Source organism: Palaemon carinicauda, chromosome 8 (assembly GCF_036898095.1).
Source record: "Palaemon carinicauda isolate YSFRI2023 chromosome 8, ASM3689809v2, whole genome shotgun sequence".
NCBI lineage: Eukaryota > Metazoa > Arthropoda > Malacostraca > Decapoda > Palaemonidae > Palaemon > Palaemon carinicauda.
Window position 1 is genome coordinate 143,824,866 of NC_090732.1, and position 124,413 is coordinate 143,949,278.

At 42.8% G+C, this 124,413-nt stretch overlaps 1 protein-coding gene across 1 annotated transcript; it reads right to left on the bottom strand.

Annotated features, from left to right (window-relative positions):
- Positions 1-8,969: 8,969 nt before the first annotated feature.
- LOC137646009 (micronuclear linker histone polyprotein-like) lies at positions 8,970-121,464 on the bottom strand. Its single transcript, XM_068379140.1, is given in 9 exon segments — positions 8,970-14,373; positions 14,435-14,747; positions 14,750-14,852; positions 21,324-21,473; positions 31,767-31,841; positions 53,768-53,891; positions 74,651-74,759; positions 101,163-101,340; positions 121,351-121,464. Coding segments are annotated over 9 exon segments (2,913 nt in total). The 5' UTR covers positions 121,363-121,464; the 3' UTR covers positions 8,970-12,524.
- Between the last annotated feature and the right edge of the window lie 2,949 nt (positions 121,465-124,413).

Genomic DNA, 124,413 nt, shown 5'->3' on the forward strand with positions numbered 1-124,413 from the left:
TCATTGAAGGTTCTGGACAAACTACAAACCTTCAAGGGAACAGCTGTTCTAGTGGCCCCCAATTGGCCCAAGAGCAATTGGCACCCTCGTGTTCTAGAACTCAAACCTCGTCAGATCCCTCTGCCAACACCAGTGCTATCCCAAACTGCTCAACAGGAGACTATCTTCGCTTCCTCTTGGATAACGAAGCACCTTCAGCTCATGATTTTCTTGTCCTAGCTGTTAATAGAAAATACGGAGTTTCGAAGGACAGGATTGATTTCATAGAAGAATACAAATCCTTTACTACGAAGAGACAATATTTGTCTTTGTGGAAGAAAGGAGTAGAGTTTGTTAAGAAATGCAATGCACTTTTATTACAATAGACTTCTGCTTATCCTTCTTTATTTCACTCCATGAACAGGGTCTGGCCCCTACAACTATTTCCTCATGTAAATCGGCCCTAACCAGACCTATCACTTATGCTTTCAACATAGAGCTTAACAATGAACTGTTCATCCCTAAGGCTTGTGATAAACTGAAACCGAATGCTCCCCCATATCTATTTCATGGTCTTTGGATTAAGTCTTGCACTTAGCCTCCTCAATAGATAACCAGTCTGCTTCATTGATGGATCTTATTTAAAAATCAATCTTTTTATTAGCTATGCCTTCTGGCACTAGAGTCGGCGAGATTGTGGCGCTATCAAGGGATGATGGCCACATTGGAATCTCTGAGTTGGGAGAAGTTGATATATATCCAGATCCTGCATTCCTGGCTAAGAACGAACTCCTCACGAAACGTTGTTGGCTTTGGAAGATCATCCCTCTAAAGGAAGATCCTTCTTTATGCCATGTGGAATGCCTTAAAGCTTACCTGTCAAAGAGTAAGTTTTTTAAGGTGGTCTGCTTTTAAAGGGGAAACAACAGGATCTAATTATCCTTGAAACAACTGAGGTCCAAACTTACCTTTTTCATCAGAAGGGCTGACCCGGACAGTATTCCAACGGTTCATGATCCTAGAAAAGTTGCCTCTTCCTTAAATTTCTTCCAGTATATGTCCTTCAAAGGCTTACAAACCTATACTGGATGGAAGTCTTCAAGAGTGGCTTTCAAACATTACTTGCGACAACTGGAGGAGAGTAAACGCTTTGTGGCAGCTAGAAGGGTGATTAAACCAGCTTCTTAGTGTTGTGCATGGACTCTTATGGACTGTATACTTTGCGAATGTACAGTGTACATAGTACAGGTTGTGTTCTTCTAATCTGCATTGTGTAATAAAGTATGTTTATATTGAAGAGTCAAAACATGACCTTATTTTTTTTTTGTATGGAATGATGTTATTCTATTCCATACGATTCTACTGGAGTAATCATTTATTGTCTTAAAGCATAAAAAATGTAAATATTGTTGAACCAATTCTGTTGCTTGCTTTTGGAAATAAGGAAGAGACTGTACGTCTTTTTAAGTTTCCTTTACATGGACCTAATGCTTCTATATAAAAACAAGTGTACCTACTATTACATACAAATCTTAGTCGGTACCTATTCTAAGATATGTCTACGTCACAGTGAGTGGGGCTGTGATGGTATCTGATTTTAACACAGTTTACGAAAACTTTCAGTCCACTCATGGCGTTGGACTACTGTCCCAAATAGTTATATTTGGAAGTGTAAAACAAACCATCATTAGATAAAAAAATTATAGAACAAATTTACCTCTATACTGTAATTAGTGAGGTAACTTATAAGAACACCCATATGGTTAAAACTCCAATATGCCACAACTGAGAGAATTTTTAATTCTCTGGTACACTACCATCAGGATGACATGGCTCGAGCCCAAAATAGGATTTTGACATATGAATAATCTATTTTTGGGTGATAGCCATGTTGTCCTGATGGACCTGCCCATTACTTTTCATTCCCTCCCAATTCCCAGTGTGAGGCCATCTTGCATATAAATGGCTACTGCTGGAATGGCAATGCAAATCAGTAACCATGTTTACATAACACACTAGGATAGTAGTTGGAATGGCTCTCTCCCACGTACCCAACCGTAATGCCTCTAAAGGTAAAATTGTCAGGTATATGACTCTCAGAAATATACCAAGCATAAAGCGGCCTTTGAGAAGCTTCCCATCAGGATGACATGGCTTGACCCAAAATATAGATTTTTAAATATTTAACTTAGCCGGTGAATATATATAGCTGCAACTCTGTTGCTCGACAGACAAAAAACAGTAAAAACTCGCCAGCGATCGCTATACAGGTTGCGGGTGTGCCCATCAGCGCCAACTGTCTGCCAGATACCATACTCGATGTAAACAAAGACTCAATTTCTTCTCTGTCGACGTGTCGACAAGACGTACTTTACTCGCTGTTGAAACCTGGAGTTTTTCCCATCATATTTGGTGAAGTACTTTAATTTGGTTTTGAGCTTTCGCAGTGCAGGTTTTTTTTCTTCAAATAAATCCTTGAACTCTTTTTTTTGTATCGGATTCATTGTTGATGACTTAGATCGTTTTTTGGAATTTTCCCTTGACCAATTCAAAATGGCTGACCTTTCACAAGTTCCCAAGTTCAGAAAATGCAATGCTAGGGACTGTTCTAGGCGTCTTCCAAAGGCTTCTCTCGACCCTCACACTGTTTGTTCCAATTGTCGGGGTAAAACCTGTCAATTGGAAGATCGGTGTGAGGAATGCGTGGGCCTTTCGGAATTCGATTTTATCGAATTTGAGAAGTATACACGCAGACTAGAGAGAGATAGGGTAAGGAGAAGTTCTTCTAGGTCGGTAGATTTTTCCTCTCCTCATGCCCCTCAACCTAATCCTTCCCCTGTAGTGGTTGTTCCTAACCCCCCTCCTAGCACTCAGGAACCATCGATGGCTGACATGATGCGTGCTATCCATGCCTTGGGGGAGAGAGTTGAGTCCCTTGCAAGTGACCGCAATCAACTCATGGCGGATGTTAAGGAACTAAAGTGCCAAAGTGCCACGGGAAGTGATAAAGTGCCTAGTGTTTCTCAAAGTGTTGTGAACAGTGTTGCGCTTGAGGGTTCGTCTGTTCGTGCCTGTCGTCCTCCTAGTCCGGGACCTCTTGCAAGCTCCCAAGCCCAGGGGAGAAGCAATGTCGTACGACACATGGGTTCGAGAGGCCTTGATCAGCGAACAGACGTTCCCTCCATGGTATCAGGCGTATCTCCCCAAGATCGCCCCTACCTACGTAAGACGAGAGAGCCCGTTTTTACCTCGTCGTCCGAAGGTGTTTCTCGTAAAAAACCTTGGACCAAGGTCTCACGACCTTTGAAACGTAAGTCGGTCCCTTCAGGACAAGTCCAACGTCCCGGTTGTAGCCACTGGGTCAGTTCGGACTCGTTGCCGTCATCTGATGACTGCTCGCCGCCTAAGAGAGGCAAAGCAGTACCGCCTCAGTCGCTCACCCCGTCTGTTGCCGCACCTGCTGCCGTAGACCCTAAATGGGTGTTGCTGCAGGACATGCAGTCCAAGCTTGCGTCCTTGATGGAGGACTTTAATGCGGAGAAGGTTGCTGCTGAACCTTCTGGCCAACAACCATCCAAGCGGTCTGTTGTACGTCCTGTTGACGCTGAGGTAACTTTCTCGCGTCTACCAGTTGGGGTGGTACCTCCACCGATGCGACCCAGTGTGGGTTGCCAGCCGCACGTTGACGTTAGGCGACGCACGGAGGTGGTTGTTGACGTTCAGGACGTTCAGCAACCATCAGAGGTGACTTGTTTTGACGCGGTGCGTCAACCTCCGCAACCCGGTATGGTGTTGACTGCACAACCCAGACGGTCTAAACAGTCTTGGGTGGACGCTGTGCGTCCTCGCGCACCCATGGTTGTTGACAGTTCACAGACTGTGAAGCAGTTCCATGACGCTGCGTCCGGCTCCGTCACGCATGCACCAGTGCGACCGGACTCAGCGAGCCAAACGTTGCCCACTCCGTTGCCGTTTCCTCATCAGTTTTCGGATGAGGAACCATCAGATGAGGACGTTGCTGAACCACAAGACGATCAACCTTCAGAACTTGACGAGCCTAAGGCAACTCAACCATCATTGGACTTTAGAAAAGTCATGGCTGTATTTAAGGAGTTGTTCCCTGACCACTTTGTTTCTGTGGCTCCTCGTTCGCCGCCGTCAGAGTTTGTATTAGGCGTGCCTGCTACCGCACCTCCCTTTACTAAACTCGTTCTCTCTCGCTCATCCAAGAGAGCTTTGCGGCTGTTGGGAGACTGGTTAGAGTCTAAGAAAAGTTTAGGGAAGACAGCATTTGCCTTTCCCCCATCTAAACTCTCGTCTAGATCGAGCGTCTGGTATGCCACGGGAGAAGTTCTCGGCTTGGGAGTTCCTGCCTCTGCCCAGGGCGACTTCTCAAGTCTTGTAGACTCTCCCCGCCGCCTTGCCATGAGACGCTCGAAGATTTGTTGGTCACCATCGGACCTGGACCACCTTCTTAAAGGGATATTTAGGGCTTTCGAAGTCTTTAACTTCCTAGACTGGTGCTTAGGAGCCCTGAGCAGGAAAATCTCTTCTACAGATAAGGATGTTTCCTTGCTCATTATGTCCTGCATGGACAAGGCCGTCCGTGATGGGTCCAACGAGCTAGCCGCCTCATTCACGTCCAGAGTCCTGAAGAAACGAGAGTCTCTATGCTCTTTCCTGTCTGCTGGAGTGACGCCATGCCAAAGATCTGAGCTACTCTTTGCGCCCTTGTCTAAGTGCCTGTTTCCTGAAGTCTTAGTAAAGGAAATTGCCTTATCTTTAGTTCAGAAGGACACCCACGATCTAGTTGCGTCCTCGGCTCGCAAAGCTCCCCCTTTGCCTACATTGTCTGCTAGACCGAGGATAGACACTCCAGCGTCTCGCTTTATTCCGCCCTTTCGTGGCAGAGCCTCCAGCAGAGGAGGTGCTCGTGCCGAAGGGAAGCGAGGGAAGAGGAAAGGATCCAAGTCCTCTAAGGGCAGAGTCTGACTGCCCGCAACTTCAGACAGCAGTAGGAGCCAGACTCAAGAACTTCTGGCAAGCCTGGGAGAAGAGAGGCGCAGATCATCAATCTGTGAAGTTACTCAGAGAGGGGTACAAAATCCCTTTTGTACGCAAACCCCCTCTAGCGACGTCCCCCATCGATCTCTCTCCCAGGTACAGAGAGGAAGAAAAGAGACAAGCCCTGAAACTGGAAGTGTCTCTTTTGCTTGAGAAGGGAGCGGTGGTCAAAGTCTCGGACCTTCGATCACCTGGATTTTACAACCGTCTCTTCCTAGTTTCAAAGAAGACAGGAAGTTGGAGACCGGTGCTAGACGTCAGTGCTCTGAATGTCTTTGTCACAAAGACGAAGTTCTCCATGGAGACCACAAAGTCAGTCTTAGCAGCGGTCAGAAAGGAAGACTGGATGGTCTCGCTAGACCTAAGGGATGCCTACTTCCACATCCCCATTCACTCAGACTCCCAACCTTTTCTGAGATTCTTCTTCGAAGATGTGGTTTACCAGTTTCGGGCCCTGTGCTTTGGCCTAAGCACAGCTCCTCTCGTATTTACGAGGCTGATGAGGAATGTGGCCAAATTCCTCCACTTATCGGACATCCGAGCCTCCCTTTATTTGGACGACTGGCTTCTCAGAGCCTCTTCCAGTCGTCGCTGTCTGAAGGATCTCAAGTGTACTCTAGATCTGACCAAGGAATTGGGACTCCTAGTCAATTTGGAAAAGTCGCAGCTGGTCCCATCCCAAACTATTCTGTATTTAGGGATGGAGATTCACAGTCAAGCTTTTCGGGCTTTTCCGTCGGCCCCCAGAATAGATCAAGCCCTGCTATCCATCCAGAAGATGCTGAAGAAAGAACGCTGCTCAGTCAGGCTGTGGATGAGTCTGGTAGGGACGCTGTCATCCCTGGAGCAATTTGTATCAATAGGAAGACTACACCTCCGTCCTCTTCAATTCCATCTGGCTTTTCACTGGAAAAAGGACAAGACGCTAGAGGCGGTCTCGATCCCGATTTCCGGAAAGATGAAGTCTTGTCTGACTTGGTGGAAGGACAATATCAACCTAAGAGAGGGTCTTCCCCTGGCTGTTCAGATACCCAATCACGTTCTCTTCTCGGACGCATCGGACTTGGGCTGGGGCGCGACGCTGGACGGTCGGGAATGCTCAGGTCTGTGGAACTCGAGTCAGAGGAGCATGCATATCAACTGCAAGGAGCTGTTGGCAGTTCATCTGGCCTTGAAAAGCTTCGAGTATCTCCTTCGAGGCAAAGTGGTAGAAGTAAACTCGGACAACACCACGGCCTTGGCGTACATCTCCAAACAAGGAGGTACCCACTCACTGACGTTGTACGAGATCGCAAGGGACCTGCTCATCTGGTCAAAAGGTCGAGACATCTCCCTAGTAACGAGGTTCATCCAGGGCGACTTGAACGTCATAGCAGATTGTCTCAGTCGGAAAGGGCAAGTAATTCCAACCGAATGGACCCTCCACAAGGATGTGTGCAAGAGACTTTGGGCCACTTGGGGTCAACCAACCATAGATCTCTTTGCAACCTCGCTGACCAAGAGGCTTCCAATCTATTGCTCCCCAGTCCCGGACCCAGCAGCAATACATATAGATGCCTTCCTCCTAGATTGGTCACATCTGGATCTCTACGCATTCCCACCGTTCAAGATTGTCAACAAGGTACTGCAGAAGTTCGCCTCTCACGAAGGGACAAGGTTGACGTTAGTTGCTCCCCTCTAGCCCGCGAGAGAATGGTTCACCGAGGTACTTCGATGGTTAGTAGACATTCCCAGAAGTCTTCCTCCAAGAGTAGACCTTCTACGTCAGCCACACGTAAAGAAAGTACACCAAAGCCTCCATGCTCTTCGTCTGACTGCCTTCAGACTATCGAAAGACTCTCGAGAGCTAGAGGCTTTTCGAAGGAGGCAGCCAGTGCGATTGCTAGAGCAAGGAGAGCGTCTACCAATCTAAGTGGGAAGTCTTCCGAGACTGGTGCAAGTCAGTTTCTGTATCCTCGACCAGTACCTCTGTAGCCCAAATAGCTGATTTTCTCTTATACCTGAGAAAAGGACGATCCCTTTCAGCTCCCACTATCAAGGGCTACAGAAGCATGTTGGCATCGGTCTTCCGGCATAGAGGCTTAGATCTTTCCAACAATAAAGATCTGCAAGACCTCCTTAAGTCTTTTGAGACCACTAAGGAGCGTCGTTTGGCTACTCCTGGGTGGAATTTAGACGTGGTACTAAGATTCCTCATGTCAGACAGGTTTGAGCCTTTACAGTCAGCCTCCCTGAAAGATCTCACTCTAAAGACTCTTTTCCTGGTATGCTTAGCCTCGGCTAAAAGAGTCAGTGAGATTCATGCCTTCAGCAAGAACATCGGATTTTCGTCGGAAAAAGCTACTTGTTCGCTGCAACTTGGTTTTCTAGCCAAAAATGAGCTACCTTCTCGGCCTTGGCCTAAATCTTTCGATATTCCCAGCTTATCGTAGATCGTAGGCAATGAACTAGAAAGAGTCTTATGCCCTGTTAGAGCTCTTAAGTTCTATTTAGATCGTACTAAACCTTTACGAGGCCAATCTGAAGCTTTATGGTGTTCAGTTAAGAAACCATCCTTGCCTATGTCAAAGAATATTTTGTCATACTTTATCAGATTGTTAATACGAGAAGCTCATTCACATCTGAGTGAGGAAGACCGAGCTTTGCTTAAGGTGAAGACGCACGAAGTTAGAGCTGTAGCAACTTCTGTGGCCTTTAAGCAAAATAGATCTCTGCAAAGTATAATGGACGCAACCTATTGGAGAAGCAAGTCAGTGTTCGCGTCATTTTACTTGAAAGATGTCCAGTCTCTTTACGAGAACTGCTACACACTGGGACCATTCGTAGCAGCGAGGGCTCAACCACTACAATTCCCTAATTCCATATCCTTTTAATCTGTCTCTTGAAATGTTTTTAATGTTGTTTTTTATGGGTTGTCCGGAAGGCTAAGAAGCCTTTCGCATCCTGGTTGATTTGGCGGGTGGTCAAAGTCATTTCTTGAGAGCGCCCAGATTAGGGGTTTGATGAGGTCCTGTTGTATAGGTTGCAGCCCTTGATACTTCAGCTCCTAGGGGTCTGTCAGCATCCTAAGAGGATCGCGAGGCTCCGTAAGGAAGACGTACTTACAAGGCAGAGTAATCGTCTAAGTCGACTTCCTTACCAGGTACCTATTTATTTTGTTTTTGTTATATATTGATAACTTATAAAATGAAATAAAAACTCTTAGCTTATACGATGTAAACATATTTAACTGGTCTCTACCCACCACCCTGGGTGTGAATCGGCTATATATATTCACCAGCTAAGTTAAATATTTAAAAATGATATTTTAATTATAAAATAAATTTTTGAATATACCTACCCGGTGAATATATAAATTAAACGACCCTCCCTTCCTCCCCAATAGAGACGCAGTGGGATGAGAAGAAACTGAGTCTTTGTTTACATCGAGTATGGTATCTGGCCGACAGTTGGCGCTGATGGGCACACCCGCAACCTGTATAGCGATCGCTGGCGAGTTTTTTTTACAGTTTTTTGTCTGTCGAGCAACAGAGTTGCAGCTATATATATTCACCGGGTAAGTATATTCAAAAATTTATTTTATAATTAAAATATCATTTTTCCTTTGACAAATCCGTTTGTGTGAATTTAACGACGACTACTTGCCGTAATATTTCAAAGGTTTACTGTATGTCAAGGATTTATCTTGCATTTGGCTTACAAGAAAAAACAAATCCAGTTCCCTCCGACAATGGCTTTACTTATTTATTGTTGCTAAGTAGGCTGAAATGATCATTTGATCAACCATTCAATATTTCTTCAATAAAGTCTGATAGTCATCTAAAAACTCATGGAAAATATTAAACATTATTTACATGTACAGTACTATGTTTCAACCTTTTTATGATCATTGCAAACCTGGTAAAAAGAAAGAAATAAACATGAAATACAATACATTATTAAAATGCAAAAATACATTTTATTCAGACATACAATACAATATTTTGTATATAAACAAACATGTTTCCATACACTCTTCTGCACATACAAATAATGACTCCACTGAGAATAAAAATACATAACGATGAAGAAATACTTATGACCTACATAATTTACAAAATGTACAATGGAGTAGAAATTGCCAAAGACACTATGAAAAAAACTACAAACAAATGGAAACATCATACTCCTTATTCACACCATTACATTTTCAAACAACCAATATGTTCAACAGTGAAAATGAACAGTAAATATGAAATAAACAGCTGCAGTGCAGAGAATCACAAACCAAACAAATCACAAAAGTTGTAGAACAAATAAATAGGGAAAACAAACCTTGTACAAAATAATTTTACATTTTGATGGCAAACCATTCAAATGCAAGTGTAAAAAATCCTTCTGTGTCTTCCTACATATGAAATAACGATACAGTACTGTGTTATTTCAAGTCTTTGTTTCAGCCAAGTTATGGAAACTGCAGCACATGCTAGTGATAGTACGAGATTCGGAAAATTAAATGAGGAAATTATTTTTACTACAAGACAAGAGAACCACCACAGGAACATGCTATATTATTAAAAATTATTGGGAATCACAAACAATATGCCCAAAGTAGTCAAAAAAAAATATAATTAATTTAACAAGGAAATATATTTGGTATTTAATCATTATAAACAATTCTTCCTTCCACAAGAACGTCTGAAGTTAAAAAGTTGTTAACTTTTAATAATGACTAAATAGGGTAGATACTTCTTTCTTTATTTATATATACATATATATAAAAAATAATCTGCATCCAAAAACAGTCTAAAGAAACCACTCTCCCTTACATATAATTAGCTTGGTATATTGATTTAAGAACCTATTACAGCACACCATTATTAAATACTTTTAAGTATTAAGTATAATGTTACAAATGTTGCACAAACCTAAAGACACAAATGCATATTTAATGAGATGACAGGGTCTATTTCAAGACACTTCCACAAGCCGTTTTAGGCATTAAATGACAAAAATACCAAATTATACATTTTATAAAGTATACATAAGGTAGCATGTACAGAAGACCTTTGACTATACTAAGAAATAAAAGTAGGGACTCTTACTATTTTAATAATTACAAATAAAAAAAGATCTTCATTTAGAGACAGTTGAAATTAAGTATTGCTTATCTCATTGTACTCCTTTCCATAAAAATTTAAGTTAATGCTTCACAAATGTGATTTACACAGGGTGACAGTGGAGACTAATATACGAGGCAACACAAATATTTTCTACAATAGAACATGACACCTATTCCTACTAAATTTTACTCTTCAATGAAACCAGAACTATACATTATTAGTGACTTTAACTGATAAAACTTCATAAGTAACAAGTTATGCAAAATTAAATAAAGAACAAACATGCATTAAATAATGAAATTCCTTGATACCTTGCAGTAAACTTACCATTTCAAAGACTGAACATTAAAAATACAACTTAGTATCATGGCCATTACAAACCTCCATTAAAAATACAGTCTCTCTCCTTCTGACAACTACATAAAATACTGTATGGTGTACACATAGAACAATTTATTCTTTAAAATGATTTCCAACAAATTAAGGAGACTATAGATACAGATTACCCTGTCATTTCCAACACAACACAGCTTGCAGTTAACATTTGTAATCAACTTGCACATCTTAGCACACAGCTAACTGAGCAGGTTGCATAATCTTATGTATCTAGTTCTAATTTGTAAGAGGAAGCTGTCTGTCAGCGAGAACCTGGCAATGCAGAGAATATCATAGCTATAAAGGCACAGTTTACCTTCAATAGATTTCCTGTCAACAAAACCAGAGAAAACTATTCTTATGTATGCATTCGATACCAAGCTACTCAATAGAACCATTGGCTCAGGCAAATTCTAAATACCCTGAAATATGACTGGATAAAATGTAAAAGTGCATATACTGTAATACTTAGGGAAAATCAGAATTAAAGATTCGCTTTAAATGGATTAAATATTCAGTATGATTTTGTTCACTAAATGCAATTACCATAATTGTATGACATGACTTGTATGTGACTATAGAAATGTAAAATTTTGTGCCTTTGATGTGCGAAATTCATTTCATTATCGTTTAAATTCTTTATATACCCTTCCAATGAGTTGATAACGTACCATTGTTCTGGCATGAATATATTAACCTTTGAATATGAAATTATTAATGACAAGGAGTCCAGTTGTTCACAGTGCAACAATTTTATCCATTCACTAAAGGAAGTTCATATAAAAAAGTTAATATTAGATCAGATTCCTAAATACATAAAAGAGCAGTAAAATTCTCCTAAAAACAAACTAGGTAGAACAAAATAAATAAATATAATAAATATCTGACAGAATATTGTAAGAGAAATATTACAAAAATTGTATGTACTACATGAAATTATTCTAGTGAGATGAAATTGAGAATTATTTTTACTATGATAATGTTATTCCTATAATTATTTGTACATGACAGTTAACATACCGAGTTCCACATTTTTTACATACTGAAAGTACTTGAAGCATAATTCAATTTGTATTTCTACATTAAATTGTAAAATTAATTAGAAATGTAATTGATTTAATTCACCTTTATCTACAGTTAATGGGTCACAACATAATGCCCATTAGTTTTTCAGCAATGCCTGCAAAATTAGCTGTCGGCTACTTCTAAATGTTTTTCACTTATGCAAAACTTCAAGGGGACCATAAACTACCCCGTGAGTGACATGCTTCTCCAAATAAAGTTTTCCCTCTTTCATTATTTGTGTACTTTCTATGCATGTACTTCTTGGATTTATAAAAGAAATACATCTGAATCTTTCAAGTTATGCAATAAATTAATGTTATTTACCAACCAGGAATAAAAAGCACAATATCAGGAACAATCACTTAACACATACACATATGCAACACATTAAACTATTATCTACCTTTCCTCATCAAAATTAAGATGCTGAACCTTGACCATAAAGCATGACATAACTATTTTAATAACTTTCAAAAGGTGTTCATCTTGAGGAATGTTTTCTAAAATTTTCAAATTTCAAATGAAATCCCCCCCCCCCCATAGTTTCACCTCAAGTAATGATTTCAATAATTATCAAAATGAATGGAGTAAAGATTATATTAAGTGATTTGTATACTATCTATAACAAAAAGTAGAAATTTGGTGAAGCTTACACTGATTAAGTAATAAGTTTTAAAACCAAATACATATTCTCTCCAAAATTATCTTGATTATCTGTTCATTAACAGGATTATATTTCATGAAATCAAAATTATCCTGATTACTAGTTCATAAAATAATTTTATTTCATGGGATCAGAGTTGGAGAAACTAACTTAAGAATTTTTTTTTTATTATGCAGACAATGCATAAAATCCTTTATCCAACTCCACCTGTATAGTCATTACAATGATGATAGATATTAATTTAAACACCTCAACATAATCAAACTCTTGACCAACTATGAAAAGCACCCTTGAAGCTGCCTGATTACTTGAGCATCTAAACTGTAAAGATCAAAACTTAAATGTGCAGTAGTTAAATTGAAGTTACTATTCTCAGCAATAATGTCTACCACTTGCTGAATTTTTTGACGATCACTTGAATTTACAGAATTTGAGATCTTCTGCTGTAGTTCAGATAATTCTTGAAAATATTCTACTGATATATTTGGACTATTAACTTCTTGCTTGACTTTTATAATTTCAGATTTCACTTCTTCTTTGATAGGTTTTGGTGGTTCTGCCACAGGCACGCTCATTTTGTTAGAAAGAGGAAGAGTTTCTGAGGCAGTTCGACGTCTTTTCTTTTCCCTTGGTTGAGCCTTCCTTCCTTGGGCTTCTCTCTTTGCTGGGTTCTTTCCATTTTCACGCACAGGAGGAATATCTTCATCATCACTGGATAAATTAGGCTCCTTTTTCATTTGCCTGGGAGTGGTTGAGGCTGCTTGCTGTCCAGTAGGAGTATGGACAGGCCGGGCCAAAGTTTCTGATGGTGACTTCAAAGGAGGTTTTGCTGGACTCTTTTCAGGAGGAGCTATTCTTTCTTCACACTCACTATCAGAACTACTAACATCTTCCATCAGTGCACTCAAAGGATTCTTGTTTTTTTCCCCCAAGCCAACGCCTGGCTTTACAGGTCTTCCTACTACAGCTACCCCTCTCGATACAGGAGCTTGGGGAAGACTTTCTCCTACTGAAATACGGGAAGGTGAGCTCACAGTTGACATGCTACTTGTTGATCTTGTGGGTGACCCTGAAAGAGACCTTGATTTTGATCTTCCTGGTGAACTTGATACAGATCTGCTACCTGTTCTTGATCTTGATCTTGATCTTGATCTTGACTGAGATCTTGACCTGGACTGAGAGCGTGACCTGGACCTAGACCTTGATCTAGACCTTGACCTTGACCTGGATCTTGATCTAGACCTGGATCTTGATCTAGACCTTGACCGTGACCTGGATCTTGACCTAGACTGTGACCTGGATCTTGATCTAGACCTTGATCTTGACCTAGATCTAGACCTTGAGCGAGAGACTGATCTTGATGGGGAATGAGATTTTGACCCCGGCGCAGATGGAGTTCTAGACACGATAGATCCTGAACTAGATCGTGAACGAGAGCGTGAACGAGATTTAGATCTTACAAGCGATTGTGACCTTGACCTAGAACGTGAATCACGATCAGCAGATGCATTTGATGGAGGGCTTCTTGATCTTGAAGATTTTGATGAATGTGAACATTCTGGGGAAGGAGACCTAGAAATACTAGGAGAGGGTGAAGCACTGCTTGATGAGGACTTCGATGATGACCTTGACCTAGACACAGGTGCAGGTGGGGAAACTTTTACGATGGGCTTTTCTTTCTTTTTTTCTTTAATGATGGGAGTTGGCACTAGTTCTTCTTTGATAACTTCCTTAATTGGGACTTTCTTTGATTTTGACTCCTTTTTACTTGGCTCTTTAATGACTGGTTTTTCTTCGACCTTTGGAAGTGGAGCAACTCTCTCTTCCTTTACAATAACTGGCGCTGACATCTTTGCACTAACTTCAGATTTAGATACTAACTTCTCAACAGGCTTTTCTCTTTCAGGCTCTACACTTGGAGGCTCCTTATCTCGCCGCTTCTCTTTTTTATCTTTCTTTTTCTCTTTCTTTTCTTTAGGTTCTTCCACAGTTTTTTCAATGGTCTTGCTAATCTCATGATCATACTTTTTACGTTTGGAACTTGAATCGGACTTTATACTGGTTGCAGGAGATAATGATCTCTTTGAAGCAGGGGATGCAGACTGCTTGGAGGATGGTGACAGTAATCGTTTTGATGGCACTGGAGCTGGAGACAAAGAAGGTTTTACAGGAGGGTGGGGACAAGGGTTTCTTCGAGGATTCTTTCTCTCTGTGTTTTTTGCTATCCTTATCACGGTCTCGGTCTTTCTTGTGCTTTTCTCTATCTTTGTCTCTATCTTTCTTGTGCCTATCCTTGTGACTCCTATCTTTGCTCTTATCTTTTTTCTCATCCTTTGTTTCAGTATTACTTGACTGAGTGACAGATGTGCTGGAAGATGATGAGACTTTTTCACTTTTTGGCTTTTCCTTTGGCTTTTGCTTATCACTGGATTTTGCTACCTGTGTCTTTTCTTTGTGCTTTTCAAGGGATTTATCTTTTTCTTTGTCTTTCTCTTTGGTTTTTCTTTACTGACTTTTCTCTGATCTGCAATTTTCTTAATAGGCTCACCAAATAATGCAGAAAACTGATCAGAAACCTTGGATTCTTGTTTGACTTTTGGCTCCTGAAAGAATGAAAGAAATTGAAACATCTGTACAACGATAACACTTTAAAAAGAAAACCAGTGTTGTTAATACGTAAGTTTTTCATAAAATGTCAAAATACAAAGAAGAGTGCTTACAATGCTCTAACAATTATTATTAAGTAGAAGTCTAACAGTGTAACTATGTTAACCAATACAGGAAGTGTCATATTAAATGAAATAAATATGTTTAATTTTCTACCCAGTGCTGTATCTAGAAGTTGACTTCAAGTATCCTATTTTGGAATTAAAATGTGTTAAGCACATATAGAGAGAGAGCTATTTGTATCCTTAAATCGTCTTTTGCATACAGATCTTTAATAAGATATGGTAGGAACGTGCAAAGATACCGAAGTGTTTACAGTTTGATATAGGTGGTGAAGTATGGAGAAGCTGCAAATTCTGACAAAGATGCAAGCAGTTGCTGGATTTGTTATTGAACTTGGGGAATTTGTAGAGGGTGAGAATTTTATTCCCAAGTATTTCATTGGGATACTGTAATGCCAAACAGGACCAATATGGCACAAGATGGGAAGGCATTCCCAATGAAGGACAGGCTAAGGCAAACTCTTGTTTTGTGGTAATACAAGTGGGAATTTAATACTTGAGCCTCTACCAATTAGTGAGAGAGAGAGAGAGAGAGAGAGAGAGAGAGAGAGAGAGAGAGAGAGAGAGAGAGAGAGAGAGAGAGAGAGAGAGAGAGAGAGAGAGAGAGAGAGAGAGAGAGAGAGAGAGAGAGAGAGAGAGAGAGAGAGAGAGAGAGAGAGAGAGAGAGAGAGAGAGAGAGAGAGAGAGAGAGAGAGAGAGAGGAGAGAGAGAGAGAGAGAGAGAGAGATTCATTTGCTTTAGTTTTGCGGAGAGAGAGAGAGAGAGAGAGAGAGAGAGAGAGAGAGAGAGTGTGTATGTGTTTGTGTGTGCGTGTGTCCGCGGTGCGCGCCAAAGAACAAGTGGGAGTTAGCGAATGATTGTTTGTAGTGGGAAAGACTGTCGGTATATTTGAGGTTGTTTGTTTACATTTTAAGCTAGGTTAGGGCGGTAATGAATGTCTTGGGCGAAAGGATTTTCTATTTGACTGTAGCAGGAGTCGGTTGTGTTTTTTTTTGTTCATTGACTGTCGGCTATAAGTGATTTTTCTTGTATCGGAGTAAGTACTGTTTTTATTTATTTTTGTTAGGCGGCGATCATGAAAGATAGAAAGTTATTTATTTATCTTTGATTATAGTGCGATAGTTAAGTTAGTTAGGAGTTTTCGTAAGCGTTTTTTCTTTTTTATTGCAGGCCGAAATTCCTCCTTAGACTCTTTTAAACTCCTTTGGAGTTTTTGTTTGTCTGTGGCCTGTTGGTTGCCTGCCGCACATTTAATAGATTGATGACGACCCCGTATGTTAAATCAGATAAGGATTTGGATAGACTGCCCATGTATTTGTCCTGGATGATGATGATGATGACGACACTGGTTTGGCCTGGACATGGAGATGATATAATACTATAGTTAAGCGATTGCGCTGTGAAATTGGCTGTAGGCTAATACTCTTGCCAAGAAGTTGTGGCAGTGAACTAGGAGTTACCCGTATGTGGACGACGGTTACCACACAAACTTACATATTGAATATTTTAGCATTTTCGCTCATGTTGGTAGTAGATATGATTATTGTTTCTGGTTTAATGTTACGTGATTTGTTTTAGTGTTAAATATTTTCGGTACTGTGTGGGAAGTACAGTAAGTGTTTTCGGTAATGTGTGAACTATTGGTGTTGGGTTCGTAAAGTTTTCTGATTATTGGTGAGTTTTGTGTACCACACACACCGTTATATTATTTAAATATAAGTCTGTTATTTTTTTATCTGTTTGGGTTAAGTCTGTTTAATGAAGTGTTTTGTTTTGGTTGCGTTTAATATAGTTTAAAGGTTATGTTTTGTTTGTTTTCCCTTCGTGGAATCATCCAGTTTGAAGTAAAGTAAGGGGAAAGTTTGTATTGTGGGATATTTGAAAGTAAGAGTGATCAAAGTTGTGGGGGTTTGTTTTTGTTTACATCCCGCCACATAAATTTGGCGCCTGAACAGGGACTCGAACCCTGGACCCTCGTGAACAACAGATCAAGCCGGTGCTTCCCTCAAGGGGGTAGACCCCGAAGGGTCTAGCCCTCACGACTAATGGTGCCTTAACGGCACAGTGAAAAGAGGCTGTGAATACAGGGAGCCAGCAGTCACAATCACCAGGATGCTCCAAAGAACTTAGCTTCAACAAACTAGAGCTAGGTAGTGAAGCATCACACACTGGCTTACAAAGTACTGGAGGGGAGGACCATTCAAGCGAAGAAGCTCTCTTACACTGGCAAGAAGAGCAACCAACCTAATGGGGTGGAGGAACACCGGGTTTCTCCTGCTAAGCAATCCTAACTTGTGCGTTCACTCCAGGGGATAGCATACCTGGCTGTAACCCCAGGGAGAATCCGTCTAACACTCCTCAGGTGGAAGAGAAGCGGCAGAGGAAGTGTCAGCAAGGGGACTTGAGACCAGCTGGAAGGGACTTTCCTCAACTTGGGGAAGGTCGTGATCTACAACTGCAGAAGCAGCTGTGGGCACTGCTGTGTGCTCCTGCAGTGCCCTAATCTTCATCCCCTCTAAAAGCTGTTCCTTTGAGGGGAACTTGAAAGCCCCAAGAAAGGTCACAAATGATGCCAAGTGTCAAGAGAGCAAGACAACTCACAGGTGATGGGCAGCCATGCTCGTTATGGGAAGCGACGGGGTCCTTTGGGCCAGCAAGTCGTCTGGAGGTTAATTGGTTACCACTCTTGTTCGACCGTCCTCCAGAGGAAGCCGAACGAGCATAGTTGGCTGGAAGAGTACGAGGCACCAGAGAAAGAAGTCAGGATTTCTTTGACCTTGAAGACAGCGATGCAAGGGAGAAAATCCCTTTAGAATTCTTCTTCCGCCGCCTACTTTACTGATCCCACTGGAGGGATGACCACTCCCGACACTCGTTGCAGGGAGAAACCTTTGTGCAGAGTGTCGACTGCACACACCACAAAAGCACCACTCTATGAAAGGGGAAACCCATATACTTACAGTCCTTAAAAACCAAACACCTACGAAATAGAGAAACTTGAGTTTTACGGCCTGGTAAATATAAGAGTTTTAAACAAAAGTGACGTACATCACTGGATTAGTGTGTGAGCGGGTGGCCAGTCTGTCAACCCAACAAGCAGAGGGTCGTTGAAACCTTGCGTAATATTTTATGGCTGGATTGCCACGCTGAAAATATACATCCTTAGTACAGAGCAAAGGGTTTGTGTCTGTATAGGAACAATAACGTTTTTTGGGGGTGAAAATTTGGAAGTTGAAACAGTACGGGAGATTACAGCAGTAGACCTAAGAAAGTTTTTTTTTTTTTTTAATACGGCCTTTTCAAGGGGTAACCTTATACAATGGCCCTTTTGATTCTCTGGCAACAGCAAAGTCTCGAGGGTGATAGTTAAAAGGACTTTTACTGTTTATTATTATTACAGCATATTATAGTCATTGCTGTACTGTCTTTTATATATAGAGTACAACAATAAGTAAATATTCACATAAAAACATCATCCTTCACTTTACAAAGCCTATTATCAAAGGAATTCCATATTGGATGAGGGGAAAGCCTCAGAATGTAGTGACAGCATATACAGTTTTACTGTACATATTTTGTTGCGAATTTTACACAAAGGTTTATAAGATGATATAAGGAAAAAAATAACAATAGTACACTATCTTATAAATGCCACAAATTAATGGAGATGTATGATAGTGTACTTGAAGATCAAAGTCACAAACTAAGAGAAGTATGCATAACTATAACTTATATACAAATGTATATCTTGGCAATCCATGTTTGCCAATGGTTATATAAGCGGATGAGTAACTTAGTGGAGTAATGAGAACTTTAGGTGTGGAGGAAATGTCCCCTAATTCTCGATAAGAAGTCACTGGCAGCAGGGTGCCGGATTAGGTTTCAGGCGATAGACAAGATGTCTTTTTGGATTTTACTCCTGATGCCTGGTAGATGATCTTACTGGAATCAGTATGGACCGGCAGGGGTCACTTGCCTTAGCTAGATAGGGACTGCGCATAACTGGCTATCCTTTGATGAATTTAGCCAATGAATCCTCTATGGATTTAGTCAATCTATGGAAAGCAATAAGGACAAAATGGCCCCCAGTCCCGGGCGTAGCAGGGTGCTAAGAATCGCTAGGTTTATAAACACTTAAGTAAAATTGAAAAATGGTAATTGGAATGTTAGAACCATGAATCAGATTGAGAAGATACAGCAAGTGGAGAAAGAATTTATTAAATATAGTTTGGATATCTTGGCCCTAAGTGAAACACGTTGTAAGGGGATTGGTGAAGAATTCCCCACAACTCCAATCCATACATCACAGTTGGTAGAATCACTTTCTCATACAGAACTCTCTTTCCATTCAAGCCCAACCCTATTTTTTACCACTCCCTTCACTGCCCCCAACACTTTGCATCCTTCATTCACTCTCTGATGTACATCTGCTTCCACTCCAGCATTTGTAGCAACAACAGACAGACCTCAAGTACTTGAACTGATCCACCTCCTCAAGTAACTCTCCATTTAACATGGCATTCAACCTCGCACCACCTTCCCTTCTCGTACATCTCATAACCTTACTCTTACCCACATGAACACTCAACTTCTTTCTCTCACATACCCTTCCAAATTCTGTCACTAATCAGCCAAGCTTCTTTTCCAACCACAAAATGTAAAGTTAAAAAAAATAAAATATTAGAAAAAAAAGGAAATTTAATTTTAAGATTATCATAAAGTTAAGAGTTAATATTTATTGCCATTTGTTAATGGGTTTTGTAAAGTTGTTCAATTTTTTTTTTTCCGCCATTTATTAATGTGTTTTGTAAAGTTGAGTGTTAATGTTTTCTGCCGTTTGTCATCCACCTCTGTTGTCCTGCCACTTTGCTCTCGGACATCACCTCACGCCAAAGCTTAGGTTCCACATTTTTGTTACTATATTTTACATTTATTATTGTATTGTTGTACTGTCTGTTCTAATTATACATTTACTTTACAGGTTATTAACAGTTAAGTTATTATTGAATAATACAAATGGTTGTATTTCATTATGTTTAGTGGAGTTTAGCCTTATTATAAAATTTTAGTGTGGTTTTCTTGTAGGGCTTAGAACAAATTAGGCTATTTATATGTAAAAGGTGACTCACTATGCAAAAAATCATGGCACAAAAACCACTACGGAACCAATTAACTTCATATTGTGAGGCATTACAGTACAAATTTTCCTAAGATTTTGGCAAGTGACAGGCGCTTAGTGTCATGGGTTACGAAGGAAGACCTGGATAGGATTACTGTCACAACTTTCCGGACATGGACACTCGCTAATCACTTCCTGTCCACTAGCCTTGGAGTAATACAGCTTAGACCTTGGGGAGGTTTCATGCTGTAGGACATGTAATTAAAGTCAATGACGGAAAAGTGGATGAAAAAAATCAGTATCAAATAACTCACCAGGATTTACACCCTACTGTTTTCATTCTAAAGGCAATGGAGGGGGGTTAGGCATTATCAACATCAATTCATTGAAAAAGTCTAGGCAGAAATAGAGACAGTGGCTTCAATTTGGTAAAACCTCTACGAAGGAGACTTTCATACTTCAGCAGGTCTCAAAGTTTTATAGAAATACATTCCAAAAGATTTGTCATGAAGAACGATAGCAGCTTAGGCACAGGTATACAATATCAGATTGGCTCTTGATGGCATCATCATTACCATACACAGCATTCCCCTTTACACTTGTCTACAATTTAGGAATGGATATTGATACTACTGTATAGCCATTTGTGCGTAAGTTTCTTCACAGGCCAAGTACTTCATCCTGGTAAGCCAAAGCAGTGCCCAAATAGGTTATCTCACCTCCTAAGAAATGTGTGTCCTATGAAGTTGGCTTTAGATCCACTTCACCAGTTTTTCAGCTAAATATCAACAGGTTCTACTCAGCAGGAATACATTCTGATACAATTTCCGTGTCCATCTCCAACAATATTTGAGAGGCTCTTCACCTATGCAAAACTTACTAAACACTCATCATTTCATTAATTACCTAGCTAACGCTAACAAAATGTTTAAGAATATAGGAGTACACACTACATGATAAACCACTATGGGAGTAATGCCTACAGTGTGCACTATATGCAGAATTAAAGGTTTATTGCAGAGACAATTCAGGACTCAGAATTCATCTTCCTACCTAACCAAATCAGTTTTCCAACTTCCTTTAATTTTCACTTATTAAAAACAAATCTCAAAGACAATGATCACGTAAAACTACTTATAATATATTAAAAAATAAATAAAACTATTTAAAAATGAATTAGGGTTAATTGGTACACATACATGAAAGAAATACATATCAATAATTACCCTGTTTGTTGGATGCTTGTGCCTCTTCGCAATATCAGTATGAGCTTGCTGTGCATTTTGCGGCTTGATTTTGGCTCCACTAGAGGGACGTGAGGCTCCTGCCTTATCACTAGAGCTGCTCTCCTCTTGCCCTCCTATGCTGACCAGTGTCTAAATTGTGAAGGAGAGAAATTAATTATCAAGAAATTCTGGTATGCACTGATAACAAAATACACATTGATATACCTATAGCTGTTTTAATTCCAAGAGAATTAATCAATTACTACAACATATCAATGGCATCATGGCAAGCAACTAATATAATCTGAATAAATCTAAGAAATCAAAAAAACCTTTCTTATGAGGTCAGGTTTGCTATAAGAGACAGGAAAGTACAACACTATAAATACAACTAAAATTATACTTATGTAAGTTGGGAAAATCAATTTTGTCCAACTTCAACAAAACTTCCATTAGTATAATGAAGGATTCTTCAATATTAATAATGATAATGAAATTTTTACAAGCAATTTGTATTTTTGTTAGCCATACAAATCCAAGTCCTTCAAATACAGAGAATACTTCGGTGCGAGCTGGAATCGGTCATTGAACTGGCTTGTTATCCGAGAGGATAGGGTGCGGGGCAAGAAGCCCACCCATTTTCCAGAGGGCTATCACTCACTTTTGATACCTCGGCCCCAGACTCAGAGGAGTGAAGTTATATTAAAGGTCTCATGTTTGTATGGCTAAGGAAAATACAAATTTCTTTTATAATTTATTTGTTCCTAAGCAACATACAAAACCTCGTCCTTTAATTAGGGAGACTAACTGCTTGATAGGCTGGAAGTCCATTTGGACCTAAAACTGCAAGGTTCTGCAACTTCCCCGGAAGTGTTCTAGGCTTAATCTGTGGAAAGCGAAGCAAGGACCGTCACTTCCTCTTTCTTTATCCTAAAGATGATAAGTTCATAGCCCCTGGGATGTACAATGAATTGTACCGTATCATGTACAGGTAGCCGACTTACAACTACTCATATTTTATGCTAGTTTTATTTCATTTGGTTCATGTCTGGTAGTAGATCAATATTTACTGAATTAAACTATTGTACACCAATAGGACAAATATTTTCTTAGAAATACAACTTTTACTTGGTGTGCGTATTTGCTTTTATTTCTTGCAAGAAAAACAGAAAAAGGTTTTGCATATTTCACAGGTATTCTTTGTCGACTTCATGTCGCATCAGGTGAAGTAATATTTCTAGCGGAAGGCAAATCGAGTGATTTCCTTTCCATGTGTTACAAATTGATATTAGTATTTCCCATTATTGAAGCATTGAGTAACAATACTGTACCAAGTATTTCAGTAGTCAGTATCAGTTTTTAAGAGTAGAGTGTTTGGTGCAAATTTAAGAAAAGTACTGTATTTCGTCACAAGACGCTACAATATTTAGCCAAGGTATTTTTCTAAAAAAAAAAAATTTAAAGATATTCAGGATTTTACAACCTATCATAGCAGCAATTCCTAGTCGGTCATTCTACAGTATGACTTTTTGTCTAGCACAGTAAATTTTCCCATTTACGGTGTATTATGAAATGTGTTTAGTAAATATTAATCAGCTGTACACCTGCTATCCCAATTTTATTACATATTCATATAAAAAACCACTAAACTAATCGTAGTTCCACTAATGCATTAAAATATTTTCAAGTGTTTCTTTACATGAAAGCAGTGTTGTCAAATGTTCCTGATTAAATTTTTGGTAAAGAAGTAAAATTCCAATTATATTTCTAGAATTTCTCATGTATACATTTTCATACAAAATTAATTATTGATCAAATAAGGAATTCTCTAGGAATTCACTGGGTTGAATATTTTTTTGCGGTTTGTATGACTCTGTCTTGTAGTTTCCAGATAATTTGGTAACACTGCACTTTGCTGAGATATTTTTTATATTTTGGAACCCAGACAACAAAGTCACCATCTAAGTACGTATTGCTTTACTACAAAATATCAACAAATGTGAGGAAATAAATAAATACTGCATAAACAACTTATACATCATTGCGTCGTCTGATGTTTCAATGTATTGTACATGGCATTGGCGCGTCACCAAAACAAACAAATAACTTGCTATTTTATTAAACGAAGTGCAATATCAAAATAAATTTATTTATTACATACGAATGATAATTGTATTCTTATATTTTATGTCTGGTGAATATGGGTTCTTGTACTGTATGTCATTATGGGGTGTTTGAGGTTGTCAAACTCCTCTATACAACTTTTTCTTAGTGCTAAGATGCAGCATGATTTTTTGGGGGCATTTTTCAAGAAAAAAAAAGGTGCGTCTTGTGACACCGGAAATCATAATTCCGTTGAAAGGTGATTCAAGTCTGTCTTACTCTGTTGAACGGATGGCACATAACGTTTTTCATCCAAATCGCTTAAGGGAGCTGGCCAGCCAATGACATTTTTTAAGGACAAGACTTTGACATCCATACCACTTAATAAGGTCACTTAGGACATCTTCAAACTGTATACAATTTTCTCATCTGTCCTTTGGTTTTTTGAAGCCAGTGCAATTTACCCTCGAAAATAAGTGTTTATCAAATTCTATCTCCTCCCTTGATACTTAATATAAGACACGTGATTACCTAATATAGACCTCCAAACAAATGTAAAGCTTTCTTCTATAAATAACTTTTGCAATAAATGATTTTTTTCATTATAGTAAAAAAAAATAAACCCTATATATCAGGGGAAAAGGGAGAAAAAATAAAACATAAATTGAATGAAAGGGCATCATTTCATAGTTATATAATGTCTTTCTTAGTTCTATACCAAAGTTCAATGCTATAGCTAGTTTTGAGCTACATCTGTTCAAAGTTTTTCTCTGTATTTTTACAAAGACAATATTTCTTTTTGGGTATTAATACACCAAAGCTATATCTTGCTTCTTTAAACTCCTGTGCCCCCTGCCTTTCTCTATTCTCTCCACTAATTTCCTTCTGTATGTTTGCAAGATGTTTTGATTATCTTACTTTTTCGCATGATGAAAGTTTTGCCAAAAAAGGGAAAAAAAGATTTAAAAGCAAGTGAAATATTAATATCTTTAGGTTTTTGTGGAGTATGCGTATAATCTGATTAACTTCCAAAACAATGACACTAATAATTAACAACACAACTTACAAGTACAATATATATTTTAATAATTTATATTCAAATAGCAATGGATATTGGGTAAATTATATCATTAACAGGTTAAAATTAAATAAAAATCACTTGTTCAATCATATGTATATTATTTTACACCCTAGTCTACTCTTCAAAAACTTTTTAAAATTTTCCATATGAAAGTGTACTATGGTAGAACTGTATTGGACAATGGACAGTAAGACATAGTACAAATATAACCTGATACAGGAAATCCTTGAATCCCAGGAAATTTTGTGATTTGTCCAAGAATCCTCATACCAAGATGCTCCTAAAAAGGGAAACTTTCTGGGATGGAGAAGGGCTTGAATCTGGGGTCATGCACCAACAAATTCTAAGTCTTTGCTATGAAGTACGGTAAAAAAACTGAAGGAGACCTAGTTCCACACATGAGGGGCCTGGGTTACTACAGAAGAAAGACCGTGAAACTTGCTCACTCTTCATTGGTGCTAAGACTAGCAGAAAGACAGTATTGAGAGTCAGATCCCTGTCTGATAATCACCTTAAAGGCTTGAATGGGGTACACACAAGAGCCAGGAGGTCCAAGGTCCCATCCTATTTTGGGGGCATAAGATCCCGGGGTGGGCAAGACTGCTTGAAGCTTCTCAGGAGCCAAGACTACTCCAAGGAAGCAGAGTAGTCTATTACCCTTCAGCTGAAAGACCATACTCAAAGCTGAGTGGTTGCCTTTAATGGCCAAGACTGAGAGTCGCTTCTATTGGCGAGGGAAGACAAGACAATCCGGAATCTGTGTTTAAGACGCTCCGACAGGAGAAATCCTTTCTAATCCTTTCTACACCAATTGTAGAAAATGGCCCCCTTAGTCTATTAGACATATGTAGAGGAACCCGGGAGATATTTGGACATCTCTTGCGCAGTGCCTCTTGAAAAGACTTTTGCTTGGAAGAGACACTGTATTCTTTACCCAGACTGGTGGTACTTCTGCATGTGCAGCGCTGACGGAGACAAGTGGGCCAGCTCTCTCGAAACCTCGAAAAGAAGAGCTAGCAGATCTGAATACCACTCAGCATGGGGTCATCTTGGAGCCACCAGGGTCACCCTGATTCCTAGCATAATCAACACTGATACCGGTAATTACCAGGTGAATCAGGCTTAATGGGGAAAAGGCATAAACCTCCAGGTGATTCCAGGGGTGTTGGAAGGCATCTTCAAATACCACCCTTGAGTCCAAAATGGTGGAGCTTTCTATTCAGTCACAAGGCAAACAGGTCATCTCCAGAGAGCCCACAAGATTCCTTTCCGCCACCAGAGGAAGTAAAGAATAATCTGCTCCTACAACCTGTCCCCAACAGTTGAGTGTGTCTGCTAGCACATTCCTCTTGCCTGGAATGTATCTTGCTGACAACTCTACAGCATGAACGGCCAACCACTCCGCTTAGTCACCTCATTGACGTCCGCCACTATAAGTCATGCTGTCGTTCATCACCACTACCAAATGCCTTGTCAAATGGTCTTGGAATACTTGCAGGCTGCTTGCATTTTGAGAATGTTCATATGCAGATGCCTCTCTTCCTTGGACAACACTCCTGAGGCAACCAGGTCATTCAGTTGTGTTCCCAACCCTTCCTGGGAGGTGAGGTTATTTTTGTCAAGCCACCAGGCCAGATCATCCTGGACCTTCTGAGTCACCAAGGATGGAATGGGAGGTTCATGTTGGCTACCCAGTGATCCTTCAACCACCACTGAAGCGTTTTCTGGTGGAGTCGTCCGTGAGGAATGAGCTTCTCTGAGGACAGATGGCCGAGAGAATGTTGCTACTGCCGAGCTGGAATGATTGTTTTTGGACAGAAAAGATTGTGTAATCTCCCTAAGCTTGCTGACGCAATCGCCTGTGGGGAAGACTCTCGGTGCTGATAAATCTATCAGCGTGCCCAGGTACTTCCATTTTTGCTTAGGTATAAGATTAATTTCTCCCAGTTTACCATAATCCCATAGTAGCAAAATGCAAGAAGCCGATCTCAATCCTGAAGGATCTGCCTCTCCGAGGAGGCCAGGATCACTCAATTGTCAAGATAAATCAGAAGACGTCTCCCTCATAGGTGGGCCAAATCGGCTACTATGAAGAACACCAAAGGAACCGAACACAATCTGAAGTACAGTCTTGAACTGGTACATCATACCGTAGAGGGAGAAGCAGCGGTACTTTCAAGAGGTCTGATGAACAGTTGAAAGTATGCATCCTTCACATCTACCAAAAGTATGAAGTCTCCCTCTCTCGAGGAAGACAGCACAGACCATATTGTTTCTATCCTGAACTTCGTTTGGCGCAAACTTGTTCAGTGGAGAGAGGTCAATGACCGGTCTCGGCCCCGTCACATTTTCCACCATTAGAATGTTGAATCCTTGAGATCCATCTCGAATGATTTTGAGCACTTTCTTCCCCAACATTGATTCGTCGATGTTGGGTGCTCCATCGCGAACTCAGTTGGAGCTGGAGATAGGGGGCCATTGGTGCAAAAAAGGTAGCAAGGAGCATGCCCGAGGGCGCTCATCACCCAAGTTTAGGTCCCGTGTTTCTACCTTATTACCCAGTGTCGAGAGACAAGCAAGCCCACACTATTGGCAGCAGCAGAAGGGGAACACCAATCTCAGCATTTCCCTCTCTCCCCTCACCACACTACCAGCCCCTCCTGAAAGAAGTGGGCTGAGCACTTCCAGGGTCTTTTTGAGAGGAGGTAACGGGTGTTGCGGAAAAGGATCTTGGAGCGGGTGCAGGGCCTTTCCTTGATCCTGAACCCGAGGGTTGCCTGTTGTTCCCTTCCAAGAGCCCAACCTCTTGATGGCAACAGCTCAGTGAATCAGGGAGTCCAGCAAAGCAGACTTCCATGACTTCGCCACCTTGACACAACTCTCCAGAAGGAGACGTGACTTCCCACACCTACAAGTTCCTCAATGCCAACGCCACCTCAGGCATAACCTGTTTTTAAAAGCAAGAGCCTACACAGCATCCCACCTCTTCAAGACCTAATTAGCCCACAGGATTCGTGTATGGTGAATCAGGAAGGTGACCGCCTTCCCCATCAGACAGCACAAGGCTCTTGTACTTCTCCAAACCCTCCAAGGTTAATAACTTTATCGACTTTATGAAATATGTCACTGCGCCAGACCACTGAATGACTGAATGATTTGAAGTACTCTGGCATCTTGACATCGAAGGTCATTGACACCAAGCATGGAGAAAGGACAAGGCCGTACTCTCAATGGAGATCGCAGACCTGAACAGGGGGAACTGGGGATGAGGTAGCCTTGGCTACCACCTACATCAAAACAATCATGGAGGGCCTACCTGAAAAACCCAAGGAAGCCAAAGCTTTCCCAACGTTAAACTTGTCGTCAACAGAAGATTCTTCAGCCTCCCAAGGGCAGTGGTGAACATTCGGGGTTCCCATCGCACCAATAAAGCCTGAAAAGGATGTCAATGTTGATCCGCACTCTCCTGACTCCTGTGGCGTACTCCCTGTAGACCAATCCATGTGTGGAAACGGGGGGGGGGGGGGGGGGGGGGGGGACTACAGCAGACACCACCTGAAGAGATAGCTGCGGTGGAAGCATTCACAGGTGTCTTCTCAGGCACTGTTTAGTCTGACTCCGACAAACGCCTTGTGCTGGAGGCCATGATCAACACTCGTTGCAAAGGAATGCCTGTGAGCAGACATGTCCCCGACATGAAGAACAGGAGTGTGGACCTACAGCCAGCTTCACCATGAAGCTTGAGCAGTGTTCGCCCTTCCCCTGGCAAACATGAAGTTCTTGTTTCCCTGACATTATCAACAACCACATCTCTGAGAGAAAATATCAACAGTTTTGGCAAGCGCTGCAGTATGTCCATATGCCACAACGGTCGAAGCAAAAGCAAGTGATGGAAGGCTGCTTATTATCCAGTTCAACGACCAATTCCAGTGGACGCTGAAGTAATGACCTAATTAAAGAACGAGGGTTTGTATGTTGTGTAGGAACAAACAGGGTATTAATTTTTCTAGTCAGAATTACTAAGAAGCTTTGTAATCTGAAAAATAAAATTTAGGGAAATGCAGTTTATAAAGAATTTTACATGGTAGCTCCATTTTAAAAGTAACTTGGACCATTATAATTTGACTTCTCCCTTTAGGAATTCAGGGCATGTAACAAGTTTACTAAACTATCTTCAGCCTACTGAACTGTCTACCTGAATTTCATCTGGTCAAGGTCTCCATCAAAGCCTTTTCCCTTTGATTTCCTAAGATTTTCTTTGGGTCTTCGCCTTGCTATTTCCTTAACCCTTTTACCGCCAATGGACATACTGGTACGTTTCACATAACTCATCCCTTTACCTCTATGGATGTACCGATACGTCCTTACAAAAAACCGCTATTTACATTTTTTTTGCATATTTTTGATAGCTTTATGAGAAGCTTCAGGCATTTTCCAAAATAATGAGACCCACCTGACCTCTCTATGACAAAAATTAAGGCTGTTAGCACAATTTAAAAAAATATATTGCAAAATGTGGTTGAAAAAAAAAGCCAGGGGGTTAAGGGTTGGAAAGTTCCAAATTGCGTTGGGGGTAAAAGGGTTAACTACATACCTGACCAATTACCTTACCGTATATTTCTGCATACAGTACAAGACAACCCTTATTTTCTAAAATTCACCTTTGAAAATTGGGAGTTGCCTTACACAACCCATATGAAAATTACATCTTGAATTTCAAGTGATGTTTATCGGTCTCGGTATGATAACAGAGAATAAAGGTAACCAAACCTTCTCAACCTTACATATTATTGGCATAAGTTCTCGATAAATATCCTATTTAAGGAAAAATTCCATATCAATAACGAATTTAACTTATATCTACGATAGTCCAGCTGAAAAAAATGTACAGTTATAGTTTTGTTATCAGCAACCTTCATCTTTCTCTCTAACTTTTCGATAAATTTAATAGCAACGTTAATGATGGTTTTAATAACATTTATATTAGCATAATATTTCTTTTTCATTAAAAATACATCATGAGTTAAATTATCCTCACTCTTTCTCCAATGTCGCAGGACTCACACCATCTACTCTGTCACATTGAACGTATTAGTGGCAGTACAACTGTTCGATACCTTGGCTGCTTGTATAAAGTTTCATTTAAATTTAGCCTTATGCTTTCTTCTTTTTGCTGGTTTCATAATAGATGGTGATAGAAGTTTATAAGAAATTAAACTGACTTGACTGGAAGTGGGAAAAATATTCTGCAAATGAAATGTAAGATTTGTAACAGTTACGACAAAACCGTACAATTATTGTAAATTATCATACTGTCATTAGCGGTAGTTTGTTATTGTTGACTAAACATAAACAGAATGATAAGTACAATATTTTTTATAATATCATCTTTACTAAAAGCTTATAGTATCCTTAGTTACCACTTGGATGTGTAAATGCATTCATTTGTTTGTTATGAGTGGCGATGAAGCTTAAACAAAACGATGGTTTTTGTTTTAGTCGCCGGGTTTAGGGAAAACATTAAAAAAAAAATCACCTCTATTTAATTTACTTTGAATTTCTAATGATAAAGTAAGTAAAATTAGTGATATCCTCATCATTACATATGGTAACCAATATTTGGTAAGGTATACTGTTGCTGCCAAAGCTAACCTATACACAGATGTGTAAGTGTGTTCGATTGTTTGATGCGATTGCCAATGAAATTTAAACAAAACAATGGTTTTTGTTTTAGGAAGCATTATATACTGTAAAATCACCTTAACTTTTTTTTTTGGGGGGGTGGATTTCTAAGGATATAGCCAAAGTTAGCCTACACATTGATGGCTTTGAAATTCATAAGTCATCTTATGCAACAGATATGACCTAATTTCATTAAAATTTGCCCTCATTTTCCACCCCTTCTTACCTAAATGTCGTCTTATTTGCAGAAATATATGGTATTCTTCTTTCCTTACAATAACATACTTAAATCTTAAAAGATAATGTAGGCATATGTACTAGAGATTAAATTCGGAAAATATATGAATCAAAGATATGGCTGTACACAGTACGACAGAAAAAAATAATCAACATCTTGATTCCAATAAAAGGTATAACTCAAGTCCTGATAAAACTACTGCCTTCTATACCAAATGACATACTGTATTTCATGTCCAGTAATTAAATTTTTTTCTCTTCCTTTCATTATTTATGTATTTAGTAATTTAACAAAATATGTAAAGGAAATTTAATCAGCTACCCGATAAAAAGATTGTGCCGTAGTCCTATCTTGTATAGGTTTGATGCTAGGACAAGTTGTGTAAAATGTCCATAAAAAGGACCTGGAGCTTGAGGACCTAATCATTTGGAGAGGGTTAAAAATACATGTACTACTATATTAGACTTAGGATAGGGTAATGAGCTAAAAAAATTTTTTACTATGATCATCCTTATCCAATGCATGTAATACCCTTTTAACAGAAGACTGTAAATACTCTAAATAACCGGAGCATGTTGTTACTTAAAAAGTTATTCTACCACCATGATGCCCAGCATTAATTAACCCCTGAAGTATACAATGATGAATTCATAAAAAGATTAAGACCCCTAAAAGAGCAACCTGATTACATATGTAATAAAGGAAATATTCAATATACTTTACAATATACAATATAAAATCAAACTGAATTACAAAATATTACAAGAACATGTCCTACTTTACTGAAAAGGAAAACTGAAGTCTTCAAAGAATTAAATCAACTGTACACATGCAAATATTTCTGCAACATTAATAGCTGGAAGACTGCAAAAATCTTCGCAAGATGCAAAATGTGCAGATTCCACATGCTCCTTATAAATGCATAAGATAAGTTTAAATAAAATAAGCTAACAACAAAATAACAGGATAAAAAAAATACTGGTACAACAAATTTCAAGAATAATAAGTGTTAGTATAGGAGAAAAAAAAACTAAGTGTTAGGATAAAGACAAACTCATTCAGACAGGTGAATTTGAGGCCACTGCCAGCACCCCAAACTGCTAAGAAACAATAGTGCCAATTCTCAATACATGTACAGTATGCTAATTTGTAACCAAGTAATAAAGTTACTAGGAGGTTTCACATGTGAATATTGTTACATGTGCCAAAAGAGATCTAAAGCTAAGTCTACAAAGTATTAAGATTATTCATGAAACTAAGACATCATCAAAATGCTTAAATGTGAATGAGCAGAACAGTATCATAAAATTACGATGAAAAATTTACAAATGTCAATTACCGATTGAATGCGGCTTACATGATTTCTTGGTGAAGTCATTTTTTTCACTGGGGCGCTGGTCTCAAACTCTTGAGTCTGAGAAAAATAACTCTGATTAATGACTCAATAAAAGCCAGAATGAAAAAATGCCACAGAATTTCATTTGATATCCTACTGCACTACAGGAAATGCTCTAAAGCCATAATGAAAATTAAACCAAATGCAAAGTCAGTTATAATACATACAATGCAAAAATAATATACATGTAAATATAAACTAAAAATAAAGAGGGACTTTATAATTTAAATCTTACAGCAAATTATGAAGTCAAACCCAATTTATTTGCTTACACAAGTATGGAAGCTAAGCAAAAATCATTTTTCTCTATATCTACATTATTAACCTTAAAATTTCTTAAAATAAATTACATATACGGTGGTATCTTTCTTTTTTCATACAACCAAGAACTTTCATGGTTTGTTACAATGTATAAAAATCACGGATAAATATAAAATTTCCCTTCAACACTTTTTAACCTTCACTCTAATTGCTAAAGTATTTAATTTTCTAAATACAGTATAAACTTTATACATTATATGAAAACACATTTAAACAATTTAATTTGACCAATTTATGTTGGTTTAAATTCCAAGACATCATAATCCAATGCAGTAGTAAAATAAAATTTATGACTGATAGGCAAGTGTATATCTGCAAGGTCTCTCAGGGTTATAGTAGTTGATTGAATCACTGTGTAAGCTGATTTAAATATTAAAGAGCTGTGGAGTCACTAGATGGCAATAGGCTAAGTAATGGGTAAATTTGTTTGATTCAAAACCCATTATTTTGAAATGATCTTAATAGCAATTTAGGTTGGAAGATCCAGGGTGGCTTCAATGTTAATTCAGATAAAGTAACTTGAAAGTTTCAGAATTCTTGGGATAGTGAACCATAAAAGAATTCAAAACTACAAGGTGTAAATAAGGGACCAGGGTATGTAATGACAATCTGCAATAACTAACCTTGCATAAGTATAGTAGTAAACTAAAATCAAATAATTTCTAACCTAGAAGACTTTAGAAATAGAACATCTTGCAAACAGACAAGTCTCTACAAATGAAGATGAAGCAGGAGATTGTCAATTCAGAAACTTGTTGTACTGTAATTACTGGCTCCTAGGAGCCAAAGGTCTGCAGAACATCTTTTAAGCGAGTGTGACAATTAGAGAACTGTGAAAGGGGAATTTTTCAATCTTTCTAGCTGCATAATGGCAACAACTGAGACAGATCAAGACAAGTTTATTCAGCAAAACATTCCAACAGTTTGAGAAAATGTATTCCTACCAGTATCTGTGCTTGCAGACCTAAAATTTATTGCCAAAAAAGGATGACATAATGAATTTATTAGGAAGGAATCAGAATGAGCTGCATCCTCCCTTCCATAAGAGAGCTATGTCTGACAGTCACAGGGTAGGACATGTGTCTCAAAGTTATTTTGATTCCAATAAACAAGAGTGGGTATAAAGCAAGCCTAAGTCAAGGGAGTAAAACTGTTACCTGTCTTTATCTGTGAAAGAGATCCTAGAAATTTTATACTCTTTGATTCTAAAGTAGAAATAATGACTGCTGTGAACAATCATCCCTGAAAAGGTAAACAGGTTGTGGAAACAGACCACATCTTGACATTGGGCCTGGAATGATGAGTGCAATCAGAAGTTTTTCATCTAATGGTATTAAAAGATTGCACATGGAAACAAAGACTGTTTCTAACAGAAGATTACCTCATCAGGAGGTTAAATACTGTCTAGTTGACTGGAAGGACAAAAAAAAATATTAAAAGTTGGATTCTACCTTTGCTACTGTCATCCTAACCTAAAAACCGTGCTATCTGTAGTGCCATGTCATGAGTTCCAGTAACAAATCTGAGAAGCTACACATATAAGATAGGATAGAAGTTTGAGATTTGCTTTTCTGCAGGAGGACAAGAGAGATTTATGGTAATTATGGAAGACTAAAAGTGCTGGCAAGGAACTAGAAGAGCAGGGAATAAAAGGAAAAGAGCATTACTTTCAAATTAAAATTTATAATTTCCATAGTCACTTATGAATAGAACAAGTCATAAAGTAGAACTACCATCTTGATAACCTCTGAATGAATAATAATAATAATAATAGTAATAATAAACAAAACAAAAAATCCCCATCATCATACTGTATCCTCCCTTCATATTAAGATGCCAAAGCACCCACCAGTTACTGAGAAAAAAGAATCGGCTGGGTACTTTGGTGAAGATTTTACCTAGAATAGGATGTAAACAATGCCTCACATTTCAAGTGTTGCAGCCACAACAACATCTATAGTTCTTAATCTTGTGTTTTTAGTGTAATTTAGTGTTTTTTCTATTTTGTTGGGTTGTCCGCGAGTGATATTTCTTATTGTTTTGCTTTTCTACACTATTCAGGTACTGTATGTCTAAAGCTAACCATTCTTTGTGATACTGCTCTAAATGTAGCGTACAGCAAACAGGTTGTACTTGGATGTTCTCTATTCCTTCCTTGCCATAAATTCATTTTGCGAGGATGAAAAGTTTTTGAGAGAAAAAAAAACACCATTGCTCCTAGAATCCTCAAAACCATTGTTTCTGATAAATTGATATAGATGGAAGAATCCTTTGTTGGTCTTAAAAGTACTAATGAAAGTCCACAAGCTACAAAGTTGTCCCTGCATAGCTGAATTCAGTTTTCGATCCTTCTCCAAAGAACTCCACCCTCTTCACATGAGAGGTAGGTCTGTTTCCCAAAGATCAATGTTGATAATCTACCATGAAAACATGGAAGGAAAGTTGAAACACACTCTTTCCAAAGATAATTGGTGCCATAAAGGCAAAGACTTCTTGGATGCACTCATTTCCAAAGAAAGAGGGAAGTGAAAAAAATGTTATTTTGATTATAAAATAAATTTTTGAATATACTTACCCGGTGATTATATAGCTGCAACTCTGTTGCTCGACAGACAACTCTACGGAAACTCGCCAGCGATCGCTACACAGGTTGCGGGTGTGCCCAACAGCGCCATCTGTCGACCAGATACCCAGCTCTCAATGTAAACAAAGACTCAATTTTCTCCTCGTCCCACTGCGTCTCTATTGGGGAGGAAGGGAGGGTCATTTAATTTATAATCACCGGGTAATTATATTCAAAAATTTATTTTATAATCAAAATAACATTTTTCAATATTTAACTTAGCCGGTGATTATATAGCTGATTCACACCCAGGATGGTGGGTAGAGACCAGTAATATATGTTTACACTTTTATGAACTAAGAGTTTTTTATTTCATTTTAGAAGTTATCAAAATAACAAAAACAAAATAAATAGGTACCTGGTAAGGAAGTCGACTTGAACAATTACTCTGCCTTTTAAGTACGTCTTCCTTACGGAGCCTCGCGATCCTCTTAGGATGCTGATCGACCCCTAGGATCTGAAGTATCAAGGGTTGCAACCCATACAACAGGACCTCATCAAACCCCTAATCTAGGCGCTCTCAAGAAATGACTTTGACCACCCGCCAAATCAACCAGGATGCGAAAGGCTTCTTAGCCTTCCGGACAACCCATAAAAAAAACAACATTTCAATAGACAGATTAAAAGGATAAGGAATTAGGGAATTGTAGTGGTTGAGCCCTCACCCACTACTGCACTCGCTGCTACGAATGGTCCCAGTGTGTAGCAGTTCTTGTAAAGAGACTGGACATCTTTCAAGTAAAATGACGCGAACACTGACTTGCTTCTCCAATAGGTTGCGTCCATTATACTTTGCAGAGATATATTTTGCTTAAAGGCCACGGAAGTTGATACAGCTCTAACTTCGTGCGTCTTCACCTTAAGCAAAGTTCGGTCTTCCTCACTCAGATGTGAATGAGCTTCTCGTATTAACAATCTGATAAAGTCTGACCAAGCATTCTTTGACATAGGCAAGGATGGTTTCTTAACTGAACACCATAAAGCTTCAGATTGGCCTTGTAAAGGTTTAGTACGCTTTAAATAGAACTTAAGAGCTCTAACAAGGCATAAGACTCTTTCTAGTTCATTGCCTACGATCTCCGATAAGCTGGGGATATCGAAAGATTTAGGCCAAGGCCGAGAAGGCAGCTCATTTTTGGCTAGAAAACCAAGTTGCAGCGAACAAGTGGCTTTTTCTGACGAAAATCCGATGTTCTTGCTGAAGGCATGAATCTCACTGACTCTTTTAGCCGAGGCTAAGCATACCAGGAAAAGAGTCTTAAGAGTGAGATCTTTCAGGGAGGCTGATTGTAACGGCTCCAACCTGTCTGACATGAAGAATCTTAGTACCACGTCTAAATTCCATCCAGGGGTAGCCAAACGACGCTCCTTGGTGGTCTCAAAAGACTTAAGGAGGTCTTGCAGATCTTTATGTTTGGAAAGATCTAAGCCTCTATGCCGGAAGACCGATGCCAACATGCTTCTGTAGCCCTTGATAGTGGGAGCTGAAAGGGATCGTCCTTTTCTCAGGTATAAGAGAAAAACAGCTATTTGAGCTACAGAGGTACTGGTCGAGGATACAGAAACTGACTTGCACCAGTCTCGGAAGACTTCCCACTTCGATTGGTAGACTCTAATGGAAGACGCTCTCCTTGCTCTAGCAATCGCACTGGCTGCTTCCTTCGAAAAGCCTCTAGCTCTCGAGAGTCTTTCGATAGTCTGAAGGCAGTCAGACGAAGAGCGTGGAGGCTTTGGAGTACCTTCTTTACGTGTGGCTGACGTAGAAGGTCTACCCTTAGAGGAAGACTACTGGGAACGTCTACTAACCATCGAAGTATCTCGGTGAACCATTCTCTCGCGGGCCAGAGGGAAGCAACTAACGTCAACCTTGTCCCTTCGTGAGAGGCGAACTTCTGCAGTACCTTGTTGACAATCTTGAACGGTGGGAATGCGTAGAGATCCAGATGTGACCAATCTAGGAGGAAAGCATCTATATGTATTGCTGCTGGGTCCGGGACTGGAGAGCAATAGATTGGAAGCCTCTTGGTCAGCGAGGTTGCAAAGAGATCTATGGATGGTTTTACCCCAAGTGGCCCAAAGTCTCTTGCACACATCCTTGTGGAGGGTCCATTCGGTTGGAATTACTTGCCCTTTCCGACTGAGACAATCTGCTATGACGTTCAAGTCACCTTGGATGAACCTCGTTACTAGGGAGATGTCTTGACCTTTTGACCAGATGAGCAGGTCCCTTGCGATCTCGTACAACGTCAGTGAGTGGGTACCTCCTTGTTTGGAGATGTACGCCAAGGCCGTGGTGATGTCCGAGTTAACTTCCACCACTTTGCCTCGAAGGAGAGACTTGAAGCTTTTCCAGGCCAGATGTACTGCCAACAGCTCCTTGCAGTTGATATGCATGCTCCTCTGACTCGAGTTCCACAGTCCTGAGCATTCCCGACCGTCTAGTGTCGCGCCCCAGCCCACGTCCGATGCGTCCGAGAAGAGAACGTGGTTGGGAGTCTGAACAGCCAGGGGAAGACCCTCTCTTAGGTTGATATTGTCCTTCCACCAAGTCAGACAAGACTTTATCTTTTCGGAAACCGGGATCGAGACCGCTTCTAGCGTCTTGTCCTTTTTCCAGTGAAAAGCTAGATGGTATTGAAGAGGACGGAGGTGTAGTCTTCCTAGTGACACAAATTGTTCCACGGATGACAGCGTCCCTACCAGACTCATCCACAGCCTGACTGAGCAGCGTTCCTTCTTCAGCATCTTCTGGATGGATAGCAGGGCTTGATCTATTCTGGGGGCTGATCGTCTTGTTGTTCAGCAACGTCCTCATCAGAGGGTTCCTCATCCGAAAACTGATGAGGAAACGGCAACGGAGTGGGCAACGTCTGGCTCGCTGAGTCCGGTCGCACTGGTGCATGCGTGACGGAGCCGGACGCAATATCATGGAACTGCTGCACAGTCTGTGAACTGTCAACAACCATGGGTGCGCGAGGAAGCACAGCGTCAACCCGAGACTGTCTAGACCGTCTGGGTTGTGCAGTCAACACCCTACCGGGTTGCTGAGGTTGACGCACTGCGTCAAAACAAGTCACCTCTGTTGGTTGTTGAACGTCCTGAACCTCAACAACCACCTCCGAGCGTCGCTTAACGTCAACGTGCGGCTGGCAACCCACACTGGGTCGCATCGGTGGAGGAACCACCTCAACTGGCAGACGCGAGTAGGTTACCTCAGCGTCAACAGGGCGCACAACCGACCGGTTGGAAGGTTGTTGGCCAGAAGGTTCGGTAGCAACCTTCTCCGCATTAAAGTCCTCTATCAAGGACGCAAGCTTGGACAGCATGTCTTGCAGCAAAGCCCATTTAGGGTCTACGGGAGCAGGTGTGGCAACAGACGGGGTTAGCGACTGAGGCGGTACCGCTTACCATCCCTGAAAGCCTTGTTATGCATGACATAATTGTACAGCAAAACTTCAAAGGCTCGAAAACAGCTGTGAAGTTGACCTGTAAAAAACTTGGAGCGTCTCCTGGCCAGGCACCAGGGAGAGTCTACGAGAATTGAGAAGTCTATCTGGGCAGAGGCATGAACTCCCAAGCCGAGAACTTCTCTCGTGTCATATCAGACTCTCGCTCTATAAACCAGTTTAAAAGAAGGGAAAGCAAAGGCTGTATCCCCCAAACTCCTCCTGGTGAAAAACCAGTCGCCTAGCCAACGTAAAGCTCTCTAGGAGAGCGAGAGAGCACTAGCTTAAAAACAACGGCTTCGAAGTAGCTAGGCCTAGTGTAAGCTCTGACGTTTAGGCGAACGAGGAGCAGCAGTTACAAAAAGATCCGGACAAAGATCCTTAAAAAAAATCATCATGAATTAATTAAAGTCCATAGGGGGCTAAGCAGCTTTAGGCTCCTCTCCATCTGACAGAGTCCTCAAGGGAATATCAGTAGGAGGGGGAACAGCAACTTCCTCATCTACAGGAACCTTGTCCGATAAAAGCTGAGTCTCAAGCAAGGGAGAGACCTACCGTGGTGGCAATGCTTTACAAGCAGAGTCCACACTCACTGGTGCATTAGTAGCGGACCAGAACGCAACGTCATGTAACTGCTTGACAGTTTGTGAACTGTCAACAACTGAACTGTCAACCACAACAGGTGCGTGAGGACGCACAGCGTCCACTCGAGACTGCTTTGACTGCCTAGACTGAGCAGTCAAAACAACTCTAGAATGCGGAGGTTGACGCACAGCGTCAAAACAAGTCAACTCCGATTGTTAGTGAACGTCTTGAACGTCAACAGGAGCATCAGCAAGTGGCCTAACGTCCAAATGCGGCTGAAAAACCACACGAGACCGCATCGAGTGTGGTTCTAAACAACCTGACTGACGTGACTAAGCTACGCCAACGTCAACAGTAAGCACAAAGGAACGTTAGGTTGGCTGAAAGCCAGGATATCGATGAGATAAACGGCTAGACTCAACGGACTAATCGGCAGAATAGTCTTCCATAAGGGAGGCAAGCATATACTGCATGTCTTGCCATACAACCCATTAAGGATCAACGGAAATGGTTGTGGTAAGAGACGAGGGTAACGTCTGTGACCGCAACACTTTGCCAACAAAAAAGACTCTCGGAGTCTGTGTTACGCTTTTGTTAGGCGGCGAGCAGTTATCCGGTGACTGCATAGGGTCAGAGCTGTCCTAATGGTTGTAACCAGGACGCTGGACCTGTCCTGAAAGGACTGACTTTCGCTTAAGGGCTTCGAAACCTTGTGACAGGTTTCTTATGCGAAAAGCCTTCGGATGACGAGGAGAAACAACGTCTCTCTCGTCTTATGGTAGGGGAGATCTTGGTAAGATACACCCGATACCATAGAGGGAAAACGTCTGTTCGTTGATCAAGGCCTCTCGAACCCATAAGTCGTTTGACATTACTTCTCCCCTGGGCTTGGGAGCATGCAAGAGGTCCCGGACTAGGTGAACGACAGGCACGAACAGACGAACCCTCGGACGCAACACTGTAACACTTTGCGCATATCACTTTATCACTTCGATTTTCTGTTTTGCACTTATTTCACTGAAATCGAAACTTTTACTGATTTCTACCTGAAACACGCAATTCTACCCTTCATTAAAAGGTAGTAATTGCGAAATCAGTCGTATAATGCAAGCTCATTAATACCAGCAAAAAACAGAAAACATATTTTAAGATAAAAAAAAAATCAGTGGCTGGGAAAGAGACTAAACACTAGTTCATATAAACTACGTTTTCAATCTCTCACCGCACATAGCCTGGGGACGAGAATAAAAAACTAAAAACGTTTTATCCTTCCTCCCCGTACAGAGACTAGGGACGAGAGTAACTCGAGAACAACGTTACCCGCTTGAACGGAACGTTTTCTCTCCTCTCTCTCCCTCCGTCTCTATCTCTCTCTCTCTTTCTCTCTTGATTTCGCACCTAAGAGAAGAGCCCAATTATATTTCGTCAAAAAAACAAGTTATTTGACTAAAGGAAAAAACTGAAAGGTTTTTCAAATAAAAAGTTCCTTTAAAATAGAATTTAAAACATTTAAGCTAAGAAAGAATGAACAAAACGTCAGAATCGATTTACTCTTACTGCAAAGTGAAACCGTGATACACTCTCTCTCTATCGTAACGATAGAGCGCATGTTGAACGTCCTGAACGTCAACAACTGCGTAGCATAAATAAACTAAACGTTAGTTCATCTTTGAAAACAGTACGAAGACTATCAAAGAAATTCTTTCATAAAATATTACATTTAAAAAGTTTTAAATCCTTAGCTCTTTAAAAGCTAATTACGATATAAAGGGCTCAACGTTGATTAACTTCGGAGTTAATCGAAGAGGCCTAATAAAGGCGGAGAGATATAAAATATTTATAACGTGATAAGATAATTACTAAAAGCCTAAACACACTTCCGTCTAAGGGAAGGGTCGGCCATTTAAAAGTGAAAGAAAGTCCATACTCTCTTTGTCACCATAATTAAATCTATCCAAAACGAGTTCAAGATTTAAGATGAAGATAAAACACCTGCATTGCGAAAGCTCAAAACTAGAATATAGTACTTCACTAAATAGATGTGAAAAACTCCAGTTTAGCAACAGCGAGTAAAGTACGTCTTGTCGACACCTCGACAGAGAGAAAATTGAGTCTTTTTTTACATTGAGAGCTGGGTATCTGGTCGACAGATGGCGCTGTTGGGCACACCCGCAACCTGTGTAGCGATCGCTGGCGAGTTTTTCCGTAGAGTTGTCTGTCGAGCAACAGAGTTGCAGCTATATAATCACCGGCTAAGTTAAATATTGAAAAATGAGAAATACCAAACTGCTAGCTAAGAAAAAGTGTAATCAAGCAACCATGAGTGCCCATGTGAGAATGCACTTACCTACCAAATCAGGCTGTTCTTTTTGGTGTTAAATAATTTGTACTGATGCACAAACTGGAATATGTATGAAAAATAAAACAAAATTATGAAAAAAGATTTAAAGAATGATATTCAACTATAGTATACCCCATCTCTGCGATATCTTTAACAAGAATCATCTTTGGACAATTGTTGGCACTTCAGAAGTATAAACTTGGTTAAAATAATTTCATTTAAGCTGGCAGAAGAGTATTATTTCATATTGTATTTGTTATTTATATTATTTCAAAACTTACCTTACTTCTGTCTAGTACAAGTGTTACTCCTCCATATCTGTACAGTACCCACACTGGAATGGTTCCCCAATTTGTGTACTTAAAGTTTTAAGAATTTTGCCTCTTAATCTAAAGTTGCAGCTTAACCATTCCAATAAATAATAATAATAATAATAACAATAATAAAAATAAAAATAATAATTAATAATAATAATAATTGCAACTATTATGATAATGCAAGAAATAATATTAATAAAAAATCCTAATCCCCTTTACCATAATCCTCTAAAAAATTTTACAAGAACAATCTTTTTATCTTCAATGCCAGACAATTGTGTGAATAAAGCAGATAAACCTTTGAATTATTTTCCAGATACTAAATATCATCCATACACATAATTTATAATGACAGCCCATATTATGTGTTATAGAAAATCCTAGACTCACCAGTCTTTTGTAGACTAAAAAATGATTAGCAAGAGCTATAAGCTCAGTGAATACACAAGGACTACTAGGCCCAAAATGGCCAGTTGTCTTGGATCTTGTGAAGTTTTTGTTATAAGTACAGTAATATGCTTGTGTGATTTTTTAAAAACAAAATTGTCACCCTAATCCAAAACTTACAGCCCAAACTAGCACCTTCGGTGTGAGGAGAAGAGTTACTAATAGCCAAGGCAAGTAGAATGAGACCTGTACAATAAAAGAAAGAATTCCTGAGAGGAGAATAGAACAATTTTAAGCTTTGTACTCCTAACTAAGCAATGAATAACTTTAGCAAGAATGCTAAGTCGGTGCATGGTAGTCAAGACATTTATACTACGTCTTGCATAGAGCTATCAATTGATAACTGTTTTCAACTATGAGAAATCAAATTTGACACCTTACTGGGGATGGAAATACTTTCTTTTTAAAGATTTTCTTTCCATGGTGCCTATGGTACAGAATTTTGCAAAATTTCTACACAAAAGTTTAGTACATAACAGCTATCAAGCCAGCAATGGCTTAGGATCTTTGGGACATATGACCTCCTAAAAGGAATTTTAGCTGGACCCAGACTAAGAATGCAACCTCTTCAATTCCACTTGAATAAATCTTGAAAATGATTCCTTCAATCAGATTTAGTACAATCAACATTCAAGTCACACTGACAAAAATTTCCTATGGCATACCACATATAAAGATTAAAACAAGCCTGTCAATATAACATAAGGACCTAGATGTAAAGTTATTTCTAAACATTTCAATGGAAGTTTGGGAGCTATATTGAATGACCAGGAAGTAGCACAAAGATGGTCGGCGATCAAAGACTCTTTATAAATCATTTAGAACTGCTAACAGTATTCTAAGCTCTCAAGGCTTTCTTAGACAGTGCATGGAAAAATAGTTGTGAATTTTTTTGGATACCACCACACCCTTTGCATATTTCAGGTATAAAGGAGGGACAAAGTTATAAGAACTACATGGACAACTATCCCTTCTCTAGTGGAATAGAAATGGGGAATAATAATGGGAAGTTTTGTCACAGGAAAAGCAATACCTGAATTAGTTTCATCTTTGGCTACTACTAGGCAAGACTATTACTCTGAGCTCATTTAACTCATCTTCTACCTCTATTCAAGATCAAGCTGTTTAATATTCAAGACACTTACTCATTTGATCTCATAAACATCCTAAATACTCCCATGTCTATCCTCTCTATAGCAACCCTGTCTATACACTTCAAAGATGCAGAGTAATGACTGTCTAATTTCCCCACCTTCTGGCTACACCCTAGATCTTAAAACAATTTTGTCAAGGGTAAAGTCCTTGAATGATAATATAACATATTTGCAAGTCAAAACAATAAGAAATCCTCTTTCAGTAATAAAAAAAATTGCAACTAGGAATATTACCAAATAAATAATTAGTCAGCTGACAATTCTTCACTCTTTTAACAAATTTACTGATACTGAAACCTGTACATTCACCTAGACAGAAAGTAAGGTAAATAAAGTACACCATTGTTTATCTTTGTTGGTTTGTATGCAAAAGTCATTATTTTGTTTTGGCAGTTGTTTAAAATTTTCACTTGCAGACCCCAAACCTCTGGTTTGAAAGTAATGGAAATGCGACTACTGGGCAAGAATATGAAACAAATTTCTTGAACAGTCAACACAGTACACTGTACAATAATTCTTATTCATGCAAGTCTATCCTGATGTTGGATGAAAAATTACTCCCAAAGTGGGCAAACCTACCATTAATCATTTTAGTTAATCATGTGTTAACCTACAACTAAGCTCTGTTCAACGTTCACCCGCTCACACGAATCATTAAAAAATTTTTGTTTTGAACCAGGAAGTTCAAAACAAGAACTGCAAATATATTATCTTAGCTGGTGTTTTCTAATAAAACACTACAGGAGCATATACACTGAGCATTTCATTTCCATACATGCTTATTTTCTCTTTAGTTAGCTCATCTCCAGCATTTATGAGAGAGAGAGAGAGAGAGAGAGAGAGAGAGAGAGAGAGAGAGAGAGAGAGAGAGAGAGAGAGAGAGAGAGAGAGAGTGTGTGTTACAAGGAGTAACAAGGATTTTGGATGAGCGTGTTTGTGTGCGTGTTACAAGGAGTATTTTGGATGTCTCAAAGACCTTTTAGTCCATTTGCTCTTTAGTAGAACGATTTCATTTGAGCATTTAGAGTTCTTGTGATCTTGGGTTAACTTATTCTTGAACTCATTTACCGTGTTACTGTTTACTACATCCACTGGAAGTCTATTCCAAGTATTTGCTATTTTGTATGTAAAGAAACTGCCACAGAGTGGTGTTGCATCTTTCTAATTCCAGTTTGTATCCGTTACCCCTAGACTGATATGCGCTAAGCGTGGATAGATTGTTGTAATCTACATTTGTTATTCCTTTAAAGAATTTTGAATGCCTCTATTAACTGTCCCTTTAGTCATCGTGTTTGTAGATAAATTATATTCCAAAGTTCCATCCTCCGTCTATATCCAAATTTCCTTAGTGTTGGAACTAGTCTGCAGGCCCTATGCATGCACGCACACATGCACACACACATGCTCACACAAAGATTGCATAAGAAATTAAACTGGAATCCTTTTAGTTTTAAAAATCATGAAATCACAAATTTTATAAGTAATTTGCTCTTTGCCTAACTATACAAACCGAGTCCTTTAATGTGAGATTGATTCAAGCGTAGCTGGAACTTATCGGCTAAAACTTATACGAGGTGCTGTTACATTGAACAGTCCCTTTGATTGCATCTGGGATTTTCGGGGCGGTGAAGGCAAGGAAAGTTAAAAGGACTCAGGTTTGTATAGATAGGAATAGGAGACTCAGCTTTAGATGGGAGGAAGTTCCTATCACCAAAATGCCTAGCTAAAATCCTGGGATGGCTATGCTAGGACCTGATAAGTGACACAGAATAGCTTCCTAAACTCCTGCAAACCAGGATCAAAAGTACCATCAGGTTCATGCCCAGGCAATAAAGGATGTTGCAAAAAAAAATCTCTTTCTTAGACTAGTGTGTCAAGTAAGGCACAAACTTTATGGGTTTGCCCGTTAATATCTATCCTCATAAGCAGGATGGAGAAATGAATGCTTCCATTTAACAATAATACAACACTGTCATCTATAGGAGAGGCTTACCTGTACCTACATCTGCCCAGCTACATAGGATTATAACAGCTATACCCCAACGTAAAGGAAGAAGAGAAGAAAAAGGTCAAACACTCATTCTCAAACTAGACTTACGTTATAACCACTATCTTAAGACATGATAGTTTCATTTCTGTAAAGAGGCTAGGGTCACTACACCACTTGGTGATTGATTGATTGATTTAAAGTTTTCAGGCATCCTGACATCTAAGTCACCACTTGGTGAGCACCAATCACAGATGCAAGTGAAAATGTATCTTGAGACTTCTGAGTGCATTCTCACAAACAATGCGAGGTAAAAGTAGTGTGACACTTACATACTACTATGTGTAAAACTATTTGAGGCCACAAGATTTTTATTAAAGGTTAAAGTAGCACCAACTCCTCTGATCTCATTTTCCAGCACCTTAATTCAATCCGAAGTGCCTGGGGGTGCCAAAACCCGATTGCATTTTTGTTAATTTTTAACCTACAAGTGCTTATGAACTGGTTCTGTTACCTGGGTCTGGCAGACTGGGTTCTCTTAGATTAGCGCTTAATGTCCTGTACAAATGTAACTCATCTGGATTTTTGGTTATTTCCCCAAGCAATGAAATTTTAAAGGATGAAAACCCGGAATCAAGGATCGACAGAATTTGAGTTTTCATTACGAAGTCATGAACAAAGCATAGAAAGACATGCCTCCAGTGCTAACAATGAGAGAACAAATACGCGAATCAATGTCACTCACCTACACGCTTAGTCGGAGCTAAAGCAAAAAAGGTTTTAGGATAAGGTACTGATCTGAGGCTTGCCTCAACGGTTCATAAGGAGCTCTCTTCAAAGAATGCAAAACTTTGGTTACATCATAAGATGTAAGTTCAACTTCCGAGGGAGAACAACGTCTCTTCCATACTCCTGATATTACGGGGAGGACAGGTTTGTTCCATACTCTTGTTAAGTACAGATAATTCCCAAGAAAAGGAAAAATCTACTCCTGTCTCTCTCAGCATATGGCTCAAGGACGAACGATATCATTTATGGCCGAGACTGAGAGGCATCTTTCCTTTCAAAGGTACAGTCTGGCCGAGGTTCTGCTTACTGCAGGTAATGTGGTTGCCACACACACAGTTTGTTGCATTCATAAATGAGTGCAAGAGCCCTATAAAGGAGCCCTCTGACTCAGTTGGTAACAGGCTAAGGTCCAATGCCTTTAGGGTGTCGAATCAAAAGAGCTCTTGTCCCTCACTAGGATTGAGAGCTCAGAAAGTAGCTCCCAAGATCTATCCCTCTCCCCTGAACATAAGCATTCACTAAGTCAGACCAGCAATGTAATGGGAGAATGATGTCGGACCACACTGAGACCAGCTATGGTCGATATCAGCGAGAAACTGATCTCTGGCATAGACAAAACAGACAGAGCCAGTAGGTCATACTCTTCTCATCTGTTAATCCTGGTCACAGAGCAGTCACCTGTCACACTACAATCATAGGTCATCATCTCCATGCACACAATGACTTCCTCTAAAGATCCCAACTTCTCTACAAGGTGCACAGAAGAGAAGGGAGCAGTGCTCCCTCATTCAGGTAGGAAGGGGGAGGAAGGGCGATTACGCTCCTCTAATAGCCAACAGATGGGAAGAACTGATCAGTCTGGCTACCTTGGTAGCCATGTCAAATGGGGCAGGCTACCTGTGGGTCGTGGTGTCTCATAAAATTTCTTGCGATTGGCCTTCAAGAACTTCTTGACAAAATTGCAAGAATCAGATGGAAAACAGGAAGAGGAAGAACTGGAAGGAGTAGGACAAATATACTCCTTTTTTTTTTCCCACAACCAGATTGCCTCACAGGCTTTACAAGCTGAGGACTTAAAGTCTGAGTGGCAACCAGCAATGCTGTTCCAACAAGTAGAAGGAGACACAAAACTGACGCTCACTGTCATCGGTAAGAGGTAGGCACTATTAATGGCATTGACTGCACAGACACTGGCCTTGGGGGATGGTGTCAAGAGGTACTAGGACCACTGACACAGGGATCACTACGGGAACAATGGGCCCTGGTGTAAGAGGCACAGGGGACACCTTGGGCCTCACAGCTACTGGTCTTATTGCCAAAGTAGGCAGCACACAAGAGAGAGAGAGAGAGAGAGAGAGGGAGAGAGAGAGAGAGAGGAGAGAGAGAGAGAGAGAGAGAGGAGAGAGAGAGAGAGAGAGGGGGGGGGGGGGGAAGTACTATATTAAATCTTGCAGGCACCATTGTTACTGGCACTTGTGCAGGCACTGGAAGCTCTTTGAGCCTCAATAGATATCAGCATAACTGGAGCATAGAGGGGCACTGAGGCATACTTTTGGGCCTCACTCACTGGCACTGGGGTCAATGGTGACACAGGGGGGGTGAAGTAGCCTATGTACCAGCACCTTGAACTCCATAAAGGGCTTACTGAAAGCTCCAAAGGGCATCCCTTCCATAGGTCAAACTTGTCGTCAGCAGTCTATATGGAAAATGGAAAGCTCTCTGCAAGTGCTGGAATGCGGCCTTCACTGGAGCAACTAGCTGAAAAATTAACTGATGTACATACAAGTTCTACTTGCTTTTGACATGTACTCTATGACGTCAATTATAGAAATGTACATATAGGTAGGAGATTCAGTGGGCTGCGCTCTTGATTAGTAGGAGAAAAGTACTATTGATTAGAACTTCTTTGCTATTACTTTGGGTGTTGCCAAGGATTTCATTGAAGAGTCCCTGCCATTCCTTTTTTTCTCTACAAGCTTTCCATTAAACAGGTCATGCATGATCTACATTCAGCACATAGGAATGATTGCAAATATTTATACATCCTATAAAAAGCACAGAGAAAGTGTGGACTGATAACTGGCTTAGCCATAAACAGGTTACACTTTCCACTCCTTCCCCCTATTTTACACATATCCTGCTTCGCCTCCATAATAAATGAAGCCAGTAAGGTATAATTCAATACTGAAAGAGTAAAATAAAAACTAACAGCTTTGGTTACACGATGCATCAGTGGTTCTGTAATCGTAGGACGGCAGGTGGAGCTATTTGCCTCGCTCACCACCTGTCATTAACTACCTAGTTTACGAATTCAATGGCTGTTCCAACTCCAATGAAAACATTCTCTATTCAATAGGACGAAAGATTTGCATACAAGTAAGAACAACTATCTCTTAAGTATCCTCAATTTACCTCCCAACATCACAAATTTTAAGTAATTTGTATTTTTCCTAACAGTACTTACCTCGAACTACTTTTTTACGAGTATCTGGATCTCCTCCCAACCGACCAGAATTTTGTGTAGTTTCCCCTATCTCCATTTTCTATAGTGGGTACCTCTGGCTGAGGAATACGCGCCATGAGGAGACCCGGGGTCAGAGAGTGTGCTCGGTCAGGTCTCGACCTCCAGTAAGTTTATGACAGATAAGGTTCCAAAAGTCCTGTAAGGCACTCGGGGCAGGATGGGTGGGCCATAACCCGAAAGTAGTTCGAGGTAAGTACTGTTAGGAAAAATACAAATTACCTAAAATTTGTGATTTGTTCCAACACGGAGTACTTACCTCGAACTACTTTCTTAGGAGACTTATACTTTGGGAGGTGGGAGTGGCCTTTCGGACCGATAGACCGTCTGGAGAAGGGAAAAAACGAACCCAGATAGGAGGCTAGGTTCTACTGACCCAAAAAGAGAAATGAGAAACTAGGGAAAACTACGCAAAAAACCATCATAGTGTCTAAGTAACTCACCCTTGTAAGTCTTCCGAGATGTATGCATCCACTGAACGTGTTCCCAATAGTAGGTGAAGGGATCAAGGGTAATGGAGGGGAAGGGTGATACGGGGGGGAAAGGTAAGGAAGGAACCTGTGTCTCTTGGACTTACCGCCCACGGCTTCCCCGTGGCTACGCCTCTAAATCTTCTGGAGCGCAGAAATGACAGAACCAAGAGAGAAGCCGTCCAAAGATTTCCTAAAACAGTCCTTTAGGTAGTGAGGTGTAAAGGTGGACTGTCTTGACCAAGTGCCTGCCCTCAGGATCTGGCCCACCGCCATGTTCCTCTCGAAGGCCAACGAAGTACTCAGGCCCCTAATATCATGGAGTCTAGGCTTTCCCGGAAGAGAGACTCCAGAGCTGTCATAGGCTCTCATAATTACCTGCCGTAACCAGAAAGAGACCGTATTCTTGGAGACTTGCTTCTCCACTAGCCCTTAGGAGATGAACAGACTCTTGATCCCAGGCCGAAGCCTGGACGTTCTCTCTGAGTACTTACGCACCACTCTGACTGGGCACAGTAACAAGTCTCTCGGGTTGTCCGAACGCGGAATCGCTGGCACTGAGAACCCCTCAAACCTAGGGTCCCAGTAAGCTGGGTTCCGAGTCTTGGCTACAAAGTTAGGTAAGAATCTGAAAGTTGGCTACAAAGTTAGGTAAGAATCTGAAAGTTGCTTCCCACCAACCCTTTGAGTGCGAGACCTCATATGACAGCCCATGGAGCTCACTTACTCTCTTTGCCAACGCAAGGGCTAACAGGAAGACCGTCTTGAGGGTGAGCTCTTTGTCCAGAATATCTTTGAGGGGTTCGAAGGGCGGCTCTGACAGAACTTTCAGCACTCTAACCACATCCCACTGGGGCACCCTAGAGGCCTGGGGGGAACACGACTGTTCGAAACTCCTGATGAGCATCGAGATTTTTCTAGACGCTCCTAGATCAATGCCTTTCAGGAGGAAGACTTGGCCCAACGCCGCCCGGACTCCCTTGATGGCTGGGATGGACGTACCCACGTTGTCTCTCGGATAGACCAGGAAGTCGGCAATCTCGTGAATGGAGGCCTCCAACGGCCTGATGTTCTGTGAGGCGCACCGTTTAGTAAAGGTGGCCCACTTCGCCTGGTATACTGCAACTGAGGAACGTCTTAGGTACCCCGACATCCTTGTTGCGGTCTTCGACGAGTATCCTTCCCTCTTCAGGAGGCGCTCGATAACCTCCATGCGTGTAAGCGGAGGGACCGAGGGTTTTCGTGAAACCTTTGGAAGTGTGGTTGCCGGAGGAGGTCTGGCCTGTCTGGAAGGGGCCAAGGAGGAAGGCGCGCCATTTCCTTTAGGTCAGCGAACCAGGGCGTTACCAAAGTCATCCATAGGTTGTTCGCCCACCTAACTCTGTTGAGAACTTGTCTGAGCATCCCGAAGGGCGGGAAGGCATACACGTCGAGGTTGTCCCAAGGGTGTTGAAAGGTGTCCTCGAACGCTGCTGTTGGGTCTGGCACAGGAGAACAAAACACGTGGAGCTGTGAGTTTAGCCTCGTGGCAAAGAGGTCTATCACCGGCAAACCCCACTTCAGGATGACCGTCCGGGCCACTGTCGGGTGTAAAGACCACTCCAACCCTACTACTTGGCCCATCCTGCTGAGGCCGTTGGCTAGAACGTTCTTCTTTCCCGGAATGAACCTGGCTGTGACTTCTATCTGTTCCTTCGCCGCCCATTCCAGGAATTGAGTCGTGAGACTGCACAGCTCCTTCGACTTCAGTCCTCCTTGTTTCTTCACGTAGGCCACCACCGTGGCATTGTCGCACATCAGAGCCACTGTGTTCCCCCAGTGTAGATGGACAAATTCTCGGCATGCCCTTTGCACGGCCATCAGCTCTAGCACGTTTATGTGACGGCTCTTCTCAACGAGGGACCATTTCTCTTTTGCCGACTCGTCGAGAACATGGGCTCCCCAACCCTCCTTTGATGTGTCCGTGAACAGCATCATCTCCGGAGGATTGATTGCGACGGGCATTCCTTTGAGGGAGTTTGTCCTGTCGTGCCACCACTTCAGGACTTCATTTTTCTCTGGGAATACCGGGACTATTCTGTGCGGGGAGTCACTCCAGAGCTCCTTCAGGTTCCATTGAACCCCCCTGAGTTTGAGCCTCCCCTGGGGGACCAACTTCTCCAATGACACGAGGTGGCCTGCCAATCTCTGCCAGTCCTTGGCTCTCCTCGGCTGGTCCGTTAGGAAGGGTCGAAGTATCTGATCCAGATTGTCTAGCCTCTCCGAGGAGGGGAAGGCCCTCACCAACTGGGAGTCTAGAACCATCCCCAGGTAGGTCATCCTGGTGGAGGGTGTCAGCTGTGACTTTTCCAGGTTGATGGTGATACCCAAGACACTGCAGATCCGTAGAAACTTTGCGCCATGCTCCCTCTGAGGCTGAAAGCAACAACCAGTCGTCTAGGTACCAAATCAGGCGGATGCCCTGCTCGTGTGCCCAGGATGAGACTGTTGCGAAGACCCTCGTGAAGACCTGAGGAGCTGTTGACAGTCCGAAGCAGAGGGTTCTGAATTGCAACACTTGGATACCCCATTTTACCCTTAGGAACCTTCTGCTGGAGGGGTGGACAGGGATCTGGAAGTAGGCATCCTTGAGATCTATGGACATCATGAAGTCCCCTTCTCTCAAAGCCGCCAACACCGACTTCGGGGTATCCATCTTTAAGTCCCGGGAAAGTTTGGAGGCACCCTGGCTCCTGGGGGCGTCCGCTTGGCTGGCTATGAACCCGTCTATGTGGTCCATAACCAGCTTCACGTCCCTAGCCAGGGGAAGGGCCAGGGAAGGCTTCTGTTGTACTGGGTTGTCTACCAGTCTGCTAAGCCCGGAGAGCCAGGCTTGTTTTGCCGAGGGCTTAGGCTCTTCCAGCCTATGGTGGCGCCTGATGAGGGCAAAGACTTTCCTGTAGGTGGAGACGTCATCCGTAGAGCATTCTCCCTCTTCTACGAGGCCTTCCGTTATCTGATCATCCGCATGGGGAGCCTCGTCGATGACGGAGGGATCCGCGTGCGGAGGAGGCATCTTCTCCTGCCGAGCCATTGGCGTAGCGACCCGCTGAGCGGGCGGATCCGCTGGGACGGAAGTAGCCGTCATGGGTTTACTCCCTCCAGCGGAGCTTTGCGGAGCTGCGGGCTTCTCCGTACCAGCTGGCTGGCTTTGATGTTCAGGAAAAGCCGTCGAAGAACCGGAGGCCGGGACAAAACTGCCAGGCCGAAGGAGCGACTTTTTCCGCTGGGCAGATGGTGCCGGAGCCTTCGCGGACTTATGCTTGTCTACCGAGACCTGGTGCGACGACCTCCGACGATGATCGGATCTGCTGGAGGAGCCGCGCCGCGAGGGTGACGAAGGGGCTCTAGGGAGCCAGCCAGAGGTACCCGGGGCAGCAGTAGCTTTGAGTAGATGACTCTGGGGGATCGTGACCCGCACCCATTCACCTTTCAACGAACGGCTCCTCTTGTGCTTTATCCTGGAGGTCCTGGACCGTCTCCTGGCGTGGCGTATTCGTGAGTGGGACCTCTCCCGTCTCCTCCTTGAGTCCCTCGGGCCTTCATCCTCCGAGGAGAACGAGTCTGACGAGAAGGAGAACGACGATGGGGAAGAAAGAGAACCCGCTGAGTTGTCTGATGAGTCTCGAGTTGCTGGGGGGATCTTCGTGCCGGTCCGCGGGTGAAGAGGGCTGTAGAAAGACGGGCGGGAGCGTTGATGACGGCGCCGGGGGAGACCGAGGAACCTTCCTGTGGGCGAACAAGGTGTCGAACTCCTCCTCCAGTCTCATGGGCGACCTGAAGAGCGTCCTCGGAGGCGTCCAGGCGACGGAATCCGAACTCGGTGATTCTCCTTTCTTCTCGGCCTCTCCCCCGGTCGCTGAAGTACCTGAAATACACACCCAAGATGCGGGGGAAGAGGCCGTAGCAGGCTTCCCTCACATCGGATTGTCGGTAGAGACGGGCCCTGCGGGCACCAGGACCTCGTCTCCCGAACACACTCCCGCCCCTCCATCAGGCCCCCCCACTTGCCTGAACCAACACAACATCCCAACCAACAGACATCTCAGACTCTTGGGGAAGGGCAATGGGCCGCTTCCCCGCAACGAACTTCCCTCGTCCCCTACTCTGGGTAGGGGAAGGCGGTAGGGAACCCCTCTCTGACTAAGCATCGGGCGACGCTAGAGGCGAGGAGATGCAAGACTTCTTAGGCCATCTCTTGGTAGCTTTCTTCTTCTTCGTGCTGTAGTGCACCCACTGCATCTCGTTCCAAGACTCGCACTTCGGACATGTGGCTGTAGGGGAACAAACACTGCCCCTACACGAAGAACACAAGGTGTGGGGGTCGACCTTCGGCTTAGAGAGAAAGGCACCACAAGATTTACCGGCCATAGGCCCGGGCCAACGACGGAGATGCTCCAAAACGAAACACTAAAGCATCAATCGACACAGGGACACAAGAGGAAAGAGGTGGATAAGGTTAAGGATTGAACACGTGGGAACTGCGTGGAGACACAAAGGGTCGCACTGGGTGAAGAGAGTGCGGCGAGATGTTAATCACGTCGCGACCAGAAACTTATTGGAGGTCGAGACCTGGCCGAGCACGCTCTCTGACCCCAGGTCGCCTCATGGCGCATATTCCTTCACCAGAGGTACCAACTATAGAAAACGGAGATAGGGGAAACTACACAAAATTCTGGTCGGTTGGGAGGAGATCCCAGATACTCCTAAGAAAGTAGTTCGAGGTAAGTACTCCGTGTTGGAACAAATGTATTTTTTCCAACATAGAATAAGTAGATTTTGGTGTTCAAATTCTTCTCACAAAAAAAAAAAAGTGAAGAAAACCATGACATATATAATCAGCTATAATTCAAAATTTATACCACACTAATAACAAACTTGATCATATATCAATAATACATTACCCCGCCACCGGCAAGAAGTTTTCGCTTAAAGTCCTCAGAAGGCTTAAGGAAAGTTAACTTTTCTTTTCTTGTGTGGTTGATTGGGGGGCTATCAACATGCTGAAGAAACAAATCATATTCAAAACTGAAAAAAAAGAGGGAACCAGGTTAAATAAAATGCAATTTATATAATTTACATGATTTCTCATAAGCATAAACACTGAAAAATATGACAAATTTCATAAGGAAGTTTTATTTTTCCTATCTTTACAAAACTGAGTCCTTTAAAAAAGGGATATGTCGTTAGTAGTACTGGAATGACCATTCACTCATTAACAAAGCAGTCGATTGACGACAGGTGACGTGAGGGGAGGCAATCCCCCTCACCCAACTGTCACAGAATAGTCAGGTTTGTCCTTAGGCCTTAAATTGAGAGAGGTGGTTAAAGTGGGAAATTCAATCTAAAAGGACTAAGGTTTGTATAGTTACTACAACTCAACTGGAAGGTTCTTTTCCCTGGACATGTCATCCTGCATGGTCCCATTCAGGAGCTAAGATGGTGACTACAACAACCTTCTTACAGCTAATCATAGAGATGTAGAAGTTGATAGGGCCATTGTAGTAGGACACAGAAAACCTATCTCCCAAACTGGGAAATGGCGATGGCAGTATCAAACAAGGCACATCAATAGCAATGTTTCGTAAGACAGACATATTCTCTCCCTAGCCAGGGGGATGAAGATGTTTCTCAGGAGATGTACTCTGCAAGAAAGGTGCTCCATAGTGGAATTAATCAGTATCAGACATCCAACCACCGTACAATGGTTATGACAGCTGTATCCCTTGAGAGAGGAACAAGTCCTGGCAGGTAGCTGGCAATGTTACACATCTACTGAGCAGCCACCTCAGAACTAAAAGAAAAGAGTCCAAGGACCTATGAGGCAAAAGTGGTCCGACCTATTCAGATCCAACCTTCAGCTCTAGGTACGTCAACAGGAAAAACAAAAGGCTACTGACAGGGCTAGGGTTGTTAACGTCATGAACTCTAGGTCTCCGCGTCTCAGGAGAAGGATCAGAATTCAAGGCCCAGTCTACGACCTCACAAATCCATGCTGCTGAGATTGTGTTCTTAGTGATCCTTCTCTTGACCTTTCCCATGCTGATGAAGAATGTTTTCTCTCGGGGGAGAGCTCCTGTAGTCCTTTTAAGGTAACACCTCATGGCCCTCACTGGCATAGTAGCAGTTGATCCGAGTCATCAGTTACATTATGGAGACTCTCAATTTGGAAGGGCCCTAACCTAGGATCTGCTACTCCCGCATTTTGAGCTTTGGCAATAAACTAGGGGACAAAGCCGAGCATTACCTTTCCCCAACCCCTTGAATGGGAGACGTTGTAAGAAAGACCATGAAGTTCACTTATTCTCTTGCCGAGGCCAAAGCGAGAAGGAAACTGTCTTTAGGGTCAGGGGAAGATCTAATGCCTGACGTAATGGTTTGTAAGGAGTACCCTTTCAGAGATCGAAGGACACAAACCATATTCAGCACAGGTGGTCTAAATTCTGACTGAGGACCGGGAAGCTCGAAACTCCTAATGAGGAGAGACAATTCCAACGATGAGGAAATATCAACTCCTTTCAATCTAAAGGCGAGGCTCAAGGCTGACCAATAACTTCTCACTAGCTGAGATAGAGAGGAGCTTATCCTTCCGAAGGCAGACAAGGAAATCCGCTATTGCTGGAAAAGTGGCATCGAGAGGAGATATACCTCTTCCCCGACACCAAGCACAGAAAATTGTCCACTTAGCTTGGTACACGGCAGTTGAAGATTCCCAGAGGTATTTGGACAACTTTTTCACGTGTTGAGAAAAACCTCTATGGATGAGATGCTGGATAACCTCCAAGCGTAAAGACATAGTGACTCTACGGCTTTGTTGTAGTTGTTCATGTGTAGTTGTCCGACTGTTACCAGCTGAAGAAGGTCTGGGAACCATTCCACACGATGACATTGCTATGTTGGTAGATGATCTTGCCTTGCTGAGCATCCTTCTCATCAGGAAAATCGGGGGGAAAGCGTAGACATCGACGTTGTCCCAACATTGTTGGAATGCATCTTGCAAGAGCCTGGGGATCCGGTACTTGGGAGCACTACAGTGGGAGCTTGTTGTTCAGCGACGTTGCAAACAGGTCAACAGTCGGGGCACCCCACAAAAACAAGACTTTGTTGTCTACTCGATGATTCAAAAACCACTCGGAGCCTGCTATCTGAGTCGCTCTGCTCAGGTTGTCTGCAAGCACATTCCTTTTGCCTGGAATGAAGAGAAATGATAGGGACCACGAGTTATCTTCTGCACATCTTAGCATCTCTGCTGCTAGATGACTAAGGGGCTGAGCAAAGGTACTGCCTTGCTGGTTTATGTAAGCCGTAAGCCACTACCCACCAGGAACTGATGAAACTGTTGCAGAGCTAAAAAGGCTGCCCTTATTTCCAGAAAGGTTATGTGCTGGGATCTTTCGGACTCACACCAGAGCCAGAAGGCCATGTGATGCAGCAGATGGCCCCCCTTCTCTTCTCTTGATGCATCTAAAATGAGCATCAATTCAGGGAGAGGAGAGAGAAGGTCCACTCCCCTATGAAGGGTTGTCTGTCACCCACCATCTCTGGTGTGTCTTCTGCAAGGGTCCCATGGACTTCAGCCACCACTGTAGAGATCGTATTCATAGCCCGCCATTAGGTACCAGACACAAAATAATAAGTGCGCACTCTCTTCCCCGGTCGACATTGACGGGAGAAGGAGAGCGGAGAGTAACTGTAATAAAACAAGAATAAAATTACTGAAATCAGCTAAAAATATTCACTAATCAGAAGAGCCACTGAATCCCCCAGCTGGAAATGTTCCCCGCTGTGAAGAAGCTGAAAAGGTAAATTACAAACAATTATAATTTCACTTAATAATTACGAAAAACAATCGGAAGGGCAACCTAACCCACGAACGGGAAAGGTGCTCTTCCCGTTAGTATACTGTTGAAAGCCCATGAAAGGTGAACGCCCTTGAGAAGAGAAAGACCAAAGTCCAGCTCTGAAAGGACACACTCCCTTCCCTTAGTAAATTCATGCGTTCCCCATGGTAGAGGGAAAGGTGAAGACAACAGTTAAACGAGGAGGGTCCAAACAATGACGATTCTCCTGCGGTGGTGGCGGCCGAGTAAACAGAGCATATAACGGATTTTGAGCAAAGCGAAAAATCTATTTTTGGGTGATATGGCCATGTCGTTCTGATGGAAGGTTCACGTTAGGCAGCTTTCTAAGGGATATTTGATTACAGTGATACTCCCAGAGAATTGACCAAAGGTCTCCAGAATTCTAACTCCTGGCATGAGTATCCTTAATATAATTCTTAAGGATATCGCATAATATCAGGGGACGTATTTCTTGATACGGCACATAGTAATCTTCACCCCGAATAGTTTTCGCTTTGAGGGGGAAGAGTGGCGAAATTGAAGGGGAGACGTTATCAAGGTTACCCGGTGGATCCCCTCCCGGTACCACCCCGGCAAAGTATTCCTTGTTGCAATTAATAGCCACAGATAGAGTAGTTTTGGGTGGGGACTCATTACAAAGATGTATACTCGTTTTTTAAAAGGAGGGAGGGTCCATCAGGACGACATGGTCATATCACCCAAAAATAGATTTTTCGCTTTGCTCAAAATCCGTTTTTTAGGCTCAACCATGTCGTCCTGATGGAAGTTTACCAGAGAATTACTTGAAACTACTATATCTGTGGGTTTGTATAAGTGCCCTGACCTTGACTCAGATTCTTATATGGTCTCACAGACCAAATGTATATACTGTATGACATTACCGTTATTTGTCATATCCCCTAAGTTTGAAACTAACTAATGGCTTCCTGCCCCCTGCAGGGAATAAGTCGATACCGACTATAAAGCGTCAAGGTTGTATTCATAGGAACAATGTGGAACTTTAGTTATTACCAGGTTGTTCTTACAGAGGTACATTATCAAGTATTTTTATTTCTAGGAAAATAAAAGACTTGACAATTTATTCGGTTTCATGTAGGGCGAATAAGACACAAATACATTTTATGTATTTACTGTATATATATATATATAATATATATATATATATTTGGGCTCAAGCCATGTCGTCCTGATGGAAGGTTCCTAAGAGTAGCTTCCTAAGGGATATTTGACTACAGTGATATTCCCAAAGAATTTACCTTTAGGTTTCCAGAATTCTAACTCCTGGCGCGAATATCCTTAAATTTCTCTCAAGGATAATCGCATATTATCATGGGATGTATTCTTGACACGCCACAGCGCAATCTGCACCCCGAATAGTGTTTACGCTTCAAGGGGAAAGGTGGAAAAATTAGAAGGGGAGCTGTATCAAGGTTACCCTAGTTCCCATACTACTATTGAGTATCACAACAGCGCCATATTCAATATGGCGGACATTAATAATTTTTTAGCGAATTCGCATGGTGGTGTTCCCTGTTGATCTGACATTTTCGATCGATTTTCAAGGATTATTATTATGCAATTTCCAGCTTGGAAAGTTGAGTATTGAATCTTTACAATATGTGTATTTTAGTTACACTCAGAGGGAAAGAAATAACCCCTAAATCTCCATGGAGACATATAATGTTTCATATAATTCTAGGAGGTATCAGTCTCCAATTGAATTGAAAAACAATACACGAGGGTAACCGGGGAAATGTCTGAACGTATAATAAAACGCCTAGGTTAGGTTACCTAGGCGAGTCGAGATCTCGGTTACCTAACTCACCGAAACTCTTAACTATATGATCGACATGGAAAAGGAAATTATGCACATTATCAATATCTTTACAAGTATAAAATGCCTAAATAGCTATATAATTAAAATAATTAATTAATGCTATTAAAAACTGGAATGTCGTTCTGCTAACTAAATAAAACATGCCTAACGAACGACATTGCCCATGGCGCCTCCAGTAACAGGCATAGCTCCTAGCCACAATAAATTACTCTAATTTCACTGTGAAACAGGAGCTAAAATATACTCGTTGTAAAGACTCGATACTCAACTTTCCAGAGGCGGAAGAAGATGGAGAAAGCCTAATTATAATCCTTGCAAAACGATCGAAAAAGTTAGATCAACAGGGAATACCACCGAGAGAAATCGCTACAAAATAAGAAATGTCCGCCATACTGAATATAGCGCTGTTGTCATACTCAATAATAGTACGAGAACGGGGGTAACCTTGATACGGCTCCCCTTCTATTCTGCCACACACCCCCCGAAGCGTAAACGCTATTAGGGGTGCAGATTGCTATGTGGCGTGTCAACAATATATCCTCTGATATTATGCGATATCCTTGAGAGAAAACTTAAGGATATTCGCGCCAAGAGTTAGAATTCTGGATACCTATAGGTAAAATTCTCTGGGAATATCACTATAGTACATATATCCCTTAGGAAGCTACTTTAAGGAACTTCCATCAGGACAACATGGCCATCTCACCCAAAAATAGATTTTCTGTTATTTTTATATATATATATATATATATATATATATATATATATATATATATATATATATATATATATATATATATATATATATACACACAGTGGGGTCCCGAATTATGCGAGAATTTGGTCGATGAATGACCTCGTATAAATGGAAAATCGCATATTTCGAAACACACAACTAACAGAAATAATCACATTTGGCCATGGCAACCGGCAACTTGCTTATTCAAACGTGTTTACTACCCTTTTCCATTACTTTCTTTGTACTGTTCTGTATTTCTTTATATTATCAAATTGTTCTTGTAAATAAATCAAACATTTAATATACTTTAAAAGTTCTAATAACTTGAAAAATGGTTAAAATTACAACCAGGATGGGTGTAAACACTGTATATTTCCCGTTATAACACGACCCAAAATACAGACAAATTTTAATGTTTGTCATATCTGTTGTTTAAGACAACTGGTGAATAGCAAAACCATCACTCTATAGACTAGCTTTTGTTGTATCATTGAAAATCCAAAATTATCACAATAAAGGCGATTTTATATCATGCGTTTCCTACACACGCCAAAAAGCACAATAGAAAACGACAACCAATGTTTTGTTTACGTTTATCTCTGATCATAACGAAGAAACAGACGCATTTACACATCTGTGTATAGGTTAGTTTTTGCATCCACAGCAATCTTACCAATATTGATTATATGTTGATTTTGTTATTACCAATGCTCTACTTAATTTTTTTTCTAAGAACTTCCAAATAAATGAAGTGAATGCCATTTATATAATATTTTTCTTTATGACCCCGCCTGAAACGGAAACCTTCCACTTGTTTACGCTCCATCTCCGATCATAATAAACAAACGAACGCATTAAACACACATGATCAAAGTGATAACTAATGATATTACAAACATTTAGTAAACATTATGTTATTATAAATATTTTACTTACCGTATCCATATAAATTCCTAAATTCGTAGCAAAGCTGGAAACCTTTTTTTTTTCTTATGCGTTTAATCCACAATAGCAAACTGCCGCTAATGACAGAATGATAATTTACGATAATTCTAAACTGTTACGAAAGATAATTGTCCTTTCCATATCCAAAATACTTTTCCTAACTTCAGTTAGGAAAACCATATGCAAAAATGGTAACAGAAGAAAGTACTAGGCTTATTTTTAAAGTCATCGAACAATTAGGTTACCGCTATTACGTTCGATGTGACAGAGAGAGAGAGAGAGAGAGAGAGAGAGAGAGAGAGAGAGAGAGAGAGAGAGAGAGAGAGAGAGAGAGAGATGGTTTTAAATGTACTAAACAATAAATATAGTTTATAACACATTGGTCCTTATGTAATATTAACTGTATTGATGGTTTGAATAAATTAAGAAATGGTGTAAACAATTCTTTGTTAACGTATTCGTACGTGCATATTCGTGAGAGCGGAAACTAGACATCTGCTGATCTAATCACAGCCAAAAGTAAAACAAAAAGAAGTCAGCAATACTCGATTTTTAAAACACACCCGAAATTTAAAATCCCAAGTACATGTTTTATTATAGCGCAATTGACTATTTAAAGAGTAAAAATTTTCTGGAATAGAATGGTGTTTCCTAAAAAAATAGTGGTTTGCTGACGAAATCGGATACCGTATTTTAAGCTATGATTGAAATGGATGTATACACGGTATAATTTTTTTGTTTTGTATTTAATTGACACTTTAAGAAAACCGATTTTGGTTTCTTCATCTATTTGTAAGTATTGTATAACATGAGAGAGAGAGAGAGAGAGAGAGAGAGAGAGAGAGAGAGAGAGAGAGAGAGAGAGAGAGAGAGAGAGAGAGAATCAGCTGTTGTAATCGAGTGCCGTGTTTTTGTTTCGTGTAATTCCTGAAGCGAGGAATTGATCGCCACAACTAACAGTTGTCATGTTAATTTCATTCTTAAACTCAAGTTGCCATATGTTAACTAGGGTTTTATTTCTTACGTTGAGAGAGAGAGAGAGAGAGAGAGAGAGAGGAGAGGAGAGAGAGAGAGAGAGAGAGAGAGAGAGAGAGAGAGAGATTTAATAGCAGAAATTCGAGAGAGAGATTTAATGGCAGAAATTCGAGAGAGAGAGAGAGAGAGAGAGAGAGAGAGAGAGAGAGAGAGAGAGAGAGAGAGAGAGAGAGAGAGAGAGAGAGAGAGAATTTCTGCCATCAAATTTCTCTCTCTCTCTCTCTCTTTGCAAATCAAATGTGTACTGTTTAAAATATGACAAAATATTGCCGACTCGTTACCGTAGTTTAGGCTATTCACTGCCGATAAACGAACCCAGTCTACTCGTGAAAACCTTGAACGCCCGGAGGGAAAAATAAGGCTTTTATATATACTGTACTAAACAAAAATAATGCTTTAATATACCATCATTAACACTACCATTACAATTATTGTAAGGTTGGAGAAAGATAATGATTGCCGAGAACGTAACCACAATTCTGTTTACATTTTGTCAGCTGGACTCGCACAGTTAACAGTTGATTTCATTGTTGATGTGGAATTTTATCCTTAAATAGGCTATTCATTATGAAATTATGTTAATAAGATGTAATGTTAATATTGTTTTGTAAAATTTATTATAAATCACCGTATTTAGGGCTACCAATATGCTTAGAAAGACAATAGATTTGATACATTTTATAGTGCTTGACTCGCAGACTTTGAACAGTTTCGCAGATACAGAAAATTTATTTTTGAAAAATAGAGGTCGCATAAAAGGGGAATCGTATAATTCGAACACTCATAATTCGGGACCCTACTGTGTGTATGTATATATATATATATATATATATATATATATATATATATATATATATATATATATATATATATATACATATATATATATATATATATATATATATATATATATATATATATATATATATATATATATATATATATATATATATATATATATATATATACACACACACAGGCAGTTGTCGACTTACGACATATGCGACTTATCCCGATTAAACTTTCAACATTTTTTTCAAGGTGATGACGTCACAAGTCTATCGCAAATAGTACCTTAATAGGACAATCATTTCCTTTGAAATAATCTATTTTCTTGTATAAAAATAAAATGATTTATCTTGGTAAATTACTATCTTTTTATTGATAATACACAGTATCCATTTTCAGTAAAAAGTACATTAAGAAAAGTTTTAACATTTGTTGAGTTCATATCATATGTTTGGTGACGTCATATTACCGGCAGAAAGCTTCACGGAAATATAGGGATTTCATTCCAATAGGCTAACGATTAGTATTATTATTCCGATCATCAAAATATCAAGTAACGATACAAAGTATTTGGTGGGTCTGTATCAGTTGTTATTAGTACTACGAAGCGTAAATTTGGCTCACCGTTAGTTTTATTTAATCTCTGATAATAGATTGATATTTATCTAAAGAAAGTACATTAATAGGACATATATGAAAATGAAATATCTTTGCTTAGTAAGTTAGTATTTTCTTTAATTTCTTGCTAGATAAAAGAAAATGGATTTACATATTTTGCAAGTACTTCTTTGTAGAGTTCACGTCATATGTCTTGTGACGTCATATTTTAGCGAAAGCGCTCTGGCAAACCGAATTATTTTCTTTTGGTGTGTTACCGAGTAATCTCATTTTACTATTCCCATCATCGAAAAACTGAGTAACAAAAGAAAGAGAGAGAGAGAGAGAGAGAGAGAGAGAGAGAGAGAGAGAGAGAGAGAGTCATATGATAACTAATGCTGATGTAATATTCATTATGAAGATATTTTGAATAAGAAAATTATATAAAGAACGTTATGTGTGAATAATCGCAGTACGGTAGCGTGACCAAAGTAATTGTTGAATATTGAAATGCTCCCGAAATTGAAAAATAGCATACAAACATGCTTTAATAAACTACAATCAAACCAGTAATTTCTAATAAAATATGAAGGCTTAATAATGAACTAAAATTTAAATACTGTATGAAGCTTTGAAACTGAACTAGCCGTATACGCGCACACAAACGCACTCACACACGTCTACCTGTATAGCCATTAATAATAACGGCTATAAATGAACTACTGTATATGAAAACTATACCCTGTAAAATACAGGTGCTGATGTAATATTCATCATGAATACATTTCATTTAAATTATAAAAACAATACGCCATTCATTTGCAAATTATCTCAATACGGTAACGGGACCTTCAGATCACCACCACAGCTGATCACAACCAAAGGTAAACAAAAAAGTTTGGATTTGTTGATTACTAAATGATTTCCAAAATTGAAAAATAGAATACGGCAATGCTTTAATAGAGCCTATGATATGATATGGAACACGAAAATTTAGTAATGATATACAGTACAAAAATATTGATAAACTATGACTTGGATAATTGCCAAATCATAACGCAGCTTAATAAATCTACAAAAACTTTAAGTCAGCGACTCCCTGTAAAGGAAAAAAGTAAGTTAAAGACAAAAATTAATGGTAGTCCAAAATAGGCGAGGAGGAAGAGCAGCAACAACCGGTCTCCATTCAAGCCAAAAGTAAAGTGAGCTATATCACAGGTGTGTGAGTGCGAGTGGTAGCAAGCTACCCCCAACCCCCACTAACCAGTGGGATGGGTAGTTACCCCTTGCTAAATTTTTAAAAGCAATTTCCCCGAAAGTAATACCCCTAATAAATAGCATGTTTATATTCCAGTTACGGAACAATTAAAATTTGTTTTCAATTTTTGCATTGTCCAATCTAAAGGTTATTTTATGCATGGATTTATACAATATTGACATTTATTTACTTATTCATTTAGGAATAAAGTAGTCTTGTATACATTATCTTATATTTTCTTTGCCTTAAATATAGGGAAAGTAGTAGTTGTTTCCAGTTTGCTTGTTAGTATTTTCTGGTGCTCTATTTAATTTGTTTTGATATAGCCCATGCCTGAAATAATCTTAGTTTTCCAATTTTATTTTACATTCCTTAATTCCATTACCGTATTTGACGGCCTATAGTATGCACTTTCCCCAAAAATTTTGGCTAAAAAACTCGCCCTGCGTCTTATACATCGTAGGTAAAGTTTGAGACCTACCGTAGGCTTAGGCTTATCTAACCCAGCTTCGCTAAGTACTTTTACCTGCACTAAATTGCTAAGTACTTTTACCTGCACTAAACTCCATGCATCCTTATTTTATTTTTATTGCTGGTATTATTGTATTATTTTCGGTGCTTTAAAAATGAATTCGTTAAAATGAAAGCAATTTAAACTGAAATGCTGTGACTTTCGTTTATAAACATCAGCTGACAAAATGTAAACATCGAATTATGGTTGCATTATTAGCAATAACTTTTTAATTTCTTAGCCTTTGATAATTTTAATGGTATCATTAATAACGGTAGTACAGTAATCAAATCTAGATTACCATACTTATTTTTTTTATTAAAAATCTATCATGATTCGAATTATCCTTACTCTTTCTCCAAAGAAGCACAATCTTCTCTGTTCCATCATACTGTCATTATCGGTACTTTGTTATCAATGACCAAACACAAACAAAATGTCTTTTCTGTTATGCGCCATGTAGAAATTTTTAGGGATATGGAAAGTAAAATATTTGTAAAAGCTCTTAGTATTGTTAGTTATTGCTTGAATGTGTAAATGCGTTTGTTTGTTCAATATGGTCGGCGATGAATCGTAAACAAAACAACTTTTTTTGTTCAAGGTAGAGTTTATTAGGGAAAAATTGATATAGAATTGCTCTTATTAAAATTATTTTGAATTACTAAGAATAAAGCAAGCAAAACAAAATTAATAACAGTACATACATATACCAAGGCACTTTCCCCAATTTTGGGGGGTAGCCGACATCAAACAAATGCAACAAAAAGGGGACCTCTCCTCTCTATGTTCCTCCCAGCCTGACAAGGGACTCAACCGAGTTTGGCTGGGTACTGCTAGGGTGCCACAGCCCAACCTCCCCCGTTACCCACCACAGATGAAGCTTCATAACACTAAATTCCCTACTGCTGCTAACTCCACGGTCATCCAAGGCACCGGAGGAGGCAGCAGGGGCTACCGGAACTGCGTCACAATCGCTCACCATTCATTTCTATTTCTAGCATGCTCTCTTGCCTCTCTCACATCTATCCTCCTATCACCCGGAGCTTTCTTCACTCGATCCATCCACCCACACCTTGGCCTTCCTCTTGTACTTCTACCATCATCTCTTGCATTCATCACCTTCTTTAGCAGACAGCCATTTTCCTTTCTCTCAACATGGTCAAACCACCTCAACACATTCATATCCACTCGAGCTGCTAACTTATTTCTTACACCCGTTATCACCCTCACTACCTTGGTCCTAACACTATCTACTCGAGATACACCAGCCATACTTCTTAGACACTTCATCTCAAACACATTCAATTTCTGTCTCTCCGTCACTTTCATTCCCCACAACTTCGATAATTACACCACTAACAGAACTTGCTTTACATTCGTACCCAACCCTCTATTTTTTACTACTCCCTTAACTGGCCCCAACACTTGGCATCCTTCATTCACACACTGACGTACATCTGCTTCCACTCCACCATTTGCTGCAACAACAGACCCTAAGTACTTAAACTGATCCACTTCCTCAAGTAACTCTCCATTTAACATGACATTCAACCTTGCACCACCTTCCCTTCTCGTACATCTCATAACCTTACTCTTACCCACATTAACACTCAACTTCCTTCTCTCACACACCCTTACAAATTCTGTCACTAATCGGCCAAGCTTCTCTTCTGTGTCTGCAACTAGTACAGTATCATCGGCAAACAACAACTGATTTACCTCCCATTCATGGTCATTCCCTTCTACCAGTTTCAATCCTCTTCCAAGCACTCGAGCATTCACACCTCTCACCACTCCATCAACATACAAGTTAAATAACCACGACAACATTGCACATACCTGTCTCAATCCCACTCTCACCGGAAACCAATCGCTCACTTCATTTCCTATTCTAACACATGCCTTACTACCTTTGTAGAAACTTTTCACTGCTTGCAACGGCCTTCCACCAACTCCATATAACCTCATCACATTCCATACTGCTTCCCTATCAACTCTATCATACGCTTTCTCCAGATCCATAAACACAACATACACACCTTTACCTTTTGCTAAATATTTCTCGCATATCTGCCTAACTGTGAAAAATCTGCTTCATACAACCACTACCTCTTCTAAAACCACTCTGTACTTCTAAGATTGCATTCTCTGTTTTATCCTTAATCCTATTAATCAGTACTCTACCATACACTTTTCCATCTACACTCAACAAACTAATACCCCTTGAATTACAACACTCATGCACATCTCCCTTACCCTTATATACTGTAGTGGTACAATACATGCACAAACCCAATCTACTGGTACCATTGACAACACAAAACACATATTAAACAATCTCACCAACCATTCAAGTACAGTCACACCCACTTCTTTCAACCTCTCAGCTCTTCACACCACACATACCAGATGCTTTTCCTACTCTCGTTTGTTTCATCTAGTGCTCTCCTCACTTCCTCTCTTGTAATCTCTCTCTCATTCTCATCTCCCATCACCAGCACCTCAACACCTACTTCAGCAATTATATCTACCTCCCTATTATCCTCAACATTCAGTAATCTTTCAAAATATTCTGCCCCACCTTTTCCTTGCTTCCTCTCCTTTTAACAACCTTCCATTTCCATCTTTCACTGTCTCTTCAATTCTTGAACCTCCCTTCCTTACTGTCTTCACTTCTTTCCAAAACTTCTTCTAATTCTCTTCATATGAATGACCCAATCCCTGACCCCACCTCAGGTCAGCTGCCCTCTTTACCTCACTTACCTTGCGCTTTACTTCTACATTTTTCTCTCTACATCTTTCATACTTCTCTACAATATTACTCTGCAGCCATTTTCCAAAAGCCTTTTTTTTCTCTTCCACTTTTACCTTCACTCCTTCATTCCACCATTCACTGCCCTTCCTCATGCTGCCTCCAACAAACAATACTTCGTAAGATATCTGCTGCTGCAAAAGCTAACTTATACAGATGTGTAAATGCGTTCGTTTGTTGATTCTGATCAGTATTCAGTGATGAAACGTAAACAAAGCAATGGTTTCAGTTTAGTGTTGCGAGTTTAGCAAAAGCATAATATGTTTTTTTTTACTTAATTTATTTTAGATTTTTAAGTATACAAGAAAAGCAAGCCAATGCACTAATGGTTGTCTTATGAGCGAAAATATACGATATGTTTCTGCTTGTGCAATGTACAGCTAGACTATTTTCAACAACAAATGCTTAAATACAATAAAAATTATATTTTAATTATAAAATAAATTTTTGAATATACTTACCCGGTGAATATATAATAGCTGCAACTGTGTTGCTCGACAGACACATACAGTAAAAAACTCACCAGCGATCGCTATACAGGTTGCGGGTGTGCCCACCAGCGCCAACTGTCGGCCAGATACCACTCTCGATGTAAACAAAGACTCAATTTCTTCTCATCCCACTGCGTCTCTATTGGGGAGGAAGGGAGGGTCGTTTAATTTATATATTCACCGGGTAAGTATATTCAAAAATTTATTTTATAATTAAAATATCATTTTTAAATATTTAACTTAGCCGGTGAATATATAATAGCTGATTCACACCCAAGGAGGTGGGTAGAGACCAGTTCAATATGTTTACATCGTATAAGCTAAGAGTTTTTTATTTCATTTTGACAGTTATCAATATGACAAAACCAAAATAAATAGGTACCTGGTAAGGAAGTCGACTTAGACGATTACTCTGCCTTGTAAGTACGTCTTCCTTACGGAGCCCAGCGATCCTCTTAGGATGCTGACAGACCCCCAGGAGCTGAAGTATCAAGGGCTGCAACCCATACAACAGGACCTCATCAAACCCCTAATCTGGGCGCTCTCAAGAAATGACTTTGACCACCCGCCAAATCAACCAGGATGCGAAAGGCTTCTTAGCCTTCCGGACAACCCATAAAAACAACATTGAAACATTTCAAGAGACAGATTAAAAGGATATGGAATTAGGGAATTGTAGTGGTTGAGCCCTCACCCACTACTGCACTCGCTGCTACGAATGGTCCCAGTGTGTAGCAGTTCTCGTAAAGAGACTGGACATCTTTCAAGTAAAATGACGCGAACACTGACTTGCTTCTCCAATAGGTTGCGTCCATGATACTTTGCAGAGATCTATTTTGCTTAAAGGCCACGGAAGTTGCTACAGCTCTAACCTCGTGCGTCTTAACCTTAATCAAAGATCGGTCTTCCTCACTCAAGTGTGAATGACTTCTCATATTAACAATCTGATAAAATATGACAAAGCATTCTTTGACATAGGCAAGGATGGTTTCTTAACCGAACACCATAACGCTTCAGATTGGCCTCGTAAAGATTTAGTACGAGCTAAGTAGAAATTAAGAGCTCTAACAGGGCATAAGACTCTTTCTAGTTCATTGCCTACGATCTCCGATAAGCTAGGAATATCGAAAGATTTAGGCCAAGGACGAGAAGGTAGCTCATTTTTGGCTAGAAAACCAAGTTGCAGAGAACAAGTAGCTTTTTCTGACGAAAATCCGATGTTCTTGCTGAAGGCATGAAGCTCACTGACTCTTTTAGCCGAGGCTAAGCATACCAGGAAAAGAATCTTAAGAGTGAGATCTTTCAGGGAGGCTGACTGTAAAGGCTCAAACCTGTATGACATGAGGAATCTTAGGACCACGTCTAAATTCCACCCAGGAGTAGCCAAACGACGCTCCTTAGTGGTCTCAAAAGACTTAAGGAGGTCTTGCAGATCTTTATTGTTGGAAAGATCTAAGCATCTATGCCGGAAGACCGAGGCCAACATGCTTCTGTAGCCCTTGATGGTGGGAGCTGAAAGGGATCGTCCTTTTCTCAGGTATAAGAGAAAATCAGCTATTTGGGCTACAGAGGTACTGGTCGAGGATACGGAAAATGACTTGCACCAGTCTCGGAAGACTTCCCACTTCGATTGGTAGACTCTAATGGTAGACGCTCTCCTTGCTCTAGCAATCGCACTGGCTGCCTCCTTCGAAAAACCTATAGCTCTCGAGAGTCTTTCGATAGTCTGAAGGCAGTCAGACGAAGAGCGTGGAGGCTTTGGTGTACCTTCTTTACGTGTGGCTGACGTAGAAGGTCTACTCTTAGAGGAAGACTTCTGGGAACGTCTACTAACCATCGAAGTACCTCGGTGAACCATTCTCTCGCGGGCCAGAGGGGAGCAACTAACGTCAACCTTGTCCCTTCGTGAGAGGCGAATTTCTGCAGTACCTTGTTGACAATCTTGAATGGTGGGAATGCGTAAAGATCCAGATGTGACCAATCTAGGAGGAAGGCAACTATATGTATTGCTGCTGGGTCCGGGACTGGAGAGCAATAGATTGGAAGCCTCTTGGTCAGCGAGGTTGCAAAGAGATCTATGGTGGGTTGACCCCAAGTCGCCCAAAGTCTCTTGCACACATCCTTGTGGAGGGTCCATTCGGTTGGAATTACTTGACCTTTCCGACTGAGACAATCTGCTAGGACGTTCAAGTAGTCCTGGATGAACCTCGTTACTAGGGAGATGCCTCGATCTTTTGACCAGATGAGCAGGTCCCTTGCGATCTCGTACAACGTCAGAGAGTGGGTACTTCCCTGTTTGGAAATGTACGCCAAGGCCGTGGTGTTGTCCGAGTTTATTTCCACCCCTTTGCCTCGAAGGATATACTCGAAGCTTATCAAGGCCAGATGAACCGCCAAAAGCTCCTTGCTGTTGATATGCATGCTCCTCTGACTCGAGTTCCACAGACCTGAGCATTCCCGACCGTCCAGCGTCGCGCCCCAGCCCAAGTCCGATGCGTCCGAGAAGAGAACGTGGTTGGGTATCTGAACTGCCAGGGGAAGACCCTCTCGTAGGCTGATATTGTCCTTCCACCAAGTCAGACAAGACTTTATCTTTTCGGAAATCGGGATCGAGACCGCCTCTAGCGTCTTGTCCTTTTTCCAGTGAAAAGCCAGATGGAATTGAAGAGGACAGAGGTGTAGCCTTCCTAGTGAGACAAATTGCTCCAGGGATGACAGCGTCCCTACCAGACTCATCCACAGCCTGACTGAGCAGCGTTCTTTCTTCAGCATCTTCTGGATGGAGAGCAGGGCTTGATCTATTCTGGGGGCCGACGGAAAAGCCCGAAAAGCTTGACTGTGAATCTCCATCCCTAAATACAGAATAGTTTGGGATGGGACCAGCTGCGACTTTTCCAAATTGACTAGGAGTCCCAATTCCTTGGTCAGATCTAGAGTCCAATTGAGATCCTTCAGACAGCGACGACTGGAAGAGGCTCTGAGAAGCCAGTCGTCCAAATAAAGGGAGGCTCGGATGTCCGATAAGTGGAGGAATTTCGCCACATTCCTCATAAGCCTCGTAAACACGAGAGGAGCTGTGCTTAGGCCAAAGCACACGGCCCGAAACTGGTACACCACATCTTCGAAGACGAATCTCAGAAAGGGTTGGGAGTCTGAGTGAATGGGGATGTGGAAGTAGGCGTCCCTTAGGTCTAAAGAGACCATCCAGTCTTCCTTTCTGACCGCTGCTAGGACTGACTTTGTGGTCTCCATGGAAAACTTCGTCTTTGTGACAAAGACATTCAGAGCACTGACGTCTACCACCGGTCTCCAACCTCCTGTCTTCTTTGATACTAGGAAGAGACGGTTGTAAAACCCCGGTGATTGAAGGTCCGAGACTTTGACCACCGCTCCCTTCTCTAGCAAAAGAGACACTTCCAGTTTCAGGGCTTGTCTCTTTTCTTCCTCTCTGTACCTGGGAGAGAGATCGATGGGAGACGTTGCTAGAGGGGGTTTGCGTACAAAAGGGATTTTGTACCCCTCTCTGAGCAACCTCACAGATTGTTGATCTGCGACTCTCTTCTCCCAGGCTTGCCAGAAGTTCTTGAGTCTGGCACCTACTGCTGTCTGAAGTTGCGGGCAGTCAGACTCTGCCCTTAGAGGACTTGGATCCTTTTCTCTTCCCTCTCTTCCCTTCGAGCACCTCCCCTGCTGGAGGCTCTGCCACGAAAGGGCAGGATAAACCGAGACGCTGGAGTGTCTATCCTAGGTCTAGCAGACAATGTAGGCAAAGGGGGAGCTTTGCGAGCCAAGGACGCAACTAGATCGTGGGTGTCCTTCTGCACTAAAGACAAGACAATTTCCTTAACCAAGACTTCAGGAAACAGGCACTTGGACAAGGGCGCAAAGAGTAGCTCAGATCTTTGGCATGGCGTCACTCCCGCAGACAGGAAAGAACATAGAGACTCTCGTTTCTTCAGGACTCCGGACGTGAATGAAGCGGCAAGTTCGTTGGACCCATCACGGACGGCCTTGTCCATGCAGGACATAATGAGTAAGGAAACATCCTTATCAGCAGAAGAGATTTTCCTACTCAGGGCTCCTAAACACCAGTCTAGGAAGTTAAAGACTTCGAACGCCCTAAATATCCCTTTAAGAAGGTGGTCCAGGTCCGAGGGTGACCAACAAATCTTCGAGCGTCTCATGGCAAGGCGGCGGGGAGAGTCAACAAGACTTGAGAAGTCGCCCTGGGCAGAGGCAGGAACTCCCAAGCCGAGAACTTCTCCCGTGGCATACCAGACGCTCGATCTAGACGAGAGTTTAGATGGGGGGAAGGCAAATGCTGTCTTCCCTAAACTCCTCTTGGTCTCTAACCAATCGCCTAACAGCCGTAAAGCTCTCTTGGATGAGCGAGAGAGAACGAGTTTAGTAAAGGCAGGCATGGTAGTAGGAACGCCCAAGACAAACTCTGACGGCGGCGAACGAGGAGCCACAGAAATAAAGTGGTCAGGGAACAACTCCTTAAACACAGCCATGACTTTTCTAAAGTCCAAGGATGGTTGAACTGCTTTAGGCTCATCAAGTTCTGAAGGTTGATCCTCAGGATGTGGTTCAGCAACGTCCTCATCTGACAGTTCCTCATCCGATAACTGATGAGAAAACGGCAAAGGTGTGGGCAACGTTTGACTCGCCGAGTCCGGTCGCACTGGTGCATACGTGACGGAGCCGGACGCAGCGTCATGGAACTGTTGAACAGTCTGGGAACTGTCAACAACCACAGGTGCGCGAGGACGCACAGCGTCCACCCGAGACTGTTTAGACCGTCTGGGTTGTGCAGTCAACACCATACCGAGTTGCGGAGGTTGACGCACCGCGTCAAAACAAGTCACCTCTGATGGTTGATAACGTCCTGAACGTCACCAACCACATCCGTGCGTTGCCTAACGTCAACGTGCGGCTGGAAATCCACACTGGGTCGCATCGGTGGAGGTACTACCCCAACTGGTTGACGCGAGAAAGCTACCTCAACGTCAACAGGACGCACAACAGACCGCTTGGATGGTTGTTGGCCAGAAGGTTCAGCGGCAACCTTCTCCGCATTGTAGTCCTCCATCAAGGACGCAAGCTTGGACTGCATGTCTTGCAGTAACACCCATTTAGGGTCTACGGAAGCAGGTGCGGTAACAGACGGGGTGAGCGACTGAGACGGCACAACTTTGCCTCTCTTAGGCGGCGAGCAGTCATCAGATGACGGCAACGGGTCCGAACTGTCACAGTGGCTACAACCGGGACGTTGGACTTGTCCTGAAGGGACCGACTTACGTTTTAAAGGTCTGGAGACCTTGGTCCAAGGTTTCTTACGAGAAACACCTTCGGACGACGAGGTAAAAATGGGCTCTCTCGTCTTACGTTGGTAGGGGCGATCTTGGAGAGATACGCCTGATACCAAAGAGGGAACGTCTGTTCGCTGATCAAGGCCTCTCGAACCCATGAGTCGTACGACATTGCTTCTCCCCTGGGCTTGGGAGCTTGCAAGAGGTCCCGGACTAGGAGGACGACAGGCACGAACAGACGAACCCTCGAGCGCAACACTGTTCACAACACTTTGCGTAACACTAGGCACTTTGACACTATCCTTCGTGGCACTTTGGCACTTGAGTTCCTTAACGTCCGCCATGAGTTGATTTCGGTCACTTGCTAAAGACTCAACTCTCTCCCCCAAGGCATGAATAGCACGCATCATGTCTGCCATCGACGGTTCCTGAGTGCTAGGAGGGGGGTTAGGAACAACCACTACAGGGGAAGGATTAGGTTCAGGGGTATGTGGAGAGGAAAAATCTACCGACCTAGAAGAACTTCTCCTTACCCTATCTCTCTCTAGTCTGCGTGTATATTTCTCAAATTCGATAAAATCGAATTCCGAAAGCCCACGCATTCCTCACACCGATCTTCCAATTGACAGGTTTTACCCCGACAATTGGAACAAACAGTGTGAGGGTTGAGAGAAGCCTTTGGAAGACGCCTATGACAGTCCCTAGCATTACATTTTCTGAACTTGGGAACTTGTGAAGGGTCATCCATTTTGAATTAGTCAAGGGAAAATTCCAAAAAACGATCTAAGTCATCAACAATTAATCCGATCCAAAAAAAGAGTTCAAGGATTTATTTGAAGAAAAACACCTGTACTGCGAAAGCTCAAACCAAATTAAAGTACTTCACCAAATATGATGGGAAAAACTCCAGGTTCAACAGCGAGTAAAGTACGTCTTGTCGACACGTCGACAGAGAAGAAATTGAGTCTTTGTTTACATCGAGAGTGGTATCTGGCCGACAGTTGGCGCTGGTGGGCACACCCGCAACCTGTATAGCGATCGCTGGCGAGTTTTTTACTGTATGTGTCTGTCGAGCAACAGAGTTGCAGCTATTATATATTCACCGGCTAAGTTAAATATTTAAAAACTGTTTTCCTGAATCTGACCTGCTGAAATTAGGGTGCATCTTATATGCCTATGCATTTTAAAGGAGTTCCATTTAATTTACATTCCTTAATTATGTCATCCAAAGGTGAAAAACAAAAATTTTAATCTCAGGTGCTAGTTTTGATGTTACCCAAATTTAGCATATATGGTAGGCCTATAGTCTATAGAATTTGATATAATTTTGCTTGCTTTTATACTTCAGGAAACTTTTTGCGGATACGACTGATTATCGCCAAAAATTGGACACCCCTTAACCCCTATTAGTTCAGTATTGCGAGGTTCAACTGTACAGTAATCTGCGGTAAATCTATTTAAATTCAATAAGGTATTCTCTCAATGAGAGAGATTTGAAACTTCAAAGTTCAATCCAACAAAATTTGCAGAAACTAATAAAAATTACAAAATGTATTAAGAAATCATTATTCCAAAAAAAATAGAATCTAAAACACTCACAAAGCTTTTCTTGTATCTTCACTATGGTTTGTCTTGAAATAAATTTCAATAGGTAAATTGAAGCTGCCATAACCCATTTCACTGATTCTGTATGGAGGTGCTTTTAACACTGAAAAGAAAAAATACAAGAAACATTAATATGGAATAAAAAATTGTAAAAGTAATTTGTATTTTTCGTACCTATGTATAACCAAGTCCTTTAAAATAGAAAAATGCCTTGAGCAGCACTGGAGTAGCCATTGAATCATTAACAAAGTGATTAGCTAATGACAGGTAGGGGCAAGAAGGAAGCCCTCTAACCTGCCTGTCACAGAATAGGCCCTTTTTGTCCTTATGCCTTAACTGACATGGGTAGTTGTGGTTAAGGTGGGAAATTTAATCTAAAGGAATAAAGTTTGTACATACATACATAGGCCTATACAAAGGCACTTCCCCCAATTTTGGGGGGTAGCCGACATCAAACAAATGAAACAAAAAAGGGGACATCTCCTATCTATGTTTCTCCCAGCCTAAGCAGGGACTCAACCGAGTTTGGCTGGTACTGCTAGGGTGGCACAGCCCACCCTCCCACATTAGCCACCACAGATGAAGCTTCATAATGCTGAATCCCCAATTGCTGCTATCTCCGTGGTCATCCAAGGCACTGGAGGAAGCAGCAAGGCCTACCGGAACTGCATCACAATCGCTCGCCATTCATTCCTATTTCTAGTACGCTCTCTTGCCTCTCTCACATCTATCCTCCTATCACCCAGAGCTTCCTTCACTCCATCCATCCACCCAAACCTTGGCCTTCCTCTTGTACTTCTCCCATCAACTCTTGCATTCATCACCTTCTTTAGCAGACAGCCATTTTCCTTTCTCTCAACATTACCAAACCACCTCAACACATTCATATCCACTCTAGCTGCTAACTCATTTCTTACACCCGTTCTCAACCTCACTACTTTGTTCCTAACCCTATCTACTCGAGATACACCAGCCATACTCCTTAGACACTTCATCTCAAACACATTCAATTTCTGTCTCTCCGTCACTTTCATTCCCCACAACTCCGATCCATACATCACAGTTGGTACAATCACTTTCTCATTACATTCATGCCCAACCCTCTATTTTTTACTACTCCCTTAACTGCCCCCAACACTTTGTACCCTTCATTCACACTCTGACGTACATCTGCTTCCACTCCACCATTTGCTGCAACAACAGACCCTAAGTACTTAAACTGATCCACCTCCTCAAGTAACTCTCCATTCAACATGACATTCAACCTCGCACCACCTTCCCTTTTCGTACATCTCATAACCTTACTCTTACCCACATTAACTCTTAACTTCCTTCTCTCACTCACCCTTCCAAATTCTGCCACTAATCAGCCAAGCTTCTCTTCTGCGTCTGCAACCAGTACAGTATCATCCGCAAACAACAACTGATTTACCTCCCATTCATGGTCATTCTCGTCTACCAGTTTTAATCCTCGTCCAAGCACTCGAGCATTCACCTCTCTCACCACTCCATCAAAATACCTTCACTCCTTCATTCCACCATTCACTGCCCTTCCTCATGCTGCCTCTAACAAACTCCTTGCCACACACATAACTTGCAATCCCAACAAAATTTTCTTTTACTAATTTCCACTCCTCTAAATTACCAGTTTCTCTTACTTTCACTTCGTCATATGCCATTATCAACTTTTCTTGATATTTACTTTTTACTCCCGGGTTTTATTAGCCCTTCAACCCTCACTAGCTCCCTTTTACATCCACCTACTCTATTCCCCAACTCTTTTGCTACAACTAATTATCCTTCCACCAAAAATTATCGGACATACCGTTAGCCATACCCCCTAAACACGTGCACGTCTTTCAATCTTCCAAACATTCTTTTAGTTATCAACACATAATCCATTAATGCCCTTTCTACCACTCTTACCCATGTATACTTGTTTTTATCTTTCTTTTTGAAAAAGCTGGAACTTATCACCATCTCTTGCTCAACACATATCGACCAGTCTCTCACCACTCTCATTTTCATCTGGTGGGCCATACTTCCCAATGACACCTTCTACCTCTCCAGCCTTTAAGTCACCCATGACAACTACATAATTCCTTCTACCCAGTCCTTCTAAACACCTAGTTAATTCATTCAAGAACTATAGCTAGGAAAATAAATTACTTTTAAAATTTGTTATTTGTTCCTACACGTATACAAAGCCTTTTGTCATTTAGAAAAAGGAGACTCTCTCATTGGTGTGAGGAAGCCACTATAACTAAACTATAAAGTTATTTTCTTTCCTGGATACGTCCTCCTGCCTCGTCCCGTGACTCAAACAACCTCCTTAAAGATAATCATAGGGATGCTGAAGTTAATAGGGCTTTGACCAAAACTGGTTTAAGAGGAAACCAGTACTAAGACAAGGAAAACCATTTCCCTAAGAGGGAGATGATGTTAGCAGTATGAAACGAGACACATTGAGAGAGATGTTTGGTAAGATACCGACCCATCCTTCTCCTTTCCAGAAGGCTGGAGGAATTGCATCTTACCAGATATAGTTTACAAGAAAGGTGTCCTATCGTGTAACCTACCAGCATCAGACGTCCAACCAGTATGTAACGGTTGCGGCTGCTGCTCTCCACTGACACAGGAACAAGAAAGAAGTAGAAGAGCCAGTCATTCTAACTCTCCTCCAGACTTATGCCAAAAGCATTACCTTATGTAGGATGCATACTATGCTATGTGTGGGAGCTGGGAATGCTACAAATCCACTGAACAGCCATCTCTTGAGGAGCAAAGGTGGTACTTCATCCTCAGACCAACGTTCATCTACATGTACACCAACAGGTAACCCAAGATGCTACAGTACTAACACAGGTAGTCTTGTGAATTATTACTTGTGATGGTAGATATACTCAATGACTAAAGTCACATCTACATGTAAACAGCTTGGTGTCATGTCAGGGCATTGCAGTGCTACTTGAGGGGGACTCACACCACGTGAGTGTTGGCCCCTTTTTAGCCCCAGAATTAACAAGTATTAAGTATTCAGACACTGTTCCTTAAGGCTTGGTGAGACTGTTTGCTTGCACATGCAACTTTGGTCACTCCGTACCTCTGCCATCTTATATACTGTAGAAGAGTCTGGATAATTTCCTTTTGTTCCTACTGAGGCTAAAAATAAGGTTGCAACGATCTCAGGGGATGTGTCGAGTTCTTCTTAAGTAGCACTGCAGTGTCCTGACGTAACACCAAGCAATTTTGTGTCACCTTAGAAGTAGAGTCATGATTGATAGGGTTCGAAGAAGGTATTCAATGCTGACTAGTGCTGGGTCTTCATCACACAGTCTGTGAAATGATGAAAGCAACAGAACCCCCAACCTTAAAAAGCTTGACTTAAGAGCCTTAAACTCTACTACTCTCTTCTTCCCTAAGTTAAGAGGAGAGAGAACTATGATGGGTCCCCTTAGGTTAGAAGTATGTTTGTGCATTAGTGCCCTGAAGACAAGGATCATCCCACCCTGGGTAGGACCAAAGTCCCAGGATAGACAAAACTGATCGAAGCTCTTTATGAGCATTGACCAATTTCCACACAATATCAAGGAACCTCTTCCCCAATTCTCTTGCCAAAATAGAGAAAAGAGACATTCTTGAGGGAAAGACACTACGAAGCCCCATTTAGGTTGGCATGAAGCAAGTGCTCCCATGCCTTGAGGATAAGATGGGATACCTAGAAACCTAAGTGCCAGGGTAGGCAAGACTGATCAAAGCTCTCAGAGCATCACCTTCCTTCACTACCTCAACATCACTCTCCTGAGAATTAGATAAGGAGTCCAGCACCTATCCAATCCTTAGAGCAACTACTGTGTTCAAAAGGTGCTACTGTGACCTATCAACAATCTGTTGATGGTACCTAAAGCCTAAAGATATGTGCCTGTCAACCCATTTCAGGTTTATTTTCTCTCCCTAGAAATGAATGCCCAAATCCAAATGGATCTGGGAGCTTATATCATGAATCGGTCACTGATCAGTCCTGTTTTACACGGGAAACAATTCCTAGTGCCACAGAGCAAAATGGTATTGTAAACCACTGTTGAACACGTGTGGTTGGCCTGGTTTGGAGCTCAGAAATTCAGAGCAGGGACTATTCATAGACTGGCTTGGCACCACAGTCTACAGCAAGAAGGACTGGTACGAAATGGTGATATCTTTCTTGAAGTAAAGGAAAGGAAACCGAGGTGATACTCAATTGTCCGAGTAAAAGGTGAAGGAGAGTGCTCAAGCTCCAAGATCACATGGCCTAAGACTTCATCAGCCCCAGCCCAGGGGTATTGGCCACCATATGAATAAGGGAAAGATTAGCTCCCTATGGAGCCGTTATCTCGGACCAGTACAGCTGAACAGGAGCCACGGTCCAGATGCTCCGAGTCTCCACGTACAGGAGCCACAGCCCAGATGCTCTGAGTCTCCATGTCTCTCAAATTAATTGAAAGCCACCTGGCATAATGTACACAGTCCGGGGCAAGGGAGAAAGGAATGAGTTCCTGCAGTATGTCTTTGTCCATTTGGAAATTATATTCCCGGTATGATATGATGAAAACAAACACTAGAACTTCTACCTGAAGCAAAAGATCACAAAATGAAAAATTTATAGTAATTTTTATTTCTTCTAACGATACAAACCTTGAAGTCTTTATTAGATCCACAAGACTTATGGCAAGGTGTAACTACACCACCGCTTGTTGGTTGGGGGTTGTAGTACCAGCTACCCTGCTCACGCACACACGTGTCCTATCGTCACTTTTGCTCGAAGGCAGGACTTATCAGAGGATAGGTGATGGTGGGCCAAATTTGTATACATAGCTACAGTAGACCTCCGGGGTACGGCGTCCCTAGCTTACATTTTTTTCACGTTACGGTGTGAAATGTTTTTTCGTCCCCTCGTTACGACATTTTTCACCACCTTACAGCATTGAATTCCAAAACTCAAACTTGGCGGTTTTTACGAGTACGACTGTGCGAGTCACTAGCATACCACCAAGCTCATACGTCACTAAGAAGCTGGTCTGCTATTGGCCGGAGTCACGGCGTCACTAAGATGCCGATACGCTATTGGCCAAATCCCTCCCACAATGCCTGAGAGAGATGCTGCCCCTCTCTCTCTCTTTGTTATACGCTCGCTCAGTTCAGAATCTCATGTGCGTTTCGTAAAGACTTGATCTCAAGTGAGTGCTTGCGATATTGTATTTTTTATGCATTTTAGTGCTTAATTATAACTTTTATTCGTTAGCCATGGGTCCCAAGATTGCTAGTGATGTTAAAGGGAGAAGTAAGATGATGATTCCTATGGAAACGAAGCTGGAGATCATAAAGAAATAAGAAGAAGGCATGCGCATCGTTACCCTCGCTAGTATGTATGGCCGTAACCAGTCTACGATTGGTACAATTATCAAGAATAAGGAAGCCATTAAAGCAAGTAAGTCTTCTAAAGGCATGACTGTCCTTGCCAGTGGAAGGACCTCAATCAACGACGAGATGGAGACTCCTTCTTCTATGGATTAAAGAGAAGGAAATCGCTGGTGATACACTCACACAATTGGTAATTTCGCACAAGGCGAGCGCCATCTTTGCCGATCTCGTGGAAGCCCAGAGAGACGGCGGAGACGAAGGAACCTCGCAGCAAGCCCCCCCAAGAGTTCAAGGCTTCTCATGGGTGGTTTGATCGCTTTATTTAGAGGACTGGTATTCACTCAGTCGTCAGGCATGGAGAGGCGGCCAGTTCTGACAAGAAAGCAGCAGAAGAATTCCACAAGAAGTTTGAGAAAGTAATTTCCAGAGAAGGCTATTTTCCTCAGCATGTGTTCAACTGTGATGAAACTGGCCTCTTCTGGAATAAAATGCCCCGCCGTACATATATCACAGCTGAAGAAAGGAAACTTCCTGGCCATAAACCGATGAAGGACAGACTTACCCTCGCATTTTGTGCAAATGCCAGTGGGGACTTAAAAATTAAGCCCCTACTGGTATACCACTTAGAGAATCCTCGTGCCTTCAAGGCACAAAATATCACGAAGGAGAGGCTCTCGGTATTTTGGAAGTCTAATGCCAAGGCCTGGGTCACAAGGACCATATTTATTGAGTGGGTAAACATCTGCTTCGGTCCTGCTGTCAAGAACTTTTTAGAAGAGAACAATCTTCCTCTCAAATGTCTCCTGGTACTGGACAATGTCCCTGCTCACCCTCCTGGCCTCGAGGACATCATTCATCCTGATTTCTCCTTCATCAAGGTTCTCTATCTGCCACCGAACACCACCCCTCTCCTCCAGCCTATGGACCAGCAAGTGATTGCCAACTTTAAGAAGCTTTACACGAAGCATCTGTTCAAAAGATGCTTCGAAATGACCGAAAGCACTAAACTCACCCTCCGTGAATTTTTGAAGGGGCATTTTGACATCGTTCAATGCCTGAGGATGATCGACAAAGCTTGGAATGAGGTTTCACGGCGCACCTTGAACTCCTCATGGAAGAAGCTGTGGCCAGCTGTTGTGGCAGAACGAGACTTCGAAGGTTTCGATCCCTCAACCGAAGACGAGGCCGTTGATGATCCTGGCCCTGAGGGTGATGTTGAGGAAATAATTTCAATCGGGAGGTCCATGGGGCTTGTTGTCGATGAGGCTAACGTCCATAACCTTATCGAGGAACACAGGGAAGAGCTTACGACTGAAGACTTGAAGGAGTTGGAGGCAATGCAGTTGACCATCATTCAAGAAGAGCACAGCTCTAGTGGTGGCGAGGACGGGGGGGGGGGGGGGGGAAGCTGAAGAAACGACATCGGCAGAAATAAGGGAAGCTATCGGTTGGTATGAAAACCTTAAAAGTTTCATTGGAAAGAAACGCCCAGAAAAACTTCACACAAGTAGTCTTATGGAGTGTTAATGACAAGTGTACGAATCATTTTAGTAATATGTTGAGGAATCGTCAGAAACAGGCTTCTTTGGATAGATATTTCTCCAAAAGAGAAGTGTCAGAAAGCAAAGATGATAATAGTGATTCTATCAAAAAAGCTAAAAAAGAGTAATTTTTCAAGTTCTAAAAAAAAAAATCATAAAAAATATTTAAAAAGACAAAAATAATAAAAAAAAGCATTTTTAATTTTAAGTGTTTAATAGTAAGAATAAATTTATTATTAAGTGTATATAACATAATTAGCATTGATATGTTTTTATATCTACTGTCTCCTCCTCCCCCCTCTGCCTCCACCCACTACCAGCTCAAGTCACGTCACTCCAAAGGTAAATAAAATTTTTTAATTATATACTGTACAGTACATGTATATTATATATAAGTATACTGTAGTACATTGCTTACTATACTATTTTGTTACATACTAATTTTCAATGTTACCTGGGGTTTTGCACGCATTAGCTATTATATTGCCTGTCATACGACATTTTCACCATACGATACCAACTCCGGTACGGATTAATGTCGTATGGCGGGGGCCTACTGTACATGTTTATATCGTTAGGAAAAACACAAATTACTTTAAATTTGTCATTTGTTCCGACATTAAATACAAACCCTTTTGCTCTTATTTAGGGATGACTCACCCCTCAGATGGGTGGAAGTCCTAACCAACTAACTAGCTGGCTTTTGAACCGGGGTTTTTCCCTCTTCATGCTATGCACTTTTAAAGGGGAAAACACTGACACCTCGCTAAAACCTACGTGCAATACCACGCTTTAGCGGCCTAAGCAATCTGTGTGATTGGGCAATACTAGCAGTGTGACTAGTCTAGGTAAAAACCCTCAGAAACGTAGAAATCTTTGAAACAACCATAGACGTTACCCAATCCCACCTTGCCGACAGGTATGTGGACACAACAAGCATATATCTCTATACCAGGTTACACAAGGAAAATGGTTTTACCTGCAGACAGAGGAGGCCAGCTTGCAGAGTACCGAGTGTGCGGTTCCCGAGAGGGGAAGATGAAAGAAAGAGCCAGTCATTCTTGTCATTCATCCCAGACTTAATCCTGGGTAATTCTCCCCTCCACTATCTCCTACTTGCACAGGACCAATGGAGAATGTCTCCATGTTCCTGTGGGTCACGTCTTTCAGGAAGGGGGCGGTGAAGGTTGTCTGACGCTTACACACACTCGCTTGTAGGACCTGCGTTACAGAGTAGTTTTCTTGAATGCTATGGACATATCTATGCCCCAACGTTCTGAGCTCTTTGTCGTCTCGTTGTGGAGGAAGATCAAGGTTCAACGCTCCGTCTATGACCTTATGAATCCAAGCAGAGATCGCGTTCTTGGTAATCCTCCCCTGTGCTGACAAAGAGTGCTGACACTCCGGGGCTAACTCCTGCAGTTCTCTTGGCGTAGAACCTTAAACTCCTCCCTGGACAAAGTAGCAGGTGATATGGATCACCGGTTATATTAGAAAACTCCCAATACCCAAAAGGGCCCGAATCTAAGATCCGCTACTCTCGGATTTTGAGGCTTGGTGATAAGCTCAGGGATGAAGCCAAGCATTACCTTTCATAATCGCCTTGAATGGGAGACGTCGTATAAAAGACCATGGAGTTCACCTACTCTCTTGACCGAAGACAACACGAGAAGGAAAACCGTCTTCAAGGTCAGGTGAAGATCTATACTTGGCGTCATGGATCATAGGGGGCACCCTTCAAGGATGTAAGGATGCAAGCCACACTCCATGGGGGAGGTTTAACTTCTGACTGAGGACAGTTAAGCTTGAAACTCCGTATGAGGAGAGACAATACCACTCAAGAGGAAAAGTTAACTCCTTTTAGCCTAAAGGCAAGGCTCAAGGCTAAGTGGTAGCCTTTCACTGCTGAGACCGAGAGGAGATTTCCCCCCGAAGGTATCCAAGGAACTCGGCTAATGTTGGAAAGTGGCATCGGGGGAAAGGTACCCCTTCCCCAACATCAACCACAAAAGGAAGTCCACTTAGCTGAAGATTTCCAGAGGTATCTGGAACATCCTATTAGCCTCTTTGTGTGAGAGATACTGGATAACCTCAAGGTACAGGAAGAAAGGGATCCTATGGCTTTGTGGAATAAGTTTCTAGGTGGTTGTCTGAGTAGGTCATATCATGAAGGGGGTTCTCTTGGGACTTCCGTCGGCAGCTCAAGGAGGTTTGGGAAACCATTTTGCATGATACTATAGCAGAGCTATAAGGGTCATTGCTAGGTTTGCGGATGATCTTGCCATTTTGAGTACCCTTCTCCTCAGGCAGAATGGAGGAAAGGCATAAACATCGATATTGTCCCATCGCTGCTGGAATGCATCCTGCCCGAGGGCCTCAGTATCCGGGACTGGTGAACAGCAGAGCAGGAGCTTGTTGTTCAAGGATGTTGCGAACAGGTTTATTGATGGGGAAATCCTACAAAGTCAGGACTTTGTTAGGTACTCGATGATTCAAAGACCTCTAGGAGGCCATCATCCGAGTCGCTCTGCTCAGCTTTCTGTGAGTACATTCCTTTTGCTTGGAATGAAGCAAGCTGATAGGGAGAGTCATCTTCTGCCCATCTTAGCATTTCCACTCCTAGATGGCAAGGTGGCGCAAAAAGGTACAGCCTTTTTTGTTCTGTAAGCCAATACCATGGTGTTATCGCTCCTCAACTTCATGAAGTGTCCTGAAGGGAACTGCTGGAGTGAAGGACTGTTAGAAAGACAGAAAACTGCTCTCATTCCAGGAGGTTCATGTGGCAATGATGTCGGAAACGGACCAGAGCCCGGATGCCGTGTGATGCTACATGTGTGGCCTGCCCTTGCCTTGATGCTTCTCAGAAGAGCAGTAAATCCAGGGGGAAGATGGAAGATCTCATACCCTGAGGAGTTTGAGATCTTACGATCCTCCGTTGGTCACCTGGCGCTACCAGGAGGACAGCTGTCCTTGTCAAACAGAGTAACTTCTCAGTATCAATGATATGGCAGTGAATCTAGTAGAAAGAATGGGCTACCATCTTCTTCAGTCTCTCTAATCTGTCCACAGAAGGAAAGACCTATACAGTAGTTTGACGTATAGAAGTAATCCTAGGAATACCAATTAATGTTGGCTGAAGGGATGACCTCTCAAAATTTTACCCCAATCCTCAAATTGCGGCAGATCTCGAGAAGACTGCCTCAGTAAGGGAGAAGGGATGACCCAGAGTCAGTTTGAAATAGCCATTCGTCCCAGGGTCTTAACAGATGAGTGCCGTTCCCGTGGATCCCGTGTGAAGAAACAGAGGAGAAGCGATCAAGTCGAAAACCAGCATCTACAACTAGTATTACTGGATGTATAGGATGATTCTTAGATCCTTCTTTGAAGACAGAGGAACTGGAATCCGGTGGTAAGCCTCCTAATTCCAGTGTATGAAGTCCTCGGGTCTGACTGCTCGTTTAACAGAGCCTGTCATATCCATCCTGAAAGAGGTTTGTTGAACACACTTGTTCTGGGAGATGTCAAAAACTGGATTCCAGCTTACCAGAGCCTTTCTGCAAAAAGCTTGACAGTACAGTAAAAGAACAGAGACTCTATGATGAAAAATGCAATCATGCAACGATGATGTAACTCCTTTGAAAGGTAGTAGGTTGGCTTGGGCACCAGCCACCCAGTGAGATACTACCGCTAGAGAGTTATGAGGTCCTTTGGCTGGCCTAAAAGTCTTACACTGGATCCTTATCTCTGATTACATTTCATTTTCTTTTTGCTTACACATACACCAAATAGTCTGGTCTATTCTTTACACATTCTCCTCTCTCCTCAAACACGTGTCAACACTGAGATTACCAAACAATTCTTCTTTACACAAGGGGTTAACTACTCTGATATCATTGTTTAGTGGCCACTTTCCCCTTGGTAAGGGGGTAGAAGACCTTTAGCTATCCATGGTACACAGCTCTTCTAGGAGAAGGACACTCGAAAATCAAACCATTGTTCTCTAGTCTCTGGTAGTGCCATAGCTTCTGTACCATGATCTTCCACTATCTTGGGTTAGAGTTCCCTTGCGTGAGGGTACACTCGGGCACACTATTCTATCTTATTTCTCCTTCTCTTGTTTTGTTAAAGTTTTTATATTTTACATCAGAACTATTTATTTTAATGTTACTGTTCTTCTCATACTTTATTTTTCATTGTTTCTTTTCCTCATTGGGCTACTTTCCCTGTTGGAGCCCCTGGGCTTATAGCATCCTGCTTTTCCAACTAGGGTTGTAGCTTACCAAGTAATAATAATAATAATAGGACAGAATGTCTGTACGTTTGTTTGAATTCGTGTAGATTATAGAGACCTGCCATCGCACCTCCACAGGTGGATAGGTTGTGATGATATGTATATTCTTTGTAGCCAAACTGTGGATTCTCTGACCCTATAGTTGAGCTTGGTCATTCAGTGGGATTCACGAACAACTTGTTTTTGCGTAAAGCCTTACAGGAGAACGCTATTTGTTCAACTTGGATCACCTGTTCACGAGACGGAGTTCCATGCACGTTGATCCCCAATACTTCTGCGGGAGTTTGGCGAGGGGCTTTATGCAATCCATCCATAGGATTCGCTACAGGGACTGAAGGAGTTCTGTTGGTTGGACGAGTCTTGTTAGTTGAACAAATCATGGTTGAAGAAAAGATGAGTACTCCTAAACTGAAGGAGGGGGCGGACGAGAAAGGTGTTACCCCTATAGAAAACATCTGGCCGATGTTTCAGATTTTGTATTCCTACCGTTGGCTGAATGAACTCAGGTTGAGGGAAAGCATTGTCGTCAGAGCATTGACAAACAAGACCGAGGTCATGCTGTAGGTTGGTCATATATCCCCTTCTAGGAGCAGAATCTCGTGGAAGGAGGATTGAAGTTGCTTTGCACAAGTCACGAAGGAGCCTGGGCCAATGGTGACCAGTTGTAAATAGGAGAGGATTCCTCTAATCTATGTTCGCTATAGTCCGGAAACATAAGCATGAGCTGATTCAATCCCAGAAAATTTGGGGATGAAAAGGAACAACCCCAAGGGGTTGTCTTTCAAGACTGTTGTCCTACACAGGGGTAAGGGGACGAGGAGATCACAAGGAATCGGAACCCAAAACCATGTAAGTGATACGAGTTCTCTAGCTCATAGAGCGAAAATAGTCCCGAAGAATTATATTCCGCGAGCCTCATTCCAAATCACAGAGGCAGGTTGCATGAGCGACTGATCGGAAGACTTCTATTAAGGTAACTGCTATGTAGAACTATATTCTACCTTCCTGGAGAGGTCCGGCAGTGTATGGGTGAGAGTGCATGCGACTAACATAGATCTTGTCATCCAAGGAAGATGTCAACTTTTAAGGTAACCATATACCAAAACGAAGTGGCCAAGGTTAGAGACATGGAGTAGAGGAGGAAATCTAGTTTCTAATGCACAGTACACCAGCCCACTAGTAATAAAAGTAATAGTAGTAGTAGTACAGGTAGTGGCCCGATAAAGATTCATGAACACTGACGAGAACCGGAGAGCTGATGAAGAAGCTTCCGAATCAGCATGCGCGGGCCCTTAAACATCTGCATGACCTCTCGAGTCGCATTGAGAGCCGAAGCTCATATGGAGAAGTCCTAAAGATGAATAGCATCTGGAATCCGTTCCTACTGTACTCGTGTGAAAACAAGTGGCGAGTGAGGTACTGTATTAAGCATCAAGGCTGACAAGTGTGCTGCCCCTCCCATCATTGGTGCTGGGTTAAGTTCCAAGATGGGAGTGTGTGCTAAACTCCCTCAACTGCGTGTCATGGTAAGCACTACCGAAGTAGAGCAACCCATAGAAACCATAGGTTGAAGTTCTATGTACTGCCGCTGTCAGGAGCGCATCCAAGTAGCACACACCTGTGTGCTATTGCAGATGTGAGAGCTAGTATTGATGAGGTAGCGTTAGCTCTTGCTCTGGATATTGTCTAGCATGTGTCGACAAGATGCGGAGACTTGCTAGGAGACTGGAAAAGTGATCGTTGAAGCAATAGCGCTTTGTGTATGACGAGAAGAGAAGAAGAGTCTCACTGGGAAGAGCAATGTGCTTGCATGCAGTGAGGATTGTAGCCAGAAGCGCTCTGTGATCCTCGCCAGAGAATTTCTCTGTTGAACGAAGTCAGAAATGACCACCCTAAGAATCAAGGCCTTCGAGACTCGTTGCTGGCTGTTGGCGATTCTACCCGCAAGCCGGAAGTGTTTCTCATCAAAGGTAGAGGGAAACTTTAGGTCAGAAAGGAAAGTCGCGAGTCAGTAATTCTACCCGCAAGCGGGAAGTGCTGTTCGTCAAAGGCGGAGGACAACTTTAGCTCAGAAGGGAAAGTCGCAAGCTGAACAGCGCTGTGACCCTGAATAGTAGTCGTTATTCTAGGAGTTTTCTCGAGTTCGCCTGCAGAGGCCAGTTGGAAACTCGGTCATGAGCTGAAGACTGGTCATAAACAGGAACCTGGTCACAAGTTGGTCTGTGTTGTATTATTGTTAGTCCTAAGTGCAGTAAAGAAAGGCAATCACGAGTAGAGGAATTGTCAGGCGCTGGAAGTGGTTGCTGGAACTCTAGGAACCTGGAAGCGAACTGATAGGCGTTCACGAGCTGAACGAGTTGAGAGGCGATCAAAAGCTGACCACCGATCCTGAGCTGAAGGGCTATCGTGAGCTGCAGCAGGACTGGGAGAGGCAAGTCTACTAGACGATACGGGACAGCAAGGAGAAACGAGTCTACCATGCAAGACGAAATAGCTAGAACAGGCTGACGGACGCTGGAAGTATCAAGCTCGCAGGGGGCAAGTAATATCTTGATGATCCGACAGGCCACACTCCGAGAGATTAGAGAAAGGTATGTATGAGTCCATAACACTCTTAATCTTCTGTAGCAAAGACTACTCTGGAGATAATCAACCCAGCTTAAGGGAAAGGTGTCCACCGTGAGTACCAGGAATAAACTTCGGACTTTACCCTTCTTCCTGAGCCGACTGATCAAGCTCAAAGCGAGGGAAAGTGCCACTGTTAGTGTGATCAGAAACTGCCGCAACCGATGAAGACGCTGACGGGGCAGGAGCAGCAACTTCCACAGGAACAGGAACATGCTTCGGACTCTGTCCTCCTTCCGCTGTTTGCCATCGCAGAATGAGGGAGTGCGTCATTGTCAGCTCAAAAGAAAACCTAACCCTCGAACGGGAAAGGTGGCCTCTGAGAGGAGCAGGAACATGTGTAACCGTATATTATGAACTTAAAATGCACTAGTGAATTAACAATAGCTAGGCCTTCCTTGTCTATTACTGCATACTTACTTTCGGAAGTTCTCAGTTTTCTAGAATAAAAAGCTATCGGGAAAAATTGTTTCATATTGCTGAAGCAATACCCCACCTATTCCTAAGTCTGAGGCGTCTGTTGCAATGAAGAATTCCTTACCGAAGTCAGGAAATTTTAAGATAGGAGAACTACACAGTTCATCTTTCAAGGTATTAAACGCCTGTTGATATTGCTCCGACCATATGAAATCTACGCCCTTCTTCGTAAGATCAGTCAAGGGAGCGGCTATTATTGAATAATTGCATATAAAATGCCTGTAATATCCACTACAACCCAGAAATTGCTGTATTCCCTTCACATTAGTAGGTATCGGAAAGTTACGGATAGCCGACACCTTATCATGGACTACTTTAAGACCTTGGCTTGACACCATAAAACCCAAATAGACTAATTCTGTTTTGAAAAATTCACACTTAATAATCTTTACCAAGGTAACAAATATTTTTATTAGTTACCGTATTATAATAATCTATGTTTTGACAAAGGTAACAACTATTCTTTAACAAAGTTACCGAATCATATGTATATCAGTATTTTTTTTTGGTACCATATAATCGTTTGCTAGCAATGTACCATATATATGATCTGTATTTATTTTGCATTTTTTCTTTGTTTTGGCAATAGTTGTTAAGTATGCATTATTATTTATTTAATGTGCCTATTTGAACATTTGTCCTCATTTGCTTATGGCTAAAGTTAAAAAAAAAAAAATACAATATATATATATATATATATATATATATATATATATATATATATATATATATATATATATATATATATATATATATATATATATATATATATATATATAAAATACAATATAATATATATATATATATATATATATATATATATATATATATATATATATATATATATATATATATATATATATATATATATATATATATATATATATATATATATATATCCAGTCACACTCCTAGTAAACATATTTTGACGTATTGTTAAATTTAAAAAAAAAAAAAATTTAGGTAACTGACCTAGCTAATGTAATATATTATATATTATTTGTTTAAAACACATGACCTACAGGTCATTGTGGAAGTAAGAGAAGTGTTAGAACTGCCATAGTCATATTCTAAGCAGGATGCGATTGCCAAACCTCAGCAATGTAACATTTTTCATGAAGAGTAAACACAACCAAGCCCCGTGAGAAAGAAGTTGTCTGTGAGAACGGAACAAGTACCTTCCGGTATTAATGTTGTGTTTACTATAAATCCATAAATGCTGAGATAACTGTGTAAACTTTAGTATGAAATTGGATATTTGTATCAGTTCGCTTTAAGATGTCATACGGAATGGTCATCCGACCAAACCAGCTATACTCCTCTGATGGAGATGTTAACACTATTCTTAACCCTTTTACCCCCAGGCTATTTGAAAATTTCCAACCCTTAACCCCCAAGGGGTTATTTTTTTCCCAGCACATTTTGCAGTATATTTTTTTCAAATTGCTCTAACAGCCTTAATTTTTGTCATAGAGAGGTCAGGTTGGTCTCATTCTCTTGGAAAATGCCCGAATTTTCTTAGAAAATTATCAAAAATATGAAAAAAAAAAAAATTTTTATAGCATTTTTTTGCAAGGATGTACCGGTACGTCCATGGGGGTAAAGGGATGGCTTTTGTGAAACGTACCAGTACGTCCTTTGGGGGCAAAAGGGTTAAAGAATAAACTATTTTAAAGTTAACTTACTTAGACTTTACTTGAAGATGTAACATACTAAATCTAATCTATAACACATTTAAGATGACATTTGAAGAGAACCCAAATGTGTGTTAACAAAAGTAGCACACCAATACATGCTTTCGACTTTGCACTCCTTATGCTGGCTGCATTAGCCGAAAACAGCAATACTCACACCTGCAAAAATAAACAAAAACTAAAAGAACAAATTAGTCAAAAGGCCAGTCAAAAAATGGGTTAAGCAGTGGAGAGAGAGAAACGTCCACTCTCCATCAAGCCAAAAGTAAAAGTGGCAATAGAAAACAGGTGTGTGTGTGTGTGTGTGTGTGTGTGTGTGTGTGTGTGTGTGTGTGTGTGTGTGTGTGTGTGTGTGTGTGTGTGAGCAAGGTACCAGTACTAGTCCCCTACCACCTCACTAACAAGCAGTAGGGTAGTTACACCTTGCCAAAAGTCTGATGGCTAGTCTTACAGCTTTGCCAAAAGTACATCCCTAATACAGAGCGAAGGATTTGTATTTAGTGTCGGAAGAAGGTAGAATTGTGGATGCTCTAACTCATTTTCTGATCCAGCTTTCACAACTTAGCTCACTTTATTCTGCTTCCTGGATATATGCCTTATAGGCAGCTTTGCGCATGATATAAACTGCAAGCTGCAACTGGTGGGCTGGGCATGTCTTCGTCACATATGAAGGAGGGATAAATGAATTTGCTATTCCAGGAGTAGCTATTTCTGTTTTTGCAAAACCACTAGTTCAATCACTGACTTTGTTATTATTGAAAGGGAAGAGATTGATAAGCCCAATGAGTCGATCTTACCTCTTGCAGAGCTGGTCACTGACTTTCAAGAGATCACCCATTAATTTGAATGCTGTCCTTTTTTAAATGCAGACTCCCAAACATGACAACCATATCACCATACCACAATGGCCATTCCCATTGGATTTGCTAGGCAATTGTAAATAGTGGCTGATAAACTGTTCAAACTGGGGTTTGGGCAGGATTGAGAAACTGTGGCTGCTCTTGCAATATCTATGACATGTTTCATCATTGCAACTGAATGAGCTGCCTCTTGAAAAAGAGGCAACATTGATGATAAGCTATTTCAAAGGAAGCCTGTCGCTTCTGAGAATCATGATATCCTGCACTAGATATGAACACAGCATTTTCCCTCGTCCTACAGCATGGCTTTCTCTGGGTATTCACACTCAAGAGAAATACCATTAGAAAGCACAATTTGATATCTTGCGGTTCCACTGGATGAAGGGAGGGGATTTTCATGTTTAAAGTGAGTCCTGGATGGACTTTCTACACTGTTCCACAGTTCCCAGTTCCTTCCATTTCCTTAAGTGGAAAAAGAGCTGGGCTCTGGATAATCGGGGCTTTTCTCAAAGCCAGAGCCTCTCATTGACTAATTTGTCAGGAAAATTTGGAACCTATAGAAACCCTCTGGTCAAAAATCCAGTTGGTCCACTGATTAGCAGACTGGTGGGCCAGGAAGGTGACCACCTTTACCTGGACAGAACTAGTTCTGTGAATGACTGATGAGCAATCGGGGTAAAAACCAAGTCAAACAGCTCGCACTAAGCGAGTTTCTGCAGCCAAAGATTTGTGCATCTGCACTGTCTATTGTCTCCCTGGCCAACTATAACCTGGGAAGTTCAAAAGAAGATTTTAAACTCAGTTGTGGTGGCAAAAAGCTTCTCAATAAAAGTTTTCCTTTACTTTCTCATCGCTCTGGTCGTTTCCCCTAGACCGTTAGCCTGCCTAATGTGAGCCAACACTTTTAAAAAGGCTGATTAAAATTAGGGTCCTTGCCTCTGTGGGTTTGGGGCCTGCATTGGGAGTTAAAGTGTCAATACTGTCTAATGACTTCTCACCCCTTAGGAGAGAAGGGGGGGGGGGGGTTTAATCTCAACCTGGAGAAGGTAGGCGAAATCTTGAAGTTCTCCCTACTGGACCTAGTACTGAACCTGAAAGGTACTCTGGAGAGTCTTCCTGAATGAGGCTGTTTCTTGCCTGCCTCTGGGTCACCTTTGTTTCCATGCTAGCCTTGGGTGGCAAAGCAGACACTTATATCACTGTAGGGCTAGCACATTCGTGTTTAGGAAGGCCGACTGACTAAAGAGTCCCAGAGTTGCCTGATACTTGATGATGACAATCTGGGCGAGTGATTTTAATAAGAGCTCGACCGCAGTGTTCTAGGGGGCTCTCTCCCTAATGAAATTTGTGTGGAGAATAATCTCTAGTTTTTTGTCAAACTCTGGAGTCCTTCCCCCAGTAGGCGAAGAACAAAGAGGGGACCTTGCCCGTATTGAAAACAGAGCATACCTTTCTCCACGAGAATACCAGTGAGCATATCATAGGTTTTGGCACTCCCGCCAGGTGCTCAGCTCTTTATATATCAAATTCTAAGTAATTTGTATTTTTCCTAACATACTTACCACGGACTACTCTCTCAGGAGTTACTCTTTTAGTTTAAACTTGAAACCAGAAAATTTTTCCCCCAACCAGGACTCCATTCCAGGCGAGAGGCATAAAGCCTCAGGCCGGTAATATGTCCAAGGGTATGTTCCCTGCACAAAGCGACCTTCCACTGTCTTTGACCCACAATGCACCAAGAAGAAGGCCTTGTCAGGCCTGATAAAGACAGGGCAAAGGTCGCCATTCGTACTCGATCCAGGTGCCACTGTTGTCTCAGTGCCAGCTACTTCAGAGAACTAGCGGGGTAGGTAGGGTGGGACATACCTTCGAGAGTAGTCTGGGGTAAGTATGCTAGGAAAAATACAAATTACTAAGAATTTGATACTTGTTCCAATGCATTGTAACCACGGACTACTCTCTCAGGAGACTTAGGCTTACGAGGTGGAAACTGAAACGAGGAAGGGGCGGAAAACAAGGTGATATGGAAGGCCTGTTGGGGAAAAAACTTCAAGAAACTTCAAGAAACCTGCAATAACACTCACCCAAGTTGGGGGACATCCATCGACGTAGAACTGTCATACGTGCCATGTAGCAGGAGAACTCACCGTGTTTCCCACCTCGGACGTTAATACTGTGTGCAAGGCGTGGCATTAAATCCCCTGTTGTGCCACCACGATGGGGCCGAGTCTGTACTCTTTGCGAGACACTAAGGAGCAGTCTTTCAGGTAATGGGAAGTGAAGGTGTTCTGTCTCTTCCACACACCTGTTTTAAGAACTTGTGCCACTGACATATTCTTTGAAAAGGCCACCGATGTACTGATGGACCTGATATCATGGCGGGCCTTAAGCGGGACGTCGATGCCAGGTCATTTCAGAGAGCCCTAACCGGACACAGCAGAGGGTCCTCTGAGTCATCTGACTTAGGGATGGCTGGGATCACCACCTCCGAGAACCTTGGATCTGAGAACGCTGGGTTCTGGGTCTTGGCTACGAAGGAGGGCACAAAGGTTAGGATTGTCTCCTTCCAGGCGATGGAGTGACTAACGTTGGCTGCCAGCCCATGCAATTCGCCCACCCTTTTGGAAGAGGCCAGGACGAGGAGGAACACAGTCTTCAGGGTCATTCCTCTGTCCAGGGCCTGCCGCAACGGTGGTTTCTTGAGGGAGTCCAAAACCAAGAAGACATCCCACTCCGGAGCCATCAAGGAATGAGGAGGGCAGGACTGCTCAAAATTCTTGATAAGCATGGACAGTTGCCTGGAACCACCCAGGTCTATTCCTTTCAACCACGCAATCTGTCCCAAGGCAGCTCTGACCCCTTTGATAGATGGCACCGACATGTTCCTATCTAAGCGTAGGTGAACCAAGTAATCTGCTATTGTAGGGATGGAGGCTCCTATGGCTTAACGGTCATTCTTCTGGCACCACTTGTAGAACCCTAGCCATTTAGCTTGGTATATGGCCCTCGAGGAAAAGCGGAGGCAGCCCGTCATCTGGGAGGCCGCCCTTGGGGAGAATCCTTCCCTGATCAGGAGGCGCTCGATAGCCTCCACGCATGAAGGGATAGGTTTCCGAGCCCCTCGGGAAACTTCAGGAAATGAGGCTGCCTGAGAAGATCTCTGATGGGAGAGGGCCACGGCTGGGCCACTGCTAGGTCTCGTAGGTCGGGGAACCACTCCTTTTCCGGGCGATTAGAGTCATCTGAGCCCCTTTGGAAGTCCTTAGTCTGTTTAGGGTCTGCCGCAGGAGCCCAAACGGAGGGAACGCGTAGGCGTAGGCATCCAGGCTGTCCCACGGATGTTGAAAGGCGTCTTCCATGACTGCCGTTGGATCCGGGACTGGGGAGCAAAACACTGGTAGTTTGGCGTTCAGCCTGGTTGCAAAGAGGTCCAGGGAGGGAGACCCCCACCTTGCTACTTCTGGATGAAGGGACCACTCAGTGCCTAGGACTTGCCCTCTCCTGCTCAAGCCGTCTGGCACCACGTTTCTTTTTCCTGGAATGAATCTCACCATCACGGTAGTCCCATTTCCCTAGGCCCAGGTTAGAATCTCCTCCGTCAGGTCCTGTAGAAGACGGGACCTCAGACCGCCCTGCTTCTTGATATAAGTGACCACCGTGGAGTTATCCGACATTAGGGAGATTTGTCTGCCGCTGACTTTGTCCGCCAGGGACAGTAGGGCCCTCTGTGCTGCCATGAGTTCTAGCTCGTTTATGTGGAGGGTCTTCTCCTCCCCGCTCCACACACTTTTCTTGTCCCACTAGATTGGACGTAGTCGTATCCTGCCCAGAGGGACCAACTTTTCCAAGGACACCAGGTGACCCACGAGCCTCTGCCACTGACGAAGGTTGGCCGTTTCCACCCCCCAAGGAATGGTTGACTGACTTCTTCCAGACGTTCGAGCCTCTCTGACGTGGGGAAGGCCTTGGTTTGGACCGAACATTAATCCATTCCCAGGTACACTGTCCTCGTGGAGGGAGATAGTTGGGACTTCTCCCAGTTCGCGACAATCCCCAACTTGTTGCATAATTCCACCAACTTGTCCCTCTGCTTGATGAAGTCGTCCTTCAATCCCGAGAGAAGGAGCCAGTTGTCTATGTACCTCAAGAGCCTGATACCCCTCTCGTGGGTCAAACGCGACACCCGGGTAAAGACCTTCGTGAACACTTGGGGGCTGTGGAGAGACCGAAACAGTGGGTGCAAAACTGGAAGACCTCTTCTCCCCACTTGAACTTGAGGAACTTCCTGCTGGAGGGGTGTACTGGGATTTGGAAATAAGTATCCTTTAGGTGTATGGACAGCATGAAGTCGCCCTGCCTGATAGCAGCCAGGACAGTGCGAGGGGTTTCCATTTTAAAAGGTGTCTTCCTGATGAATTTGTTGAGGGAGGAAAGGTCTATCACCGGTCTCCAACCTCCTGTGGCTTTCTCCACCAGGAGGAGCCAACTGAAGAACCCCAATTCTTGTAGGGGTGCTCTTTGGACAGCGCCTTTCTGTAGTAACCCGCAGATCTCCTCTCCTATGGCCAATCTCCTGGCCTTGTCCTTAGGGGTAGCAGTCTGGGCTTGTGCGCCTGTTATTAACAGGGGTAGGCCGTCCTCGAAGGGCAATCTGTACCCATCATGAAGGACTTGAATAGGCCATAGGTCCGCACCCTGGGCAGCCCATGCTTCCCACCAATAATTGAGGCATCCCCCAATGACGGTCATTACAATTGGAACTAAGACGTTCGCGATCTTGACACTCGACGTCAAGTCCAACTGCTGGACTCTTGACGCCATGCAACTGTTTGACTCTCGGTGTCAGCTCTAACTGCTAGACACTCGACGTCAAGTCCAACTGCTGGAAGCTTGACTCCATGGAACTGCACGACACTCGGCGTCACGTCTAACTGCCTAACATTCGACGTCAAGTCTAGCTGTTTCAAGCCAGAAGCCAAGCAACTGCTTGACGTTCAGCTTCATGTGACTCTCGGAACAATGCCATTCACGATTCAGACGCTCGCGATTAAATACACTCGCAATTCCTCAAGTCACAGTTAAAACCACACAACGTTCGACGTTATGTCTCGTAACGTCTTGTAACTGCTTGATGTACAACGTCACGTGACTCTCGAAACAATGCCGATCACGATTCAGACGCTTGCGCTAGAATGTTCGATCATAGAACAAGAAAGACAAAGAAGTTGCACTAAGTTACAAACATCGTGTCAAACTCTTACAGCAGCGTTAGTAGCTAGCTGACCAAAGTTCTGCGTTTGGTGTTAGATAACACTTTTACCTCGCCTTACTTATTGAGAGGGCGAGCGTTCTGGGAATTGTCAACAGGAACGCTCGAGGGGACTTCTGCTCGGATCTTACAAGACGGTCGGCGCCAAGCTAACACCTCTCGCTTCCTTTCGCCGATCGACATTCCTTATCCCAGGGGTTGGGGAGCTTGGAAGAGGTCTAAGGCTAGGATAACGACAGGTCCGAGCAGAAACACCCTCCACTGTATTGCATAAATTCACAGCACTAATTTAGCACTAAAAAACTTGCACTTTTAAACTCTTTCACTTAAGATCAAAAGTAGACATACCCGTTGTGAGAGATCTTACTATTCTGTCAAGGGCTTGAATGAGAAAGCACTAGGCATTCTCTGAATCCTATATAAATGTAGCAAAATATTTTAAATAAAATATTAAATGAACAGATATAGGAATAAAGTATATATATATATATATATATATATATATATATATATATATATATATATATATATATATATATATATATATATATATATATATATATATATATATATATATAGATATATAGATATATAGATATATAGATATATATATATATACAGTGATACCTCGGTAGTCGAACGACTCTATACTCGAACAATTCGGAGTTCGACCAAAATTTTCGAGAAATTTTTGCTGCGGTGCTCGACCAAAAATTCGGTACTCGACCAGCCGAACACGTGACGACCGCATGGGCTTTGTGATGATCGCGCCATCTCGGCCACTCTCGCTTGTTCGGGAAGCATCAGTTCTCTCGAGAGCGTCACTCAGACAACGCGCGATCAGCATTCGTTGTGATTTAGTGATTTTCAGTGCTTTTAATTGCTTTTTTAGCTTTCATAATGAGTCCCAAGAAAGTAATGAGTGTTAAGGGGAAGGAGAAGAGGAAAACAGTGCGAACAACGATCGAGTTGAAGAAGGAAATTATAGCGAAATATGAGAATGGTGTACGAGTGTCCGATTTAGCGGTAGAATACGGAATGGCGAAGTCGACCATTTCTACGTTTTTAAAGCATAAAGAAATGATTAAGAAGGCGAATGTTGCAACGGGAGTTACGGCGGTAACTAAGCAAAGGCCACAAGTGATTGAGGAGATGGAAAAGTTGCTTTTAATATTTATTAAAGAAAAACAGTTGGCCGGGGAAAGTGTTAGTGAAGCGTTCATTTGTGAAAAAGCGTTGCATATCTATGAAGAATTAGTGAAGAAAAGTCCGAGTACCAGTGAAAGTGATTCATTTACATTTAAAGCGAGCAGGGGTTGGTTTGAAAAGTTTCGTAATAGAACAGGTATTCATCGTGTTACTAGGCATGGGGAGGCAGCTAGTTCGGATCAAATTGCAGCCGATAAATACGTGGGGGAATTCGATCGGTACATAAATGAACAAAATTTGATCGCACAACAAGTCTTTAATTGTGATGAGACTGGGTTATTTTGGAAGAAAATGCCAGCCAATACGTACATTACCAAGGACGAGACGAAGATGCCAGGTCACAAGCCAATGAAAGATAGGCTAACATTGTTGCTGTGTGCAAATGCAAGTGGCGATTGCAAGATCAAACCCTTGTTAGTGTACCACTCGGACAACCCCCGGGTGTTCAAACGAAATAATATTTGTAAAAGTGCACTACCAGTTATGTGGCGCTCGAACACTAAATCTTGGGTCACAAGACAATTCTTTACTGAGTGGATAAACGAAGTGTTTGCCCCCCAGGTTAAGGCTTACCTCATTGAAAAGAGCTTGCCAATGAAATGTCTTCTGGTTATGGACAATGCTCCTGCACATCCTCCAGGTCTCGAGGATGACTTGAAAGAAGAATACAGCTTTATCAAAATCAAATTCTTGCCCCCCAATACTACTCCCATACTCCAGCCCATGGACCAACAGGTCATTTCAAACTTCAAAAAACTCTATACCAAGGCCCTTTTCAGAAAGTGTTTTGAAGTGACCAGTGACACGAAGTTGACCCTAAAGGAATTCTGGAAGGAACACTTCAGCATCCTCAACTCTGTTAACATGATTGACCAAGCTTGGCGAGGTGTGACCTATAGGACATTGAACTCTGCCTGGCGTAAGCTGTGGCCATCATGTGTCACAGAGAGGGAGTTTGAAGGTTTCCAACCAGAGGCGGGTCCAAGCACTGCTACCCCTGTAATTTCTGATGACACTGATGTCGTTGAGGAAATTGTTGTCATGGGCAGGAGTTTGGGGCTTGAGGTCGACAAGGATGATATTGATGAGCTTGTAGAAAGCCATTCTACCGAGTTGACTGTGGAGGAATTGTTGCACCTGCAACAACAACAGCAGCAGGATCTGATTGTGGAGCAGGAATCTTCAGAAGAGGATGAGGTAAGGGAGGATGTTCCAAGTTCTCTCATCAATGAAATTTGTTCCAAGTGGGCAGATGTGCAGGCTTTTGCTGAAAAATACCACCCAGAAATTGCAGTAGCAAACCGGGCAGTGCATATGTTTAATGATAGTGTCATGTATCATTTTCGAAAAATACTGCAGAGGAGGAAGAAACAATTAACAATAGACCAGTTTTTCACAAAAGAAAAGAAAGCTGCTACATCAAAGCCTGTTTCTCCTCCAAAGAAGAGACAAAGAAGAGAAGAAACCCCTGAAATAGATCTGCCCACCCTTTCATTGGAGAGAGAAATAACTCCTGAAGGAGAACTACCCCGCCACATCATGGAAGGGGACTCTCCTTCCAAGCAGTAACCTCCCCCTTCCATCCTCTCCACATCCATCCCTGTATGCCATCGAACCGCTGCTCAAAGGTATGTTCACTACAGTACAGAAAATGGTTTAAAATTGTTTTATTTTAGTACAGTAAATGGTTTAAAATTGTTTTATAGGATTTTCTGACCAATTTCATACACATTTAGATAATTATTGTTGTTTAGGTACACGTTTTATTAATATTTTGGGCCTGTTCGAGTGCTTGGGAACGGAATAGAATATATACCATTATTTCTTATGGGGAAAAAAAATTCGGTACTCGAACAAATCGGAGGTCGAACACGGATCTCGAACGGATTATGGTCGAGTACCGAGGTATCACTGTATATACATATATATATATATATATATATATATATATATATATATATATATATATATATATATATATATATATATATATATATATATATATATATATATATATATATATATATATAAACAATCCTTATTACTGAACTGTTTTCATTAAAAAATGATTTGCCACATTTAACAATAGGAACATCTATATATTATACGAAAAAATTAGTATTCTCAAAAAACGACCAAGTAAACAACGATACAAAGAGTCGTGAGACTATATCATCTGACATGAATACTAGAAAGTGTAAAAATAACTGTACGCTAATTTTCATTAATCTCTTTAAAAAGATTACGTAGAAAAAATACTAAACTGACAAATATTTATGTAAATTAAAACTAAAATACTTTGGTTTTAAAGTAGAATTAACTTTTCATAAATAACGATACAAAGAAAATTGTAACACTGTATCAATTAACTGAGAACTGCGTAGCGTAAATTAAACTGAACGCTAGTTTAGTTACTCTTTGAAAACAGATCAAAGATTATCTAAAGAAAGTATACTAAAAGGACAAAAATTTTCTTAAAATAACACAATCCTTTTATCTTATAAAAACTTAAACACTTAGTAAGATAGTATTCGTTATCATTCTTTGTAGAAAAAGAAAGAAATTGCAAGTCATACTATAGCTACCGTCATATGACTGTGACGTCATAGAGTAGGTACCGTGTTTACCTACCGCCATCATGTTTTACACTAGTTAATAGTAGGTTGAAAAAACTTCCAATCCTACCTTTAAAGCTATAAACATAGCGATCAAAAACCAAACAAAAACCCAAATAAGCGAATGCCTATAACCAATTCAGGAGTACATCACCAAGATAACTGCCAAAATTCAGGTTAATAACGAGTGAATATCCAACGAGGTTATCTGCATAACGGCAGAGAAAATCTGAGGATACAGGGAGTGGTTCTACGTACCGTCGCTTGAGGGCTCACTGGTGGTACACCTGGCAACTCAATCTGCGATTGCCGCGAGTTTTGAATTTTCTGCCGTGACGTCAGGGACTTAAGCTATATATATATATCCACCGGGTAGTCCAATGTTTAAAAAAGAATGATTACAATACAATGTTCAGTGTTTTAGCAAGATTTCAGTGTGCAATCCTATTGTATTTCCATAATGTTTTTAACAGTTATACACATAATAAATTGCAGTATCTATCTAAAAGGTCTATGTGGGTTACTTGCCTCTTCTTGGAGATTTAAAACTTTTATGGAGAGTGCAAACAATCTTATCAATAAATGCTTCAATATGGGCTCCATTTGTCCCCTGAACAAACACCTCCCAATCATGAGTGAAGCCCTCATTTGTACGTTGCTGACGAACTGTTGCACGATGGCCTAATTCCAGTGTCACCACCACATTCTGTAAGAGGAACAAGGATGACTTCAATAACAAAATCTTCAATTCCTGTCTGATAATAAAACTCATATGCAAAATAATAACATGAACTATTCATTACCTACACCAACGAAGTTGTAAAAAATTATATTTTACCCAATCTATGTTTGTTTGTGTATGTGTGCGCACGTCTGTTTGTGAACACCTTCCTGGCCAAAATTTTAATTGCAGTGTAATGAAACTTGCAGGGATTAACTGTTATGTAAAAAGCTGGAAATTATTAAATTTTGGAAGGTCAAGGTCATGGTCAAGCAAAATGTCCAATTCACGTAATCAGCCATAAGTTTGGACATTGTTGTCACAGAGACTTCAAACTTGGTTCACATTTGAGTGTACAAAAATCTACGCTAATTAATACATGTTAATGTCAAAAATCAAGGTCAAGCACAATGTCAACTTCTGGTCATCAACCATAGAACCACAATTTTAATCGTAAAGTAATGAAACTTGCAGTGATTTTAAACTGCTATGTAAAGAGCTGTTAAGGTTAAAGGTCAAGGTTAAGTTGAAGGTCAAGGTTAAGTTCAAGGTCAACATCAAGCAAAAGGTCAAATCCCGGTCAACTATTCGGCCACAATTTTAATCGTAAAGTAATGAAACTTGCAGGGATTTTAAACTGTTATGTGAAGAGCTGGAAATGATTACTATAACTGATTGTGGGAAATGCACGCTGGTTTCGAGAAATAACCTGCCTTGGCGGACATCAGCACTCTCAAAGTGCTTTTCTAGTTATTGCTATTGCCACAATTAATATATTCACAAATTTTCAAACTAATAAAGGTACAGTATTTCTTAAATAGTACTTGAAATTTTGGTACAATACTGTATTGCAGCCTACTATGCAATATTGTATTTCAAAAATAGGAAACCATAATGACATTTTCAGCATTTCTGATGATACATACACAAAGTGTTTCATTGTACCTGGAAAGGATTGAAGGAAAAATACAGTAATCATATCCAACATTCATTGCAATTACAAACAATATTCTTAAATGGGGTAAGGCCCTTGTCATTCTACTATAAAAATAAAGTTGGTAAATTATAATACTAATTTCTTTAAATTTCATACAGTATCAGCTTAAAATCATAAATTACTATAACTAATATGACAAATTTTAAATAATTTGAATTTTTCCTAACTACTGTATACAAACCTGGAGCTCTTCATAGAGAAGATTATTTTTAGCAACTAAACATTAAAGCTTTTGTGAGGCGTAACTAGGCCTACCCTCCACTAGTTAGCAGAACTAGCATAGGGGGTAGCGGGGGTAGAGCAACCACCCCGCTCACACCTTCACTAGTAAACAGCCATTACTTTGCAATTGCGGCAGGACTTCCGGTGGAAGGTGATGGCAAGACCAGTATGTGTAACAAGCTCCAGGTTTGTATAGTTAAGAAAAATACATATTCCAAATTTATCATTTGTTCCGGTACTATATACAAACCTTGCGCTCTTTACAGTGGAGACTCACTCCATGGTGGGTGGAAGTTCAAAACAAATTGGATGGTGACTGTCCCAGGGTGACACTCCGTGCTTCGCACAAGCTTTTAAACGACACCAAGACACCTCATCATCCTTGTAGAATGATAGCCTGAGCAATCCATGCCAGGTGTAGAATTAAGCAATATAACTTGACCATGTAAGCATAAATTTGAAGCTAAGCTCCTCACTCAATCTAGACATTGCCTAACTCCACCTCCCTTGGAGAAAGGGGACATGAGTATATAAACATATACTGTATCAGGTTACATAAGGGACAATGGTACCCACCTGCAGCGACAACGAAAGCAAGGTGAGTAGTCTCGTTGTATGGCGCTCTCAATCACCTGTCTAAGCCAGGTGAGAAGCCTGTTTGTATGGCTCTCTCAATCACCTGTCTAAGCCAGGAAGATGTGGAGTTCTTTGTAATCTTATTCTAGATTCTCCCGGTGCTCACAAAGAGCCTGCTGATCTGCGGGAAAGCTCTGGAAGTCCTTTTTAAGTATATCCTCAGCATCCTCCCAGGGCAGAGTAGCAGTTGATCTGGGTCATCTGTTACAGAACAGACTCTCAATCCCAAAAGGCCCGAATCTAGGATACCCAACAGCCGGATTTTGAGTCTTAGCCACAAACTCAGGGATGAAAATAGAGTTTTTATGATAAAACAAAGTTTTATGAATACTTACCTGGCAGTTATATATACATAGCTAATAATCTCTATTTCGGCAGAATTTTTCTAAACGAGGCAACCGCCTTGTGGTGGTTGGTTGGTAACACCCGTTAAAGGGTGGTAGGAGGAATCATTCTCGTTTTCTGTTCTTCAGTTCATCTATGCCCGACCTGTCTCCTGAGGGGAGGTGGGTGGGCCTTCGAATGTATATATAACTGCCAGGTAAGTATTCATAAAACTTTGTTTTATCATAAAAACTCCATTTTTATGAATAGAACTTACCTGGCAGTTATATATACATAGCTGATTAACACACTTGGAGGAGGGTGATAGACAGTAAACATCGTTGGGGAAACAACCAAAAAAGCTGTAGGATAAATAAACACCTTGATTCCTTATCTGCTAAGGTAGCTGACTTCAAAGGTTCCTGCCTCTTGAGTCGCTTTCCCTTAGGAGTGTCAGCCAGGATGTGACCTGCAGTGCTGAAAACACTCAATCGAGTCTGTCAACGGGGTGAGACCAACAATCTGACTAGACTTCAGGACTACCTATTGCCCAAAATAAAAACTGCAACCTTACCAAACCAACTACCTAACATTTGCAAAGTAGATAAAAATTATCTAACTAGACTGAGGTGACTGTACACAAGTCGAAGTCCTCAGACAACCAATAAAAATACACCAACCTATGCACAAGTAAACAAAACTAAGGTTGAGGGGAGGTAGTAACTCCTTTGCCTAATACAGAAGCCGTAGCTACGTATGGGCCCAAGGTATAACATTTCTCAAAATCCACCCTCACCTCTCTGAGGTAATGAGAGGCGAACACAGAGGTGCTCCTCCAGAATGTCGCATCCATAATTTGACGGAGCAACATGTTCTTGCGGCAAGCAAGCGAGGTCGCAATGGCCCTCACTTCGTGAGCTTGCACTTTTAAACGTCCGAAGTGTTCCTCCTCACACAAGAGATGCGCTTCTCTTATCACTTCCCTCAGGAAAAAGGACAAAGCGTTCTTGGAAAGGGGCTTCTGAGGATCTTTCACAGAACACCACAGGGAGCTAGAAGAGCCTCTCACACTTTTCGTGCGAGACAAGTAGGTCTTGAGGGCTCATACTGGACAGAGAAGCCTCTCTTGCTCTTGACCCACTAGGTTGGTCAAGTTAGGAACCTCAAAGATCCTCGGCCAGGGCTTAGAAGGGTTCTCGTTCTTAGCGAGAAAGTCTAATCTCAAGGCACAAACTGCCCCATTCAGATTGAAGCCTACCTGTTTTTCAATCGCATGGACTTCACTAACTCTTTTAGCTGTTGCTAAGGCCAAAAGAAAGAGGGTCTTCTTGGTAACCTCCCTAAGGGGAGCCTGTGAGATGGGCTCAAATCTCTTGGTGCACAGAAATTTAAGAACCACATCAAGGTTCCAAGAAGGGGGCTTTAACTGGGTCTGCTTGGTCGTCTCAAAAGACTTCAAGAGGTCATGTAAGTCCTTATCGCGAGACAAGTCCAAGCCTCTATGCCGACAGATGGAAGAGAGCATACTTTTGTACCCCTTGATAGTGGACACAGCTAGCTTAGCGTCCTGCCTGAGGTACAACAAGAAATCTGCAATCTGGCTCACAGAGGTAGTGGATGAGGAAATCTTGTGCTTCCTACACCAAGCTCTAAAAGTCTCCCACTTGGACTGGTAGACCCTCTGCGAAGAGACCCTCCTCGCTCTGGCGATAGCTTGCGCTGAAAAGCCTCTCGATCTGACGAGCTTCTCGATAGTCTGAAGGCAGTCAGATTGAGAGCGAGGGGGTTTTGATGATATCTCTCGAAGTGGGGTTGTCTGACTTGCAGGGAGGCTTCTTGGAAAGTCCATCAACAAGTTCACCACCTTCGTGAACCATTCCCTCATCGGCCAGAATGGAGCTATCAGGATCATCCGTCCCGAATCGAGGAGGGCGAATTTCCTGACTACCAGATTGATGATCTTGAACGGAGGAAAAGCATAAGTGTCCATCCCCGTCCACTCCATCAAAAAGGCGTCTACTGCTATTGCCTCCCTGTCCGGAACTAGGGAGCAATAGATGGGGATCCTCTTGGATAAGTTGGAGGCGAAAAGATCGAAGAGGGGTCTCCCCCACAGCCTCCAGAGACTCTGACAGACCTGTTGGTTGAGGGTCCATTCTGTGGGAAGGACCTGCCCTTTCCTGCTGAGCATGTCCGCCCTCACATTCTTCTGTCCCTGAACAAACCTCGTCAGCAGGTTTATCCTGTTCTCCTTCGCCCAAAGAAGGAGCTCTCTTGCTGTCTCGAACAGAGACAGAGAGTGAGTCCCTCCTTGCTTCCTGATGTAAGCAAGAGCTGTGGTGTTGTCTGAGTTGACCTCCACAATCTTCCCAGACACCAAGTCCTTGAAGGCCTTTAGCCCCAGAAAAATGGCCATCAGCTCCTGGTTGTTGATGTGCCATCCCAGCTGAATTCCTTCCCAATAGCCTGAGACCTCCTTGCTTCCTATTGTTGCCCCCCAGCCTGACTCTGATGCGTCTGAAAACAACACTAGGTCTGGGTTCTTCTTGTGTAAGGAGATCCCTTCCCATAACAAGGTTGGGTCCAGCCACCACTTCAGAAGATTCTTGACTTCTGTTGGAATGGGGAAGGAAAAGGAGTCTTCCTGCATCTTTCTGTTCCACGTCTTCGAAAGAAAGTGCTGAAGAGGCCTTAGGTGGAGTCTCCCCAGAGAGACAAACTGTTCGAGGGAGGATAGAGTCCCCAGCAAACTCATCCACTCCTTCGCTGTGCATCTCTTCTTGTCCAGGAAAGTTCTGACTTTTACGAGACACTTGGTCTGTCTTTCCTGAGAGGGAGAAGCCCAAAAAAGAACTGAATTCAGAACTATCCCCAAATAGAGAATAGTCTGATTCGGTCTGATCTGAGACTTCTCCCTGTTGATGACCAGGCCTAGATCTTGAGCCATCATAAAAGTCTTCCGTAAATCCTCCAGACATTTCTCCCTCGATCGTGAACGAATCAGCCAATCGTCCAGATAGAAGGATATCCTTATCCCCTCCTGATGCAGCCAACCTGACACATTCGCCATTATCCTGGTGAAGACTTGAGGAGCCGTGCTGAGACCGAAGCAAAGAGCTCTGAATTGGAAGCACTTGCCCTCCATTACAAATCTCAGGTACGTCCTCGAAGTCGGATGGATGGGGACATGGAAATATGCGTCCTGCAAGTCGAGGGACACCATCCAGTCCCCTGGATGTACTGACGCCAGCACTGACTGAGCCGTCTCCATGGAGAACTTTGTCTTCTCCACAAATACGTTGAGAGCGCTGACATCCAGGACGGGTCTCCATCCGCCCGAGTTCTTGGGGACCAGAAACAGGCGATTGTGAAAAGCCTGGGGAGGATAGAGCCCGAACCGGTTCTATCGCCCCCTTGTCTAGCATTTGGTCGACAAGGTTTATTAGGGCCTTCTGCTTCCCCGGATCTGAGTACCGGGCTACTAAGGCCAGCGGAGCATCTGCGAGAGGAGGTTTTTTCAGAAAGGGGATCTTGTATCCTTCCTTGATGACTGAGAGGGACCAGGTGTCCGCCCCTCTCCTCTTCCAAGACTGCCAAAAACCTGTCAGTCTTGCGCCTACTGTCTGGAGGAGACGAACTTCATTTTCTGGAGAGAGGTCTGAAAGAACCCCTGGTAGATCTTGGTCCTGATTCTTGCCTTCTCCCTCTAAAATCTGGTCTTGAAGTAGTCCTGCCCCGAAAGGGCTGCTGGAATCTCCTTTCCTCCCATTTCAAAGAAGGAGGAGGGGCTGCCAAGGGCTTACAAGCAGAACGAGATAAAAGGTCTTGGGTGGCTTTTTGGGCCAGAGAAAGCGTAATGTCATTAACCAGGGACTCGGGAAAAAGATGTTGAGAGAGGGGGGCGTAAAGAAGCTCAGACTTTTGTGCAGTGGTAACAGACCTAGAAGCAAAAGAGCAAAGCAGAGCTCTCTTCTTTAGGACCCCAGCTGAAAACAGCGCCGCCAACTCATTCGCCCCATCTCTGAGGGCCTTATCCATACAGGACATAATACTGGTAAGGTCCCTAGATCCTTCCATCTGGTCAGTTTTCCTTGCAAGAGTCCCAAGCGACCAGTCTAGGAAACTAAAAACCTCAAAGGCTCTAAAAATACCTTTGACGAGATGATCCAGCTCCGACATCGACCACATGACCTTGGCTGAGTTGAGAGCATGCCTTCTAGCAGAGTCCACTAAACCAGAGAAGTCACCCTTGGAGGAGGAGGGCACCCCAAGACCCAAAGGTTCTCCAGTTGCATACCACATACCCGCTTTTGAAGCAAGACGAGCTGGTGGAAACAAGAAGGAAGTCTTAACTGTTTGTCTCCGCTCCTTCATCCAGTCATCAATCTTCGTGAAAGCCTTCTTTGCGGAGATAGACAGCTTCATCTTGATGAAGGCCGACTGTTTCTTGGCCTTCTTTCTGTTAAATTGGGACTGAGGAGATTGAGGGGCAGCAGGTTGGAATTCCTCTCCGAAAAGTTCAAGAAGAGAGCGAGAGAGAACTTTTTAATGTCCCGCAGCGTCGGCAGGATTATCATCGTCATCAAAAACATCCTCGAGGTCCTGATCCACATCTGCAATATCCTTCGAAAGAGAAGAAGGATCCTTAGAACCCGACAAGGGCAAATCAAAGGCATCATCCTGCAAAAGACGGGTTGCGTTCTGGAAATACGCCCCAGAAGAACTCGCCAGGCTGGCCATGCTGCGAAAACCCCAATGGGAATCGTGGTAGCAATCGCCCTGGAGCTCGCGCGATGGTAATTCAAAGACTTGCGCTTGGGCGAACGTGGAAGCACCCATGCGTGGTCACGCAGGAACGCAAACGAAGGTGAGCGAAGGAGCGCAGAAGGAGGGCGAGTGTGGTAGGAAGGGCGAGAGCTGGTGGTCGGCGAGCGATAACCCATAGATGAGCAATGGATACTGCAAGAATTAAGCCGACGTTCGTGCGAAGAAACACTGTAGGTTCGAGCGATGGAACACCGTTGGTTCGCGCGACGGAACACCGTCAGTTCGCGCGACGGAATACCGTCCGTCCGCGCAATGGAATACCGTTGGTTCGCGCGCAGGCAAACATTGGAGAGCATGGGCGTAGACGTGCAGGCACGTGGGCGTATGGGCGCGTAGGCGAACGGTCGCGCAGGTGAATGAGTGCGAGTCCGAGGCGGCGAACGCAAACGTTAGCGCGATGGCGAGGAAACGCGCTGCCGCGTGGGTGAGGAAGACCGCTGGCGATATGGATCAACAGGTGATCGGTGGTGAGCTGGTGAGCGCTAACGCGCAGGTTGGCGATGGCGCGTTGTGGCACGTCGACGCGTTGCCGAGCGATGGCGAGCAGCATGCACAGGTGAGCGATGGCGAGCAGCATGCGCAGGTGAGCGATTGCGTGATGGCGAGCAGCATGCGCAGGTGGGCGATCGCGCGATGGCGAGCAGCATCCGCAGGTGGGCGATCGCGCGATGGCGAGCAGCATCCGCAGGTGGGCGATCGCGCGATGGCGAGTAGCATGCGCAGGTGCGCGATCGCGCGATGGCGAGCAGCATGCGCAGGTGGGCGATGGCGAGCAGCATGCGCAGGTGGGCGATGGCGAGCAGCATGCGCAGGTGGGCGATGGCGAGCTAGTAGCTGGCGAACCATGTTCCTTCAGAAGCGTTGGAGAACGTTAGCGCGCCGGCTGTAACACACGCGGGCGATCCGGAGATCGCCGAGAGACAGGTGATCGCTGACGTGTAGAACGCTGTTGAATAGGCGATAATAAAATCACCTGTGCGCGCTGGCGAGCAGGTGAACGCTGGCGAGCAAGTGATCGCTGGCGAGCTGATGATCGCTGACGAGCAGAAGGCAACGCGTGGAAGCCTGCGCATAGAAGAAGAGTCCTTGACCCAGACCTGAACCGAAGTTCTAGATCGCGAGGGCGAACGTAGGCGCACAGGGCGCCTAACAGGAACCAACAGGAACAGCAGGGATGATCCTCATGAGAGCGCTGGCGAAAGGAGAGCGCTAGCGATCAGGAAGCGCTGATGAGCAGGAGAGCGCCTGTGCGCTAACACTGAGCAGGAGCAGGAGAGAACACAGCAGAAGGGCGCGCAGGGGAACCCTGACACGCAAGGGAAGAACCCCCGTGGGAGGCAACCCTTTGCCCCGAAGGGAACGTTGTCCGTCGGGAGACAGATGTCCATCGGAAGACCGTTGCCTGTCCGCTGGGAGACTGATGTCCGTTGGAAGACCATTGTCCGTCGGGAAGACCGTTGCCCCTTCGGAAGACGAGATCAGACTGCTGTCCATCTGCACCAAGGCGGAAGATCAAGAAGAAGGAGTTGTAGGCTGCAAACTGAGATTCAAAAAGGCGCCTCTTAGCACCCTTATAGGGAGATGAGAGGCCCTTACGACGAGGCGGACGGTGGGCCTTACGGCGAAGGAGGCCAACAGCAACAGCAGCAGAAGAATCCTCCGAAGAGGAGTCTCTATGAGTGTACTCTCTCGCGAACGAAAGAGAAACACTTCGTAGAAGAGACTGGTCACCAGTGACCTAAAAGGAGCAATCCTCCGAAGAGGGGCTCCTGCAGTTCCCCAGCCCCTTGAGCGAAACTGCAGGTGTGACCGCTCAGCACCAAGAGCATAGTCGCATGAAAAAAAGGCAAGAGAAGAACCCCCCAAAAGGGGAAAAACTCAAGCCTGGACAGGAAAAACTTCCCTCGGAAGGAAAGTTACCCGCCCAAGGAGGCAAGCCTCCTGAGAGTTCTAAAATGAACTGGAGAGCTGTCCGTCGTCACGGGAGTACTTCCAGTAGAAGGAGACACGCCCCTGACAAAAATACAAGGGGGGAGGCAGCAACAGCCGAATCCCCAGGCCTCAACAAGACAGCTCACACCGTTGCCATATTACAGAAACGAACTAGATCGGTAACTGTAAAAAAATAAAACAAAAATGACAAATTCGAAGATAATTTGTATTTTTCCTAACCATACAAACCTTAGCTATTTACAAAGGGTTACCTTTTAGCGTAGCTGAAATGGCGAGCCATTAGAATTTAACGAGGGTGTATTCCCCCCGCGCTAGTTAGCGGGGGGGGTGGCTAGCTACCCCTCACCCCTCACACACAGGTGAATACTCACTTTCACTTAGAGGTAGGACTTGTCTTGGGGGACAGGGCTGGCGGGCAAATATGTGTAAATAGCTAAGGTTTGTATGGTTAGGAAAAATACAAATTATCTTCGAATTTGTCTTTTGTTCCGTAACCGAAATACAAACCACGCTATTTACAAAGGGTGACTTACCCCTTAGGAAGGGTGGAAAGTCCCCAGCCATACTGGCTTTGGCTTTACCCGGGGACTCAGAATCCGAGTGAGTCGCACTCGAGAAAAGGAGTCCCTGCACCTAACAAGTTCCTTGCTCCGCAAGGAACCATGTGGCCTACGTAAGCTTGTGTGTGAAGGAAGAAGATTGACCCGTCCTAGGCAGTTGACCTGGAGTTCCAGAAGGAACTCTGGGTTAGGACGTTCCCAATACCACCTCGTCAGGGTATGGGGGACGCGACAGTATTGACTCAATACTCGGAACACAAGGAAGCATGGTTTACCTGCAGAGGTTCGAGGTCAGCTATGCAGAGACCAGGATGCTGCTTCCCCGTAGAGGGGATGATGAAGAAAGAAGTAAGGGCCAGACATACTTCTTTCGTTCATGCAGACTAAAACCTGATAACAATGCCCTCAACCTTCTGCTACCTGTCCAAAAAGGAGCCTGAGGTTAGACCAGCTGTTGTGTAGCCACCACAGAGCGATAGAAAACGTATCGAGACTCCTGTGGGTCACGCCTTGCAGGAAGCGGGCTGCGAAGGTCATTAGACGCTTCCAGACTCCAGCTTGTAGCACCTGCGTCACAGAGTAGTATTACTCGAAGGCGAGGGACGTTGCGATGTATCAAACATCGTGCTGTAGGGCGACGTGACGGGGGAGGGTCTGGAGACAGGTCGAGATGAATGTCCTTGAGTCCGGGCTGAAGAGGTATACTGGTGACTCTCCCCCCATGTCCTCCTTGTGCTCCCAAATCGGCTGCAACTGAGGACAAACTGCAGCTGTTCCCAGCGCTAACCTCTCGATTCCTTTACTGGCAAGAAAGAGGTCTTGGGACATCAGATACAGAATGGAGACTCGAAATCTTGAATGAATCGGACCGAAGGGCCGGGACCCCCAGATTCTGAGTCTAGCCAACGACTCAGGAGGGAGCCTGAGTGTTGCCTTCCCCTCTTCCTTAGAAAGGGGGAGTCGTAAGAGACCAAGAAGATTGCTTACACACTGGCCGTGGCCAGAGTGAGCAGGAGACCCAAGGCGGAATACAATCCGAGGCCTGTCGTAAAGGGTCTTAAGAAGATCTCTTAAAGGACTAAAAGTCCGAGCCATGCTCCAAGTTGGAGGTCTTCCTCCGACTAGGGCAGGGACGATCGTAGCTTTGCATGAGCGAGGATAGATCCAGCGGGCAGGAAAAAGTTATTCCTTTAAGCCTGAAGGTCAGGGAAAGGCTGAGCGACAGGCTTCATTGCCGAGAGCGGAAAGGAGTTTCCTCCCGCCGAAAGGCAATAAGACCGTTATTGCTGGAGAAGAGGCCTCAAGGGAAGAGGTATATCTCCCACGGCACCAACCACCTTAGACTCTTCACTTTGCCTGGGAGACCCCTGTGGATGACTATCGCAGATGACGCGACCTCCGTACCGCGACTGTAGCGGATTGTCTCCTCTTGAGGAGGAAGCGTAGTGTCTCCAGGCATGAAGCCGAAGCGACGCCCCGGTTCGGGAGAGATGTCGCAGTGTGGATGCTTGAGTAGTTTGCGCCGTGGGAGAAGCTCTCCCGGGAGTTCCGTCAGGGGAAGCAGAGGGTCCAGAAACCGTTCTGCGCATAGTCCCAGTGGAGCTCTCCCATTGAAAGGTTGACAGACAACCTGGTCTTGTTGAGACCCATTGTCCACAGACAAAAAGGAGGGAAGACGCAGGCGTCGAAGTTGTCCCACCATCACCGGAATGCATCTTGCCAGAGTCTCGGGGTCTGAGACTGGGGGGAAAAATAGCGGAAGCTTGAGGTTCCAAGCTGTCGCGATCAGGTCCCCCAGACCAGCACTTGCTGGTTACCCAAGGTCAAAGACCCCCAGGTACACTCCCTCTACGAGGCTCTGCTCGGATAGTCTGAGAGAACATTCCCCTGCCTGGAACGAGAGAGCCGATGGTGGTATTGAGAGAATCTCAATCATCCCGGTATCTCTACTGCAAGATGTGAAGGTGTGAAAATGCGTCTCCTGCTGGTTAGAATACGCCAGAATCATGAAGTCGACGGGCACGGGGCGACTCGGCAGGAGCTGTAGGATCTGTAGAGGGGCCAGACTAAGGCCCCTAAGCCTGCCTGAATGATGGAGAGGTATCCTTGAGGTCTTGACCAGAGGCCTGGACCGGAACATGCCCCCCCCCCCCCCCTTTCCTTTGACGAGTCCGAGAACCGCATCAAGAATATGGGGAAAGGACGAGAATATCCACTACCATCAAGAGGCTCCATAGGTCAATACCCATTGCAGGTCTAATAGTTCCGCTGGTCCCATAAGGCCAGGGAGTCCGGTTAAACATTGCCTGAAGCCACCGGAACTTGGATCGCCCCACATGAAACTTATCCTGAGGCGACCGTTCGGACTATAGACGGGTCAATGAGGAAAGGAGAACTAGGAAACGTTCCAAGGTAGGGCTGAAAGCTCTGCTTGACTGAGAACAGGTACTGCGACTCTCCTCAGTCTTGCCACAGTCAACCGAAAGGAAGGCTCGGAGGATGTGCTAACAGAATCTGGCGTCCCCAGGTGGTCACCCATCCAAGTACCGACGTTGCATAACCTCGCTGGACGGACGAGAAGCGGGGTTTCCAACGTGGTAAGGCCGTTGACTCAATATCATGGCCAGATACTCCAGATGTTGAGGCAGAGAAAGAGAAGGCTCCAAGCAAAATACCATGAGCCCACACTCATGGTAAGCATCCAGAAGCTTGTCCCGGTGCTGAAGAAGGTCGAACCCGAGCCTACCGGAGTTGACCAGCCCTCCAAACAGCAGAGGAGGCGGAAGCCTGCACCTGAGCGGCCAAGAGGAAGGCAGGGAGAGTTCTCTGGGGAAACAAACCTGCTATGCCACGGCGGGATAGCCACACTGCATCATAAGCAGGAATACTTCCAGTCTAGGCTGAATTCGACGAGCACCCTGGAAGATGGATGGAATGGAAACTGAAAGTACCCGTCCTTCCGATCCAGGGTTAAAGGAGTCCTGTCGCCTCGTTACCAGTCTGATCGATTCTGCTGGTCTACGCTGGCCGAAGTTTGTTCGACAAACTTGATCAGGGCTGAGAGGTCGACTACGGACATCCCCTCCCTCTCAGATCCTTCCTTACAAGAAAGGATCGACTGAGGGGCCAGGGGGTGAAGCCGTCGATGATCCTAAGGAAGACCTTCGCCTAAGGTATGGATCATTCTGCTCAACCGGGCAACTCTGCTGACGCTATGGCATAGAGGTTCAGAGACACTGAATTCGCTGACAGAGACGGCAGGCGCGATATCCTTGGCTAATCACAGAGATTGTGCGGGAATGGGCATCGGGAAGCTGTCATTCGGATGAGTAACCTTAAGCATCCTTCCAGCAAAAAACCTGCAATCCTAGAGTTCGTGAACTCCTTTTAGGACTATGCCCCCCCGGGGGAGTCTCCCGTGCCATCTGTTCCTGACAGGAGGAAACTGCAATTGGACACCTTGTCCCAGTTGTCGTAGCCGATAACTTAGGCCGACGTGGTTGAAAGAAAAGGGCGCTGGAAGAAAGCGCCTTGGAGGAGTGAAACCGGAAGTCGATTTCCTCCGAACAGCAGCTGTCTAAGTTTCTGTCCTTGGGCACAAACAAACTCTTCTCAAGGATAGAAGGGTGTCTGAGGTCGTCGACCTCCACAGATGAGACACCAGAAGGAAGCCCTCAGTCAGCGCGTCCAGATGGTACAACATCGAGCTTGTCCGCAAGTTAGATACTTAACGACGAAAGGCCAAGGTGCCTGAGCTCGAGAGGAGGAAAGTACCCCTGATCTTCCTGTAGCTTCCTTGAACCAAACCTCGGGCCGTAACTGAGGAGGGAAAGAACCTGGTAAGCTCCCAGAGGAAGAGGTAAGCAGTCACCCCTTGTCCAATGGAGAAATCTCGAACGGAAAGCCCCCCGCCAAAAATCCTTCCAGGGAATGACGGGGAAGGGCTAACCCAGGTTCAGGAAAGAGGAGTGTTGCTCAGATCTCCCTTAAGTTTCTCCTATTCTTGCAAGTGCCATGCTCTGCGTTTACGGGGAGAGGCCGTCTTCTGGAAATACGCTCCAGAACAACTCGCCAGGCTGCGAAAAACCCCATTGGGAATCGTGGTCGCAATCGCCCTGGAGCTCGCGCGACGGAAATTCAAAGATTTTCGCGTGGGCGAACGTGGAAGCGCCCATGCGCGGTAACGCAAACGAAGGTAAGCGAAGGAGCGCAGAAGGAGGGCGAGCGTGGTAGGAAAGGCGAGAGCTGGCGGTCGGCGAGCGATAACCCATAGACGAGCAATGGATACTGCAAGAAATAAGCCGACGTTTGTGCGAAGAAACACTGTAGGTTCGCGCGACGGAACATATCCGTCCGCGCAATGGGAAAACCGTTGGTTCGCGCGTGGGCGAACATTGGAGAGCATGGGCGCGGACGCGCATGAGCGTAGACGTGCAGGCACCTGGGCGCGTGGGCGCACAGGCGAGTGGCCGCGCTGGCGCGCAGGCGAGTGGCCGCGCGGGCGCACAGGCAAGCGGTCGCGCGGGCGAGCAGTCGTGAGGGTGGGCAGGTGGATGAGAGCGAGTCCGAGGCGGCGAACGCAAGCGTTAGTGCGATGGCGAGGAAACGCGCTGCCGCGTGGGCGAGGAAGACCGCTATGGATCAACAAGCGATCGGTGGTGAGCTGGTGAGCGCTAACGCGCAGGTTGGCGATGGCGCGTTGTGTTATGCCGACACGATGGTCGAGCAGAATGCGCAGGTGACGATCGTGCGTTGGCGAGCAATATGCGAAGGTGAGCGATCGCGAGCAGCATGTGCAGGAGGGCAATCGTGCGATGGTGATCAGCATGCGCCTGGTGATCAGTATGCGCAGGGTCGCGCGATGGTGATCAGCATGCCAGGGTCGCGTGATGGCGATCAGCATGCGCAGGTGGGCGGTCGCGTGATGGCAAGCAGCATCCGCGATGGCGGTCAGCATCCGCAGTTGAGGGTCGCGCGATGGCGGTCAGCATACGCAGTTGAGGGTCGCGTGATGGCGGTCAGCATCCGCAGTTGAGGGTCGCGCGATGGCGGTCAGCATCCGCAGTTGAGGGTCGCGTGATGGCGGTCAGCATCCGCAGTTGAGGGTCGCGCGATGGCGGTCAGCATCCGCAGTTGAGGGTCGCGCGATGGCGGTCAGCATCCGCAGTTGAGGGTCGCGCGATGGCGGTCAGCATCCGCAGTTGAGGGTCGCGCGATGGCGGTCAGCATCCGCAGTTGAGGGTCGCGCGATGGCGGTCAGCATCCGCAGTTGAGGGTCGCGCGATGGCGGTCAGCATCCGCAGTTGAGGGTCGCGCGATGGCGGTCAGCATCCGCAGTTGAGGGTCGCGCGATGGCGATCAGCATCCGCAGTTGAGGGTCGCGCGATGGCGATCAGCAGGTGAGCTAGTAGCTGGCGAACCATGTTCCTTCAGAAGTGTTGTAGAACGTTGGCGTGCCGGCTGTAACACACGTGGGCAATCCGGAGATCGCCGAGAGACAGGTGATCGCTGGCGAGCTGATGATCGCTGACGAGCAGAAGGCTACGCGTGGAAGCCTGTGCATAGAAGAAGAGTCCTTGACCCCGACCTGAACCGAAGTTCTAGATCGTGAGGGGGAACGTGGGCGTACAGGGCGCGTAACAGGAACCAACAGGAACAGCAGGGATGATCATCTTGAAAGCGCCGACGAACAGGAGAGCGCTGATGAGCAGAAGAGCGCCTGTGTGTTAACACTGAGCAGGAGCAGGAGAGAACACAGCAGAAGGGCGCGCAGGGAAACACTGACACGCAAGGGAAGAACCCCCGTGGGGGCAACCCTTTGCCCCGAAGGGATCGTTGTCCGCCGGGAGACTGATGTCCGTCGGAAGACCGCTGTCCGTCGGGAAGACCGTTGTCCGTCGGGAAGACCGTTGTCCGTCGGGAAGACCGTTGCCCGTCGGAAGACGAGATCAGACTGCTGTCCATCTGCACCAAGGCGAAAGATCGAGAAAAAGGAGTTGTAGGCTGCAAACGGAGATCCAAAAAGGCGCCTCAAGCACCCTTATAGGGAGATGAGAGGCCCTTACGACGAGGCAGACGGTGGGCCTACTGCGAGGGAGGCCAACAGCAACCGCAATAGAAGAAACCTCCGAAGAGGAATCTCTATGAGTGTACTCTCGCGAACGAAAGAGAAACACTTCGTAGAAGAGACTGGTCAGCCAGTGACCTAAAAGGAGCAATCCTCCGAAGAGGAGCTCCTGCAGTTGCCCAGCCCCTTGAGCGAAACTGCAGGTGCGACCGCTCAGCACCAAGAGCATAGTCGCACGAAAAAAAGGCAAGAGAAGAACCCCCCAAAAGGGGAAAAACTCAAGCCTGGACAGGAAAAACTTCCCTCGGAAGGAAAGTTGCCCGCCTAAGGAGGCAAGCCTCCTGAGAGTTCTAAAATGAACTGGAGAGCTGTCCGTCGTCACGGGAGTACTTCCAGTAGAAGGAGACACGCCCCTGACAAAAATACAAGGGGGGAGGCAGCAACAGCCGAATCCCCAGGCCTCAACAAGACAGCTCACACCGTTGCCATATTACAGAAACGAACTAGATCGGTAACTGTAAAAAAATAAAACAAATAATATTAGTACACATTCATTCCCCCGGGAAGGCTCCGAAGAGGAATCCCGAGGGAAAGGAACAAGAATTACACAACAGGCACGTGCCCTCACAACCACTTACACTCACGGAAGGAGATCTGTAACCAAAACAGAATTATAACAATTATAATTATGTAACTATGTAATTATGTAATTTAAAAAAGAATGAACACTAAAGAAAGAACGAAAACCCCGAAAGGAATCGTTCTACAAAAAACAACTACAATTAGATTCATAACTAATTGAGACAAACGTACAACGTAGCAACCCCCCACACGGAAAGGAAGCTACAAGGGCGTAGTAAAACGTAGTAAAAGGGTGAACGACCTCAAGAGAGAGAGAGAGAGAGAAAGACATAAGTCAAACTCAATCGCCACCCATAAAATTTCGCCGTGGTGGCCTAACTGCCGAGGACTCCACGTAGATATCGTACACTACACACACAAATCTGAAAAGGAAACTTACTTATTTCTATACTCAAATATATATACAAACATGAAAACATGTTTACATATATATTGAGTAAATGAAAAGTAAGCGATTAAGTAAAGACAAAACAAACAATGGCTGCCAAGAGAGGACCAAGACAGAGACGTCTGTCACAGTCCGAGCCAAAAGTGAAAGTGAGTATTCACCTGTGTGTGAGGGGGAGGAGGGGTAGCTAGCTACCAATCCCCTACCCCCCCCCCCCCCCCGCTAACTAGCGCGGGGGGAATACACCCTCGTTAAATTCTAATGGCTCGCCATTTCAGCTACGCTAAAAGGTAACCCTTTGTAAATAGCATGGTTTGTATTTCGGTTACGGAACAAATCATTAGTACACATTCATTCCGCCGGGAAGGCTCCGAAGAGGAATCCCGAAGGAAAGGAAACAAGAATTACACAACAGGCACGTGCTCTCACAACCACTTACACTCACGGAAGGAGAGCTGTAACCAAAACAGAATTATAACAATTATAATTATGAAACTATGTAATTATGTAATTTAAAAAAGAATGAACACTAAAGAAAGAACGAAAACCTCGAAAGGAATCGTTCTACGAGCTGAAAAATTAACAACTACAATTAGATTCATAAACTAATTGAGACAAACGTACGGCGTAGCAACCCCCCACACGGAAAGGAAGCTACAAAGGCGTAGTAACACGTAGTAAAAGGGTGAACGACCTCAAGAGAAAGAGAGAGAGAGAAAGACCGAAGTCAAACTCGATCGCCACCCATAAAATTACGCCCTGGTGGCCTAACTGCCGAGGACTCCATGTAGATATCGTACACTACATACACAACTCTGAAAAGGAAACTTACTGATTTCTATACTCAAATATATATACAAACATGAAAACATGTTTACATATATATTGAGTAAAAGAAAAGTAAGTGATTAAGTAAAGACAAAACAAACAATGGCTGCCAAGAGAGGACCAAGACAGAGACGTCTGTCACAGTCCGCGCCAAAAGTGAAAGTGAGCATTCATCTGTGTGTGAGGGGGGGAGGGGTAGCTAGCTGCCACTCCCCTACCCCCCCGCTAACTAGCGCGGGGGTAATACACCCTCGTTAAATTCTAATGGCTCGCCATTTCAGCTGCGCTAAAAGGTAAATCCAATGTAAATAGCGTGGTTTGTATTTAGGTTACGGAACAAAACACACGTTGGGCGGCGTTCCGTTCGCCTATCAGTTGGTAGCGTAAGCTTGAAAATTTAGTGATATTCGGACATATATTTTAGCTAATCCCAACAATTTACATTCTTACCCCCTTGCTAAGATTGTAGTTCGTTGGGACACGTCCTAGAATTATGCCGAACACTTATTTGTTATACTATATATACAACCAAAGGTTACGGTAGGCAACATCTGGTCAAGATGTTTAGGAGGATTAAGCCAGTGTCAATCAGCCCACCCGAACTAACCTTCCTTTTCTGTGTGCTTCTAGGCCTGCTTTTGTTGGTCGCGTGATTTCAAAATTTTTAACCTCCCCAGCGGCACAAGATTGTCCAAAGCGAGATCGGTCTTTCCAACTCTAATCTTTGTGATGGACGGACGCATGGCCTATTGTTTTTCTTTGCGCGATGTGGTAGAATTTAATACTCATATCGATCATCTTAATGCTTTCAGGATGATCTTGTATAATTGGAGGTGCAGGAACCGCAATTGACGTAAATATTCACATAAAGGTAATCCCGAGTAACATTATTATTTATGGTTAAGATATAATTTAAGAGTGCTGCCCATCGCTTTTGTTGTGTAGGAGAGCTTTATTTGTGTTTACTTTATCTACCATAATGTAAGGATTTATTTCTTATTTTGTTTTAGTTTCGTGAGCTCAGAAGGGGGTCCGGGGCCTTACCCCCAACTAAGGGTTGTGGCCTGGGAACTACTAGGTTAGGTGGGTTTGTTAGGTACTGTGGCCTTTTACTAACCTGGCTAGGAGGTGTTACCGGGGAATGGGAGGGGGCAAGCTCCGGTTAGAGGTTGTGACCTGGAAAGTACTAGGTTAGGTTAGGTGGGTTTGTTAGGTACTGTAACTTTTGCGAATCTTGCTAGGGGCTTGCCCCCGGCTAGGGGTTGTGACCTGGGAACTACTAGGATAGATTAGGTGGGTTTGTTAGGTTCTGCGGCCTTTTAAAAAGCTCAAAAGTATTAAATAATCACATTTTGTTTTCGCACACCCAAATCGCCTGGTTCCCACCTGTGGTCGTCGAGTGTTCCTAGTATGTAGAACACTGGGAGAAACGAGTGAAATTTTTTATTTGATATCGCATGAAATGCCAAACACAAAACTAGGGTTTTCTGGGTATCCCAAAACATTTTGTATTGGCTATCCTCGCACGTTTCTGACATTCATGTCGGCTACCCCCCCCAAAAAATAGGGGAAGTGCCTTGGTATATGTATGTATATGTATATGCGGGGTGTCTGTAGTTTTTGGGGACAGGGCAATATCTCTCTTATTACTAGCCAAATAGTTTTTCAGGAGTCTTAGCAGTTTATGGGGACAGGCCTTTGACCGGCCGAAAGTCGAGTAAAAAAAGTCCGAAATCAGCACTTTTTCATGGGAATGATCACGGGATGAAATATTAAGTTAACTAGTTTTGTAAATGCTTGTCCCAACAATCTACATACTATAGTCCATTTCTTTTAGCGATGCATATTTGCACCGACTCGCGGCGGTGCCCTTTTAGCTGGGAAAAGTTTCCGGATCGCTGATTGGTTGGACAAGATAATTCTAACCAATCAGCGATCCGGAAACTTTTCCCAGCTAAAAGGGCACCGCCGCGAGTCGGTGCAAATATGCATCGCTAAAAGAAATGGACTATAAGACCACTCTAGTCATGGATGTCGGAAACGTGCGAGAGAAATGGACAACTGACCCAAAATTCCCCTCCTAACCTGACCTACAAGCCGTGTCCGACCGTGCTGAACTTGGAAAATATTGCCGTGGTTAAGGTAAATTATGATATTATTCAAATGGATAAAATAACATCATATTATGGTATGCTGGATCATTGTAAAGAACATCTTCCCCATAATGTAAAACCGGGTGTATGTATGAAAGCGGCCACCTGTATGTATGTTTACAGGTAACTTAGATTACGGCAGTGTTAGGGGGTTAGCAGGGGGCCTTAGCCCCTCCATTTGTTAAGTAGGTAACGACACGGTTTGTAGGTTAGGGGGAAAAGTTTGCTTTAGTTGATGTCCATTTTAAATCCAAACGTTGAGGAACTATCCGACTAAAGTAGCCTGGAAGGTTAGCCTTGCTTCTATTGGTTTCTATTGGAAGCGAACTTCGAGTGCACTAATATAGCACAATAACACTTCTTATGGATTTGAATTAAAGTCAAATAATAGTTCTTACCTTGGAGGACATGGTTCTAGAGGTAACCCATGCAAGCGTATTCTACAATACTAAATATTCATAAATTTTTGAATACATCGCCATCGATCTGCGGTATAGGATCTCATCATCAACCTACTGCCGTCCAATAATACAGGTTGTATTCAAGAAAAAGAATTGTGAGATTTGGATGAAAATATATAATCATTTAAGTATTTTAATTAATTATGAGTTATTATTATACTAAATTTGTGTATTATCATGGAATAATATTAAAGTTTTGTCCAAATAATTTTTATGTATCACTATATTGCAAGCTGGAAATATTTCCAAGAAAAGTGTAAACATGATAATTCGATGACAAACAGTTGACAAGACTTATAATTCTGCGCAATCTATTTTTTTGGCATCGCATGTGATTTTATTTTTTATTTTTTCTATTTCTATTACAAATATGAGAGTATCTTTGAGTACATTATTAGATACACTAAAACTTAGATACAAACAGTTAAGTTGTAGTGGTTTTAGAATTAAAAAACTAAATATTTTAATATGTATGAAGTAAAACTGCTCAAATGAATAGCGTAGGAAAAGACATTATGTAAAACAAAAACCCGTAGCCAACGATGACAGTGATTAATGCATAACATTTAAAATCATGTGGAATATTTAACAAAGAAACTTCTCTTCATTTGCTAAATCTAAGATATCACGTTACATAAAAACATATTTTTCTTAGTTCGTTAACCACCTAATTACAATTGCATACATCAAAATAAGAAATTGCCAGACTAAACTACGATTTTTATCATTCTTATTTAGTTTGGGTTTACAATAAATTTTAGATATAATCAAGCTTTGTTGTTAAACAATTGTCCTAATAGTTTAACCATATTTTTTTCAGCCATGTCGCCATGGGTACCATGCGATCGATCACCTGTTTCCACTGCGAAAGGTATGGCAATTTGAAAAAGATTGAAAGTTCAAGACTAATGATAGAGAGTGTGGGAAACGTGATGTAAACCACGAAATCAAGTAATGTAACTACCAAGTGATAAAATGTATAAATTGAACCAAGTTGAAAAAGCCGAATGATCATGATATAGGGAATTCGAGAAATTGAAATTTAAGCTTTAGATTTGGAATTAACTAGACTATAACCAAAATATACGGATCACGGATACTAAGAACGTCATAAATTGCGGTTATGTAAATATTCAATGTATTGGTAATAACACCATTCAAATTAGAGGATTGATAAATGAGAAATGTTTTGACATAATAGCGATATCTGAAAGGTGGCTAAAGGACTTCGACAAGGCTAGGGTGGCTGAAATGGCCACAAACACACATGCTTTCTTTCATATTCCAGGAGAAGGCATGGTGAATTGGTGAGAGGGGGGGGGGGTGGGCTTTACGTTCTCAAAGGCTATTCTACTCTCAAGATGATAAAAAATGACTACTGTGGTTTTGATAAGTTTTGAATACTGTATATGAAAATATACTTTACGCACAAAAAAAAATATCTACTGTATCGTGATAATTTACACACCTCCGAGAACAAATACAAATGTTTTTTATTTAGTTCAGTATGCTCATTGAGATGATTGGCATAGAAAAACGAAATTAGTTATTTGTGATTTCAATCTTTGGGTGGATGATGCATCAAATTGTGTTGCTTCAGCCTTCGGTGAGTTATTGGAATCCTATCAACTGGTTAATAACGTTCATTATGCAGAAACTTCGTTGGACTTAGTGTACTTCTCTTCCATCGCTTAAAACTATCTCTCCAATGCACAAGCTTTCAAATTTTAGATTACATTTACATAAATACGCAGTGCTGAAGACAATAAGCTTTAGAAATCAATCAAAAATCTCTCCTTGTGTATTCAGGCTATTAATAAAGTTACAGATGAAATAAAATGTTTTCAATATTTCCTGTGGCCATGGCAATAAACATTTATTAGGCGCTACACGTGTAATTTGTTTTATAATTATATATCATAGGGTGGAAAAAAATATGTTAGCATGTGCTCACTGATGGAAAAGACTAAAACAACGATAAATCTCCTTGGTTCGATGGGAAGACTTCATGAGAGAGTAAAAAAGGGGGGAGGAATGTAAAGAGGAGACGGTTAAAACCTGAAAAGGCATGGATCGAATACAAAACTGGTTGTGTCCATTTAATTACATTTCAAGGAGAAAAAGCTGAATACTATAATAGAATAATCCAAGAAGCAGCAAGAGCCACGAATAAGTTATATCGTCTCTTAAATGGTGTAGAGGGAAAAGCATATAAATAGTGTCCTGGATTAGTATATCGACCAAAAACTGGCTAATAAAACTCCAGAATTATTTACATTTATTCCATATCAGAATGGTTCTCCATAAATTACAATGCTGATACCGCTGAAACTTAAACTAGGTTCTTACCAGTGTTAGGGTATGGTGTGCCGGTTTAGTTTGTGGGCTACCTTTCAAATATGACCTACGAAATTCTATCTGTTTTAGTATATGGCCTAACCGGATATGGATTCATGTAATAAACCAACTAATGGAAAAATTAATAGAGTATGACACCACTATGTGTGGCCTTCATAGACTATGAGAAAGCATTTAATTCTGTCAAAATCTCAGCAGTAATGAAAGCCATTCAGAGACAAGGAATGGATTAATCTTCTGTTAGAGCACTTGAAGATATCTTTACAGGAATTACAGCAATCCTAAAACTACATATAGAGAGAAATTTCCGATTGAGAAAGGAGTTAGAAAGGGAGACCCCATCTCTCCTAAAATATTCACAGCATACCTAGAATATGTTTTTAAAATTTAGATTGGGAAAATGTAGGAATTAATATCAATATTAAGATTTGCAGATAACATAGGTGTGTTTAGTGTATCATGGGAGGAATTGCAACAGATGATAGAAGATTTGAATAGAGAAAGCAGAAATATAAGAATGAAAATCAATATAAGTAAAACTAAGATAATGTTCAATGAAAATGCAGAGACAACAAATAAGATTTATGGACTAACCTCTAAAGATTGTTAATGAATGTACGTACTTAGGACAGACAGAAAGTG